This window comes from Gobio gobio (assembly GCF_949357685.1).
Source record: "Gobio gobio genome assembly, chromosome: 19".
Lineage (NCBI taxonomy): Eukaryota > Metazoa > Chordata > Actinopteri > Cypriniformes > Gobionidae > Gobio > Gobio gobio.
This window is the reverse complement of record NC_137112.1, coordinates 17174727-17278692: the sequence shown is the minus strand read 5'-3', so window position 1 is coordinate 17278692 and position 103966 is coordinate 17174727. Positions and strand designations below refer to the sequence as shown.

The 103966-nt window shown below is 38.9% G+C and overlaps 4 protein-coding genes across 5 annotated transcripts; 3 read left to right on the top strand and 1 right to left on the bottom strand.

The window, feature by feature from the left end:
• Positions 1-17517: 17517 nt before the first annotated feature.
• On the top strand, positions 17518-56945 carry LOC307142689 (thimet oligopeptidase-like). Of its 2 annotated transcripts, XM_079843731.1 has the most exons (14): positions 17518-17546; positions 17653-17819; positions 18260-18466; positions 21700-21848; positions 31663-31770; positions 31856-31958; positions 32669-32829; positions 32957-33092; positions 41370-41736; positions 54274-54475; positions 54562-54748; positions 55183-55311; positions 56407-56543; positions 56628-56945. In XM_079843731.1, the coding sequence occupies exons 2-14, from the start codon at positions 17768-17770 to the stop codon at positions 56847-56849; spliced, it is 2160 nt and encodes a 719-aa protein (XP_079699857.1). In that variant the 5' UTR covers positions 17518-17546; positions 17653-17767; the 3' UTR covers positions 56850-56945. The 2 variants fall into 2 exon arrangements, with proteins under 2 accessions (XP_079699857.1, XP_079699856.1); XM_079843730.1 differs by having other exon boundaries at positions 17535-17819.
• Positions 56946-59225: 2280 nt separating this feature from the next.
• On the top strand, positions 59226-70769 carry LOC307143117 (thimet oligopeptidase-like; the record flags this gene model as incomplete). Its single annotated transcript, XM_079844422.1, has 10 exons — positions 59226-59231; positions 59277-59415; positions 65682-66001; positions 66353-66399; positions 68272-68473; positions 68565-68751; positions 69187-69315; positions 70243-70399; positions 70465-70584; positions 70685-70769. 10 exons carry the CDS (start codon positions 59226-59228, stop codon positions 70767-70769), a joined length of 1392 nt encoding a protein of 463 aa, XP_079700548.1.
• Positions 70770-72640: 1871 nt separating this feature from the next.
• Positions 72641-83726, top strand: LOC307143584 (tetraspanin-33). The gene is made up of 8 exons (XM_079845311.1): positions 72641-72830; positions 73093-73150; positions 74368-74492; positions 74914-74988; positions 75096-75191; positions 76759-76887; positions 77861-78022; positions 80538-83726. Exons 1-8 carry the CDS (start codon positions 72759-72761, stop codon positions 80646-80648), a joined length of 828 nt encoding a protein of 275 aa, XP_079701437.1. The 5' UTR covers positions 72641-72758; the 3' UTR covers positions 80649-83726.
• Positions 83727-84181: 455 nt separating this feature from the next.
• nwd1 (NACHT and WD repeat domain containing 1) lies at positions 84182-100673 on the bottom strand (the record flags this gene model as incomplete). The annotated part of the gene is made up of 19 exons (XM_079845310.1): positions 84182-84492; positions 84644-84749; positions 86830-87383; positions 87962-88244; positions 88335-88483; positions 89450-89540; positions 89618-89878; positions 90197-90399; positions 91928-92050; positions 92171-92368; positions 93212-93376; positions 95238-95355; positions 95460-95619; positions 95927-96130; positions 97099-98368; positions 99104-99458; positions 99605-99721; positions 100014-100099; positions 100556-100673. The coding sequence occupies 19 exons, from the start codon at positions 100671-100673 to the stop codon at positions 84182-84184; spliced, it is 4872 nt and encodes a 1623-aa protein (XP_079701436.1).
• Positions 100674-103966: the final 3293 nt, after the last annotated feature.

The window sequence follows — 103966 nt, the reverse complement described above, 5'->3', positions numbered from 1 at the left end:
CGGTTTTGGCTGCGACTCTGGAAGACTTGGAGTTAAGCTTCTCTTTGAGAAAAGAACAAAGAACGGCACTGAAGTCATTCTTAAGAAAGGAAGATATGTTCGAAGTTTTGCCTACCGAATACGCCGAAAGTCTATCAACTAACGTTAGCTCGGCTTCACCTTTTTCTTCGCTCTGATTGGTTGTGGCGGTCATGGCGCTATCCAATTGCGTGCAAAGGGAATTTGAAAGACAGCCGTTTATCCCGCCCCTCGGATTGAGCCCTGTCAATGGTGAGTTTCCAGACCCAACATCTTGATGTGGGTCTGGCTTGTCAGGTTAACAGTAGCCCTGAACGGACAAACTTCTCTACAGAGGGCTAGCTACCCTCTGCTGTCTCAGACGACCACTTCTTTGTGCTGTGTTGGCCACCGTAGCTTCTCTATGTGCTTCGAAAAAGAGGGGTGAACGGAGGGCAGTTGCAATTCACTATCTCATCGCTAGATGTCGCTAAAACTTACACACTGTGAATGACTGTGTGCTCGTTTTAATTTTGTAATTTCAATTGAATATCAGCATTTGTGAGATTTAGTCATTCGAAATAGTTTAGTTAATTTATCAAATTTGTGTGTCTCTGGAAAAAAGCAATCTATGACATTGTATTATGCTGAATAGGTTTTTGTAAATGAGGGATTTGTGGACACATTAATGTTTTTGGATTTGATTTGTGGAAAATGCCAAGAACTGGCACAGAAGACAAAGTGGCATGTTAATACTTGTTTTTATTTTAAAATGTATAATACTTACAGAGTGCATTAGTGCCCACCCCCTTTTTCAAAAATGCTGGTTTCTGGAAGTATTTTTTTCCACTTATTTAAAAAAAGCCAAGAACCAAGCTAACAGCTACGATGTGAATCACAATACAAAAAAAAAACGTCTTTGAAAGACAAATTTATATATTGCAAAATATGCACATAAATACAAACATTTAAAGTAGTTATTTTGTGAGCGTAGGTAGATCAACTCGATTACGTTATTTGCAGTGCTTCATGGGAGAGGGCAGAGCTAAAGAGCTATTTTGTTACCTTTTTATACTCTCTGATTGATGGAATTTTCTGTTAATTTTACTGTTGTAATGTGAGCGGATGACTTCTGGAACAAACTGTTGCACTGTTGTAGTTCATGGGGTTATTTTAATAATTCAATAGGAAAGTTGTACATTACAGATATCTTAGCTACATATTCATTAAAACATCTAGGCTTCTTGAGTAAAATCATTCAATTTGAATTGCTGTTGCTGTTATTGCATATCTTCAATTAAAGTATGGGTATTTAAAAATGTGCATAAATAGTTCTTCAATGTTATTTATTATTTTAATTAAGACTTTCACTTAATAATACATTGGCTGATGATGCAGCATCAACATCTACATGCTAAACTTAAAACTTATCATTTAAATGGGTGAGGGGATGAGCTTTATTCGCCAAGTCTTTGCAAATACACCAAGGAATTTGTTGTGGTTTTCAGGAGCTCAGGGTATACATATATACATACATGTATGACACAAGAGAACAGAAAGAACATTTAAACAATAATAATAAAAAATAAAATATATATATATATATATATATATATAATGTATACATCTGTATCAGAACGTATGGTCGCCTAAGTTATGTAGCTTACATAATTGTGCATAATGTACAGTTTACAGGCTACAGCTGCACACTCTCGGGTGGCATAAAGGATATAAGTGCTGAGTTACGAACTTTAACTTTGAAATTGTAAATTGTTGACCCTCCTCTTGCTGCTTCATTCTCTTATACTTAATTCCTTCATCAATATTGCGCTGGGAAAAGGTAAACGAATGATTTGCTTGGCGAGTTATCCATCACGTGTTCGTATATGGCGTGTACAACAGTTTGCTTTGGGAGGCACACCAACTGTACACATTTTGAATGTCTCTCTAATTGACCCATCCATTTCAGGCCTTGGAGCAGGGATGTGCAGCTTCGGTCACAGTCCTGCAGAGTTCAGCTCCAACCCTGATCAAACACACCTGAACCAGCTGACCAGTGTCTTCAGGGTTACTAAGTCTAGTAGTAGTAAAAGGTGAGTTTTTATCAGGAGCTGTGTCTCATTTCGGAGGCTACATTTGTCGGCTGCCTCATTTCAGTAAAGTAGCCATCACATTCCACACACAAAGAAATTACAACAATTTGCTTCACAAGGATAACGGTCAATTTTATAATGGTTACCTTTCTGAAATGAGACATCCTTGATTATGTATGCGGCTGACAAATGCGACCTTTGGAACGCAACCTCCAAATTGAGACAGTAGTGACCAGTACCAGTAGTGATGTTAGACATCGAAGATGTTGCCATGTGGCTGGAAATAGGGCCGTCAGTGTCGCAGTGTGTATCATGTTCCGCTTTTATGGTTTTCAAATTTCATTATACAGGTGTAACAAAATTAAGTATAAAGTCTGTATTGTGCCAAAAAGAATTGGAGACCTGTAGACACTGCCATGAAACCTTTTTAACACTGCTTATCAGGTGATAACAGTTTAATAAGTATTTGATGGCAAAATGCAACAAGAATAGTATTCACATGAATGTGCATGCATGTACTGTTAATAAGGTAATGTAAATCTTGTGTATGTAACAGTTTTCTTATGAATCCTCTAGGCTACACTGGAAGAGGAAAATGGAGAGAGATGCTTCAAGAAACACACAGGTGTCAGGAGAACCACCTCTCACTCAACATCAACAACACCAAGCAGCTGGTGCTGGATTTCAGGGGAAAGGAGAGAGAACACACCCTGTCACCACTGACGGGACACCTGTGGGGAGTGGGTCAAAAGCTTTAAGTTCCTTGGTGTTCACATCACTAAAGATCTCACATGGTCTGCTCACACAGATGCAGAGCTGAAGAAGGCACGTCAGCACCTTTTTTATACCTCAGGTGCCTGAAGAAGTTTGGAATGAGCCCCAACATCCTCAGATCATTCTGCACCTGCACTGTGGAGAGCATCAAGAGCACTTGGTACAGAAACTGCAATGTTGGCGACCTACAAGCCCCATTGTTGGAGGTGAGCTTCCCTCCCTCCCTCCCAATATTAACCAACTGCAGAACCGCAGAACCCATATACGTCACTCACAACAGTCTGAGGACAACAGCGCAACGCCTCAGTCTCATGCCGGAAGTGGGTGGAGTAGCAGTCTCAGATCGGAAGTGGGCGGAGTTAACGAAAACGAAACAATCGACATGGCGGAAGAAGAGACCACGGTAAACAGTTGTTTTTGTGTTGTGGTTTTAATCTATCAAGTTTATTTGTGTTGTGTATTTGATCCATCGTTGTTGTATTGACACTTTGTACAGCACGTGGCTTTAATCTTTTTGTAAACGAGCTTTACGATGTCTCTCGCGTCTGTTGATGGTCTTGCTTTAAGTTACATATTCATTGTTTGTGAGTTTAATTTGTTGTTGGCGCTGTATTTTTTTTATTTAATTACCTTTTCTGATACTGACCAATGTGTTTTATGTGGATTTTTTCCTAATTTATAGAGGCATATTGCGATTTGGAGAGGCTCCGCTTTACTTCATTTTCATCAATGCAAGACATTCTGCAACAGTTTTCACTGCCCAGTGTTTCTAAACTGACCAGATGGCACTAGTTGAATGCACACCTTCAAATTCACTTCAAAAAGCAGCTGTCCATGAAGGTATGAAGGTTTTGAGTTATTTGTTTATATACAGTGGCAAGAAATAGTATTTATTTGTTATCCCTTTGGAATTAGTTGGTTTTCTGCATGATTTGGTCAAAAATGTCATCTCATCTTCAAAGTTTCAAGTATATATATTTATATATAAGCACAATGTGCTTAAGCTAACAAAATACAAACAATATTTAATGTGTTTGAATGTGTCCTATTAAAATCAAATCAAATACACAACCAAACATGTGATATGTATTGCCAAATATAGATATTGTTCATTTGGATGATGTTCTGAAAGTTTTTTAAATTCTGAATTTGCAATAAGTGGTAATTTTTGCTTTAGAACAATGAAACTTGGCTCTCGTGTACAATTTTTATGGTTACATTATTTATATATAATATATTTCTTTTTGATTTTGTTGCAGTAAATTGACAAGCAGACTCACCCCAGGACAGGACAATGGAAGCTGATCAAAAACAAGGTTAGTTTTAAAAGGCTCTCATAAAGACATAAGCTATTATACAGATAGTGTGTTGTTATATCTGTCACATCTTTTCCAGGAATAACTTAATAATGTTCTATTGTTTTAGACTGTTCCACAACAGTTGGTCGGCTCTATTGACTGTGGGATATTCATGTTAATGGTAAGAATTTTATTTTATTTTTTAAATAAGAGCTTCTCTTCATTAGGATGAAAAACATGAGAGCTTTTCACACTTGAAATAGTAAACCCCGGCTATACAGAATCCTGGGTTATCTTGCTTCACGTTTCATACTGATCATCATTTACCTGAGATGAACAATTAATCCTGGGTATTCATACACTGCCGTTCCACACTACTGTACTAAACCATGGGATAACATCCTTATTTGCGGTGTCAGTGTCACTGATTGGACGAACATCGCACACAATATGTTTATATAAATGCTCAAGCTTTGCATGTCCTCGTATTACAAGTTTGTCCTGAATGGACATTTCAGACAATAAAATAATTAAAATGGTCTCTTCTTCACTGCAATTGTTTTCTGTCAGCATTTGACGTTTTTCCTCTCCAACGCTGAATTTATTATTTATATAGTATGCACAGTGTTTCGGTGACTGTCCAAAGCACGTAAATATAAAAATGTGAAATGTTACTTTACCCGGGGTTAAAAGTGTGTTTAGAACGACGATAAGCTCAGTGTGAAAAGCTTACCTTTGATTTCTGTATACATTTTGAACTGAAAATGGTTAATTAATTTGATTTGTGACAGGGTATGATTTATGTCACAAATACAGACATGAGGGAAATTGAATTTCAAAACTTTATTATACATGCTACATCCTTCTACACACAATATTGTTAACAGGGCCGGCCCGTGGCATAGGCGGAATAGGCAAATGCTAGGGGCGCCACTCATCCATAAGGGCGCCAAAATGTATTACTGATACTATTTTATTAATATTAATTTCGAAATATTACCAAGTAAAGCGCAAAAAAACTTAACTAAGTCCCCCGCCTCTTCCCGGTCCGCCTCATCAATCTCCCCCCGCCGATCTTACTTGAAGTGCGTCAGAAATACAACGCACAATCAGTTTATCGTTAGGGGAATTTGTTGTGTCGCGTCGCCTCTCGCCGCATCCAACGCAGAAAGGATTGCTTTCATTTTTTAAGGTGCTTGGCCGCTCGCGCCAGGTGTTGACACGGTGTAAGTTGCCTGAATATTTATGACGGATGGCCGAATTGAAGTGTCTAAAAAGACAGAAGCCCTCTGATGCAGGAAAGATAAGGGATACACTGCTCTTCTTACTTAGTATTTGTGTTTTGTTTATCTAAAAATTCTTAAATCAAGGTGCATTTACTAGATAAGTAAAATGACAGAAGATATTTTTCTTGTTTACTTGAAAATAAAATCAAAATGAAGTGAGTTTTTCCTTAAAACAAGCAAAATGATCTGCCAATGGAGTGAGAAAAATAATCTTGTTCCTTATTGAAATCTTGTTTCTGTCCCAAACAGAAATAAGATTATTTTTCTCACCCCATTGGCAGATAATTTAGCTTGTTTTAAGAAAAAACTCACTTCATTTTGATTTTATTTTCAAGTAAACAAGAAAAATGTCTTCTGTCATTTTACTTATCTAGTAAATGCACCTTGATTTAAGAATTTTTTGATATTTGGACTGGAAACATGAAAAATATTCTTGTTTAAATAAGAAGAGCATTTTTTTGCAGTGTAAAGACAGAAGTAAAGTGATGTAGGTAAATTAATGAACAGTTTATTTAATTGCATAGTAGTTAAATGCTAATGTTTGCTAATTAATTCCAGTTATTTTTACCTTAAACTTTATGCAAGCAGCTGTTCTGGGTTCTCCAGAGGCCACAGCCAGTGTGATTTTGTAAAAAAATAAATAATATAAAAATATTAAACGCATGTAATATCACTTTTTTAATAGCCTAATGTTTTAACTCTGCAGTTGTGCAGTTTTAAGGGGGTGTATATCAATTTTAAAATGTATTTGCCCAAATTAGTAATTATATTTATATACAGGTTTATTTAAAATAGCAATATTTTATGTAAAATTCACATTAAATATCTAAATTTCGGTTTAATTCCTGGTGAAAACATGAATGCTCATAGTTTATGGAAGATTGCTGCCATCTACTGGAAAACAAATACTTTTGCTAGTTCTCAATAAATAGTTTGTACATGAATGTTAGATGCACTCTTGCTCTTTGTGTTTAGGCTGTAATGTGGCATAGGTGCAATTTTTGTATAGTTTGACTATCATCAGCCTTTAAAAAAAAAAAAAAATAATAATAATAATAATATCATGAACATAATGACGGGGCATCATATAAAACAACAACAATAAATATAAAAATAAAACATCAATGCATTACAAAAATAAAACAGTACGAGTGTTTCCAAAGACTGATAACATGTAGTGCTAAACCTTGACACAAGGGGCACCAAGTAAAATCTTGCCTAGGGCAGCAAATTGGTCAGGGCCGGCCCTGATTGTTAAAACACTTCCAACATTTCATCCCATTTTTTTGTACCCTTCTCTCATGAAGGAGCCACGGATTACAGAAGACCTCTGCACTGCAGCTGAAAGACTGTGGAACTACCAAATGTTTTCAAAGGTTTAGCGGAAGAGCCGTGATTTCTGAAGACCAGGAAAAAGCCCTTCAACTTTCAAAGGCTGAAATGGTTGACCAACAACTTGCCAAAGAGCCTTTAGTGTTTAAGTGTTTAGTGTTTGGACAAAAGGAGTCTCAGAATTAATTGCATGTTTATGGAGATTTCATTTATTTTAGATTGAATTTGTCATGTACCTGCTGTGCAATAACTTTCAACCTAGTTCAATATTCTCTTTGGTCTGATTGTGTTTTTTTTTAAAGCAAACCACAGCTAGTATATGATGCCTTTGGGGAAGTACATTTATTAAAATTAAATAATTTTTGTGTGTTGTTTTGGGATTTGATTAATCTGAATCTGCTTTAATTATGCATTCCAGTGTAAAATTGTGTAATGTGTATTATGTACTATGAAAAAAGGTTAATTCTGAAATGCTTAGTAAAAGTAAAAAATATTTTGTGTCATGTAAATAAATGTTCAAATGCTCAATCTTTGTTTTCATTTTTAGTGTTTTAAGCTTTATGTTCAATTGATCTAATATAATCTTTTAAGACATAATATAAATAGCAACTTTTTACTTTAAAAATCCTTAACAAAACGTTGCAATGGGGTTATCTATATATATATATATATATATAGATATATATATATATTAACTTACATTTTATATATATTTTTTTTTTTTCAAAGTGTAATGTGTGTATTTTTATGATTTAACTATCTACTATTAATGAAAAGTGAGTATATCTATCTTTCTATATCTCTCTTCAATAAGAACGTATTAATAAAATACTTGACATTATTAACATGGTTTTAAACTTGAGTTTGAAACGCTCCAAATGGAGCAATGTATACGAAGATAAATCAGCTCCGCCCACTTCCGGCATGAGACCGTGGTGTGGCGCTGTTGTCCTCAGACTATTGTGAATGACGTATATGGGTTCCCTTACGAGAGTACACTCGTATTGCGTTTTGCTAAAACGCTAGGGGGAATTCCTTTCCTCGAGATATTGAAGCAAATTTTTATACAAAAATACCTTTTATACGCAGTGCAGCTGCACAACTCTCAGCAGGAAGCAGCTGCGTGCTGATTGGCTGTGCCGCTGCAACTGCAGCAACCTATAGCGAGACCGTGGGGCGGGACGGACCAATCAGGTCCTTCCAAATTCCCGCCACAAGGGGCAACAGAATTTGCATAGCCAAGGGTATATAAGACCCACTCTCGCAAGGTTAGTCAGATTAATTCTTCTTCAGCGACTTGCAATCGTTGAGCTCTGGATCGAAGCCTGCCGTCGACACGCACCCAGCGGAACACTGCAGCCTGAGGACGTCGGATTCTCCGCCTTTAGCCTGCCTTCCAGCTGCGCCATCCGGCACTATATCCTTTCAGTACCTTACTGTGTTTTACACATTCAAAAAGAGCCGAGACGTTGTTTCAAATGTCTCGTTCCTGCGCCTCGTGCAGAGGTTTTATCGCGGACGAGGATCGGCACATCATCTGCGTGTCATGTCTCGGACGAGACCACACGCAGGCTGCACTCAACCAGGGCGGCTGCCCTGAGTGCGACGAGCTGACGCTGCAGACCCTTCGGGCTCGGCTCGCCAGCTTCGACTCGGATCCCGTCCCTTGCTCCCAGCCTCTCGAGCCACGGAAGAAAAAACGTTGCGACCAGAGGCCACCGGAGCGCTCTGACGAGTACACGCCGGGCATGTCCCCGCGTGCCTCGCCATCGCCCGTGTTGTTCGTCGAGGAACAGCACAGCTCCCCTCGCATGGCGGCTGCTGCTGTTTCATTCAGCAGACCGGAGGAGGAAGAGGATGACAGCCTTTCCCTTGCTGCATCCGGAAGCGGGTGGTCGGATGCCGCCTCGGAGCACGCCACTTCGACGCGGACGGCTAGCGGCGTTATAACCTCAGTCGACGCTGAGCTTATGCTCTTGTTCACCAAGGCCATGGACGACCTCGGCATTGACTGGTCTCAGCCCGAGGAGCCCACGAGAAGCCGACTGGATGAGTGGTTTTTCGAAAACCGCCGTCAACCGACCGCTCAAAGACCCGCTCCCTTCTTCCCAGAAGTCCACGAGGAGCTAACAAAATCGTGGAAGGCGCCATTTTCTTCTCGCGCCAAATCCTCCTTTTCTCCAGCGCTCTCGGTAGTCGATGGCGCTCAGAAAAAAGGATATCAAGCCCTTCCTCCCCTTGAGGAAGCCGTCGCTGCACACCTTTGCCCGCCCTCCGCCAGAGGATGGCAGTCAAAGATTGTGCACCCTTCCAAGGCCTGCCGCACTACGTCCAGCCTCGCCGGTCGAGCATTCGCCTCCGCCGGCCAGGCGGCGTCAGCCCTACACTCTATGGCGGTGCTTCAAGTCTTCCAGGCCAAACTCCTCCGTTCCCTGGACGAGTCTGTTCCTGACAACGAGGCTCTGAAGGATCTGCGCGGCGCCACTGACTTGGCCCTGCGTGCCACCAAGGCCAATGCTCAGGCGATCGGCAGATGTATGGCCAGCCTGACGGTGTTGGAGCGCCATTTGTGGCTTAACTTAACCGAGATGAAGGACGCGGACAAGACTGCTTTCCTGGACGCGCCTATTTCGCCTTCAGGATTATTTGGTCCCGCCGTGGCTGGGTTCACGGAGCGCTTCACTGAGGCGCAGAAGGCTTCGCAGGCAATGCGACATTTCCTGCCTAAGCGTTCCAGCTCCTCCGCTAGCCGTCACGCTAAAGCTGGACCAGCCCAGCCCACCAAGGCGCCGCCTTCAGCTCGCCAGCCTCACGCGGCTTCCAAGCCCGGTCAGCGTTCCCGCTCTACGAGCCGCAGCAGACCGCCGGAGCGTTGAGGTCCACGACCTAGCAATATGTCGAAACCTGAGCCTCCGAAGCCGTCCTAGCCAGAGGTATGAAGAGAAGGCGGATAGTGCCCGCTTCGGCCGGCGCACCGCCTCGCTCTCTTCTAAAACGTTCCCCAGCTCCCTTCAAGGCGGCTGGGAACGCCACATTCACAGCCAACGAGCCCGCAAGCAAGCGCGCTCGCCTGTACACAAACGCCGTTTTCACGGCGACCCATATGACTCACAAAAAGAGCTTTTTCTCTGTAGGCAGTGTGCCAGCATTAAAGCATGTACCCCTACACTCAAGCACTCCACCATGTTCCCCAGCCCCCTGCACTCAGGTGGCTGGAAACATTATTCTCACAGTCAACGAGCCCGCACTCAAACGCGCTCGCCTGTACACAAGCACCAATACTCTATGTCCCCCGGCCCCCTGCACTCAGGCGGCGGGAAACATTTCCCTCATAAGCGCCAACTTAGCGCAAGGTTATCGGGCCACCGAGTCCCTGTTACTCAGCGACTCGCCCCACAGATTAATTCAGCCCCTGGCTTCGAAGGCCGAGGCCTGGCGGGCCATTCCCGGCATTTCGAAATGGGTGTTGAACATAATAGAACGAGGTTACTCGCTACAGTTTGCTCGCAGACCACCGCGCTGAGAAGCGACAAAAGTCACGTGATATCAAATACCGAGATATCAAAACTGTTAATAAAGGGAGCGGTAGAAGCCGTACACCCCTCACAGAGCGAGTCGGGCTTTTACAGCCGTTACTTCCTTGAACCAAAAAAGGACGGTGGTCTAAGACCCATCCTAGATCTCAGACATCTGAACAAAGCCCTTATGAAGCGCCCGTTCAGAATGTTGAGAATGAAACAAATCCTCGCGCACATTCGCCTTGGTTTTTCACTGTGGATCTAGAGGATGCCTATTTCCACATACAAATAGCCCCCCATCACAGGCCATTCTTGAGATTCGCCTTCGAGGGGAAAGCATACCAATACAAGGTGCCACCTTTTGGTCTATCTCTAGCCCCCCGCACGTTTACAAAGTGCATGGAAGCGGCGCTAACCCCGCTGAGGCTTCGGGGAATGAGAATTCTCAACTATCTCGACGACTGGCTCATAATAGCTCAGTCAGAGATAGGGTTGGGAATCGTGAGAAATTTTCCGGTTCCGGTTCCGGTTCCGGTTCCGCCTAACGATTCCGGTTCCGATTCCGGTTCCATTAAAATTATTAAACAAATAGTGGTAAAGGAAAAAGGCACAATACGCAACTCAAACAATCCATTTTGTGTTTATTACTTGCTCTAAAATTTATTTACAGGTTGGCAATGTCAAAAAAGTCCTGTACTGTACATATATTACAGTATTAATTAAGCCATTCTTGCAACACATTTTTTTTCAAATGAACACCTCTGAAATTGTCTTATTATATTTTATCTCTCTGTCTCTGAATAAAACCAAGTTATAAATTATATTTATTAGTTATATTTATTAATTAGTTATATATTAATTTAATAGTAATTCAGTTATTCAGTGAACTTGTAAATAATAAATTGCAATTCAGCATTACAAAGGTAATTGTGCCTAAACGCTTACCTAAACCATGGTGACTCAACGGTTGACAAATATATATATATATATATATATATATATATATATATATATATATATATATATATATATATATATATATATATATATATATATATATATATATATATATATATATATATATATATAGGCCTTTCACTATAAATCTGGTATAAGCCCTGAGGCACTCTCTGTGCTGTAGCAAATGTTTTGTCAAATTGCTAGTGCAGCCTCCTTTGCATGTTATTATCTTTTCACATGTGTTACATTTTGCTTCATTATCATTCATTCTTTGGAAATTAATCCATACTTGTGACTTTCTCTTCGCCATGCTGGTGGTCAACGAGAAAATATCTGACGCAAAACCGTAAATGTGTAGCGCGAGGGCTTTCAGTGCTGAACTGCGTTGCCCTCCTGGAAGCGGCAGGCAACGTAATTAATATTCATGATGAGGTGAGCCAGGGTTGCCAGGTTTTCACAACAAAACCCGCACAATTGCACAATCGTTTCAACCCGCGGACATGAAACACAGCCCGCGGCAAAAGTGGAAAACGGGAAAGCGGGAAAACCACGGACTTGGCAACACTGGCTGTCACTCGCTATGAAAGGATACGCTTCCAGCGCTTCGCACACACATTGCACCAGAACCGTTTTCGGAACCGAGACTTAGGAATTTCGCGCGGTTCTGGTATTTTTCAAAAATCAGTTTCGGTTCTGCATAAGAACCGGTTCTCGGTTCCCAACCCTAGTCAGAGATACAGTTATTAAACCACAGATCTTGGCTTCTCAACCATTTACAATGCTTGGGACTCAGAATCAACGTGGCAAAGAGTTTATGTCTCCCACACAGAAAGTTTCGTTTCTGGGAACAGTATTGGACTCACTGCAGATGAGCGCGCGGCTGACGTCACCGCGCGCGCTCTCTGTTCAGAACCGAGCGGTTTCCCTCAGGTCCGGTGCACACATTCCTCTCAAACACTTTCAGAGGATGTTGGGTTTCATGGCCTCGGCGGCGCCAGTTCTCAGACTGGGTCTGTTGCACATGCGCCCCCTACAGCGCTGGCTGAATCGCAGCGTTCCAGCTCACGCATGGCTTTCGGGCCGATTACGAATCAAGGTAGACCACAGCTGTGTGTTAGCTCTGGCTCCTTGGAAAAATCCCGTCTGGTACAAATCCCTTCCTCTTTATGCTTTTGCCCCAATCTCAATGTTACCTCAGGTCATAGAGAGGATCAGGGAGAGCAAATGCGCTGTGCTTTTAATAGCCCCGCTTTGGAGAAATCAACCTTGGTTCTCACTGCTGAGTCAGATGTCAGATACAGCTCCGTGGCCGATCCCGCTGAGGAGAGACCTCCTCATGCAGGCGGAACGGCAGATCTGGCATCCCCGTCCCGATCTATGGGCGCTTCATGTTTGGCCCATCAACGGGTACATGAGAACCTTTCTGAAAGCGTAGTGAATACTATTACTGAAGCTAGAGCCCCCACGACTAGGCGGCTCTATTCAGGCAAATGGTCAGTCTTTTCAGACTGGTGTAAAGCGCGAAGTCTGACCCCACATGATTGTGCAGTGTCAGAGGTGCTTACATTTTTACAAGAGCTTCTGGACGCGGGTCGCTCCCCCTCCACGCTCAAAGTTTATGTAGCTGCTATAGCAGCGTATCACATTCAAGTGAACGGACTGTCACTAGGAAAGAACGATCTCATTGTTTGCTTCCTTAAAGGGGCTAGAAGGCTTCACCCACCTCGTCCCCCTTCAGTCCCTATATGGGACCTGTCCACGGTCCTGGATGCCATGAAGAGCTCTGCATTTGAGCCTCTGCATTCAGTGAGCTTAAAGCTCCTGTCACTAAAGACCGCTTTTCTGCTAGCGATCGCATCAGTTAAGCGAGTGGGTGATCTGCACGCGCTCTCTGTGAGCGCCTCGTGTCTGGAATTTGGGCCAAACGACTCCAAAGTCGTCCTCAAACCAAGACATGGATATGTACCTAAAGTGCTTTCAACTCCGTTCAGAGCACAGGTCATTTCACTTTCCGCACTTTCATCACAGTTAGATGAAATAGATGCTAATTTGCTCTGTCCTGTCAGAGCGCTGAGAATATACATAGAGCGTTCCGCTGCTTACAGGCAAACTGAACAGCTCTTTGTATGCTTTGGCGGCCGCACCCGAGGGTACGCGGTTACAAAGCAGACCCTGTCACGGTGGATAGTGGATGCTATCTCACTGGCCTATGAGTCTAAAGATCTCAGCTGCCCCTTAGGCATTAAAGCCCATTCTACTAGAGGCATGGCCTCTTCGTGGGCTTGGTCTACTGGCATTTCTCTGAATGATATCTGTGCGGTGGCAGGCTGGGCCTCCCCGTCCACTTTTATCAGATTCTATAATTTAGATGTTCCGGCTTTACAAGCTGGGCTTCTTGCTGTGTAAACAGATTTAACCCCTTAGGCTCGATAAGTCCGGCCTGGGTTGAATATTGTATAAGTCATAAGCATATTCCTTATACGGCTCGAATTATCTGGCCATTCATTATTCCTGACCCGACTATGTCTGGTCTATTCTTATTATTGCACGTATATCGTGTTCATTCTCATTAGGGCCCGACTCAGGTCTGGCTCATTCTGAATTATTGATATCATATTACGGGCCCACCTAGGTTGGCCTGGGTTTGGTGTTGTCGGCTTTAGAGCCGTTAAGCAAGCACGGCGTTTTGCATTGGTCCCCCTAGCGTTTTAGCAAAACGCAATACGAGAGTACTCTCGTAAGGGAACGTTTGGTTCCCTAAGATGAGGGAACGAGTATTGCGTTTTGCTTGCCGTGCTTGCTCACTTGCTCAGGAGTCGCTTCAGTCGATTAACCTGACTAACCTTGCGAGAGTGGGTCTTATATACCCTTGGCTATGCAAATTCTGTTGCCCCTTGTGGCGGGAATTTGGAAGGACCTGATTGGTCCGTCCCGCCCCACGGTCTCGCTATAGGCAGAGCCATAGAGAGAGAGAGTTGCGACAACGGAAGTTCAAAACGCTTGATAGTCACGTGATTCATGTAGACCTCGAATAGTTCCAGGAAGTGCTTTGACGGGCAATTCAAATTGATAGTCACAGTGACAGAACTGCGCTTTTTGGTAATTAATAGTCAATAAATGCATTGATTTTCAATAATTTTATTACACATCAACATGTGTATGTAGCATGAGTATGTAGTTACAGCGATGTTGTTTTTAAAATATATATTTTTTTAATGATGAATAATCTACACAAGCAGGCTTTAATGTACAAGTTATTTTGATTAAAATGTGCTGATCATTTAAAATCTTACTGATTAAACGTCTTACCTTTTAAAAGTGCATCACAAACGGTCTGTTCTGCTGTTCTCTATGGCATGGCTGCTACTTCCGGGAACTATTGAGAGTCTCCGCGAGCCGCCATTGCTGTAAAAAAAACCGTTCCATTGGAGTCTATGGAGTTGTCGCAACTCTCTCTCTCTATGGCTCTGGCTATAGGTTGCTGCAGTTGCAGCGCACAGCCAGTCAGCACGCAGCTGCTTCCTGCTGAGAGTTGTGCAGCTGCACTGCGTATAATAGGTATTTTTGGATAAAAATTTGCTTCAATATCTCGAGGAAAGGAATTCCCCCTAGCGTTTTAGCAAAACGCAATATTCGTTCCCTCTTCTTAGGGAACCGAGGTTACGTTTGTAACCGAAACGTTCTGCAGTTAGACCTATCTCCTCCCTCCAGGCGGTGTATAAGAAAATCCTGGAGGATCATCAGTGACTCCAGTAACCTGAGCCACAGACTGCTCTCTCTGCAGTCTACGCAGCACCTGGGCCCACACGAGCCGACTGAGGGACAGCTTCTTCTCTCAGGCCATCAGGCTGCTGAACACCCAGAACTGATGCACCTTACTCAGCCCACTCCACCTTTGCCATGCACTGCACTTTACACTCCATCACCACAATTTCAACCAAACTGGACTCTAATGTATTATGCACTGCACTTTAACACAATAATCAATTCTGCCATTACCTATCAACTCACTGTACATCTGCAACTGTATAATGTGTATAATTGGATGCCAATGATGCTGAACACTGGTAGTGGTTGAGGAGAGATTTTAGGTGTACAGTAGTACGTATGAAAGTGATATGATTTGAAAACACCCATCCAGGTTTTTGCAGTGATTGGTTGCAGTTGCTGGAGGAGTGATTTTATTTATTCTGTCTTGATAGTTGCACTCTTAAATTCACTCTCAATAAAACGTTTTAAATAAAACATTGTTTACATTTTGTGAATAGCTCAGCATTTCTGAATTACATCATTAATCTAATTGTGGGATGTGTTTGATACTTATCACACTGTACGTTGTTGTTTTTTTCTAACAACTACCAAATACGACCTACATCATCAAGAATTATTTTATTGTATTATTATTATTATTATTATTATTATTATTATTATTATTTTATCACTAAAACTGAACTTGAAATGTTTTTATGATACAGCAATATAAGCATAAACATAGCGTAATATATAATCTTAAAAACGTAGCGGGATACAATATAAAAATATTAAAAACGCAGATATTTTTAATTGCGATTAATTACAGAAAAAAATGTGTGATTAATTAGTTTTTTTTATTTCGATTGATATACAGCCTTACAACTATTCAACTTTACATGTTTAATAATTGTTCATTTTCACAGCACTAAAATTATATGTACAGTAACCATACAAAACATTCTACAGCTTTTTTTAACCTGAGGACAATTTATTTAGAAGGTGATTGCGACCTCGTAAACTGTGCAAGTCAAAAAAAAAAAATAAACAGCTTTCCAAACGACGTCCGCCTATTGAGAATGAGGAGATGTCGTCACTACACAGCGCCCCGCCCCCCTTTCGTCATTTTGGGGGTCTGCCCGCCAGGTAATGGATTCGGACAGAGACTGGAGAAGAGATATTCTGATGATTACTATGTACATAGTTTTCCAAACTCAACTGAACATGAAGTTTTAATCCACCCAAGCCGATCTGAGAAAGCAGCGGCTGGTAAACGTACGCCATTATTTCACCACAGGGTGTCAGTCATGGTCTAAACTAGAGAGCGCGATGCTGAAGTGTGAGTGAGACACTTGATCAATACGAACCTTTATTTTGTATTAAACATGTTGATCACTATTCTGTCATTTTTCATTGTCAGTCATTTTACTGCATGTTATAAACATGTTTATGCCCAAAACGCTTAATTAATATTCAAGGTAAGTTAGGCCTAGTTGACTGTAATTTTCCTCTACTGTGTGCATCACTGTTAGATTAATTCAATATTTAACATTGTTAACGTTACATCCATTTAAGGCACGTACCGAGCATTCATTCTACTTAAGAAGGCTGGAATAAAAGCACCAGCGCACACTTTATGTTGGTGATATGAAATGTGAAATGACAATAATCTGACGTGGACTTAAAACCCCAAATCTATTATTAAACGATCATTTAAATTTTTAGTCAAATTAATTTAAAAATACTCAACAGGTATAAAATATGATCAGTAAGAGAAAAACACTGCTAATGACGACGAGCACTGGACTGCTGCAGGATAGTGGGGAGATATATTTATTTATTATTCAGAATGCACAGGAAATATATTTATAGAAACATTTCAGTGCAAGGTGGTAAAGAGTTCGAAGTTCTGCCGTGGCAGCTCGTATGGGTCAACGTTTTTGATATCAGCTTCTCTAAATACCTCAGCTTGGCGCTGGTAGTAAGTTTCTCCCTGTAAGAGACCTCTTCTTCTCCATTTCTTCTAAGCTTTCTAGTAATTTCTCCGCTTAAACGCCGCTATTATAATTCCTCGAGCCGTCTTTCCTGCTCTGATCTCTGTATCGCTCTTACAATGTTAAATTACCCCTGGCAACCGATAGCGTCGGAAACAGGTGTTTGGTGTAGGGCTCAGACTCCGCCCACGACCATGACGTATCTCCTCATTCTTTTATTCTTTTATTAATCTCCTCATTCTTTTATTCCTCATTCTCCTCATTCTTTTTCTTCATTTAGGGCATTTCCACCACTGTGTAGGCCCACATACACAATAATGAACGATATACATATATGTTGTATATAAAAAGTAGGCTAGCCTATCTACTATAGTAAGATTTGATTTAATAATTTAAAATCTAAATCACAATTATGATTATTTAGGCTAGTATTCATACGATCACACATTATTAGCCTTGCTTCCGCTGGCTAAAGCGACAGGTAACGTTACCGCCTACTTCTGGTTGTAAACGGCAGCCGACGTCCGGTTTTAGTGGCAGGTAGGTAAGTTACTGTCGGCTGCTTGCTGCCAGCTGCCGATTTTTGGGTAGACACAAAAAGGTTTGAAAAGCACTGTGCTAGAACATAACTGTCTGCTGTTTAAATGAAGCTTTGGTAGAACCGACAGCGCAGTGAGCTAATATTCGGTGGGTCAGTTGGTGCCGGTCGTCTCCGCATCCGCCATCCGGTTCTGACAAGTGGAAACGCACGCCATTCATCCCACAATGAGAGGAGACTCATTCATCTTCATTATCCTTTTCCAAAGACATTTCCTCGGTATTCTTCTGACGCTGTTACTCTATTTATAATGCTGGCTCAACTTAATATGTCGTGTTCAAGTAGAGCAAGCTTAGCTGGGTAACCTTTAAGATTTAATAGCAAACTCATCACACACCCTTAACAATAAGAGTCAGAATAACTGTAACGAGCAGATATCAGTCTTTATTTGGCGCTAAAGGGGATGGCAATACATTTATAAACTTTACTTATACTAAGGTCTTTCTGAATTTACTGTAGCTTACCAGGTGGTAGAACAATCATAGTCCTAACCTTAAAATTATAGTTAAGTTACCATGATTTGTTGATGGATGTTGTTTCAGGAACAATAAATTGTATGATTCATTAACAGAACACCTTTTTAGTTCCACATTTAAGTTCAATGTGATACTCATACCGTTGTATTATTCAATCTAAGCATTGTCATCTTCATTGTTCAGGTGAAGTTGTGTTTGGCTCTGGGGATCGGGTCTGTGGTGACAACCGTTTGCGCTGGGACCTCACTCCTGACCAGATCCACCAGCTTACTGAAGAGCTTATTGTCAAGACCAAAAAGGTGTATGACACAGTTGGCGCCCTGGACTTGGTCAGTGTCAGCTATGAGAACACCCTGAAGGCCCTCGCTGATGTGGATGAAGAGTACACAGGTAGAAATCAATTGAAATGTTATTGTTTTTATCACAATTTATTTATTACTATTAAATAGTTTTGCACAAAATTTAAATGTGATGTAACGCTTATTTTACACATTTATTCATATTTCACTAATAAATAGAAATGTATTGACACAACACAACACTTGTTATTTGGTTCGGTTATTGTTTGTTTCAGATTACATTTGCCCTAATAGTTCAACCCAGAGGTGACATTTACAAAGTGATATACCACAGATTTCTCTGTCTATCTACATGTGTAAACTCCATAATTCTGAGTGTGCAGGAAAGCTGTGTGCAATGGTATACACAAGGGGGTAATCCTACACCCGGAAAGCATACCTTCCATAGGGGCGGCCATTGCTAATCAAACCATCACCTGCTGTTGGCATCCCATTGACTCCCATTCATTTTGGCGTCACTTTGACAGCGAATAACTTTACATCTGAGGCATTTAAAGACTCCATTTGGCCATTGTTTATTTCTTAAGAAACACGACAATGTATAAAAGGCTCCATTACCTTGTATCTTACACTATCGCCCCGTAGAAGCCATTTTTGTAAAAATAGGCTAACGATTGCGCCATAACCACGTGACAACCGGCGCATAGTAGCAGGGGCGTAGCCATCTTTTCAGAAGTGAGGGGGACAGAAATGTCAGGTGTAATACCAGTTTTTTTCTGACCTTTTTTGTCTAATTGACAGATTTAATTGATCTCATCTCTTGCTTTTAATTCCGTAAGATATCAAAAACACTGCTGAACAATAACCACTAATATCTATAATGTTTTCCCTATATGTTATGCCAATTTTATGATTGGTTTATGTACTACAAACACTTGTGCATTAAGTCCCCATGGATTTTATGCTTTGTAAAAAAAATATCACTGAATAAGGCAGAAAATATACAGTACCTATCAAAAGTTTGGAAACATTACAATTGTTAAATGTTTTTGAAAGAAGTCTTCTGCTCACCAAGGCTGCATTTACTTAATAAAAAATGCTGTAAAAAAGTAATACAGTGAAATATTATCCCAATGTAAACCAGCTGTGTGAATATATAGTAAAAAAAAAAATATATATTTATTCCTGTTATCAAAGCTGAATTTATTATCATTACTCCAGTCTTCAGTGTCACATGATCTTTCAGAAATCATTCTAATATGTTCATTTGATGCTCAAGAAACATTTATGATTATTATCAATGTTGAAAACAGTTGTGCTGCTTAATTTTTGTGGAAATCATGAAACTATTCAAACATTTGTGGTAAGATAAAAAAGAGAGAAATTAATATTTTTATTCATCAAACATGCTTTAAGTTGATCAAGTGGCATTTATAATATAACAAAAGATTTATCCATGCTTTATTCAATGCAAATAAATGCTGTTCATTTAACTTTCTATTCATTAAAAAATCTTGAAAAATAAAATCCACAGCTGTTTTCAACAATGATTATAATCCTAAATGTTTCCTTTTCATCAAATGATCATATTAGAATGATTTCAGAAGGATCATGTGATACTGAAGACTGGAGTAATGATGCTGAAAATTCAACTTTGATCACAGGAATAAATTACACTTTACTATATCATTACAAATTAAAACATCTGTGAATATATGTGAATATATTTCGCAATATTAATGTTTTAACTGTATTTTTTATTAAATAAATGCAGCCTTGGCAAGCAGAAGATACTAAACATTAAAAAGGCTGTCCGTTAGCACTGCATTATTCATATTCTTTATTGTCAATAGATACCTTGAGATGGCTGGAAAAACACGAACCATATAGGCTATTGTCGCAATCGTGTTTGTTGTCACGTTTCATCAGTCATAGCGATTATTCAGCACCTGCTACAGCGCTGAATGCCTTTGGAACGTGACAGGGTTTTACTTCTACGAAACAGTTTAGTTTTTTCTTTTAGAGCGCGCCCTATGGCTTCGAGTATGAATTGGAGTGCTGCACGAGAGCGTTAGCACTACATGGTGTTCAGATAGCCTCGTTTTTGGATACGAATAAAATAACAGGTCATGTATAGATTATTTTGTCTTTGAATTTAAATCTAGATTTATTTACGTTGGCTTCTACGTAAACGAACTTGCTTGTGTAACAGAGTAACAGAAGTAGGCCAGTAAGAGCGGTGCGACTAGACGCCGGTTCGAATCCCGCCCGGAGCGGGTCGACTAGGACCGGTGCAACCCGGGAAAAGTGCGGGGGACGAATGTACATTTTATTAAAAGTGCGGGGGACATGTCCCCCCCCCGTCCCCCGCGTAATCTACGCCCATGCATAGTAGATACATTACCGTATAGACAGGAGGAGAAGCTCGCAGGCAATCTTTTACTGTCTATGAGGCAAACGGGGGGACGTGGAGGCATAAAGTCCGATAAAGTCAAGGGAGAGACATGGGGAGAAGCCCATAGAGAGCCAAAAGCAACGGGACAAAATATTTCAACAACGTGATTCAGATTTCACTTTGCACAACTTCTAGAAGACTTGCCACTGTCAGACAGGTTGCTCACGTCACATCTACGTCGTCAAGCTCTGTCTGAGGCTGCGCAGTACGCTCAGCCATCAGGAAGTGAGTGCTTCTACCTGACTTCAGTTTTTCTCCGTGAAGTCTATGGGGTCGCTGTGTCCATTTCTTTTACTGTCTATGGGTATACACCATTCAGCACTTTTTGCATAATGACATGCTGACCTGCCTGTGCTTCCCAGTGCGGGTCACCATTAAAGGAACACTCCAATTTTTTTGAAAAATCATTTTCCAACTCCCCTAGAGTTAAACAGTTGAGTTTTACCGTTTTCAAATTAATTCAGCCGATCTCCGGGTCTGGCGCTAGCACTTTTAGCATAGCTTAGCATAGATAATTGAATCTGATTAGACCGTTAGCATCTTGCTAAAAAAAATGAACAAAGAGTTTCGATATTTGTCCTATTTAAAACGTGACTCTTCTGTAGTTACATAGTGTACTAAGACCGACGGAAAATGAAAAGGTGTGATTTTTCTAGGCCAATCATTCCTGCGTAATAATCAATTAACTTAGCTGCTGTACCACGGGTGCAGCAAGCGCAATGATATTACACAGAAGAATAGAACACATTTAGTATTGGTGCATCTCTCTATATCTATAGCTAGCTAGCTCTGGAAAAAAAATTGAAATCAATGTTAAGTGGCCTCTTAATATTTTCCAGAGCTATTAAACAAATTTTACTTTTTTTCAGTTCACCGGAGCATGTTGGATTTCCCTCAGCATGTGTCCTCCTGTAAGGATGTCCGCACAGCCAGCACAGAAGCCGATAAGAAGCTGTCAGAGTTTGAAGTGGAGATGAGTATGAGGGAAGATGTTTATCAGAGAATCATCGCTTTGGAGGTGAGCAGAGACCAGGCACTAGCACATCTCTCTCAGGAATTAAACGCTAGTATCTCTTAGGGACTGAACTGAGCTCTTGAGAAAGCTGAGGATACCTGTTAACTGACTACCAAATAAGTCATTAGCACACATTAGTGTTTTATTCCACTAACATATGCATAATTTTTTTAGCCCTGAATGATATAAAAAGAATAAGTTAAAGATGACGCAAGTTTAAAACACCTTCTCTAAACCCGTCATCATCCAGTCGTGTTTTACATATTAATTTATTATAATTAGGGGCCAAGCACCGAAGAAATCGTTAGCGTTCTTCTTCTTCCGCTCTTGAGTCTATGGCAGCCCATAGAACCGCTTGTTGGAAAGTTATAAAATTTGGCACACAGATAGAGGATATAGTCCCAACTGTCACTATTGCAAACTGAGTCTCTAACTCAATCCCTCTAGCGCCACCACCTGTCCAAAGTTTCACTCATATTTATGTTAAAATAACTTTTGAACCCTAAAGGCTAGAAACTAAATAATGTTTTCCTCTGATTCCTTGGCTCAAGCCAATTTGATTACATGAGAAGTTTCACGCCATTTTTAATTTAACCAGATCATCTTCAGACGTTATGGAATTCAAGTTGATTTCTCAAATCATTTTCGATAAACGCGCAAACAAATTTTTCGCAGTGGTTGTGAAAATGCACTTAAGGCTATATCTCCGCAACGCTTTATCATATTCAAACAGAACTTGGTACATGTCATCACAAGCATGACCTGAGCCAACATGCAGCGCCACTTACTGGTCTGGAGATACAAAAAATGGCTATTTTTGCTCATAACTTCTGAACTGTAGGTCCAAAAATCAAAAGGGGTCTCGTTACATTCGGGATGTCAATGATATCCAATTTTACCATACCAGCCATTTTTGCTGTCAGCCATTTTGAATTATGTGCTAAAATGCTGTATTTTATGAACACATGAACGGATTGTTACGAAACTCTGTATGGGTCATCACCACGATCTCATGAAGGAGCCTGAGAAGTTTCGAAACAGCACCACCTAGTGGAGAAACTTTGGCTGTGGTTGACTTATTTTCACGAGAGTCATCTCCTTAGACTCCTGAATTGTTGCTGAGTCCAACGATACCATACTTGCCAGCTTTCGGCATATGGTTTGTGCAGCGTTGTAATATAGCGCTTAAAAAAACATAAGCTGATATCTACGAAACCGCTAGTCCGATCGAGACAAAACCAGCATCAGAAGTTCGGAAACATAGGTCGATAGCGATATGCTAATGCCCAAATGTCAATATATTGATAGTAAGGGGGAGGAAAATCCAATCAAAGTAAGTTGTCAGTTTTACGTGTTTTCATATTAATGTCTAACTTCAAAACAAAATTAAAGCTGCGAGCAGCGATGACGGGCCCAAGCCGGTGGCACCGCCACCCCGGTGGCATCAGTTTAACTGTGCACGGCAGGCAATAGGCATTTAAAATGGGAAAACATAAAAGGACTATGTCAAAGTCATCTGAATTCACCACATTAACTGCAGCAGTTGGTGCTGCTATGACCACAAACCACAACAGCCACATCTATGAGATCAATTAAATTTATATGAATTTCATGTCAGATTATGTCAAAGGTCAAATTGGAATGAGTTCAGAATACCATTCGAATGCTGATGTTGTTTTATTCTAACACTTCTCTTCATGTGTTTTTGAGCTACCTTAGCTACCGTTTGTGCACCAATCTTATGCACCATAAAACATGCTTTCATTTCAATATGGGTGGTCCAATAAATTTCTTTTAATAAAAAATGTATAAATGGAGCCAAATCACAGAAACTGCAAAGATGATTTTAATATCAGTGTCAGGTAAGAGTAAGATGCGTGTCTACATTTTATGGAAGTTTATTATAAATAGCCACTTTTATAAAATCATGTGAAATTTATGTTTTAATACATTTATATTATATCAGTAAATAATTAATTTAAAGACATGTGCATCATACGTGATCTTGGCAAACACATCACATGACGTTTTTATTTCAAGTGATAGTTATTTGTGATAGCCTATATGAAAGGGTTAAATTATGATCAAGAGAGAAAGTCACACACACACACACACACACACACACACACACACACACACACACACACACACACACACACACACACACACACACACACACACACACACACAAACACAATGATAGAGTGAGAGTGAGGGGGAGGGTAAGGACTGAGAGAAAGGCACACACACAAACTCACAGGGTGAGAGAGAGACCCCCCCCCCCCACACACACACACACACACACACAGATAGAGAGGGGGAAGGGGAAAGACAGGCAGATGGCATTCCATAGACTTAATGGTTTGTATACTGTACAAACTGTACATTCTATCCCCCTACACTACCCCTAAGCCTACATATCGCACACACACACACACATGCACACACACACACACACACATACACACACACACACACACACACACACACACACACTACCCCTAAACCTACCATCACAGAAAACATTCTGCATTTTTACATTTTTATTAAAAAATTGTTTAATATGCTGTTAAAGCTATTTTGATTTACGGGGACACATGAAATGTCTTCATAAACCATGATTATGTTGTAATAAACACCCCTCCACCTATATATGTTATATATATATTATGTTATATATACCATGATTATATCCCAAAATAATAAATGTTATATTTACCCATGGCCTTCCCTGTTATACAGAAATGTAATAGTTATCAAACCTTCCTTAACTGCATAAATAATAAATGAAATATAGATGAATCATCATTAAAGCTACAATTTTCTCTGTTCCCGTTGTTCTTTGATGAACATTAATGACAGGCATCATCAGTGCTCCTGTCACTTTAAGAACAACCGCGGATCTCACGCGCGGTCCCGCGCATCTCATTTCCTCACAACTCTTTAAAGTTCATTTAAGACGTTATTTAACTAATTTAAGACTCTAATATGAGAATACTCAAAATCCTCTGTGTTATTGTTTGTTCAAGAGCAAAAGAGAACTCGATGTGAGCAGGAAACTGACGCGAGTCTATCTATGCATCGAGTGTGTGTGTGTGTGTGTGTGTGTGTGTGTGTGTGTCAGTGTCCCTTGATTAGCTGACATGAGACGCATCCACACAGATAGGACACTGACAGACACACACACACACACACACACACACACACACACACACACACACACACCGCAGCATAGCCATACAGTTTAAGTTCACCCACACTATATATTAATAAAAAGGTTTACAGTGCAAATACTGTTGTTGCAAATACTGTTGTTGCAAATACTGTGCATAAAATTTGAAAACATTTGCAAAAAACACCACTGTATCATTACATTTTTTTTTTTAAACCTTTAAGTAACCATTTTTTAAACATCTATAAACATTACATTTACATAGATAGACGGACCAGATATTCCTAACACTTTGGGAATACTTTAGGGTTACTAGTTGTTTTGTAAACTGTCTATAAACATTATCTGGATGGTTATTGTAAAGTTGCAACCGATGACTATAATACCTTGTTAAATAGTTTAATAAACAGTACCAGTAAAACGTGGGCAGTACCAGTAAAACATGTAAACAGTACCAGTCAAACATGTGGGTTGTCCTGATACTGTACTTCAAAATGTAATAGTGTAAAAATTGCCACAGAATAAAGTAATTGTTCAAGATCTATTGGTAACTCATAAAAAGAATGTCATATTTGCATAAACTGTCACTACCGTATATCCCGACACTAGCACATTAAGATAAGCTATGAAAAAAATCATGTTCCTCTGCCTCTTTCTGGTTAAATAATGTTTATAATAATTGTTAATATAGCATGCTATATTAACTATTCCAGGTTATTTATGCATAGCATAAATAATAGTTAGTATAGCATGCTATGCCACTTTCATCAAAACATATTACAAAGCTATAGCAATCTCATGTCATTCCGTCTGTTCGAAAAAAAAGTTGCACTAACTGTTCGTTACAAGCAGCATTTGCCGTCAGGCAGGTAACGATAGCTAACATAAACATATTTTTGCTAGCCTACCTGCTGCAAACTTACACTTTTTTTGTACAAGACAAGTAGAGCTATTTTATCCAGTGTAATTTATCACATACCACTATCTTGTTTTTTCTTATCCTCCTCTTCCTTTCTCTTTTTTCTTTTCTGGCTTCCTGAAGCATAAAATTCCGCTTCAAATCCGAAGATTTTGTATTTTGCCGCAGCAGAGATCGCGTTGTTGGCTGGCTGCTGTCAGCGACTTCTGAGAGGGGCCCCTTAAGGGGGATCCCGATAACAGTGTCATTGCACTTTACTGCATTGACTATCAATGGGGCGCTCACACAGTTTGTCGTTTCATTTTATTCTTAACCTGTCGCTGTCTTGGTGCCCCAGGCCAGCTCGAGGCCCCAAGCAATTGCTTGGTTTGCCTGCCTTGTCGCGACGGGCCTGCACACACACACACACACAGACAGGACACTGACACACACACACACACACACACACAGGACATTGGCATACAGCGTGTTCTCTTGTGTCTTGTCGCGCTTGGAAGCATTTACATGAATAGGAGCGTGATCATGTAACGCTAAGCAAAAATGGATATAAAAACGGACGCTGCGTTATTTGCGTTAAATATTTTTAATGCGTTAAGCTTCCGTTTCACGTTGACCGAGTTTGGTGGAGATTGAATAAATCGCCTACGAGGAGAACGTAAAAACTCAGAAACTGAATTATACAAATATTCACGTTCAAACAAACTTTCTGTGAAAAAAGACACTTATAAACAGACACTTGTAGAAAATAATGTGAATTTTTTTTTTTTTTTATGAATTTGAACTATGTCAGTAAATAATGAATTTAAAGACAAATGTGTCAAAAGTGATCTTTGCAAACACAGCACATGACCTTCTGTAAAGCACATGTATAGAAAACACACTCACACTCCTCTGTTTTAAAAAAAGAGTTCTGTCTGAATGAGTACATGAAATCACGGCTGTCAGATGATAAGAATTGTAACTCAAATGTCATTTAGAAAATTAGTCCTGTAGTGATATAGTGTCATAGTTCATGTCCACATTAACCACTACGTTGTAATATCAGTGTAATACCCATGTCATCATACACATTTGTGTCCTCATGAATCACATTAACAAGCACACATACAGAGAAAGGGAGTTTCAAAAATAATACAACACTGCCACCTTGTGGTGATAGAGGGGAGGGCACACAAACAGCCAAAAACATTATTAAACTTTGACATGTTGCCATGGCAACATTTTTTACACAGCGTCCGTTTTTATATCCATTTTTGCTTAGCGTTACATGATCACGCTCCTATTCATGTACATGCTTCCAAGCGCGACAAGACACAAGAGAGCGCGCTGTATGCCAGTGTCCTGTCTGTGTGTGTGTTAGTGTCCTGTCTGTGTGTGTGTGTGTGTCCTGTCTGTGTGTGTGTGTATGTCAAAAATCCGCTCGCAATTTAGCATCCTGGATATGTTCACGTAATGCTGACCGAGTTTGGCAATGATCGAAACAATGGCCTCGGAGGAGTATATTAAATTCCAGAGCATGCGTTTTCCGAACAACCCATAATAGCTCACTTCCTGTTGGGCTGACACATAACTATGAGCACGAAAGTTGTTCGGCCCGATGAGATCTAAATGTGTACCAAGTTTCATACATGTACGTGCAAGTGTGTTTGATATATGGACCAAGTTTTCAGACCCCACTTTAGGGGGCGCTGTCGAGCCCCCCTGCCACGCCCGGGTACCAGCTTCAGCCCGGCTCTGATGGCCGCGCATTCCGACGCCTGTGCGAAGTTTCAAGAGTTTTCGAGCATGTTAAGTGCCCCAAAAGTACCCGAGAAGTCGAAAAAAAAAATAAAAAAAACAAAGAATAAAGCTGCGAGCAGCGATGACGGGCCTATACTGTACAAACTGTACATTCTATCCCCCTACACTACCCCTAAGCCTACATATCGCACACACACACACACACACACCATAGCTGTCAACCCTCCCGTTTTTTCCGGGTTTCTCACGTATTTTAGCTCTTTTCCCGCTGTCTTCCCGTTTTAGTATTTTCCCAAGTATTTCCCCATTTTTTAAGTTCTGATTGTGTTAACTCAGAACACGCAACTATCTGGTTTAGTGCCAGAAGACGCGAATGAGAAGTCGCGCGCACTGTGAGAAAATTTTCCGTGCACTCATCCAAGAGCGCGCACACGTCTCTCAGCGCGCAAATATTGAGTTCTCTTTCAAGTCTTGCTCTTGAACGGACAAACTCACGCAAAAAGTATGTCAACATATTGATGAGTATTCTAGCAGACATAGTCTGTATATGGCTTAAGTAAGCTTTATACAGTCCAGAAAAGACGACGCATATCCGAGGTCTTAAAGGGGCAGTAGCCTTTACTGCTGTCTGTTTAATGTCAAACAAAAGACAAGGGCATCACTCACTGCTCTTGATTGAATAACTTTTGTAAGTTTAATAGGATTAATCTTTAATTTATACAGTCATATATGCAATGTTATTTTACATTTGATCAATTTCTGTACCTGAAAACTAATGTTAGACGTACCTGAAAAACCTGAAAAGCATAGTTTATTTTATTATTATCTTTGCTCAATAGTATTTATTTGTGCTGCTGCTTGTATTTAAATGATTTGTTCTTATTATTTTCTTTTTTTTTATTTGACAGTAGTCCTTTTTTCCCTGAACATAACAAATACTGAACCGTACCGAAACGGTGAACCTTAAACCGTGATACAAACTGAACCGTGAGCAATCTGTACCGTTACACCCCTAGCGTAACGTATGATAAAATGACTGAAAAAAGGTTGGGTGTTGGGTGTCCATTTGTGTCCTGATATTTCACAAAAACATGCCCACACACACACACACACACACACACACACACACACACACACACACACACACACACACACACACACACACACACACACACACACACACACACACACACACACACACACACACACACACACACACACACACACACAGAGAGAGAGAGAGAGAGAAACAAGTTTTTTTTTTATCCTGCTTCAAAACTAACACAATGCTGCCATCTTGTGTTCATTGAGGGAAGGGCAGCACACACGGGCACAATACATTATACAAAGAAATATTTATAAAATATATATATATTCATCTGAAAAATAGTAAAGTCATTTTAAATTAATCTAAGTTCAATTACCAAACATACAATCTTAATTTAATTTAAATCAAAATATTATTTTACAAGATATGAGACAATTACTGTTCCCCTTTTTTTGTCCTTATTTAATCCCTCGCCATGGCAACACCGTTTGAGATATCCAATATTCGTTCGCATTTAAGCATCTTGCGTATCTTTGTTTCATGTTGACCGAGTTTGGTGGAGATTGAATAAATCGCCTACGAGGAGAACGTAAAAACTCAGACCCTGAATTACATAAATATTCACCTTCAAACCAAAATATCTGACTTCCTGTTGGTCGGAGCTAATGACTGTAAATTAGAAAGTTGTCCGGCTCGAAGAGAACAATATATGTACCGAGTTTGGTGACTCAAGATAAAACTAACCCCCCCACTTTTGTCAAAAGGTGGCGCTAGAGAGCCCCTCATCCCCGCCCGTTTCTGAGGCTTTGTCCATGTGTACTGACTGACATCTCTGATGTGTGTGTTAAGTTTCAAGCAGTTTCAAGCAATTTCAAGCATGCTAAGAGCCTCAGAACAACACTGCTACCTTTTAGTGAGGGGAGGGCAGACAGAGAATAAATATTCAGAAGAAATATATTAAATAAAATAAATATATTGATCTGAAAAATAGTATGATTATTTTAAAGCTATTTGGTTACATTTTAATAAAACATTGTTTTAGTATGTTTTTAAACACACACACATACACGTTGTAATACCAGTGTAATACCCATGTCATTATACAAATTTGTGTCCTCATAAATCACAAACAAGAGAGAGAGAGAGAGAGAGAGAGAGAGAGAGAGAAACAAGTTTTTTTTTTATCCTGCTTCAAAACTAATACAATGCTGCCATCTTGTGTTCATTGAGTGGAGAGCAGCAGACACAGAGAATTTCTGTTCCCCTTTTTTGTCCTTATTTAATCCCTTGCCATGGAAACACCGTTTGAGATATCCAATATCCGTTCACATTTTAGCATCTTCAGTATCTTTGTTTCATGTTGACCGAGTTTGGTGGAGATTGAATAAAACGCCTACGAGGAGAACGTAAAAACTCAGACCCCGATTTAACCAAAAATTTACCTTCAAACCAAAATATCTGACTTCCTGTTGGTCGGAGCTAATGACTGTAAATTAGAAAGTTGTCCGGCTCGATGAGGTCAATATATATACTGAGTTTGGTGATTGTAGATGAAACGAAGCCCTTCACTTTTGTCAAAAGGTGGCGCTAGAGAGCCCCTCATCCCCGCCCGTTTCTGAGGCTTTGCCCATGTGTACTGACTGACATCTCTGATGTGTGTGTTGAGTTTCAAGCAGTTTCAAGCAATTTCAAGCATGCTAAGAGCCTCAGAACAGCCAAAAGATTATTAAACTTTGACACGTTGCCATGGCAACAGTATTTGAAATTTCAGGAATCCATTTCATACGTCTCTATCTGTCATGTTTTCACATTATACTGATGAAGTTTGAAATAAATCTGGTGAAAATAAGATGGTGATTCAAAGCATTTTTGAAAGTGACACACTTCCTGCTGCCAGTTGGTGGCGCTATAACTTTGACTCACAAAAGTCATATCCATGTGATCGGCCTCTTACAACGAACACACAGCTGAAGTTTCATCCAAATCAGTCAATGTTTGCTGACGTTATAACACACTTCCTGTTTCCCTTTTCTCGCCATAAATTCGTTGCTTCGCCACGGCCAAACCATTTGAGATATCAAAAATCCGCTCGCAATTTAGCATCCTGGATATGTTCACTTGATGCTGACCAAGTTTGGCACTGATTGAAACAATGGCCTCGGAGGAGTATATTAAATTCCAGAGCATGCGTTTTCCGAACAACCCATAATAGCTCACTTCCTGTAGGGCTGACGCATAACTTAGAGCACGAAAGTTGTTTGGCCCAATGAGGTCTATATGTGTACCGAGTTTCATACATGTACGTGCAAGTGTGTTTGATATATGGACCAAGTTTTCAGACCCCACTTTAGGGGGCGCTGTCGAGCCCCCCTGCCACGCCCGGGTACCAGCTTCAGCCCGGCTCTGATGGCCGCGCATTCCGACGCCCGTGCGAAGTTTCAAGAGTTTTCGAGCATGTTAAGTGCCCCAAAAGTACCCGAGAAGTCGAAAAAAAAAATAAAAAAAAAAATAAAAAAAAAAACAAAGAATAATCTGAGGAAGAACAATAGGGCTCTGCGCCCTTTCAGGGCTTGGGCCCTAAAAACAAAGAATAATCTGAGGAAGAACAATAGGGCTCTGCGCCCTTTCAGGGCTTGGGCCCTAATGAGAGATTTTCACCAAAATTGACACATATATGGGCTCACTCTGAGGACACATAAAAAAATGGTGGGATTGTGCCTCTTGGTGGCGCTGTAATAGAACAAAACATGAAATTCCCATAGACTACAATGCATTTTTCAGCCTTATTACCTAAAATCATCTTAAAATGTGTTTAATTGCTCATTGCTGCAGTTTATCTGACACTGCCTGCCATTTTGGCATGTCTTGTCTTTGCGCTTGTCCCCGATAATGGCTGCTTGCAGCTATATTTTTTTTATTATCTTTCCTTTTTTAACAGGAGAAGCTGTCAGATGAGAGTTTGACACCCGAAGCCAAGCGCTATATGGAGAGACTCATAAAGCTTGGGAAGAGAAATGGCCTTCATCTTCCCAAAGAGACACAGGAGGTCAGATATTAAACTTTGTTTGTTGTGTAACCGTAGCGCAAACACTTTTCTAGCCTGTAACTGAGTTTTGTCTTCCCTGTAACAGGAGATCAAAAAGATCCAGAAAAAAATTAGCACTCTGTGTATTGATTTCAACAAACATCTGGATGAAGACACGACTTGCCTGTATTTCTCTCGAGAGGAGCTTGGTGGGTGGGCAGAGTACTTTCCACTATTAATATATTTTGTGAACTTGACATGCAAATAAGGTGGCGACCAACAAAAATAACTACTTTGAAGGTATTTTAAGTGCTTATTAGGTTGACGCCATGATATATTATTAAGATTACATTTTGGGTAACAAAATTCCAATCAAAATGATGGATAAATTATTTTAATATATTTTATTTCCATAGGAATAAAAATATTTTTATAAAACAGAACATCCATATATATTTTTTATATATATATATATATATATATATATATATATATATATATATACGAAAAACTAATTTTAACTAAACTAACTGTTGCGTAAAAAAAATGCCAAGTCTACATAGAATAACAAAAATATTAATATTATAAAAACTTTTTAATTCCTAATTATCTGCAGGGACTCAAATTAATCTGTGAACCATTTATTTGCATATGTACCGATTCGCTAAAATCAGACTTTTCAATAGAACATGACGGGGAACATTAGATTTTGGATTAGATTTATTTTTTGTTTATTGCCTTGATCTGCTGTGCACAATTCATTGACATGAATAAATAAATAATCATCACGCGTAGTGTTTTATCATGCTACACTTCTCATTTACTAGCATTGCTACTTTTAGTTCCCTGATAAACAGTGCTTTTTTTCTGTTATATGCAGTTTTGATCAATAAGATGTGGGGTAAATGTTTTTTTTTAGGTGGGCTCCCTGAGGATTTCCTCAACTCTCTGGAGAAGGATGAGTCTGGAAAACTGAAGCTCACTCTGAAGTATCCTCATTATTTCCCCACCATGAAGAAATGCTTTGTCCCAGAGACACGGAAGAAGTTACAGGAGGCTTTCAACTCGCGCTGCAAAGAGGTCAGACATCCCAGAAATCACGTGTAACCAGAATATTTTTTTTCAGGTTGCATTCTATGTGGGCGATGCTTTAAAATAATGCAAATGAGTCATTTTAATAATGTTATTGTAATGATTCCCCTGACAGGAGAACTCTGCTATTCTGAAGGAGCTTGTAGAGTTGCGCTCTAAGAAGAGCAGCCTGCTGGGCTTCAGCACTCATGCTGACTTTGTGCTTGAGATGAACATGGCCAAGACCTCCAAGAAGGTTGCAACTTTCCTTGGTAATGACTGCTGTCTTTACATGGAAATGTACCCAAAAGAGTCTCGTACAGTCGTGCTCAAAAGTTTACATAAACCTTGCAGAATCTGCAAAATGTGGACTATACTATTTTGTTAGAATAACTAACAAGACAAAAAAATAGCCGAATTTATAAAAATAACCCCATTCAAAAGTTTACGAAAGTTCATTCTTAATATTGTCGTTGCCTGGATGATCCACTACTGTTTTGTTTTGTAATGTTTGTTCATGAGTCCCGTGTTTGTCCTAAGCAGTTAAACTGCCCAATGTTCTTCAGAAAAATCCTTCAGGTCCTGCAAATTTTCCAGCATCTTTTGCATATTTGAACCCTTTCCAGCAGTGGATGTATGATTTTTAAAAATATATTTTGAGATCCATCTTTTCACACTAAGGACAATTGAGGGACTCGAACACAATTATTAAAAGGGTTCAAACATTCACTGATGCTCCAGAAGGAAACACAATGCATTAAGAGCCGTGGGGTGATTTGAGGATCACGGTTAATTGTACTTAATTTGTCTTCTATTGCTTCCGAAGGGCAGTACATGAGAGAAATTGATAATCAAAGAAAATAAGAAAAATTTGGATATCTTTATCCGGTTCAAAAGTTGTCAACTTTTGTTGTCTTGTGAACATCTTTTATGCTAAATATCCTATTCAGGACAGTATTACAAAAAAAACAGTTTGTATGTTCCCACTTATTTTGTTAATTAACTTTTTGCAGATTCTGCAAGGTGCAGGGTGTATGTACGACTGTATATAAAGGAATAGACCTGTTATTGGTGCTGAAACTGTTTTTAAAATGCTGTTATAATGTGTAAAAGCAAGAATTTGAGATAATCTGTTTATTTATTTAATATAGGTAAAATATTTATGAGAAATAAATACTTTTATTTGCCAAGGACGCATTTAAATTGATGAAAGGTGACTAAGCTATTTCAAATAAAAGCTTTACTTTTGAACTGACAAAAAATCTCTACAAAAATATTAAGCAGTACAACTGTTTTCAAAATGATGATGATAATAAATGAACCAAATCAGCATATTAGATTGATTTCTGAAGGATCATGTGACTGCTAAAAAATAAATTTTACCATCACAAGAACATTTGCAAATATATTAAAAACAGACAACCAGTTATTTTATATTGTTAATTTAAATTTTAAATGTTAGTGTTATATCTTACTGATATTCTGCTGTAAGAATACACGTGAGGCGAGACTGTGCTGGAAAACAAACTGGCCGTCTTTATTGTTCCTCAATAGCGCACCGTTTTTCAAGTGCCGTTTTTACCATACCAAAATCCCGTAACACAAAAGGGAGGTATGGAAACACAGAAAGGACTAGGGGTGTCCCCGACTAATGATTTACACATTCGAATCAGAATTGTCGAATCTTTCTATAGGCTAGTCGACCGATAGTCGAATCATCTATGTGTGTGTGAATGGGTTGGGACTGGGAGGGGCACGACAGTCAGCAGGAGGGTAAAACTATTTTTATTTTCTTTTACACACTCCACACAGCAATAACTTTTAATAAAGCGACCAAAACTGCCTGCCAATTGACAGACGAACTGACAATGGCTTTCTTATTTTGGTTTAAATAAAAGGTAATGTGGTGGATAAACATTCGTAAAACGGTTTCTCGTAACATTTTACAGCCGCGATCGAAATACAGAACATCACACAAATATATAAAAGAACATTTTGATAAATAAACCTAAAAAAAATACCTGCCTAGAGAGGAAAAGAACACACTGACTGCAGACAGGATTTGCATTTCAAATTTTGCAAAATTAAATTAAATCGGCAAAATTGCTGTGCCAGCATGCTTTCAGTGCAGCGCAACATCGAGACAACGAAAAACAATAAAAAGCATTAATTTACAGAATTAAATTAGAACAGAATATACATTACTAATAATAAAAAAAAAAAGATAAAAACGAAATCAAGTCACAGGGAGCATAATAAATGTGTGCAAAATGCCAAAGTGCAGGGGAACATAAGACTTCAGATGCAAAAGCCTCCAAGTCCGTCTGACATCTTTCTTTAAAATAAGCATTTTTGACAGGTTTCTATGTATAGGTTTCTACCCAAGTACCGGTACTTCTGAATGGGCTGAGGCTGGGATTTAGTGGGTTTGAAGTGAAAGTATTTTATGAACGTATACTATATGCGGAGAGCATTCACTCAGTGCATCTTAAGCATCTGAACTCTTCATATATAAAAAAACACAAGCCACAGTTAAATTAAGTAACCCTGAGTGACCAATAAATAAAATAAAAATTAATAAATGATTAAAACAACAAAAGTTTAGCCAGAATTGTGAAATTTCTCTTTTTAACTGCCGAAACAACAATAAACGCTAAACTGGCAGTTTTTTTTTGCTAAACATGTTCACAGCAAATTAAAATTAGAAACGGCTGAAATGTTTGAAAACACTTGTACCCTACCCGATCGAAAAAAATCCAGTCTTTCACTCTGCTTGTGTGCGTTTGAGTCTTTTCGAATTGTGTGCGGGGAAAACCAACTTGTTAACGTTGGCCGGCTGCAGTGCGCTCTTAAACTTGCCCGTTTTAAGTGGAAAGCCATGTTTGTTGTTGATGAGTGGTAGGACATGAGCTGTTGGCACAACTTGCATTTTACTTTTTTTGGATCATCTTTTACGATTTCAAAGTGCATCCACACTTTAGAGTTTCTTATTCCAGACATTAAGTAATCCCTGCCGCCAAGATGAGCCTCGTCTGTCACTGATCAGGGAAAGTGAAACTTAAATCTGTCACAGGGGTGGTTGGATTTATTCACACACACACACGTTAAAAATATTTATTGAACGCTTCTTTCTTTTCACGTTTTTTTTTTACAGCATTATCATAATTAAAGGCTGTATATAACTTAATATAACCATACAAAACCAGTAGTTCTGTGTGAAATTAGACATTACGCACCCCCATATTGCCAAAATGGTATGATCCTCGTTTCATAACACCCACGAAGATTCGACTGTGAGATTGGTGGTCGAATCAGGCTCCGTATATCGATGCATCGAATCTTTGACTATTCGGGGTCACCCCTAGAAAGGACAATTAGCGTTTCGTAAATACACAACATATTCCTTCGTCCTAAATTTGAAACCATAAAGAAAATGAACATTACTTCTAAAAAAAATTGTATTTTAAATTTTTTTTATTTAACCTAACTAGGGAAAGAGGGTAGACTACCTCGATTCCCAGACAGGACCCTGGGGATTATTCTGCCCCAATGTTGTGTGTTTGTCACTAGCTACAGTGTCAGTCTATTCGGAGGTCTGCCTTCTCTCTGAGGAAACGGCCGATCCCTCTGTACGCTCACAGTCACAGTCTTTTTAACAGGAGTTTGGTTTGACAAGGACACTGGCTGAGTTGTAGGAAAAGTGTCTTTCACCTGACTTGGCAAAGTCTCAGTCACTGCATTCCCAAAGGTTGGTTCAGAAGAATGCTCAAGCAGCTGGTGGTAATCTGGAGACATTTCTGAATAAGGAACCGTCGTCACCTATTCTTCTGAGCTTTCACCAGAATTTGCAGCTAGTAACTGGTCTACATGACTTTTCCAGATGAGGTGAGCGTCGACAAGTTCAACAGTGTAAGACACTGGGCCAGTTTGTGCAATCACCACTGCTGGTAGCCATTTGACACCTTTTCCATAGTTATGAGCTAACACTTTGTCTCCAGGTCTGAAACAACGATGTTTTGCTTTTAAACGTTGTTCTATCTGAATGTTTTGTTGTACTTGAACAATTTGTTTTGTTTTCTGGGGTTTCAACAAATCCAGATGAGTGTGAAGCTGTCTTTTGAGCATTGCGGTGGCAGGCGACACTTTGGTGGTAGCATGGGTGGTGTTTCTAAGTGAGTAAAAAATGTTGATGCGTTGATTTAGTGATCCTTTCCCCTGTGTTGACTTAAGAGCTTGCTTCATCGTCTGGACAAACCTTTCAGCAAGACCGTTAGTGGACGGGTGATAAGGTGCTGACCGAATGTGTTGAATCCCATTGGCCTTCATAAAAGCCTCAAACTCCTCTGAGACCAGCTGAGGTCCATTGTCACTGACAAGTTGCTGAGGGAGGCCAAAACTACCAAAAATTGAACGAAGGGCTTCCACCGTTTTCACTGATGAAGTGTTTTTCATTATCTCAACCTCTGGCCATTTGCTGTGGGCATCCATAAGAACTAAAAACATATGGTCTTCCAATGGCCCTGCAAAATCAACATGAACTCTCACCCATGGTTCCTCAGGCCAGGGCCAGGGGTGTAACGGGGCTGGTTGAGGGGTATTTCTCAGCTTTTGACATGCACTGCACGATTTGGCCTTCTCTTCAATCTCAGAGTCCACACCTGGCCACCAAAGGTAGCTACGGCCGATTTCCTTCATCCAAACTACTCCACAGTGTCCAGAATGAAGCTTCTCAAGTACTCGTCGTCTTAAGGGTGGTGGAATAATGACCCTTGAGCCCCATAGTAGACAACCAGATTCAACTGTTAGCTCATTTCTCCTGCTCACATAAGGCCTTAAGAGCGGTGACATTTCTCCCACTTCCCCTCTGAGCACGAGATCCAAAACCTTGGACATCACTGGGTCAGTACGTGTGTGCTTTTTTACCTGAGCTGCTGTTACTGGGGAATTGTCCACCTCTTTGAAATAGAAGATTTACGCCTTTGCTGGTTGTAGAGGAGTAGTGGGCAACGGCAGTCGGGAAAGCCCATCGGCATTGGCATGATGTTCTGATCGTCTGTATTTGATATCATACTGATGTGCAGAAAGGAAAACAAGTGCATTATTGCAGCTGCAAGTGAAGGAATGCCTGAATGTGGGCAAAAGATGGAGGTGAGAGGTCTGTGATCTGTTAGGAGCGTAAATCGCCTTCAAAACAAGAACTGATTAAATTTCTTCACCCCGAACACAATGGCAAGTGCCTCATGCTCAATTTGGGCATAGTTGCCTTCAGCCTTGCTCAAAGTTTGTGATGCAAAAGCGATGGGTTTTTCCTCACCTGATTGCATGGTGTGTGACACCACCGCCCCACGCCAAATGGCAACGCGTCACATGCCAGCTGCACTGGCAGAGCAGGGTTAAAATGGGTGAGTGCTTCAGACTGCGCTAAAGCCATTTTCACTTCAGTGAACGATTCCTCACATTGTTTAGTCCATTCCCACTTTTTGAATTTGTTCAGTAGTTCGTGCAGTGGTTTTAGCCTGTTAGCTAGATTTTGCACAAACTTTGCATAATAAGCCAACAGCCCCAAAAAAGACCGAAGCTGACTAACGTTTTGCGGAGCTGGTGCTTCCACTATTGCCTTCACTTTTGAGGGTGCCTTATGAAACCCCGAACCATCAATTGGCCCAAATACTCAACGGAAAGGCAGAAAAACTCACACTTGTCCTTCCTGACCTTCAGTCCGAAACTCTGCAGTCTTTGCAAGGTGGCTTCCAAATTACTCAAATGTTCTTGCTCATTCTTTCCGGTAATCAGCAAATCATCAAGGTAGCACTGCACCCCGGTCAGCCCACTGAGAATCTGGTCCATTGCTCTTTGAAATAGTGCCAGCGCTGAGGTAATCCCAAATGGAAGTCTCTGAAATTGATACATTCACTTATGCTTCACAATGGTAAGAAGATTTTGTGTGCTCGGGTCCACGTGCATCTGTAAGTATGCCTGGCACAAATCTATTTTACTGAACCGTTGGCCCCCAGCAAGACCAAAAAAGAGATCCTCGATAAGTGGCAGCGGATACTGCTCTGGGGTCAGAACTGGATTTACGGTTACCTTAAAATCTCTGCACAATCGAAGGGACCCATCCTTCTTCATTTCCGGCACGACAGGTGTAGCCCATTCACTGGTGTGTACTGGTCGTAGTACTCCAGCCTTTATGAGTCTCTTCAGTTCGGCTTCCACCTTGGGTTTAAGTGTACAGGTCTGGCTTTCAAACATTTTGGCTGACTGCCTGGCTTCACTGTCAATTTCGCTACAATGTCCTTCATACTTCCAAGTTCATCACTGAACACATCTGCATATTTATTTAGAATTCCTTGCAGGTTTGTGTTTTCATTTATCAGATGGACCTCTTGCCAATTCAGCTTGTTCTTCTCTTGCCAAGCCCTTCCTAGCAAGGCTGGGTGATTGCCATCAATAACGTACAGTGGTAGTTTCCTTTTTTGCATATTGAGTTCAACTGTCACCCCAATAACCCCTTTAACAGGAACTATCTCACCGGTGTATGTCTTTTGTGTGATGTAATTTCCTTTAATGTCGTCTCTGAAACCAATGACACCGCAGCTCCTGTGTCTACCTGCATGTGTACTGGTTTTCCGTCCAGAAACGGAGTCACCCAGTAGCCTCGTCCTTCTCCTGAAACAGATAAAACACAGAGCGTCCTCGTCCTCTGTACCCGAATCACTCTGTGTTGTCTGAGTGTTTTCCAATTGGTTCACAAACTTTTGTTTGAATTTTTGATGACTTTTCATTTTAGGTCCAGCGTAATTACTTGGTTGTGTCTTTTTGTTTTTGTAGTGTTATGGCAAAAATTAATTTTTGAAAAATTAATTTTAAATTCATTGACATCACTAATAAGAGACAAACCATAATCCAATTGTCTTTATAAAGATTTATTTTTCTTGCAAGAAAGAGCCACGGTCAGTGCAGCCATTCGAGGCTGCCTTGAGTGTGAACTGGAGACACAAAGAAACCACAAGCTTCTTATGTCTAAACAACCCCTTCTCAGTAGTTTTCCATTTCCATACAAGGTAAAGGCAAGAAACACAATACACAAATGGTCCCTCTTTGTCTTAGAACTAATTTAAATTATGCGACACCTTTGGTTCAGGAAGGCTCTCAATCTAGATGTCCCGCTGGTACCCCCCTGGGTTTCCACAGACACCTGTGTCAAAGGTGTTTTGCATGGCTGAAACAGATGTTGATTTCTGTGTGAACTCAAACATAAATCTTATTCTGTGATTTAAATTTTTCCCCAACAGCAGGCACGCTCAATGTGACCTTTTTTGCCACAATTTCTACAGTTCATGTCCTTGCACCAACAGTCTCCTGGCTGATGTCCCCCTTTTCCGCATCGATAACATGGTTTATCTGAGTTTGACTTGTTTTTGTCGGCATAAACCTTGTGCACTTGGGTCGATGCACTTAGTTGTTGTGCCTCTTTTGCGGCCATTTCCATAGATGTGCTGATTTCTATGGCCTTTTTTATAACGTTAAATTACTTTCAGTTTTTGTATAGCCTCACTTCGAAGACCACAGACAAGCCTGTCACGTATGGTGTCACTCAGTGACTGGCCAAACTCACAATATTCAGATAGTTGTTTCAACACAGCCACAAATTGAGAGATGGATTCGCCATCTTGCTGATTTTTTTTTGTGGAATCTGAATCTTTCAGCAATAATCAGTGGTTTCTGTGAATAGTGGTCTTTAAGTAAACCCACTATTTCCTGATAGGATTTGTCACCCGGTCTGTTTGGCTGTGTTAAACTCTGCAGCAGATTAAATGTTTTCACACCCATGACACTCAGAAAAGTTGGCACTATGGCTGCGTCTTTGATCTCATTTGCCAGCACAAAGTAGTCAAAACGTTCAGTATAGGCACTCCACTGTTCCACGGATTCATCAAATGATCCAATGCTACCGATTAATCCAGCCATTTTGTTTACTCACTCCTCTTAATGTTTCTTTGTTCATCAGCCTTGCGATTCCTCTCCCCCTCTTAATCCGCGTTCGTCGATCTGCTTCTTTCCTGTCTTTCTCTCTATTTCCTTCCAGCCAAGACAACTTGTTCAGCTCCGATCGTCGCGGTTCTGTGCGGGGTCGCCGTGCATTCACGCTTCTCCCTCGTGGAAGATGGCGAGGTCGAGACGGGGAATTTGCGGCACGAACATCTGTCATACGAAAACAAAAACTCTGTGTGGTACGAAACGTCCTCGTCGCCAATTATGTTATATCTTACTGATATTCTGCTGTAAGAATACACGTGAGGTGAGAGTGAGCTTGAAATCAAACTGGCCGTCTTTATTGTTCCTCAATAGCGCGCCAACATCAAGTGACGTTTTTACCATACCAAAATCCCGTAACACAAAAGGGAGGTATGGAAATACAGAAAGGACCATTAGCATTTTGTAAATACACAACAGTTAGTTAATAAAAAAATACTGTTCATTGTTCGTTTGTTCATTGTTATCTTTGTGCTGTTGTGTTTAACCCTTTGTTCTATTTCCCAATGTAGAGGATCTGGCCAGTAAACTGAAGCCGCTGGGTGAGGAGGAGAGGGCTGTCCTTCTGAAGCTGAAGGAACAGGAGAGCCAGAAGAGAAATTTCTCCTTCACTGGAGAACTTCACGCCTGGGACACAAGTTACTACATGACCCAGGTGGAGGAGACCCAGTATGCAGTGGATCAGAACCAGCTAAAGGAGTATTTCCCAATGGAGGTGGTTACCAAAGGCCTTCTGGACATCTATCAGGAGCTATTTAATCTCAACTTTCAGCAGGTAGAGGGAGCACCTGTCTGGCACGATGATGTGACGTTGTACTGCGTTAAAGACCGCTCCTCAGGCCAGGTGTTGGGCCAGTTTTATCTGGATCTTTTCCCCAGGTAAGCACTCATACCTAGTTTCTACAGAAATTGTGCTGGTGGGGATCTGGAAATCTTTCATTCTTAAGAACACATTTCTTAACTGCTATCTTTGGGTTCCTAAAAATACTTAATGTTCAATTTTCTTTTTCTTTTTTTTTCTTAAGAATCATTAATGTGTATTACTAGAAATAAGGATGTGCACAGGTACTCCGAGTTGACACCAATTATCAATAATGTAAAGAATGATTGGTCATGATTGTGTGATGTAACTTTTTGCAGAATATTCAACCACTCTAAAAAACGAGTCAAATAGGGACCTCATTTTTTATTTTATAATTGCAAAATAATTTTCAGCAGCATTCAGCACAAATAAGAATAACGTCCATTTACTCTAGCAGGGCTCCAGACTAACTTTTTTCACTAGGAGCACACTGGCCCCCAACTGAAAATTTTAGGGGCACAATCAGAAATTTTAGGGGCGCACACCGTAAATCAACATGCTAACCAAATCTACTAATTTCCACTGTATTACTAATAGGGATCGGTATCGTTAAGGTTTTAATGGTATTACTACTCTTACCGATACTGCTTATCGATCCGGTACTTTAACAGTATTATTACGGTTCTTTTTATTATACTTTATATTTTTTTTTTATAAAAAAAAAACATAATTAAGAACACAATTAACATGGCTTTATAATCTGAAAAGTAAAATATCTATAGCAAAAGAAACCGCAAAGTTTGAACAAAAATATAAAACATCTATTTGTAAATGGACCAGTGTGCAGGCATTCGGAAGGTTTGCTAACATTAATATTACAGTAAAGAACAAACCTACAAAGAAATCTAATAAAGTAATGAAATGTAAAATAACACTGCATAGTTTTCACAGTATAAATTGATAGATTAATGCAAGCTAAAGTTATTAATTCAAGAGATGTGAATATTTTCTATTTGCCTTTTGTTCGATTCGAATTAATGGCTCAATCGTCAGCAGGTTTATTAGACGCTGTCCCTTTAAGACCGATCGAATGCAGAATTAATAATATCATATTCTCCTATTTCTCCAAACTATTTACGCCCATTTAGGATATAAACTGTTAAAATAACTACTCTCCAATCCGATCATTTTGACACAGGCTATTTGTTGTTTATTTGATGGTTTAGACGCGCACACGAAGCCTAAAATATTAAGTGCAAGTCGGTCCATTTCGCAGCACACACACATAAGCCGCCTTGAAGTTGGAAACCGCGTCTCTTGCGCGGATTATTGTGCATTTAATAGCTCTTTATTAAACACATCCCGCAGTTTAGCAACAGTAGAGACTGCAGTTTACAACAATCACTGAATCTGACGTTTAGTTTAGGTTTAAGGAGAAATGACAGCGCAAGGCTGTGAAGGGAAGGATGTCGCGCTCGACTGAACACGGCTATAGGAATAGTTTTACCTCATACCATATTTTTATAATTCTTGGAAGCCAAAATCGAAAATAAAATTAGATTAATATCACAGCACATCCCTAAAGTTTAAGCAGACTAAACTTTTGTGTAGTTCTCTTGGCCATCGTCACACATTAAGCTGACTGACGTGTTGTGTTCGCTGTAGCTCGCTCGCTTTCTCTCTCTTCTGGATTGCGAATAGCAAAAATGCATCACGGACAAATGGTTTAATATTATCTCATATAGAAAGATAGAATTTGCCAGACATAACGTCTATCAATTATAAATAGTAAGTGTATTTTCTTAATTTCTCCAGTAGCGACAGCAGGCAAATTTACTGGTCGCACATGTGCGACTGGGTGTAAAATTCAGTCGCACACTCTCAAATTTGAGTCGCAAAATGCAACCATATAGTCGCACTCTGGAGCCCTGTCTAGAGAGGGCACAAATGGATGTGACAGAACTGTGTCCTGAGACAGGCTCTTTAAAAAAATAAAAATATTAAAGATGCAGTGCTGAACGCCAGTCACGATGAGAACGGTACCGGTATTATGATTACTGTGGTAATCTGCAGGCAGAGGAACAGACTGCCTTGGAAAGTTGGAAGTTATGCACCAAAATAATTTTGTATAATTAATAATTAATTTGTTGAAATATAATTGTTTAAATTGTGGCTGTAATAACCTGTTGTCTTCATTATTTACTAGATAATGTTTGAAAAGTAAAGTAAAAGAATACAGAATATAAAATGGTACATACATTTAGCAAAATGCTTATCTTTTAGAGTTTAAAGATTTTTTTTTCCCCCTAGCTAACTGAGTTATGGACATTGAATGGCAATCCTGAGGTCAATGTAACGTGATGGTACGTAGGGGTGTGAACCTACACTGGTCTCACGGTTCGATCACGATTATCATACCATAGATTCATTTCAATTCGATATCACGATGCATCACAATGCATTGACGATGCACTGCATCCTCATGTATACAATTTTGTCAGTCAGTTATATGAACTGAACCTTTAATTTTACCTGCTCAAATAAAATGCGCTTCTTGAATGTATCAAACAAAACTCAAGTCTGGGCACAGAAGACAACCGGAGCATTTAGAACAAATACACAAAATACTAATAGCCACTTCAGGAGGTGGTCTGGGCCGCATTACAGTCAAATCTAAAGACTAAATACATCTGGTTGTTGAAATCACACATGTAAATTTTACTCATCGCAACAATGCTAAAAAAAAATTTACGTGTGAGCGTGTTATGGGCTATATGACATAGCCAGATATGACGGCGCTACTGAAACACGCATTGCCGCATACGAGCAGCTGCGTATCTCTTCATCATGCAAATGCACAAACTACAGAGAGTAAAGTTGCAGGTGCTCAACATACCGGTGTTGCAGGTGCTCAACATATTCATTAAAGGTCCCATGGCATGAAAATTTCATTTTTTTAGGTTTTTTAACATTAATATGAGTTCCCCTAGCCTGTATATGGTCCCCAAGTGGCTAGAAATTTTGTTGGGTGTAAACCGAGTTCTGGCTGTCTTTCTCTGCCTTTGAGAAAATGACAGCTCAGACGAGCTGATCTGGACATTCCCTGTTAAGACGTCATACCAGGAAAGGTTACCTCCCCTTCCTCTGCTTTGCCCGCCCAGAGCATTTGGAGAAAATGGATTCAGTTTATGTCAGCACAGGCTTTACAAACTGACTTTACAATATGGATTTGACAGCACCGCGACAAACAGTGAGTAACAGTGTTCATTAAAGGTCAACATTAATATGAGTTCCCCTAGCCTGAATATTGTCCCCAAGTGGATAGAATTGTTGATCGGTGTAAATCCGAGTTCTGGCTCTCTTTCTCTGCCTTTGAGAAAATGACAGGCCAGACTAGCCAATCCTGAAGTCTCCTGGTTTGACGTCCAAGCAGGAACGGTTACCTCCCTTTCCTCCGCCCAGAGAATCTGGCACGCCCATGCAAACGCTCGAGATATCATTGCTTGTGAACGAGTGAACGCTGGCAGTTTCTCAGTGTTTGGATGTACAAATGAAAACACAAGTCTTTTTTCAGTTCCTTCTGATCTGTGGTCAGTGATTTCTGATGTGTAGCTAATTATTTATTATTCGTGCACACTCAGCGGCTTCTCTCTCTCCAGACAGAACGGTGTTTTCGTGTTTTCTATCTTGTGAGTCAGTGTTTTTGTATGTCCTCGTCGCGTCTATCTGTTATAAAATGTGCATACAGTCGTTTCTGCTCAACATCAGCAGAGTCACATCTTTAGAGATAAACCTCACGCACACCGAAGCTCGGGCTGCACTGACCGGTCGGCCTTCAACATCACCGACCCCCAGTACTGCATCTGGCCCACAGCGGAGGCACCTTACGCGAAGCGAGATTAAGCAGACGGGGGGTAAGCGTGAGCATATCCGGGCTAGCCAGCCTAGCCCCACTATAAACTGGATTACATTCGATTAATGCTGTTGTCTTTGTTTGCGCTGTGTACTCAATGCGCGTCACTGACGCCTTTCATATGATTGGAACATATCTAAAAATAATGCTATTATCAACACTTACTCGTAACTCGTTCATCTCGACAGCTGTAATGGTACTTTGCATGTGTTACAAAGTTGGTAATAATGATGAAGACGGACTCGGTGTGACTGGGACTGGATACAAACACAATAAACTCGCGCTGACTGACAGCGCTCTCATAACTCAGTAGTTACTATAAATAACTTTGTTAGCGATCGCTGAGCTCAGTCTCTGGTACATTAGTGATGTCCGGTTCGCAAACGATCTTTCTTTTGAACCGGTTCTTTTTAGTGAACCGAATCAGTTCACCAAATCGGACTGAATCGTTCTAAACGGTTCGCGTCTCCAGTCAGCGCTGATCCATAATTTACTAAAGTTACTAACTTTCTGACATGAGTGACAGCCCCTCTGACTAAATAAACCTGAAGTATATGCTGTAACTATAACAGTTCACTGAACTGAGACTGACAGAACTGATGTGAAGTGAACTCCGGTCCATCCGTCTCTCTGGCAGCAGCTTGTACCTGCTCGTGCCTCGTAGACCTCGTTAAACCACGCCCCCTCCGCTCATTTCAAATGCAAAGATGTCAGCCAATCACAACAGTGGGCGTTTTTACTGAAGTCTCACAGCAGACACGCCTCTTGAAACAGGGCATTCAGCCACAGGGCAAACATCAGTATTGAAAAAATGCCTTTTATTTCTAAATTATGACATTTTATGATGTAAAAATCATACTAACAGTATAATTACACCTCAGGAAACATTATAAAATAATATAAAAATGCCATGCCATGGGACCTTTAATACCTGATCTGTGATCAGTGATTTCTGATGTGTAGCTAATCATTCAAGTTCACTCAGACTTTCTTTCTAGATCGTTTAATGATCGCGTCTTGATGCCCTAAGCGTAATTCATCAGTGAGTCAAGCCAGTGACTAAAACAATCGTTTCTGTTAGTATCATGAATAGACATGTGCCGGTAAACGGTAATACGATATACCGCAATAATGAACATGCACAATATTGTTATCGTGGGCACTTCAAAATACCATGAATAATTATTTATTACGAATTATTCAGATTTTTAAAATGTATTTTAAGAATACTTTACCCATCAACCGTTTAAAATGAACAATGCGTCAAAGAGGAACGCGCACTGATGTAAACAGACCGTTCATGAGCCGAGCACATGGCGAAAGGCGTGTAGACGCACTGAAGTGCACATTCACTTTCAGACAGCAGAGGGCGCTGATGGAACAGCAGAAATACAGCCGTTTCCCCAGTAATCACAATCCGGTCATCGTCATCACATAACCTAATACTTAAAGACTTAAAGTCATTTTCAAACTTAAATTTTTTTTTAAAGTTTTAAATTACATGCCCTAAATATTGTTTGAATATGTTCTGACTGTTGTTCAATCACACACTTTACAATATGGCTCCATTATTTAACATTAGTTCATTCATTAACAAACTGACAATGAAAAATACTTCTAAAGCATGTATTAATCTTAGTTAAATGTACATTTCAGCATTTAATAACACATTATTAAAATCAAAAGTTGTAACTGTATTATTTTATGGACCTGAGCTTACACTAACAGTTGCTTTTTTAAACTAACATTATCAAAGAAGAATAACTTCTGTAAAAATGTAGCTATTCGCTCTTTGTTAATGTTAATGCATTAACTGGCGAGACATTATTGTAAAGTGTTACCTATTGTTCTTTATAATTCTTTAGCACTTTAATCTGTTTCAAATATTTGTTTACTTTATACATTTTTGTGTATTGCTTTATTGTATTTAAATTAGTGCTGTCAAACGATTAAAATATTTAATCGCGATTAATCGCATTAATGCCATAGTTAACTCACAATTAATCGCACATTTTTATTTATTCTAAATGTCCCTTGATTTCTTTTTGTCCCATTATTTTTTCTTATTTTAATGCTCTTATCAACATAGAAAAGTGGATCGGCTTGCTTTGTTCAAATGTTTGTTTTATTGAAAACAACATTGGCATACTGTAGTGTTCGATTTCACACCAACATTCTCACTTGAAGCAGTCATTCACACTTGGAGCAAATAATCGCTCACACAATGTAACACTGTCCATCAATAAAAGGGTGAAAAAAAATACTTTGTTGCACAAACAGCCCCTTCAACAGCCCTTTCTAAGGGATCAAAACAGGGTGATACAAAATAAAATTACAAAGTGCACATGCAAGGTAAACTAGGACTCCGCCTATAGTGCAGTTAAACCAGGGGTCGCCAACTAGCGGACTCCGGTCCAAATCCGGACCGCGAAGCCTTTTGACGTAGGCTAATGAAACAGTTAACGTTGCAATGCTCACTGTTGCGTTCAGACCCAGACGCGCGGTCAAGCATGCAGGTGCGAATCACACCGGACGCGAATGACGCGACATGCACGCCGCTTAATTCGCGCCGCAGAATGTCTATTTGCGTCTTTACATTGACTTAAATCACTCGTGCAAAACGCTTCATTCACGTCCGGTGTGAATGCACCATCAGAGCAGAAAGCAGCGCTCAAGACAAGCACTTTTAGTTGAAGACCCCTGAGTTAAACCATGGCATAATACGTTTCTCATTTCGGCGTCTCACGCTTGCCATCCACGTCTACTCTTTTAATGGCCCAAACAAGTGTGGGCAGCCGCAGCGTGCCTGATGTTTTGTTTCCGGTCTAGCTACATCCGGAGTGGTGTTGTAGTTTTTCTAACGTTACTAGTTGCTGCAACAGCATGTGAAAAAACTACAAAGTTTGTTAGACCAAAAAGAACGTTAATCTCGCGATAAAAAAATTGACGCCGTTAAAATAGGTTTGCGTTAACGTCGTTAATAACGCGTTTAACTGACAGCACTAATTTAAATGTTTGGTTCTTTTGTTATAAGAAAGTTTTTTTAAACCTGTTATAGTATGACAACACTTTTTTTTGCAACTTTTTTTTAAATATCGCGATAATACCGTATACCGTGATAAAAGCTTCAGCAATTAATCGCAACATGAACATTTGATACCGGCACATGCCTAAAAACAAATCAGTTTTTTAAGTGATTAAACTACTGAGAGCAATCAGAGAACACTCTTTATAATGGTCGTTTGACAGAGGGCTCTGTCACAATCACAGCAGCACAATATTTTACACGCATATTTGATCCATTATCCACCTGGTTTGTTGTTTCCTACCCTTGGGTGCACACGAGGGTCAGGTTAACGCTTCAGTAGCATACATAACACACACATATTCACACCATTATCGCATCTCCAAATCCCCTTTATAAACACACACAGACAACAGATAAATGAATCCATAGATGTTTATTGGACTTATTTGCATATTATGTTTTGTCTTCGGCCGCGGTCTGTTTGTGTTGTGGTTAGTCCTGGGGCCTGTACCATGATGGTAGTTTAACAAACTCAGGGTTACAGGATTAGTTTCGAGTTGATAAAACCAAACCAATCTATTTAGGCTTTGTTGGTCCCATGATGCTGATCATCTGCTTTCTCTGTCAACTCAGGCTTTGATCCTGAGTTTAGGATTTTAGCTGTGACATCAGCAGTGAACAGCCAATCACGCGCTGTTGATCAGTGAAACTGACATCTACTTCTCGCGAGAGAAGCAGCGAAATTGATTTCTCTCTTCTGCAGAATATTACATGATTGAAAATATTAAGAATTTAAACAAGTTTACACAGGAAGAAGAAAAGAGCTGTCTATGAAAGTGGACAACTTTAAGAAAAATCTTACTTAGTGCAATTAAAAGTTCTGAAGCTAGTTTAGTTGATATATAGAGAGAATTGAACATTTAAACTCACATGTAGTCATTTGTATAGCTTTATTTATTTATTTTAAAGCTTATTTGTATGACCTTTTATATAGGCTATTTTTATCAATTTTAACTATGTGCCTATTAATGATTGATTAACTAAAATGATACATGTGTAATTGATTAAGGGTATAATAATTACTTAAAGCTACACTGTGATATTTTCCCCCATCTAGTGGTGAAAAGGTATATGACCATCCAGTGAATTTTAGTTTCTGTTCCTCTCAATTCCGATTTCGTTTGAACTCCTAAGGTGGCCGATTTAGTCCAAGATTAACATGGCCTTCCAGTTCGACCTCGTCCACATTCGACACGGTGTCTGTGGGATATTCTGTGCGCAGTGGGATGGTTGGAACTCAACTGGCCTAATTATTCGGCTAGAAAGAACTGCAGCTAATCCAGAGTGAACTTTGATGATAGTAATGTTTATTCAGTCATCCAATTGCAAGGCATGAACAGGTTTGCGTGGATATGTACATAAATGTGGTTTCTGTGAGAGAACAAATAAGGATGGTAAATATACATACACAGTTAAGAACTGTATAACTATACTTATAAGTTACATTTGTATAATGTAACCGTAAACCACAGCTTATTGTACCATATATAGGCGCTAAATGCAGCTGCATTAAAAGGAGCGGAGCTGCCGCTGCTGCTGCTAACAAGCGGTGTCGGATTACAAAAGTGTGTGCGCAGCTTTAACACTGCAGTGCGCTCTGTATAACAATTGTTAATATCCATCAACATACATTACAAGCAAATATTTTCTAAAAACGAATAAACATTGTTGATAACAAAATAACTGAATGATTATTCAAATAGGTGAGCATTACGCTATTGTATGTTGACACAAAAATACTTCTGAGGTGACATCAACTGAATTACGCGATGACACACTCTGAAACACATCTACAATGACAATAACTATTATTACTTACGGAGTTATTAACGCACAGAAATACCACACAAGGAAAAACAGACTTTTGAGGAATAAACAAGCAAGGAAAACTCTGTATAACTCTGTTACTGGACGCTGCTGAGATGAAAACTCTGTTACTGGACGCTGCTGAGATGAAAACTCTGTTACTGTACGCTGCTGCGATGAAAACTCTCTGCGCATGCACCAGACAAGTCTGAACAAGTTGACGCGCACATGCGCGAGGCAGAGAATTGTGTACAGTGCCATCGAGTATTAAAACCGGTTAAAACGCGAAAGGCGAAGCTTGAATTTACGGGTATGTCCCTCTTTGGCTAATGTACTTTCAAGATGGAGGGGCAACATGGCGACCACCGTTAGATCTCATTACCTTATGTATTTTCAATGGCATATTATAAACTTACGAGAATACTTTATTACTTGAAAGAAGTAAATATACATTAATGAGCACATATATTTTTGAAAGAACTAAGTGTTTTGAGCTAAGAATAGACTAAAAAAGTTACACAGTGTAGCTTTAAATGATATCTAAGTCATTCAAAATTATTATAATAAATAAGCATTGTTAAAAGCCAGACACTTTAGTCTTTAAAAAAACATTTGCTATGTAGTGACCTTTAATTAGGAGTATAAACAGGGGAAGTGACTTCATTGCATCAGAGGTGTGTCACTTTGCTCACAGCTGATTGGTCTAATTTCTAATTAATTTATCCAGAACTAGGGTCGGGAATCGTGAGAAATTTTCCGGTTCCGGTTCCGGTTCCGCCTAATGATTCCGGTTCCGATTCCGGTTCCATTAAAATTATTAAACAAATAGTGGTAAAGGAAAAGGCACAATACGCAACTCAAACAATTCTTTTTGTGTTTATTACTTGCTCTCAAATTAATTTACAGTTTGGCAATATCAAAAAAAGTCCTGTATTGAACATATTACAGTAAGCCATTCTGGCAAAAAAAAAAAAAAAGTAATTTATGGACATTAAAATTAAATGTTCAAATGAACACCTCTGAAATTGTCTTATTACATTTTCTGTCTCTGAATAAAACCAAGTTATAAATTATATTTATTAGTTCTATTTATTAATTAGTTGTAGCCCGCCCACACTGACAATTGATTGGTTGACTTAACGAAACAGGCCAATCAGGATGCTCTGTCTTACATGCGCTTCATTAGGTGCACACTAGCACACACACGCAAGGTCTCTCGCTCTCTCTCCCTTTCTGCCGTGCGAGCGTACACAGTCTGTGTCTCGCATACGCGCTCTTGCTGGCTCGCTCTACATTGCGGGAGAATTTAACTAATTTGCGGGCATTAGGGAGCCGCTATCAATATGCGGGAGACTCCCGGAACTTCGGGAGACTTGGGATGTCTACATACTTGTGACTTTCTCTTCACCATGCGAAAATATCTGACGCAAAACCGCGAATGTGTAGTGCGAGGGCTTTCAGTGCTGAACTGCGTTAATTTTTTGCACTCCTGAAAGCGGCAGGCAACGTAATTAATATTCATGATGAGGTGAGCTGTCGCTCGCTATTAAAAATCAGAAATCAAAAATCAGAAAATTCAAAAATCAGTATCGGTTCTGCATAAGAACCGGTTCTCGGTTCCCAACCCTATCCAGAACATAACCTGCCCTGGAGCAGGTTACCCGTGGAGCGTAAGTTACTATGGAGATGAACACTGCTAAAAGCCAAACCACTTTAATGGTGCCTAAAACCCAGGATTGGCACAAACTAAGCTTAAACATATCTGGCTAGCCAGCTAAACCGGCTTCATGGTATAGGCCCCTGGTTACCAGAGGCAAATGGCAATCAATCACACGTCGCGAGTGTATCTGCACACTTGCCCAAACTGCCTTTATAATGAATGACACTGTTATGCTGCACAAAGCTCTTACTGTATTCCTGTCGATGTCGTGTTTGCTGTTGTGGTGAAAGCATTTTGTGAGAGAACGCGCTGCAATGATGAGATCACTGCATTCACGCGATCAACAGACTGTCTGTATACTCAATGCTCATCACTGCAGCCTTTCATGTGATGGGAATAGATCATAAAATAATGCTATAATCCACACTTTGACGATTCATTCATCTCGACGGCTGTAATGGTACATTACATGTGTTACAAAGTTTGTAGAATAAGGTGGAAGACAGAGTTGACGTGACTGGGACTGTTTATTCAGAACTCTCAGCTACAAATAAGCTTTTGCTAACAACACAGCGCTCTCAACAACTCCAACTCTCAGTGGTTCACGCACAGTCAGCCTCTCTCTCTCTCTCATGCATGCAGTCAGTGCGTGCAGTGCCTCGCTAAACCACGCCCCCTCCGCAACATCATCTAACACTCATTTCAAATGCAAAGATGTCAGCCAATCACAACAGTGGCCGTTTTCACTGAAGTCTCACAGCAGACACGCCCCTTGAAACAGGACATTCAGCCAGAGGGGTAATAACAGTATAGAAAAAATGCCTTTTATTTCTAAATTATGAAAAAAAAAATATGTAAAAAGCATACTAACTATACAAGTACACCTCAGGAAACATTATAAAATAATAGAAAAATGCCATGCCATGGGACCTTTAAAAGTAAAGAAACGTAATGATCTGACCAGTGCTGTTGCCGCGCGCTCTCCTATTGCGGTCTTTGATTACTAATTTCAAAATCAAAGACCGCAATAGTAGAGCGTGCGGCTCAATGATGATCAATAAAATGCAGCTCACATCTGTTGTTTTCGGCGACGTGAACTCCAATAAATCTGCATATAGTGCGGGAATTAAAGATTGGATTTATATTCATTTTGCGGAGATACATTTGTGACCAAATGTAAATGAAACATTTGCATCTCCCGTCGCTCTGCCATTGAATGCTACCGCGACAACGCACGTACGTGACAAATGACAGCAGAAAAGAATCAGTACATTAGAATCGGTTATGGTCTATTACTGAACCGATACCGAATTGTCCTTGTCTGCATCGCGATGCATCGAAGAAAAACAATTTATTTCGACACCACTAGTACGCAGCAAATGACGTTAGAAAAGAATCAGTACATTATAATCAGTTATGGTCTATTACTGAACCAATACCGAATCATCCTTGTCTGCATCGTAGAAGCAATTAATTTCGACACCCCTAATGGTACGTGACAATTTTTACAAGCTGTTGAATCCCTTATTGAGTGATGACATGATACATTTCAGTAAGTTGTACTGTTTCTTTCAACATACCTTCTGATGTTTATGTTTATTTGGTTCTGTAACTAGTAGTAAAGAGGAAGAGGGTTGTGTGGAACTAACTGAACAGCAGTTTCTTTCAGTTGTTTCCCCTCCATCTGGCCTAAAACACTGTTCATTTTCCTCCAGCTTGAAATGTTGACTACAAACATGGAGGCTTTTCAGATTTTTCTGTCACAGTGTCCTCTCCATATTTGCGATTCCTTGCACCCTATAGCCACTGCCTACAACGCGTTGGATCCTTCACTGGAAACTGAAAATAACTCACTCCTGCTAAACATTTAGGCTACTCTTTTAATTTTTTGCACCCAGGAACAATAAAAGTTGATATCTTTATGACTTTCTACTGCATAGGCATGTTTACTTGAAAGCCCATTTTGGTATCTGTGAAGTATCCCTTTAAAGGGTTAGCTCACCCAAAAATGAAATTTATCCCATAATTGACTCACCCTCAAGCATTACAAGCAATTTATGAGACCTTGAATCCATTTATTTCTTGAACGCAGAGCTTCAGTGGCAGTTTCAACAAGCTTAATCGCTAATTCTCCATTATCTTTGTAGGGATGGTAAGTACGGCCATGCTGCATGCTTTGACCTGCAGCCCGGCTGTTTGCTCCCGGATGGGACCAGGCAAATGGCAGTGGCTGCCATGGTGACTAATTTCAACAAGGCCACCGCTGATGCGCCATCCCTGCTGCAGCACGACGAAGTGGAAACGTACTTCCATGAGTTTGGACACGTGATGCACCAGCTTTGTGCTCAGGTCTGAATTAAGCCTTTCAGTGTCACTTAGTGTAAACTATTTTGCAGTGTGTGAAGATTAATATGGATGCACTTTTGTTTGTTCAGACTGACTTTGCAATGTTCAGCGGGACTCAAGTTGAGACAGATTTTGTGGAAGCTCCATCTCAGATGTTGGAGAACTGGGTCTGGGAGAAGGAGCCACTGCAGCGCATGTCCAAGCACTACAAAACTGGAAAACCCATTCCAGAGGAGCTTCTGGACAAACTCATCAAGTCCAGACTTGCTAACACAGGTGACCATGGACAAAACGACAGTGGTTATTTTCACAAACAAAAACTTGAGCTGATCACCTGCTAGCTACAAGTCAACCTGAAATAAAAGCTTACACTGTAATTTTTCACACACTTTCCTAGTCTTATATTGAATATTTCTGTGATCATAAATCCAAAGGGAAATTGTCTTTTGGTAAGCTGTTTATTACAATGTTTAAACACTGAACCTTTTTGGCTGACATATTATTCAACCCCTTCCTTACAACCACCAACTTTATTTTGGTTTGTAACACATACTTTTCAAAATTTAAGCAAGCCCCGTCTTGCTTTTTTTTTTTGTTTTTTTGTTTTTTGTGAAGCTAGGAAATATGTGAGATTGTGGAAAAATGTCCTCCAGTATCACAGATTTCAAGATCTATTAAGTCTGGATTATTAAAATGTTTCCTTTTTTCAGGGTTGTTTAACTTGAGGCAGATTGTTCTTGCTAAGGTGGACCAGGCTTTGCACATGAAGAATGGAATCGACGCTGCTGAGGAGTATGCCAAACTCAGCCTAGACATCCTGGGTATTTCTGCTTCACCAGGTAAAATAAGATTTGGGTCTCGGTTAGTGCTGGGCAGTAAACCGGTTTCAATTTCGCAACCGATGTAATTTTTTTAAAATACCGCCATACTGGTGCATAGCTGAATTGAAGAGCACTATGTAGAGTGTATAGAGAGCAGTCCTCTATTAACTGCACATCCTTCTTACTCTAATTGTAATTACTTTATAACACAACAATAAATAACTCACAAAACTAACTCTTTAATACTGCAAATACCAATGCAAATATGATTTTCATAGTGATGAAAACACTGATGGACTCGGAATTCAGTCACAAATAGAGCTTACTCCATAAAGTGGAAGGTCACAGAATTGGGCAATTTTTGGGCAAAAGTATGACTGTACAATTAATCAGACATTGATACGGACTAGTGTCTGAATATTAAATCTCATAAAGACAGCTATTGAAATCTGAAGTCTGTATGTTCTGCCGTGTCTGTGTGAATGAGTGCCGCGGTTTAGTCTACTAGTACACATAGTGAATGACACCCAATGATTTCAGTGTCTGCTGTCTCACTATATGAGGACACATAAATCTTTAGAGTTGCAGTCAGTTAATGAACATTTCACGTTTCAAATTTCGTTTAATTTGATCAAACTATCGGCATTTGTCGCATCGTATACAAACAGGAAATCAAAGGTCTTCACGACAACCCATCAAAATAAAATGTCAGTAAAACATGAAATGATAGATTACTATTGTGCATTAGAGTGTACTTTGATAAATAAGTAAATTAATTAATAAATAATAATACCATTTGTTAAAATGCACAAACTTCATTCTTCATTTCAACCCTGGCAAAATAAAACTTCTGTCTACCTTGAAATTACAGAAAGTGAACAGTAAAGCTAATAATAATACTTTTTGAAAAGTCATGTACACCTAGGATGGCTTTTATAAACTTGCATGTATATTTATGCCATGCACAATACATTTACTATGATTTTCACAATGTTGCTTAATTTTATTTCACCTATAGCAAAATTGGCACAAATATATACTGAACATTTGTAAACGTCATCTCTACTTTTAGCACTTTATAAATGTAATTATTTTTGTTGTTGTTTTTAACAGGGACAAACATGCCTGCCACCTTCGGTCACCTGGCAGGAGGATATGATGCTCAGTACTACGGTTACCTGTGGAGTGAAGTCTTTTCCATGGACATGTTCTACACCCGTTTCAAGCAAGAAGGCATCATGAACCCTAAGGTTAGCTTAACTTATAGTGCTTGTGAGTCCTCTGCATAAATGTGCCTTTTGTATGTCTACTCATGATTCTGTGTTGTTAAACAGGTGGGTCTGGACTACAGGAAGTGGGTTCTGAAGCCTGGAGGCTCTGAGGATGCTGCTGACATGCTGAAGAAGTTCTTGGGAAGAGAACCCAAGCAGGATGCATTCCTCCTGAGCAAAGGACTCACAGTTAAGGCTAAGGCCAAGCCGTTAAAGTCTCAGACTGATACTTCCTTAAAAAACAAAACGCTTATCACACTTTCTCCCAACCCTGCACTTGTGTAAAGAGCTTTAACACTATGGATGTTTGAAGCATTGTTTTAAATGGGAAAAATGTATTGAAATGTCCCCCCCACCCCAAAAAATAAAAATCTCAATGACAATCTTGTTGCGTTTAAACTGGTTTCTACGAAGCTTAATGAATTCCCTGTAGAAAATGCCAGGGAACTGCTTCACTGCACTCATAACACATAATTTGATGCGTTTAGAGTATTGCCCTCGGATACGGCAAAAGTTTATCTATCAACTAGCTCCGCTTCACCTTCTTCGTTGCTCTGGTTGGTTGTAGCGCTATCCTATTGCGTGCAGAGGGAATTTGCAAGACAACCGTTTATCCCACCACTCGGATTGAGCCCTGCCAATGGTGTGTTCCCAGACCTAACATCTTGATGTGGGTCTGGCTTGTCAGGCTACTCATAACACATAATTTGGCTGATGTCATGTATGGAATACCAGTAACATGATTCACAACAGGTCATTAGCAAAGCATTAACTTAATATTGGGTGAATTTCACCCCAAAAACTAAAGGAATAAGAACAAGAAATTCTATTTTGCATAAAGAAGATTAAGACATTAAGCACATTTACGGTAGTGTGTATGTATGTGTGTATATATATATATGTATATATATATATATATACAGTGAGGAAAATAAGTATTTAAACACCCTGCTATTTTGCAAGTTCTCCCACTTAGAAATCATGGAGGGGTCTGAAATTGTCATCGTAGGTGCATGTCCACTGTGAGAGACATAATCAAAAAAAAAATCTGATATGATTAATAATATAATATGATAATAATATGATTTTTTTTAACTATTTATTTGTATGATACAGCTGCAAATAAGTATCTGAACACCTGAGAAAATCAATGTTAATATTTGGTACAGTAGCCTTTTAGTAGCCAATTACAGAGGTCAAACGTTTCCTGTAGTTTTTCCACCAGGTTTGCACACACTGCAAGAGGGATTTTGGCCCACTCCTCCACACAGATCTTCTCTAGATCAGTCAGGTTTCTGTCCTGTCGCTGAGAAACACAGAGTTTGAGCTCCCTCCAAAGATTCTCTATTGGGTTTAGGTCTGGGGACTGGCTAGGGGACTTACAGAGCCACTCCTTGGTTATCCTGGCTGTGTGCTTCGGGTCATTGTCATGTTGTAAGACCCAGCCTCGACCCATCTTCAATGCTCTAACTGAGGGAAGGAGGTTGTTCCCCAAAATCTCGCAATACATGACCCCGGTCATCCTCTCCTTAATACAGTGCAGTCGCCCTGTCCCATTTGCAGAAAAACACCCCCAAAGCATGATGCTACCACCCCCATGCTTCACAGTAGGGATGGTGTTCTTGGGCTGGTACTCATCATTCTTCTTCCTCCAAAGACTTTTAGTGGAATTATGACCAAAAAGTTATATTTTGGTCTCATCTGACCACATGACTTTCTCCCATGACTCCTCTGGATCATCCAAATGGTCATTGGCAAACTTAAGACGGGCCTGGACATGTGCTGGTTTAAGCAGGGGAACCTTCTGTGCCATGCATGATTTCAAACCATGACGTCTTAGTGTATTACCAACAGTAACCTTGGAAACAGTGGTCCCAGCTCTTTTCAGGTCATTGACCAGCTCCTCCCGTGTAGTTCTGGGCTGATTTCTCACCTTTCTTAGGATCATTGAGACCCCACGAGGTGAGATCTTGCATGGAGCCCCAGTCCGAGGGAGATTGACAGTCATGTTTAGCTTCTTCCATTTTCTAATGATTGCTCCAACAGTGGACCTTTTTTCACCAAGCTGCTTGGCAATTTCCCCGTAGCCCTTTCCAGCCTTGTGGAGGTGTACAATTTTGTCTCTAGTGTCTTTGAACAGCTCTTTGGTCTTGGCCATGTTAGTAGTTGGATTCTTACTGATTGTATGGGGTGGACAGGTGTCTTTATGCAGCTAACGACCTCAAACAGGTGCATCTAATTTAGGATAATAAATGGAGTGGAGGAGGACATTTTAAAGGCAGACTAACAGGTCTTTGAGGGTCAGAATTCTAGCTGATAGACAGGTGTTCAAATACTTATTTGCAGCTGTATCATACAAATAAATAGTTAAAAAAATCATACATTGTGATTTCTGTCATCATGCACCTACGATGACAATTTCAGACCCCTCCATGATTTCTAAGAGGGAGAACTTGCAAAATAGCAGGGTGTTCAAATACTTATTTTCCTCACTGTATAATGTATAAATATATGTATGTAACATTACGATTAAAAAAAAAAGATCTGAAAGAAGTCTATTCTGCTCACAAAGGCTGTATTTATTTGATCAAAAATGCAGTAAAAACAGTATTATTGTGAAAATATAATTTAAAACAACTGTTTTCTGTTTTAATATCCTTTATGATGGTAAAGATACATTTTCAGCATTATTACTCATGTTCAGTTTGAGAGCATTGGAACTCTGCTATTCTGAAGGAGCTTGTAGAGTTGCGCTCTAAGAAGAGCAGCCTGCTGGGCTTCAGCACTCATGCTGACTTTGTGCTTGAGATGAACATGGCCAAGGCCCCCGAGAAGGTCGCAACTTTCCTTGGTAATGACTGCTGTCTTTACATGGTACCAAAAAGAGAGTCTTGTACAGTCGTGCTCAAAAGTTTACATACACCTTGCTGAATCTGCTAAATGTTAATTATTCTAACAAAATAAGAGGGGATCATACAAAATGCATGTTTTATTTTTATGTAGTACTGTCCTGAATAGGATATTTTACATAAAATATGTTTATATATAGTCCACAAGACATAGCCGAAAACATAGCTGAATTTATAAAAATGACCCCATTCAAAAGTTTACATACCCTTGTGTAGCGTCTGTAGGAATTGTGGGCGCAGACACAGTTTAATGAATCTTCCAAATGATTCGATCAGAAATGACCCCTTTACAAAGCCCAATTCAAGTCCAGACCCCAGGAAGTCGACCATCTATCACCAGAGAGATGGAGGCTCCATTCTGCCCGGAGCTACTACTTTTAAATAATAATTACTTGATTGCCTATGGACTTTTGACCAAAACTTAGACAAAGAGGACAAAAGACTCGTTGTGATCACAAGACAAAGAAACAAACCAGACCTCTGTCTTTTCAATGACCGCTAAATGAACTCCACTTGACACAGCTAAAACTCCAAGCAAACTCACAGAAACTGTTACATATGAAGTGCATCAAATCATTGATTATTGGACTTGCATTCAAATAGCCTTCGACATAGCTTGTTAGTGTGTTTACAACTGATACACGTGACTATTATGCATGTCACTCCCAATTCATGCAATTATGTAACTATTGAATGTGTGGATGAAACGGCACCGTGTTTGATATCTTTTTGTTTGTATGGGTATAATCCAACAGATGAGCTGAATGAAATCTTTATAGAATGGATAATGTCCTTATAGTAAGAAATTAGGTCTAAATTTACTCTCTGCTTAAGAGCAGGAAACTAAATTACCATAGATAACCCACCCCATGGGAGGGGTGGAAACACAGTCACCCCTGAACCCTAACTGGCCAGAACCCATCCAGGGGATGGGCAAATATTTGAGTTTTAATCTCTGTTTGCAGCCAGTTCACAGTCGTTCAGAGTTGACCAGATGGGTTGAGTCCTAGCAGTTGACCAGAGTTGAGTTCTGAACGGAGAGCTCCCAGGAGACGATCTGACGATCGTGGCAGACCAGGATTAGAGAAAATGGGTTAAACAACGATTTTATTCAGGCCATCTGCTCTTCTCTCACTTTCCTTTCTTTTACTTAAAGTTTATTTTCTTTCCGTTAAGTCTCGGGTTCTGTTAAATTTTGCCGCAAAGTTTCTCGTCGAGTCTCCAACAGCGCGCTTCAACTTCAAACAACGCCCACAAGACTTCCATCCAGCCGCCAACGCGCCAACTGATTGGCTTCCCAAGACGTCGATCAAAAGACATGACCAGACCTTCAGTGAATCAGAGAGCCAGGAAAAGGGAATCCCCCTTGTCAGACGGCACACGAGACACAAACGCAAGTAATACCTCTAGATTCCGAGCTGAACTGGTGCATTAGATCAAATTTAATAACCCTGCCTAAGAAACGATAGGAGGTTAAATTACTGATCAATGGTTTCTTCAGGTCATGTGTCATAAATGCATATATTGCTTGGGATTTCATAATTTCTCTCTCTTAAAACTTATTCTTTTCCTCACTTTCTTCCTTTCTGCAACGTGTGTGAATGTGCGAGTGCGTGTGTTTATGTTAGATATTAGTTTGATGTGTTAGAGTAATCAATAAAGTTCCATTTGTATTCAAAGATAACTGTTCTTGTGTTAGCAGAACAGCAAAAAACCCAGATAGCAAAAAAACCCAGAACAGCAACGTGCTTACGAATTGAATGTCTTGAACTGCCGATCTAAGTTACCTGGCTGTTAAATAGTGTTTCACTATTGTTCGGATATTAATATCCGCTGCAGAGTTGATATTTACGGCCCGTTCAAATGAACGCTGGAAGAGTCATTTGCTCGGCTGTAAAATAGACTCTCAAAATTCCCTATGAATTCATTCATTCATTCATTTGAGCTAAATATACGTTTCCCTTTAACAGAGTCCCTTTTAAGTTCTTACATATCGGTGGACGAATAAGTTAAGGTGTAAACATTAATTCTGAATTATTTATAATTTATAATGTAATTCGAGTCTCTTTCATTTTAATTCAATTCCCCGTTGAGTTATTATTTTATCTGACTCATAGTCGCTACCAGGGCCGGCTCTAGCTCTTTGGTTGCCCTAGGCGAGATTGAGTTTTGTGCCCCCCCCCCCCCCCCCCCTTATTGTTAAGCCCACCGGCAACTATAGTTGCCAGTGTATAGTTGTCATTTTCCTTCTGTAAGTATTTTTCTAGATATTATCCATGTTTTATATCTTAATGACACACAAGCAGACAACCAAATAAAGGATTTCAAGAAGAAAAAAAAAATTAACTTCCTTCCTGTCACATGAGACTGCCAACTTCCTACCCCTACTTCCAGGGAGCACAACGAAGGCAAACCCTCCCAAAGAAAGGTCATTTTCATGTTACTAATAAGTATTTTTTGTTGACATATATATATCAACATAATCATGGAGGTCTCTAGAATCATCCAAACAAAACACATCTTACAACAGATCTATAGTTTTTAGTATACTTAGTCAAACATAATAAATTTGATTATGAATAAAGATTGATCTGTTGAAAGCAGTTATTTTGAGTTAGATGCTAAATGTTCTCCTCTTATTCATATTTGACATTGAAGGGGTGCATACAACATATTTGCCCACCGGCAACTATAGTTGCCACAGATTCAAATACAATTTTCAAGAAAAAATACAAAAACCTGGGGAAAATAAATGCAGAACATGCCATTCAGAAAAAATTGGGCACAAATGGGTTAAGTATTTATAAAAACTATACAAACAAAAATGCTCCTATAGTTACTCCAAGACTTAAAAAGCTAATTATGACTTAAATGATACACTCTAATAAATTGCACATACAAAAATGCTACAAAGAAAGTTGGAGGATATTTAACAAATTATGACTCAAACTATGGATGAACAAACAAAAATGCTTTTATAGTCACTCCAACACTTAATCAAGAAAATTAAGACTTGAAGGATCAACTGCAATACATTGGTCATACACAAATGCTAGAAAGACTGTTCAAGGATATTTACCAAATATTAACTCCAAAAACTGTGCAAAAACTCTCTTAAGCACCTGTAAAGACACTTAAGCAAATGATGACCCATAAACTGGATTAACTATACCCTCTACAAACAAAAGTGCTATTATGGATACACTGTACTTACCACTACAAAATTAAAATATATAAGTTCTTGTAGCTCTATCCCTATCTTAAATAATAAAAGATGAACAGTTGTTTCTGGCATTTCTATTCACCTTGAAAAATGACGCAGCATTAAAATTTGGCTCGTCTGGATTTCCTTATTGTCAGTGAAATGCGTAGAAATATGTAGATAACTAGCTAGCTAGTGATAGCTTAGTGACAACAATAAAACGTCCAATGCCGTCCAATATTAGTTGATAATATCGATAATACGAAGTTAATTTATTTCGTTTGACACCTTTATGGCTGAGATGAGAAGACTTACCTCTATACTGGGCTTTCTTGTGATCGTGTGCCTTTCTCTTTTTCCGTCCCTGTGCACTCGAGGGTTTAGACCGCTTCATTTTTGAAGAACGCGCCAGTGCTGAGCACATGCCTGACATAACGCCTGTGTTAGACAATATTCACTTTCAATTCAATCTAATAATCAGGTTAAGTAATTAAACGTGCGGCTGAGGGGGCGCCCAAGGATGATCATGTTTAATAAACAGTATGTTTTATTTCGCTTGTTTTATGCTTAATGGGAAGTAAGTTTAAGGGCGCCACTAGAGGGCGCCTGGCTGCGCCCCCAACACATTTGTCGCCCTAGGCAACCGCCTAGCTCGCCTATAGCAAACGCCGGCCCTGGTCGCTACACTTGATTCTTAATATTGTGTGTTGTTACCTGGATAGGCCTAATCCATGGCTGTTTTTTTTTTCTTTTTTGATGGTTGTTCATGAGTCCCATGTTTGTCCCGATCAGTTAAACTACCATATTTCCTTCAGAAGAATCATTCAAGTCCTGCAAATTCTTCAGTTTTCCAGTATCATTTCCATATTTGAACTCAGCAGTGAGTGTGTGATTTTTTTGAAAAAGATATTTTGAATGTAATTGTTCATATTGAGATCCAGCTTTTCACAGTGAGGATAATTGAGGGACTCAAACACAATTAAAAAGGATCAAACATTCACTGATGCTCCAGAAGGAAACACAATGCATTAAGATCAAGGTAAATTGTACTTAATTTGTCTTCTGGAAAACATGTTAGTGTCTTCTGTTGCTTCCGAAGGGCAGTACTAAATGAAAAAAAAATATTCTAACAAAAAAAAAAAAAAATTGGACGACGTTATCATGTTCAAAAGTTTTCACACTTAATGCATCATTTTCCTTCTGGAGCATCATTGAATGTGTGAACCTTTTTTTAATAGTTGTGTTTGAGTCCATCAATTGTGAAGGCAAGGTGTGAAAAGATGGATCTCAAAATCATGTAGTCTCTTCTGGAAAGGGTTAAAATATGCAAAAGATGCTGGAAGTAGCAGACTAAAGAAGTAGCAGAACCTGAAGGATTTTTCTGAAGAACATTGAGCAGTTTAACTGCTCAGGACATACAGGTCTCATGAACAGCCATCATTTGTTGGTCATTTTGTCATAATTTCAGCTTCTTCTTTTTTTTCTTTGTCTTGTGGACTGTTAACTACTTCTTGTATATGCAAAATATCTTATTCAGGACAGTAATAAATAAAATAAAAAATAACACATTTTGTTTGATCCCTCTTATTTTGTTAAAATGAACATTTTGCAGATTCTGCTAGGTGTTCGTGAGACTGTATATAAAGGAATAGAGCTGTGATTGGAGCTGAAACTGTTTTAAAATGCAGTTCTATTGTGTAAAAGCAAGTATTTGAGAATTCTGTTATTTATTATAGTAAAAAAAAATTTGAATGAGAAATAAATACTTAAGAACGCATTTAATTGATCAAAGGTGGAAGTGAAATTATGTTGGCTACAATATTTCTATTTCTATTATATTTCTTTAAAATAAAAGCTGTTCTTTTGAACTGACAAAAAAATCTCAGTTTCTACAAAAATATAAAGCATTGCAACTGTTTTCAAAATAATAATAAATTAATGATTTTTGAAGGAGCGCTGTCTGTCAATGTCCTGTCTGTGTGGGTACGGCTCAATCAGATCCCTAGTTCACTAGTCAGGGCACTGATCAGGGAGTCGGTCACATTCATGTACGTTACAAGATATACTGATTCGCTACCTAGGAAGATGGGGAGCACACACACGCACACTCGACGCACAGAAAGATTTGTGCCAGTCTCGTGCACACATCGAGTTCTCTTTCGCTCTTGAACAAACAATAACAACAACACAGAGAATGTTGCCAAAATGCCATGTATTAATGTATTAGGAGTCTCATAGTCTCATAATAGGAGTCTTAAAGTATTTAAATAACGTCTTAAATGAACGTGAGAAAATGAGACGCGCGACAGGGCATTAGATCCGCGTCATGTTCGGCAGCGGCAGATCTTAAAGACACCGCAGTCAATAATGATGTCTGGCATTAATGTTCATCAAAGAACAAAGGGAACAGAGAAAAGTGTAGCTTTAACTATGATTAATCTATATTTAATTTATTATTTATGCATTTAAGAAAGGTGTTTGATAACTATTACATTTCTGTATGTCTAACAGGGAAGGCCACGGGTAAATATAAGATTTATTATAATGGGTTTATGTAAAGATTGTTTTAAGTTCACTTAAATTAAAAGTTGTTTTTTTTAAAGCCTAATAAATGTTGAAATTGGAAGCTTTCAGTTATACTATAATGTCATTGATGTTTCATAGAGCCATAAAAAGATGCTGTCTTTAAATTGTTGCTACATTAATTTGGAGAGTAACTGAAATTAATACAATATCAAAATATTAAAAACTTAAAAAATATTAAAAACTTGCAATTAATCGCGATTAATTACAGAAAAATATGATTAATTAGTTGTTTTTTTATCGATATATATACAATAAGGATCCATTTATTTAATGTTGGTTAATGTAACAATGAGCAATTCATTTATTACAGTATTTATTCATTTAACATAAGTTAATAAAAAAATATTACTGTTCATTAAGTTGGTTCATTGTTATCTTTGTGCAATTGTGTTTAACTCTTTGTTCTATTTCCCCATGTAGAGGATCTGGCCCGTAAACTGAAGCCACTGGGTGAGGAGGAGAGGGCTGTCCTTCTGAAGCTGAAGGAACAGGAGAGCCAGAAGAGAAATTTCCCCTTCACTGGAGAACTCCACGCCTGGGACACACGTTACTACATGACCCAGGTGGAGGAGACCCAGTATGCAGTGGATCAGAACCAGCTAAATGAGTATTTCCCAATGGAGGTGGTTACCAAAGGCCTTCTGGACATCTATCAGGAGCTATTTAATCTCAACTTTCAGCAGGTAGAGGGAGCACCTGTCTGGCACGATGATGTAACGCTGTACTGCGTTAAAGACCGCGTTAACACTTTATCTTGATAGTCCACTTTAGACATTCTACTAACTATAAGTAACTTTGCAACTACATGTCAACTAACTGTCATTAGAGTATTTGTAAACTGTCTGATTAATATTTACTAAAACTTTATTTTGTTGGTCCCCCAACAGACATTCTACTGACTATAAGTAACTTGGCAACTACAATTCAACTTATTCTACTAGCCCGAACCCTAACACCTAACCATAACCTACCAGACTACTGACAGTCAACTAATACTCTAATGACATTTAGTTGACATGTAGTTGCAAAGTTACTTATAGTTAGTAGAATGTTTAAAGTGGACTATTGAAATAAAGTGTAACCAAGACGGCTCCTCAGGCCAGGTGGTGGGCCAGTTTTATCTGGATCTTTTCCCCAGGTAAGCACTCGCACCTAGTTTCTACAGAAATTGCACTGGTGGGGGATCTGAAAATCTTTCATTCTTAAGAATATATTTCTTCTTAACTGCTATCGTTTTTTATTTAAGAAAAACATTTAAGAATATGTATTGCTAAAAATATTTCTTAAATTTTCTTTTTTCCCCCTTAAGAATCGTTAATAAGTTGTATTACTAGAAATAAGGATGTGCACAAGTACTCTGAATTGACACCATTTATCAATAATGTAAAGAATGATTGGTCATGATTGTGCGATTTGCAGAATTCAAAATTCAGCAACCACTCTACAAAAACAGTCAAATAGGGACTTTCTTTTTTTATTTTATAATTACAACATCATTTTCAGAAGTGTTCAGCCCAAATAAGAATGACCATCCATTTAGTCTAGAGAGAGTGCAAATGGATGCAACAGACATCTGTGTATTGAAACAAACAAAAAAAAAACTATTAAAAATGCAGTGCTGAACGCCTGTCAAGCCAGTCATGATGAGAATGGTGTGTTATGATATTTCCTCTGCCTGCAGATTACCACAATAGACTGCCTTGGAAGTTAGTAATGCACCGACATATTTTTTTTTACTGAAGCACAACCAAAATGTTTAAAATATAATGGTTTAATTGATGGCTGTAATAACCTGTTGTTTTCATTTAATACGGAATATTCACTAGTGCTTATTTAGCTAAATGTTTATCTTTAGAGTTTAAATAATTTTTCCTTGCTTACTAATGAGTTATGGACATTGAATGGCTTTTCCTTAGGTCATTGTAACGTTATGGTTCGTGACATTGTTTACAAGCTGTTGTATCATGTCTCATGTAAACTCTCAATCAGGGATTCATTTCAGTAAGTTGTACTGTTTCTTTCAACATACCTTCTGATGTTCATGTTTATTTGGTTCTGTAACTAGTAGTAAAGAGGAAGAGGGTTATGTGGAACTAACTGTTTCTTTCAGTTGTTTCCCCTCCATCTGACCTAAAACAGTGTTCGTTTTCCTCCAGATTTTCAGATTTTTCTGTCGCAGTGTCCTCTCCATATTTACGATTCCTTGAACCCTATAGCCACTGCATGCCTACAACGTGTTGGATCCTTCACTAAAACTGAAAATAGCTCACTCCCACTAAACATTTTTCTCTTTAAATTCTTTGCACCCGGGAACAATAAAAGTCGATATCTTTATGACTTTCTGCTGCATAGGCAGCCATGTTTTATTGAAAGCCTATTTTACTATCTGTGAAGTACCCCTTTAAAGGGTTAGTTCACCCAAAAATGAAAATTACTCGCCCTCAAGCCATCCTAGGTGTATATGGCTTTACTCTTTCAGCCAAACACAATAGGAGTTATATTAAAAAAACTCTTCTGGCTCTTTCAAGCTTTATAATGGAAGTGAATAGTAATAGTAGATATTTTGAAGCCCAAAAAAGCACATCCATTCATCATAAAGGTAATCCATAGTGATGTGTTTTTGTAAGAAAAATATCCATATTTATAACTTTATTTATATGGATGGATGTGCTTTTTTGGGCTTCAAAATCTCACTTACGTACTTCCATTATAAAGCTTGGCAGCGTGAATTTGGCTGAATTGTGTCTAATTGTGTTGAAAGAAGAAAGTCCTATACACCTAGGACGGTTTGAAGGTGAGTCAATTATGGGAAATTTTCATTTATGGGTGAACTAACCCTTTAAGTATTTTCTTAAGCAGGTTTTTCGTGTATCCGGAACCTGAATTATGAGGGTGGACAGGCAGCTTCAGTGTAGGAGTTCTGAGACCTTGAACCCATTTATATCCTGAACGCAGAGCTTCAGTGGCAGTTTAAACAATCTTAATCGCTAATTCTCCATTATCTTTGTAGGGAGGGTAAGTACGGCCATGCTGCATGCTTTGACCTGCAGCCCGGCTGTTTGCTCCCGGATGGGACCAGGCAAATGGCTGTGTCTGCCATGGTGACTAATTTCAACAAGGCCACCGCTGATGCACCATCCCTGCTGCAGCACGACGAAGTGGAAACGTACTTCCATGAGTTTGGACACGTGATGCACCAGCTTTGTGCTCAGGTCTGAATTAAGCCTTTCAGTGTCACTTAGGTTGCAACTATTTTGCAGACAGTGTGTGAAGATTAATATGGATGTACTTTTGTTTGTTCAGACTGACTTTGCAATGTTCAGCGGGACTCACGTTGAGACAGATTTTGTGGAAGCTCTATCTCAGATGTTGGAGAACTGGGTCTGGGAGAAGGAGCCACTGCAGCGCATGTCCAAACACTACAAAACTGGAAAACCCATTCCAGAGGAGCTTCTGGACAAACTCATCAAGTCCAGACTTGCTAACACAGGTGACCATGGACAAAACAGACAGTGGTCATTTTCACAAACAAAAACTTGAGCTGATCACCTGCTAGCTACAAGTCAACCTTAAATAAAAGCTTACACTGTAATTTGTCCCACACTTTCCTAGTCTTATTTGGAATATTTCTGTGACCATAAATCCAAAGGAAAATTGCCGTTTGGTAAGCTGATTATTACAAAGGTTTTAACACTGAAACAACTTTCCTTTTTGGCTGACATAATTTTTATTCAACCCCTTCCTTACAACCACCATCTTTGTTTTGGTTTGTAACACTTTTCACAATTTAAGCAAGCCCCGTCTTGCCCTTTTTTTCATGTGAAACTAGGAAATATGTGAGATTGTGGGAAAAATGTCCTCCAGTATCACAGATTTCAAGATCTAATAAAAAGTCTGGATTAATAAAATGTTTCCTGTTTTTCAGGGTTGTTTAACTTGAGGCAGATTGTTCTTGCTAAGGTGGACCAGGCTTTGCACACAAAGAATGGAATCAACGCTGCTGAGGAGTATTTCAAACTCTGCCTAGACATCCTGGGTATTCCTGCTTCACCAGGTAAAATCAGATTTGGGTTTGCTAGTGCTGGGCGGTAAACCGGTTTCAATATTGCAACCGATATGTATTTTTCAAATACCACCATACTGGTGCGTAGCTGAAACAGCTGCTGTATCTATTCAATGGCATTGAAGAGAACTATGTAGCTTGTATAGAGAGCAGTCCTCTATTAACTGCACATCCTTCTTACTCTAATTGTAATTACTTTATAACACAACAATAAATAACTCACAAAACTAACTCTTTAATACTGCAAATACTACAGTATTCAGGCAATGGGTACTTTAGTGAAAAGAGACATCCTTGATGATGAATGCGGCTGACAAATACGACCTTTGGAACGCAACCTCCAAATTGAGACAGTAGTGACCAGTACAAGTAGTGACGTTATACATCGAGGATGTTGCCATGTCGCTGGAAATAGAGCCGTCAGTGTCCCAGTGTGTAGTAAGTCAGGGTCCTTACCATTGCCCAAAGTCATGTACATACTGATTCACGAGCTAGGGAGCTGATTGAGATGCACCATTGGTGTGCCTCCAGGAACAGGGCTGACACTGGGCTAGACAGTGTGTATTTGTTCTCTTTTCTTTTACTTATTTGATAAAAATAGTTAAAATGGCAAATTTATTGCCATGGCATATGTCTGAATATTTTTTTCTGTAATCATGTTCTGCTCTATGCAGGTGTAAAATTTTATCATACAGGTGTAACAAAAAGTATAAAGTCTGTATCTTGCCAAAAAGAATTGGAGACCTGTAGACACTGCCATGAAACCTTTTTAACACTGCTTATCAGGTGATAACAGTTTAATAAGTATTTGATGGCAAAATGCATCAAGAATAGTATTCACATGAATGTGCATGCATGTACTTTTAATAAGGTAATGTAAATCTTGTGTATGTAACTGTTTTCTTATGAATCCTCTAGGCTACACTGGAAGAGGAAAATGGAGAGAGATGCTTCAAGAAACACACAGGTGTCAGGAGAACCACCTCTCACTCAACATCAACAACACCAAGCAGCTGGTGGTGGATTTCAGGGGAAAGGACAGAGAACACACCCTGTCACCATCGACAGGACACCTGTAGGGAGTGGGGAATCTCTAAGTTGCTTGGTGTTCATATCACCTAAAGATCTTTTATACCAAAGGTGCCTGAAGAAGTTTGGATTGAGCCCCAACATCCTCAGATCATTCTGCACCTGCCCTGTGGAGAGCATCAAGAGCACTTGGTACAGAAACTACACTGCTGGCGACCTACAAGCCCCATTGTAGGAGGTGAGCTTCCCTCCCTCCAGGCGGTGTATAAGGAAAGCTCGAAGGATCATCAGTGACTCCAGCCACCCAAGCCACAGACTGCTCTCTCTGCAGTCTACGCAGCACCTGGACCCACACGAGCCGACTGAGGGACAGCTTCTTCTCTCAGGCCATCAGGCTGCTGAACACCCAGAACTGATGCACCTTACAAGGCTGCACACTATCTTATGCCATGCACTGCACTTTACACTCCATCACCACAATTTCAACCAAACTGGACTCTAATGTATTATGCACCGCACTTTAAAGCTGCAGTCTTGTTACTTTTTGCGCTCTCGCAATTAATAAACAGAACTCCAAGCACCTTGCGGAAGAACATTGCAGCCAGAGCTACTTCTCTCTGTTCATGTCTATGGCGAGTCACGCAGGGACTGTGCTCCTCCAGATCGGTTCCTATCAGACCGGCCTGAAATAAATAATGTAAACACTTGTTATAAGTATACCATAATGATTCAGGTTAAGACAAAAACACGGTTTGGAAAATGGATTCATGTTGTACATTCTCATTATATAATTTTAGTAAATATTGAATACAAAAAAAGTTACGGACAGCAGGTTTAACACAGTAATCAATTCTGCCATCACCTACTTATCAACCCACTTTACTGTACATCTGCAACTGTATAATGTGAATAATTGGATGCCAAGGATGCTGAACACTGTTGGTGGTCGAGGAGAGACCCCTGACATGGCTGTAAAGCGCTCTGGGTGTACAGTAGTACATATGAAAGCGCTTTATAAATGCCTCATGCATTCATATAATTGTATTGTGTGTATAATATGTACATTATTTATAATGTGTATCTGCAAAGTATGTCCAATTGTATTCTGCACTGCTCTCAGACGACACACGTGCTGTTGCTGATGTGACAATGAAAGTGATTTGATTTGAAAACACCCATCCAGGTTTTTACAGTGATTGGTGGCAGTTGCTGGAGGAATGATGTTTTTTTATTCTGTCTTGATAGTTCCACTCTTAAATTCACTCTCAAAAAAACATTTTAATAAAACGTTGTTTAAGTTTTGTGAATAGCTCAGCATTTCTGAATCCCATAACCTATTTGTGGGATGTGTTTGATACTTACCACACATTTTTTTCTAACAACTACAAAATACAACCTACATCAACAAGAATATTATTGTATAATATATTTTTTATATTTATTGAAATGTTTGTATTTGTACACACACACACACACACACACACACACACACAAATACGCAATAATGAACAATATACATTTTGTATATAAAAAGTAGCCTAGCCTACTATAGTAAAATTCAATTTAATAATTTAAAATCTAAATCATAATTATGATTATGATTCAAAAAATTATTCCTGATATCAAAAATTGCCATTGCTACTAGTTGAAATCTAATTCATGATATCAAGAATTAGCATTTTAAATAGTGAAAATTGAATTCTTGATATCACAAATTCATATCCTGAGAATGAATAAAACAAAACGGCTTGTCATAGCGGTACACACGTCCAGCTCCTCCTCTCTGGGTGTCCAATGGGATGGGAATAGTCCAGCTCCACCTCTCTGGACGTAATGGGATGGAGGGATAGAGTTGAGGTTAGGGTGTGATTGGATATTCTAGTGGTTCAAGGCCCAAATTACATTCGCTCTTCCTCGCTGGAGGTCTATTGAGGAGGAGCTAGACTAAGCTCCACCTAGTTGTTCTGCAGTGAGCATAACATACGGAAAGTATACCACTTATCTTTTCAAATTTAACTAAAATAAATTTAGACTATGATATCTGTGAAAGAAAACTCTATATGCTATCAAATGCTAATGTTTACTTTAGTTTGGTTGGGGGAAGGTGCTTACAACTGATTGTGTGGCTGCAAATGATAAAAGTCTGGCTAGCCTACATTTGAGTACTGAGTAGTTGTAACCGCCAGAGGTCCCTGGCTGCTCACCTGGCATTGTGTCAATTATTTCTGCAACGCAGAAATCTGATACTGGAAAAGCATAGACAGACAGATAGGTATGTGAATACCTTGAGCAGACAAGCACTTGCACGTTGTTATGGCGAAACCGGGATATAACCTGAAGCTCTAATGTCACGTTACCTCAGAAGAATAAAAGCTGCCTTTGCTTTTCAATGACACAGAGATAACATGAACACCAAAAGAAAGAAATCATTCAGAGCCGTGAAGTACACATTATTTGTGTTTTGCTACATTTTTTGGGTAAGAGCATGCCTTATAACCAATATATTTGCTGATTTATAGAGCAAACATGCCAATTATATAGTGTTGTGCGGAAAATATTATTATTATTATTATTATTTGCTTGCATCTACATGAAATATGCATATTCAATTAAATTTGATTTAACGTTGTGCTTACTGTATATTGTTGAGAGAATTTGTCCAAATTCTGGGGTTGGCATTGTTTCATATGGAATTGTGTTTTTGTATTGCAGAAGTTAATGATTGCTTTTGTGTTAAAGGTTTTCAGTGCTCTCCTAATTGCTGTTGGAATATATGCAAAAGTTGCCAAAGAGTCAGGTATTTAAACAGCATTCATCATACATATGCATCTCTTGTTATAAAAGAAGCTTGCAAACAATTATAAATTGTTACAAATATTACATTATATGATGCTTACCAGATCAGTATTTAATGTAAATAAATAAAATCCATATTTTCAACTGTTGCATTAATATTATAGTTTTCATGACCACAGTGGGATATTACAGTTGTTCTCAGTCGCTTTGGTACATTTCTAATTAGAATTGAAATTCTCAAAACTACCTGTTCAATCTTCACACCATTGTTTCATTTGTTCACATCAGAAAAACTGATTCTCATTTTTTGAACAAGTTGCAAATGCTTTGGTACATCCGTGCAAGTGATTATGTACAATTCCCTGCTGTTTCCTACATTATCAGTTGCTTATATCATGTTGATCAAAATTTATTATAATGGGTCTCTGTTAAATAGTCTCACCCCCCACAAAAAGTCTTTACATGCAAAATGGTGGAACAAGTTGTCATAATATGTCAAGCATATTTCTATACATTTTTATTAGATTTGTTTTTCTAAAGATATTTGTTGTGATGTGTGGATGAGAATGTGTGGCCCAACAGACAGGAACGTCAGGAGGTGTAGGTGTCTCTTGCAATCAATCTCCCACATACACTAAGGTGTAACCTACAATTTACAATAATTGTCATCAGAACTTTAGCCATAGTTTACTTCCAGAGTACACTGTTATATTGACAACATGAATGAGCAATTTGACTGTCTTATCCGTACACAATGACACGAGGACTAGTAATCCTGATGGCACTGACACAGATATTTACTTTTGAGAGATGAGGGATTCTGAGCAAGAAACTGGCTTTTACAGGTAATCCATGTTTTACTATTTGTACGAATTGTTTTTAGAAATGCACTTACGGTTTTGCAAATGTCGAGGATGATTCGAGAAATGTACCAAAGCGACTAAGAACTGTAATTGAGACTAAATGGAATATTTATATATTTTTTATGTAATTGGTAATGTATCGCACAACCACCTTAAATTAAGGCAAGGGAAGGTTAGGTTAGAACTTTTTTAACTCATCTAATGAAGGCAAAAAAAGGTGACTAAAATCTTGAAAAAGTTAGATATAGCCTGTTATAGAGTCTATGTGAATTGTGTACTGTAAAATAAAATAAAAAACTACTGTGTACATTTACATTTTGTGTTACTTTATATTCCCTTTACTAATGCTTGACAGATGTAGTGGACACGCTGATGGCAGACCCAGCGCTGTTGTTGATCATTGTGGGTTCTCTCATGTTCACCATCACTTTCTTTGGCTGTTTCGGAGCTCTACGCAACATCTCCTTGCTGCTCAACATGGTCAGATTCAGATATAGTTCTCACATGAGGAAGTTGTCACAAAAGCTATATCTCAGTAGCAATGGAAAGATGACCTTATGTACTTTGAATATTTCTAAATCTACAGTGATATTATAGATAGATAGATAGATAGATAGATAGATAGATAGATAGATAGATAGATAGATAGATAGATAGATAGATAGATAGATAGATAGATAGATAGATAGATAGATAGATAGATAGATAGATAGATAGATAGATAGATAGATAGATAGATAGATAGATAGATAGATAGATAGATAGATAGATAGATAGATAGATAGATAGATAGATAGATAGATAGATAGATAGATAGGCCATTGTGACAACTTACTCTTGTGTATATTTTTGCCAGGTTATTTTGTTTATTTTTTTTTACAAATAAATCATATTTGTCCAGTTTGTAGGAATTTTGCTGGTCATTCTGCTGTTGCAAGTAACAGCAGCTGTGTTGAGCCTTTTGTTCTCTGAAAAGGTAAATAATTCACACAGGTACAAGCAAAAACTTTATATTTGGACCAAATCCCATCTTGGAGAAATTAGATGATGTTTAAAATTATTACTTTCAAAACTTGTTGGTAGGTTCAAGAGAGGACAGAGCAGCTGATGATGAAAGCGATTGTACGCTATCGTGATGACCAGGATTTGGAAAATGTTATTGATTTTGTACAGAAAAAGGTAAAAGAACTTGATTTCATATACACTACTGTTAAAAATTTGGGGTCCATAAGAGTTTTTGAAAGAAGTCATTGTAATATATTTAAAATGTACTTTGTTCCTGCGTTGGAAAAGTTTTTAGCAGCCATTACTGCAGCCTTTAGTGTCATATGATCCTTCAGAAAACTCAATAATTTTTTTTTTTATTATCAATGTATTATCAAATTATTATTTATGTAGTTAACCCATTTGTGCCCAAATCTTTCTGAATGATTTCATGCATATAGTCATGTTAATAGTGTCCTATGTGAACGTGTTCTGCATTTATTTTCCCCAAGTTTTATTTTTTTTTCTTTAAAATCGTATTTGAATGTGCCGCAACTATAGTTGCCGGTGGGCAAATATGTTGTATGCACCCCTTCAGTGTCAAATTTGACTAGGATGAGAAAATTTGGCTTCTAACTCAAAATAACTGCTTTCAACAGATCAATCTTTACACAAACAATCACAAACAAATGTATTATGTATAAAAGTCGAAGAACATTCGATGCAAACTCAAAAAAGCTGCATCTACTTTATAATCTGTTGAATATGAAAATACAACAAATACATTTGTCTTAAAATGGTGGAACATATTGCAGAACAAAGTAACTAACAGGGCATTGTGTATCAAAAAGTTAAATGAAAATAAATTAATATAATGATGAAAAAATTACATCTATATAACCAAAATAAATAAATAGTCCCATAGTATTCAATGGCTGACTGTAGAAGGTGATTTCATATAATAATGTAAATGTAAACTTATTACTTGTCTGAATTTCCACATTATAATGGAATCATAAGCTACTAGTCATAAAAAGAATTAGGGTCCTTGACCGATTAGAATGAAACGCATCCATTCCAAACTGGATGAAGGGTCCTCAATATTTTGGCTCTTACAAGACATAATATCATAATATATTATAGTTTCCCCTATCGAATTAAGGTCTACTGTACAGTAGATATGTCAGTTAAAGGGTTAAGTTATGTTTTAAGTGGGATATTATGAAAGCAAAAAGCACCAAACAAGACCAAAAATCTTGATTTATTAACCTGTTAACACAGTATACCCCATTGCCCCATTATGTATTTACAAGTCATTTGCCCACCGGCAACTATAGTTGCCGCTTGGACTTTTGACTAAGTGTACAAAAAACTATAGATCTGTTGTAAGAATTGTTTTGTTTGGATGATTCTAGAGACCTTCACTATTATGTAGATGTATATATGTCAACAAAAAATACTTATTAGTAACATGAAAATAACCTTTGTTTGAGAGGGTTTGTCTTCGTTATGCTTCCTGGAAGTAGGGGTAGGAAGTTGGCAGCCTCATGTGACAGGAAGGAAATTAAAAACCTTTTTTTTCCTCTTGAAATCTTTTATTTGGTTGTTTTCTTGCGTGTCATTGAGATATAAAACATGGATACTATCTAGAAAGATACTTACAAAAGGAAAATTACAACTATACACTGCGGCAACTATAGTTGCCGGTGGGCAGGCTGGTGCATGAAATTGGTCTCACTGTTGATCTCTCTCTGTTCTGTAGTTCAAGTGCTGTGGGGTGGATTCCTTCTTAGACTGGTCTAAAAACATGTACTTTAACTCATCAGACCAAAATCCCAGTCTGGAGGCCTACGGTGTGCCCTTCTCCTGCTGTATAAGGCTAAAGAATGAGGTCAGGTTGTGTCAAATCTTGAAACGCTTAATGTAGAGGTCTTTTTTGTTTTTAGTAAATGCATTTTTTTTTATACTTTTTAAGGAATTTGAAACGCACTTGAATATATCCCTTTGATCTAGACTATTAGAATTTGAAAGTGCAAATATGCATACAACATGTTGATTGGTCTTCTTTAGTACATATATTTGCATACTGAATTATTGGTGACACTTTACCATAAGGTTCCATTAGTTGATATTGGTTAATGCATTAACTAACAGTACCAACAGTAACAATTAGTTATACATTTGTTATATAATTTATTTAGCTTTTTAATAAAAATACAACTGTTAGTTCATGTCATTTCAGGTATATTAAAGGGTACATAAAACACACAGTTGCTGCCAGTCACATGTTGAGTATCTATAGAGTACTATTGCATCCTTCATATCTCCGAAAAATCTTTAGTTTTATCATATTTATAAAAGACAGATACGCTGTACCGATTCTTTTCCGAAAACAGCCGAACTCATGAAGGCGTGCAGTGGGCGGAGCTAAAGAGTCACAAGCACCCCCCCCCCCCACCCACACACACACACACACACACACACACACAGTGTAAAAAGTCAGAATGCATGAAATAATAATAACATATACACTTTTACGCTTTTGATGTATTAGTAAATATTGAAATTAACTTTAACTAAGATTAATAAATGCTGTAGAAGTATTTTTCATGTTAACTAATGTAGTTAACAAATGGAACTTTATTGTAAAGTGTACCGAATTATTAGTAGCACAGTCAATCAAAAAACATATTTTGTATTTAATATACATTTATGTGGAGCAAAAGCAATTCGATTTCAAGCAGGGCTACCCAGCGTAGTGTCAATGATATATAATAAGTTTTTAATTTTTTTTATAAATTAGACAAATTATGAAAAGCTGTCTGCTTTCTAAACTATAAAACTGTCTGTTCATTTATGTGTAGACTGTGTTCAACTCTATGTGTGGCTATGAGACCCAGAAGATGAAGAAAAGTGTGGCCAGTCGGCTCATCTACACCATTGGTTGTCTAGATGAGATCGTCTGGTGGGGAAAACAGAACCTTCTGCTGGTCGGAGTAATGACCCTCGTCCTACTGTTCCTTGAGGTGAGGTGCACAACACACATTTATTTTTCCTACTGAAAGTCCTTTTAACTTTATTTAAATGCATGCTTTTAGTAACTTGTATGAACATGTATGAAATCAGGTCTTGATACATCTTGTTTAGAACAGGCAAGGGAATTTGGGCCTCCCCAAAAATGTACTGTAAATAAACACTTAATTGTATTATCTAAAAGCAGTTACAATGTTGTTCCTTTTCATCTAATTAGCTTTCAGTATCACTTTAGTGCATCATGCTTGCTTGTGGTCAATGTTAAGTTCGAGAAAGACAGACTTTATATATACACCGATCAGGCATAACATTATTAGGTCTCTCTCTAGCGTTGGTCTCCCTCTTGCTGCAAAAGCAGCCCTGACCCGTCGAGGCATTGACTTCACTAGACCCCTGAAGGTGTGCTGTGGTATCTGGCACCAAGATGTTAGCAGCAGATCCTTTAAGTCCTGTAAGTTGCGAGGTGGGGCCTCCATGGATCGGACTTTGTTCAGCACATCCCACAGATGCTCGATTGGATTGAGATCTGGGCAATTTGGAGGCCAAGTCAACACCTCAAACACATTCCTGAACCATTTTTGCTTTGTGGCAGGGCGCATTATCCTGCTGAAAGAAGCCACAGCCACCAGCGAATACCGTTTCCATGAAAGGGTGTACATGGTCTGCAACAATGCTTAGGTAGGTGGTACGTGTCAAAGTAAAATCCACATGGATGGCAGGACCCAAGGTCTCCCAGAAGAACATTGCCCAAAGCACTACACTGCCACCGCCGGCTTGCCTTCTTCCCATAGTGCATCCTGGTGCCATGTATTCCCCATGCAGGTAAGCCACGCACATGCACCCGGCCATCCATGTGATGTAAAAGAAAACGTGATTCATCAGACCAGGCGATCTTCTTCCATTGCTCCGTGGTCTAGTTCTGATGCCTATGTTGGAGCTTTCGGCGGTGGACAGGGGTCAGCATGGGCACCTTGACTGGTCTGCAGCTATACAGCCCCATATGCAACAAACTGCGATGCACTGTGTATTCTGACACCTTCAGAACCAGCATTAACTTCTTGAGCAATTTGAGCTACTGTAGCTCGTCTGTTTGATCGACCACATGGGCCAGCCTCCGCTCCCCACATGCATCAATGAGCCTTGGCCGCCCATGACCGTCGCCGGTTCACCACTGTTACTTCCTTGGACCACTTTTGATAGATACTGACCACTGCAGACTGTGGGAACACCTCACAAGAGCTGCAGTTTTGGAGATGCCCTGCACCAAGTTGTCTAGCCATCACAATTTGGCCCTTGTCAAACTCGCTCAAATCCTTACGCTTGCCCATTTTTCCTGCATCTAACACATCGACTTTCAAGACAAAATGTTCACTTGCTGCCTAATATATCACACCCACTAACAGGTGTCGTGATGAGATAATCAGTGCTATTCACTTCACCTGGTCATAATGTTATGCCTGATCGGTGTATACTGTACACATACAGCTAGAGATATGAAACATAGCTAAATTTGTAAATATTATGATTTATAGTTTATATTGGTCATAATCTTTACATGGCACTGTGTAATTTAGTTTGTTCCCTTTTTTCCTATGTTGAGTTATAGCACATCAGTAATTTTCAAAATATATTAGGCAGAGATTGTCTGTATTTGAGAAAATAAATTACAACAAAACACAGATGGTAAATCTACTACTGTTTAATTTATTTTTAAATTGTAACACTAGCAAATGTGATCAATGTTAAGTATTATATAGTATATACATATATATATATATATATATATATATAATTTCATTACTAACGTATAACTACATTCATTTGCTATATTTAATTCCCTTATACACAAATAAATTACACAGAAACAAATGCTTATTTTTTTAAATATAGATTGTATAAATATCATTATTATTTTCCTCCCTTCTAGTTATGTTATTGAACTAAAATCTACAAAGAGTACAGTGGGACCCAAACATCTATTCTCTCAGTACAAAAAGTCAGATTTGCATGCTTTCATTGATGCTTCTTAGAAGATTCTTAAAATCGGGATGACATGGATCATCAGGTTTTACCTCAAATTGTGAAGTACATACAACTTGGAGGGTATGCCAAAAGAAATACCAAAATTCATGTAAACCTTTCCCGGTTGTTATTTTGTAGTGGGGAAAAAAAATATCCAATTAAAAAAATGCAAAATAGAAACTTTTTCATCTGTCTTTTGGATCCCACTGTATGTATAGTTTAAACATTACATTTGGAATGAATCTCATTTAAAAAAAATAAATACAAAAAAAGCAATCTCTTCATACAAGACAATTACAATTAACTACATGAAAAGCCACCCAAAGTCACATCACACTAAAACCCACATTGAACTATATAATACATACATTATCTCTGACATATAGCTTATAACCTGTGGGCAGGATACACTAAATGCATGTGCAGAAAGACAAAATGAACAAACGGTTTGCGCTGAGGATGATAAATGATTTGTCTTCTCTTCAGATATGTATGATGTCCCTGGCTTCTGTACAGCTCTGTCAAATCAGAACTGTTCAACAGAAGAGGACGAAATCTAACAGGACCCAAAACCTTTGTTGCAACAGAAAGTCTTGACTGGTTTTATACGCCTACTTTCCCCACACGTGCTTGCATTGGAATTTAATGACGCACTGCCTTTGAAATACCAAGTTATAACATGTTACAAGTTAGATGCAAATAATGTGATTATTCTCTTCATGATACTGTGAGTTCTAAGCCATAAGCTGTGATTAAATTCAGTACTAACATAAAAAACTATTTTTGTCTTTGTTGATATCATCTGTAATGTTAAGAAAATATATTATACAACTTGCTGACCTTAACACACTTTTCATTTTTACACAACACTTGTAAAATTGATTAAAGGGGTGGTTGATTGACCCTTTGTAAAATAAGTATCTGATGTCTCCAGAGTGTGTATGTGAAGTTTTAGCTCAAAATACCCCACAGAACATTTTTTATAACATTTTAAAATAGTCACTTTTTGAGGGTGAGCAAAAACGTGCATTTTTTTGTGTCCCTTTAAATGCAAATGAGCTGCTGCTCATGGGGCGGAGCTTCAAGAACTGCAGTTAGTAGCTCTGATTACCTCATGCAAGACCATAGACAGTAAAAGAAATGGACACAGCGACCCCATAGGCTTCGACGGGGAAAATTGAAGTCAGGTAGAAGCACTCACTTCCTGATGGCTGAGCGTACTGCGCAGCCTCAGACTGAGCTTGACGACGTAGATGTGACGTGAGCAACCTGTCTGACAGTGGGAAGTCTTCTAGAAATTGTGCAAAGTGAAATCTGAATCACCGAATCTTGTAGAGACAGAGAGAGTGAGCAGGAGCAACTTTTGATGAAGGAAGCAGGATTTGCGACATCTCTATCGGCGTTTATGCCTCCACATCCCCCCGATTGCCTCATAGACAGTAAAAGATTGCCTACGAGCTTCCTTGGGTCTATACGGTACAGCACGACAGAGTCGCGTGGTTATCACGCAATCGTTAGCCTACTTTTTACAAAAACGGCTTCTACGGGGCGATAATGTAAGATACAAGAAAATGGAGCATTTTATACATTGTCGTGTTTGTTTAGAAATAAACAATGGACAAATGGAGTCTTTAAACGCCTCAGATGTAAAGATATTCTCTGTCAAAGTGAGGCCAAAATGAATGGGAGTCAATGGGATGCTAACAGCAGGTGATGGCTTGGTTAGCAATGGCTGCCCCTATGAAAGGTACGCTTTCCGGGGGCTGGATTACCCCCTTGTGCAAGACAGGTAATGAAACTGTTCAGCCTTTTATGTTCAAACCGGAGTCGGACAATGATGGAGAGACTCAAGAAGAAGTCTCTTGCTCTTGTGATATTGTTTAATTATATTCTCTGTTATATAAGAAAATAATATCAGAATTTTGTGGGCATTTATATTAATTTCTGGCATTTTTGAGACAATGCTGCATTGAATTTGAACCCGGCAGCACAATAACAAAAGAAAAAAATCACATTGCGAAGAAGTTACTGATTGCATTTTAAGCAGTACGTTTTTTACATCAAATCTCATTAATGATGTTAAATCAGACAATGCACCGGCAATTTAGTGATATCCTTGCATTTGTGGTCTTGAGATAAAATCCAGAGTCCTCTAAAGCCTAGTTCAGACTGCACGATTTTCAAACTCGTCGGATCATTGCTCTTTTCACACTGCATGACTATCTGGGCCAGCATTTAGTCACTGCTGTGTTCTCACTGCACGATGGATCGGCGACAGGGGGTTTCACACTGCATGACTGTACAAGAGGAAGAATCGCTGACAGCTCGTCTGTCCCGTCCACTGTTGCCAACAAATTTTCAGGGGAAGTTGCTAAAGGCAGATCGAGTTGTTGCTAAAAGTTGCTAAATGATGTTGTGACGTCATTGCGCTATGACGTCATTACGTAATCGCAAGGTAAAACTTCGCCATTATGTAACGCGTAGATATTATTTGAAATGCTAATTTAGATTTGTTTGTAAAAATATATTAAAGCAATGTGTTAGTTAATATGTACGGATCGAGCCCACACATGACGTGCAAGATTAAAAAAAGTTAATTGTGCGCAAAATTTACAAATTTGTTCCCTCGATTTGCTAAACCATCCACACGATTTACTTATTTGTTCCCTCGATTTATAAATCGTGTGCACGATTTAGCCTACTAGTTTTTTTCCTGCATGTCATATGCAGGGCTCCGTAAATATGCTACCTAATTGATCTTCCGGTTTTTACAGCGATTTCCACATTTCCACAGTGATCTTAAGGAATTATGAATGAACCGCTTGGCCTATTGAGCTAGCTTGTACGTGTGTTGTTTGGATTAGAGTCACTTTCCAGAAGTTGCTAAAAGTTGCCAAATAAATTTAAAAAATTGCTAAATTTGTTGCTAGGTGCTTTTAGAAAAGAAAGTTGCTAAGGGAGTCTGAAAAGTTGCTAAATCTAGCAACAAAATTGCTAAGTTGGCAACACTGGTCCCGTCCGCGAATTACGTTTCACAACAAAACACGCGAGAAATGAGAAGGAAACAACGCAAGCATCAGACTGGAGTTCTCGCGCGAGATTGGAATTGTTATTAAAAATATAGACTGCAGTGCAGAAACTTGCGGTCCAAATTGTCTGTGAACTGATTTGCAGCAAAAGGGAGAAAAAGAAAAAAGAATATGGAGGAAGAAATGGTTGGTGAGACACAGGGAGCAATTGTGTTCTGCAAAGGGAGTTTGAGGTAAATGAATAATTTTTTGCAATGTGCTACTGTTGCGTCTGGTCAAGCAAATGTTTGTGCTTTGTTTCTGTTTGATATAATTGTAAATATATTTATTAAAATACTGATATTATGGTCTATAACTCCAGCCCCGAAACTCCCGCTTCCCTGTATCTTGCGCTCTCATTGGCTGTCAGTCATCGCAGGATGCAGATGTATTTTTCAGTCAGAACTCATTCACACAGCAGGAGTTTGAATCGCAGACAGGTCCAGATATTTAGCATGCCAAATATCTCGCGGGCGTCTGCGACTCATCTGCGATTCTCTCTGATCGCGTCTTTGATAATTCACACTGCATGATTGTCACTCACGAACATGAGCACCGATTTGCCTATGATTTCGGGCATTTGTCTGCGATTTCGCAAAACCTGTCTGCGAGTTAAAATCGGGGCTAAAATCGGGCAGTCTGAACTAGGCATAAGTCTGAGACCAGGACAAGACTGAGGAGAAATGCAGTCGAGACCGAGACAAGACCTACAAAAAATGGTCTCAAGACCGGACTCGAGACCAAAACCGGTGTTGAGTACTACACAACACTAGTTAGTGATGTCACTAACCCGGGAGGAAGCTTGTGTAGTCCCTACCAGCCATTTGTTGTAGTCCTTAAAAAGCAATTTCTGTAAAATAAATTTCCCTTTGCTTTGGACTTTGAGCAAAACAAAAAAATCTGCAAAGTTACGATGCTCAAACAGCAACATTACACACTAACTAAAGTTTAAAAAGTTAAATCATAATCAACCACCCCTTTAAACTATTATAAAAATGACTAAATAGTAAATTATTTTATTATTCTTAAATAATCTGGATCGTAAGAGAAAGTAGAACGCACTTAGAGGAGAATGCATGTGTTAGATGGTTTGCTTTTAATCAAACCGATGCCGATGAAATTGAACTGAGCAGGGTTATAATCTTGCAGCATGTTGATATCGGTGTGTGGAGCATTCAGGCTTTTCTCCCGAGAGGTAACTCGGTAATGTGCTCGGAAGTTACGGAGGGGGTTGTATCCAGGTTTGAGGCTGTCTGGACAGCGGAAGCCTTCCTTGATGAAAGATCCGTGCTGGGACACAGCTACAAATCCGTCCTTGTGTGGCATCATCTTTATGACTGGAGAGTAGACGTACTGGATGTATAGCAAACAACCTGTAATGAAATTATCAAAATCAAGCAAGCAACTGAAACAGACATGAATGACATTATTAGCAAGACATACATTTTAACTGAAAGGAATCTTCCACAAATGTTTTAGTCATAAACATTTAGCTGTCATATACAACCCTGAACAAGTCCTCACCACTAGAGACATCCCAGACTTTGATGGTTTTGTCCAGGGATCCAGTGAAGACATATTTATCATCTATTGAGAAGACAGCACAAAGGACACCTTCAAAATAAAAACCCTAGAGGATGGAAAAAGACAACACGTGCCCTTTTAATGTCACACAGCAGTTGTTTACTGGCAGCATTAAGTCACACTGAAAAAAATAACACTATTATATATTTTGCTGCACCTTACAATAACCATGTAATAACTATAGGAGCTACTGTACACTGTAAAATAAAGTGCAACTAAAGCTAAAACATACATTTTGGTTTATAGTTAAAACAATAATATAACAAAAAACAAAAGAAATCCAAAAGGGAACATGCAGGAGATCACACGGAATACGATAGTACAAAACCACATAAACCAAAACGACACAGAACCAAGAAATGAGGAAACGAAGGGTTTAAATACATAGAGAGAGAGTAATCAACAGAAATAAGAACAGGTGATGAAGTAATAAGTAAATATGGAAGCTAATAATGGAACACAGGCAAAACAGGAACAGGGAGAACACTCTGAAACTAAACAGACTTAAACATACCCCTGACATATACAATATCTGAAAACATATCTTATCGTATTCAGTATTGCTTCTCAGGTAAATGTATATTGTTTTAAGGACTTTTAGATATTCTACCTGGAAAATAAGACAAATGGAAAACTGGATTTTTTTCATATATATATATATATATATATATATATATATATATATATATATATATATATATATATATATATATATATATATATATATATATATATATATATATATATATATATATATATATATATATATATATATATATATATATATATATATATATATTATATTATTTTTTATTTTTTTTAAGAAACACTAAAATATCTTTCATGGAGAAGGCAACTGGATAAGGCACTTTGACAAGTTTAGTTAAAGACTTTTTGCGTCAAGTTAAGTCAAGTTAATCACTGTGCTGATTGCCTACTGAAACATACAGGGAGTGCAGAATTATTAGGCACGTTGATTTTCTGATCATATTTTTTTTCCAGGCACATTTGACCAATTCCAAACCACAGTAATCCTAATAACTACTATTGATTTAGTATTTAATAATGTATAAGTGATATATAATTGTTCATGAAGGCTGGAAATGAAAATCACCTTATATTCAGGTGTGCAGAATTATTAGGCATGTTTTCTTTTACAGATAAATTGAGCCAAAAAAGAGATTTAACTCAGACTGAAAAGTCAAAAAGTATTAAATGCCCATGAGAAGGATGCAATACTAATGCAATACTAGACATTGCAGTTAAGGCGTGACCATTGGACAGTGAAATGCTCGTTGGGTCAGCAGGGTCAGACAAAAACATGTGGCGGAGAAAAGACACCTGTTAACTGCAAAAGAATTAAGAATTAAGGTGAAGAATTAAGGGTGAAACCATCAGGAACCCTTTAGTCTCCAGCGCCACCATTTTCCAAAGCTGCAACCTACCTGGAGTCTCCAGAAGTGCAAGGTGTCAGGATCTCAGAGACTTCAGTTAGGTAAAGAATCCTAAAAAATGACCCCCACTAGATAAGAATCATAAGCTGAAGTGTTGTAAAATGCATGAAGAAGGTTTTTTTATAGGCTTTATAGGTTTTATAGGTTGAGAGTGACTCTTGAAGGACCAGCACCACATCCTCTAGTACCACTGTTTGAAGAATTCATCTTCCAGAATCTGGCAGTACGTTTTGGGAGTTCATTTTAGTCCATCCTGAAGTCTGTTTTGCAGAGATGGACTAAAAATGAACTCCCAAAACTAGAAGCTCCCAAAAATAGAGCTAAAATACAACCAATCACAGGTAAATTGGTTCAAAAATAGTTAAATATACTATTTTATGTATTATTTTCGAGTAGTCTGTATTTTTACGCTTATTCAAGTATCACATTGTTAGCTTGCAACATGCTAACAAAAAATTCTGTTAAAACTGTGAGCAGAGCCAAAAAAAAGACCAAAACATGCAAGTATTTTATGTATTTAAGTATTTCTTATGCTTATTCAAGTATCACAGTGTTAGCTTAACAGCATGTTAACAATAAACTCAATTTAAATTAATTGTTAACAGAATAAAAATAGACCAGAACTTGGCTAAATTAAAAAAGCTCAAACTATAGCAACCTGTGAACCCTCACCTTGTACTCCATGGTGTGATTCAGCAGGACAGGACTCAGATTCCACAACTTCTGAACACAATCTTGAGAGCCAATCAAAGCCTGCGAGTCCCAGTTGCTCATGGTGACGCAGGTTATGGCTGCACCGTGGTGATCCAGCTCGGCTGCCGTGGCGTTTTTAAAGTCATAGATTACAACTTCACCACCAAAGGTCCCATAGAGCAGCCTGCAGTCTGATAGCAGAGCCATGGCGGAGATTGGGGAATGCAGTAAGCACAAGGAGTACCTCTCAAATGGGCCGTCCACACAGGGGAAACTGTCCCTCGCTGTTATCTCAAACAGACAGACCGCATCCTCATATGCCACGGCTATTTTGTCCTCCCGTGGGCTGATAGCCATGCTGCGTACCGTCGGTAGGCTTTCTGGAGGTGGCAGGCACAGGGTTTCTAGGGTAAAGTCCAATGGGTAAATAAGGACGGTACCAGTCCGCAGTCCACAGAAGAGTAGATGTTTCTGTTGGGCTAATTCCATACAGCACACTTCTGAGGACACGTCCATACTGTCTGTCCGTAGACCTGTTAAAGATGTGATTTTTGTGAACTTTGGCTAAAGAATTTTATTTTGGAATTTAATACTTTTAAAGGAATAGTTCACCCAAAAATTTAAATTGTCATTAATTACTCACCCTCATGTTGTTCCAAACCCGTAAGACTTTTAGTCATCTTCGGAACACAAATTAAGATCTTTTCAATAAAATCTGAAAGCTTTCTCTGAGAGCATGTCAAGTAAACACACTTGAGCTTCCGTTTGATGAATGTTTATATGAGCCTTTTCAATCTGTTCATCATATAAAGCATTGTGCCTTTTCAGAAAATTTGGACTAAACCGCTAAATTCATATGGATTAGTTTCACAATCTCATTATGAACTTTTTGAAGCGTCAAAGTGGTAGTTGCATAGCTGTCAATGGAGGGACAGAAAGCTCTCAGATTTCATCAAAAAGATTTTCATTTGTGTTTTGAAGATGAACAAAAAACGGGTTTGGAACGACATGAGGGTGAGTAAGTGATGACAGAATTTTCATTTTTTAGTGAACTGTCCCTTTAGGAGCTTGCACATAATTACAGCAATGAAAACCAATATCCTCTTATTACATGTTTTACCTTCCAAACAGCTCCAGGTGAAAACTTCGGTTTTATTTCCCTCTTTGACAAAGAATACAGTTTCACCATCTTTCGACAGGACCACTAGGGGGCAGTATGCTGGGATGAAACTCTTGCTCCTGTGCTTGGTGTTGTAGTCCAGCTGCCATACTTTGAGCTGGTTGGCAATAATGGAGGCAGAGATAATGGTGCGCTGATGTACAGCCAAAGTGGACACAGCTGAATCCATCACACCGATCCAGTCTAGCAGGGCTCCTGTGGTTACACTCCACACCTTGAAGAGTACAAGAAGATCAACTTCCATTCAAGACAATGGCAGTGAGATGAAACCTTACCGGTTTGGGAATAGAGGGATTAAACTGACCCGTATAATCCGATCCTGGGCGCTTGTGATGATTTCACTACCTTCAGTGCTTGAGACAGCACATAGGACAGATGCATCATGGTTAAGATCCAGAACCTTCTGCATTGAAGTCAGTGTCACAAGGAACACACACAATGTTCGGTCACATCCTTCAACAAGAAAAAAGGTACATCAGCAAAGTGGATTTCACACAAGCGAATAGGTTTATCGGCACAAATGTATGGTCTCTGAAAAGATAAAATCTTACTTAATAGAAAATCATTATACTTCGCCAATGCTAGCATGTTGAACTTATATTTATTATAATAACTCATGTAGATTACCAAAAATGGGGTAGGGGTAGAGATCAGCACCACTATGTGTGCAACCCAAGGAGGGCTCTGATTCTACAACAACCATCAAACTCAGCTATTCAACACCGCTACCACATTTCCTTTTATTTAAGAAAAACTAAAATATCAAAACTTTGTGCCAAACTAAAGTGACAGCTTCAGTTATATCCGCTACCCATTCAGTCATTCATTATATATCATTTAATTTAAATTACTCAAATATATGCAAATATAAAATAAAACACCTAATATAATGTTATAATGGACAAGCTTTAACCTATACTTGAAAGGATAGAAGAGAAAAATAAAACTATAAACTAACAACACAGTGATATCAATTATTATAGGGAATTCAAAATCCTGTCATTATTGCTTTTGGTTCATTACATTTACTGATTTTTCACATCTGTTTTCTAGAGAATACATAGCAAGGTGTATGAAAAAAAAAAAACACAATGTGGCCCATGTGGTCCGATCAAACAGATGAGCTACCGTAGCTCAAGTTGCTCAAGAAGTTAATTCTGGTTCTGAAGGTGTCAGAATACGCAGTGCATCATTGGTGCCTTTCTAAGTTGTTCAAAGCTTTTCTAAAGATACTGATTTTTACTCTGTGTTACTCTGAGGTGAACATGGTTTGTGCAAGATTTGCAACACATTATTAGCTGTTTGATAATGCAGGCAAGTAAAAGGCTGTTCGGAAGCAGTGTTATATTAGTGAAGCACACTTCAAGAGTAATTCATAAATGAGAAAAGATAACCAGACAATGACACGTGTAAAGGCACCTGCAAACAGCAGTTTTTCATCCTCAGATGTTCTGAGGAACAAAGCTGGAGTGGGAAGATCAACCACAGACTCAATTCCATGGCTCCATACCTGCACACACACAAACACCTTCGAATAAAGCTGAAATTCCACATTTTGCTCAGTCTTTACTGAAACAAGGTACATACTGAGTGTAGACGGCCTTCCCCAAAAGCAATGAGTATCTTGGCGCATTTGGTGAGTGTCAGAGAACAGGTGATATTATGGTGTCCAGCAGAGCAGGGTAGGGGGGTCTGAGAATTCTGCACGCCCGTGGATATGTCATAAAAACAGAGTGCTCCCTCACTGCATATGCATGCTACGGCATCTCCCACAACACCAAGAACAGAACAAACCCCTGCTGTCACCTCATACAGGAGCTCGGCAGTGTCCAAGTGCCAAGCTCTAACCTATACATGAAAGGATGGGAACGAGAAACTGTAAACAACAACATTCAACATAGTTATATCAATTATTAAAGGAAAGAAAAAAATGATTTTATTACACCCCCCACCCTAACCTTCTCAAATCTGTTTTCTAGAGAAGAATGCAAGGTGTAACAAAATCTGGAGATTCTTTAAAATGTCTTCTTTCCAAAAATTATTACTACTATTACACATAAATAATGACAGGATGGGTACATTATGAGGGTTAGTGAATAATGACAATTTTCATTTTAGTATAAACTGTTCCTTTAAGAAAAAATTATATATATTTTTTTTTCATACTAGGCTGCTTGGGTTTGTTATGATAATCTTGCTTTCTTCAATCAAATGGACATGTGCAGGGGTGTGTGTTTGGACGGACACTGCATCAGTGATGCAGAAAAGCTGTTGTCCACTTATCAGACACCATTTTCTTAGTGTGCCATCGAGTGCAGTAGACAGACAGTTATTGGTTTTATCCATCATCTTCAGAGACAGCACCCCCGCTACACAGAGAAAAAGAAAGAGAATATTTTCATACTTGAACAGTGTTTATCTTTATTAATGATGTTTCTACCAGGGACAGACGGTTCACAATAAACGCAACAAACCCCATATCTGCATGTGCAGCAAATTTAAAGTGCATTTGGGAACACAATGTGCATTAAGGCCTGTTCACATCTGGACGATTTTTGCGTATGTTTATCGCCGACATTTAAAGCCTCATGACTAAACAAAAGGAGTGTGCACATCGACGTGCAAAACGGCAGGCATAAAGCGTAATTTTTTTTAAAAACGCCATGTTTTTTTTGGGGGGAGGGTTACGCGGTGCATTTAAAACTGGCCGACCAATGTGATCGCCATTTTTGTTCACGTGCCTGGAGCTGCTGAAGTTACAGTAAAACAGCAGCGGACTTCTTCCCGGCAGTCAAAGCGGCATTACGTTGTGAAAGTGCAGATAGACCGTAAAATTTAAGATACACTATATTGCCAAAAGTATTGATACACCCTTGCAAATAATTGAATTCAGGTGTTCTAATCTCTTCCATGGCCACAGGTACTATATAAAATCAAGCACCTAGGCACGCAGACGCTTCTACAAACATTTGTAAAAGAAAGTGTTGGATGAAGAGGTGTAAAGCACGCCGCCACTGGGCTCTAGAGCAGTGGAAACGTGTTCCCTGGAGTGACCAATCACGCTTCTCTTTGGCGGTTACCATGAGAACGGTACTTGCCTGACTGCATTGCGCCAAGTGTAAAGTTTGGTTGAGGGGGATTATGGTGTGGGGTTGTTTTTCAGGGGTTGGGCTTGGCCTCTTAGTTCCAGTGAAAGGAACTCTTAATGCTGCAGCATACCAAGACATTTTGGACAATTTAATGCTCCCAACATTGTGGGAACAATTTGGGGATGGCCCCTTCCTGTTCCAACATGACTGTTCACCAGTGCACAAAGCAAGGTCCATAAAGACATGGATGAGCGACTTTGGTGTGGAGGAACTTGACTGGCCCGCACTGAGTCTTGCCCTCAACCCGATAGAACACCTTTGGGATGAATTAGAGCGGAGACTGTGAGCCAGGCCTTCTCGTCCAACATCAGTGCCTGACCTCACAAATGTGCTTCAAGAAGAATGGTCAAAAAGTCCCATAAACACACTCCTAAACATTGTGGAAAGCCTTCCCAGAAGAGTTGAAGCTGTTATAGCTGCAAAGGGTGGGCCAACTCCATATTAAACCCTACGGATTAAGAATGGGATGTTATCAAAGTTAGTTCATGTGCATGTAAAGGCGGGCGTCCCAAAACTTTTGGCAATATAGTGTATTTTCATTTATTATTTTACAGTATAATTGTAATTTACAACTGTAATATATATTTTTCTTTTTCTATATATTTTTGTAATTAGATTAAATAATAATTATTAAAAACGTATAAAAACATTTATTATTCCTAAAACCCCAGTGCGAATGTTTTTGCTTGGAATCAAGTACGTCCCGTGTTTTGCTACGCCCTTGTTTTCTACATTGCTAAAAACCTACCCGTGTGTCCAGAAAGGGTATGAAGAGTCTGTAGATGGCTTAGACTCCAGACTATGATCAGCCCATCCTCTGAACCTGCTACCAGCAGCTCCCTCTTTGAGCATAGCACGACAGCCTTTACCCCTTAAAAAGTTAAGAAAACACATGTGATGCTATGAAATCACATTAAACTTTCCAGACAAGATTTTGCTAATCGGCTTAGTTTTACTTTAACAAAAGCAAGATTGAGCTCCTTTATGTCACCTTTAGTGAACCCCGTGAGGGTGCTCTTTAGTGGGCCCCCAGGGGACTGAAAGAAGCTGCATTTGGGCACAAGCACTGGGTCAGTACAGGATCCAAACCAGTCCATGCACTGAGAACACAGCTGACCAATCATAGAAGGGTAGAGATCAACAAGGCCCTGCAGCCTGGTGAAGATCTCCGTGACCAAAAGTGAGGGATCTTGTAAAAGATTGAGATAAAGGAATTGATCAAGTTAAATAAAATAAAATAAAATTATGTTTTAGATGTTTCTTGAACTGCCCATAATATTTAAATGGAATGTGGAAGAATGATGAATTGGTGTGATTGGTGATTAATAAAGGAAGTCTCACTCTAATATTTATGGAGGATTTAAAGGGATAGTTTCAAAAATGAAAATTCTGTCATAATTTACTCACCCTCAAGTTGTTCCAAACCTGTATGAATTTCTTTCTTCTGCTGAACACAAAAGAAGATATTTTGAAGAATGTTGGTAACCAAACAGCTGATGGGCCCTATTGACTTCCATAATATGGTAAAGACTACTATGGAAGTCAATCTACTGTTTGGTCCCGCATATCTTCTTTTGTCTTCAAAATATCTTCAAAATATATCTTGTCTTTTTTAAGAGTGCTCTAAAAACTGACAAATGAATAGCCATATTTAAATGTGTGTATTTAATTAATATATTTAAATGAAGTTAACAATAAACAAATAATTCAATTAGAATTTTATAAAGTAAAAAAAAGCCCATTGGGTAATTGATCATGCAGAAGCAACTTATAAACTTTTGACTTATTAAATTTTAAGATGAAGGGTAAGTGCAGTTTTCTTTCCTCTAGATGACCTCTAAGCTAACATAAACTAAAAGCTACAAAACTCCAATTTCAATGTCATGAAAACATAAAACCCAATACTATAAATAACAGAGACAGAAATTAAAATTGTTTTTTTGTTTGTTTGTTTTTTTAAACACGCTTAATATTTCAATATATTAAATAAATATCATTCGTAGAACACCGCCTACAGAAGTCCCATACTCACCCACATGGCCATCGCTAAAATCGAATGAGGGCTTAAGCAGCAGAAACATCTCTTTCAGCATTTTTATCTCTGGACAATCTGTGAGATCAGTGCAAACCAACAGGTCCTGAATAACACAGCTCACGCCACACTGCTGAGTTTTACAACACAACCAATCCAGACTGCCTGTGAGAATAAATGCACAGGTATGTTTTCATATATTTTAAGTGTGCAAACACATAAAAACAAAGAACAGTTGTCAGTTACTCATTTAATGGGGATTAGATTAACAAAGGTTTACAATACTGTCAACATAACATACGGTAACCAATTACCCATTCAGTATAGGGAACATGGAGAGAATAGATTCTGGCTTTTCTTTTTTTCTGTTCTTTTTTTTAAAGAAAAGAATGCTAAAATTAGACATACAAGCAATACTGTGATGAGATGAAAAGAGAGTTTTGCATTATGTGCATGTCTGTATCATATTACAAGTAAATTGCATACTTTATTACAAGTAAAATAAATAACTGTTGACTTCATTTATGACGACTTTTGTTAATAAAATAATTAATAAAATAATAGCAAAACTCAAAATTGTTTTATTCTGTGTTCTTTTAGTGGAACAGTAATTGTCTGGCTCATACATATTTATTTATTTAAAATATGTGACCCTGGACCACAAAACCAGTCATAAATCGCACAGATATATTTGTGGCAATAGCCAACAATACATTGTATGGGTCAAAATTATCGATTTTTCTTTTATGCCAAAAATCATTAGGATATTAAGTAAAGATCATGTTCCATGAAGATATTTTGTAAATTTCCTACCGTAAATATATCAAAATGTATTATTAGTAGTAATATGCATGGCTAAGGACTTCATTTGGACAACTTTAAAGGCAATTTTCTCAACAAAACAAAATGTTGCACCCTCAGATTCCAGATTTTCAAACAGTTGTATCAAGGCTAAAAATTATACAAATAAACCATAAATCATTGGAAAGCTTATTTATTCAGCTTTCAGATGATGTCAATTTGATCTCAATTTGTATGACATTTATGGTCCTGGGTCACATATGCAAAGTAAAGTCTACATGTTGGTCAATGAATTGCATGTATACACATTTTATTTTAGATTTGCTTATTTAAAGATATTTTAATTATGAAAACTCTCTGAATAGTTACAAGGATATGACAATGTTAATGTACTTGGACTCAGTGGACTAGTTCTTCTGCACTGTTGATGCTAAAAGATACACAGACATGTTGCTATGAGTATGTAAGATATCTGCTGCATTAACAGGCATACATAAATCCTGTAAGAGATCTAGACAGGTGGAGTAAAATGTGCTTGCTAGCATATTGCACATAAAGGACCTCCACCACCTTGAAAGTATATATTGCTATCCAAGGTAACACTTTATTTAGATTTTCTATAACTATAAGTAATTTTGCAACTCCATGTCAAATAGCTGTCATGAGAGTAGACTGTCTGTTTAAGCACTTTTAACACTTTTTATGGTCCCTTAACAGACATTCTATACTACTATATGTAATTTTGAAACTACATTTCAACTTATTCTACTTGCCTGGACCCTTACACCTAACCTTAACCTAACAGTCTACTAACATTCTAATTCAGTCTACTAATATTCTAATGAGAGTTAGTTGACATGTAGTTGCAGTTACTATACACTCTAAAAAAAAAAAAGGTTCTATATGGCACCAAAAATGGTTCTTGGCTCGTAATCATAGGGGAACCTTTTTTAGTGCTATATAGCACCAATTTTGGTGCTTCAGTGGTTCTTCAGCAGTTCTTCAGAGGTTCTTCACCGGTTCTTTGACTAAGGTGCTATATAGCACCTCTGAAGAACCGCTGAAGAACCACGGAAGCACCAAAATTGGTGCTATATAGCACAAAAAAAGGTTCCCCTATGATTACGAGCCAAGAACCATTTTTGGTGCCATATAGAATTTTTTTTTTTTAGAGTGTAGTTAGTAGACTGTATAATCTAAAGTGGTAAACCTATCCAAACCTCACCGAGCACTGATTGGCGTAGCTCTTCCCATTTGCCTGCATGAGCGAGGTGATAGGGCAGTTCATGAAGCTTCCGTAAATTGGCAACTTCTCCAGTGAACCACAAGGGCTGGGGTGGTACCTTGAAAATATAGCATGTTTTACCATCAAAAAATGTGTACAAATAGGTTACTTACATCTAAAACATATTTGACATAATGCTGATTTTGTGACCTTGATAAATACCTTTCTGTCAGCATTAAGTAGTGTGGTTAGCGAGGGTAGAAGAATAGGCCTGAGCTGCCCTTGACTCCACTGTCCTGAGAAATACTCGGCAAGGATGGAGTGCATGTCAGCTTTCACATTGCGTGACAAATATCTCTTTCTTACCAGCTCTGTGAACTGCCTAAGAAAAGTAAGGGCTAATATGAGAACAGTGATAGAATGGGCAATAGGGAGCACTAGGATTCTTCCTAGAGGGCTGTCGACTTGCAGACAAGAGATTGTCGAGGGGTAAAGTTGACTGATTAGCATTGGCCAGTTAGCCACTGCTGGTAGATCCCATTCAAAGTATTTGAAACGTACATTTTCCTTTGTTCTCTATTCCTTTTATATCACCAGGCAAGAAAATATTACATTTCACTGAGACTGATTGTAGTTTAGAAAATTCGAAAATGTTGGTGGCAAACAAAAAGGTCTAAGTAAACCTTTACCTGTGAGCGAAACCCAGTAGAATAACACCCCCCTCCCATCTCTCCACCAGATGAGCTGTCAGGTCATGTCGGAGACGTGACCAATGAAGACGCGGGAATCGTAGGAGTGTGTGGCTTGGAGGAAGCCAGTACTTATAGATCTCGGCCAGAACATCATTATCTAATGACAAGGCATCCTGTAACTCTGCCTCTGATAGTCCATGTCTGTTGAATATGTAAAAGGCAAATAATTACATTTAAAAACTTAGAATTCCATTACTGTGTGAAATGTCAAAAATAAGAGTTAGACTGCCAATTTTGAAAGCGAGTATTTGACTCATCTAAAGCGGCAAATATACCACAAGTGCATTCACACGGACTTCTAAATGTGGCACAGAGGCTGCTTAAATCAAGGTTATTAAAAGCTGCGTTTCCACCGCAGGAACTTTTCCCATGAACTAGGGACTTTGGGGTGGTACTCGGTGTGTTTCGGCCGCAGGAACCGGGGTCTAAATTAAGTTCCGGGTAAAAATGTCCCCCTCAAAACATCCCTTCTTGCGAGGTAGGCCCTGTCCCAAATGGAACACTTCATGTACATTTACAATGGCCGCCACGTTCATATCCCCGTGAAAAGCATCAGACCATATGGTGTACCATGTTTCATTTAAGGTTTCAGAAAGCAGTCTCTAATGACTGCTTCTACCCGATATTCATTACGTCATTAGTGTGTGGAGCCGGAGGAAGGCCACAAGTGCTTAGCATGCCATTTGGGACAGGGCCGCAGTACTTTTTCAAAGTTCAGGAACTTTCAGGGGTGGGACTTGGGCGCTGAACATGCTAATTGGTTGAGTTCACGCAGCATTTTATTTCAACCTAAAAGTCTGATGCGGTGCGTGCAGTAAGAGCTGTTTGCAATTCAAATCAACAATGGCGTTTAAAAAATAGGACCAATGGGCCGATGATGAGGTTCAGGCTTTATTAAGTTTACATGCGGAGGACCAAATCCAGTGGGAACTGGAAAGTCGCATGCAGTGCTACATCACCGGACTAATCTTCACGGTACTAAACCACGATGGAAACGCAGACAGCAACAGGTCTGGGGGAAAAAAGTTCCTGATAAAAGGAAAAAGTTCCTGCCGCGTTCCTTTAGCTTATTGGGTCTTTCTACACCAACAAAAAAAAAAAAGACTTACCTTGATATCAATATGAAGCTCAAAGCATGACTAACTAGCTTTTTCCCATGATTCTCCTCAAGTGATTGCAAAAACTGGGTCATCACTTCCTGTGCAGAGATGCCCAGGTGAACACTAGACATGGAGGTCCAGGAGGACCACTGTTTAGCAATGTCTAGTATGAGTTTCAGATGCAAAGGGCTTCCACTTTGCTGGAAGCTGTGTAAGATGGTGTCCAACTGTTCTGAGGTCAGCTTGCGTCCAGCTGCGCTCATGTAGGCATCAATGATGTCTTTCCCTTGATCGTCTTTGAAAAGTTCCACACTAAAGATGTTTTGCTCTGCTGAAACCAAAGATTTACATTTCTCAACACAGTCATCAGAAATAGAGAGCACAATGTGTACATTAGGTGGGATCGTTTTAGGTATCCAGTCTAGTTTATGGGGTTTTTTTGCCTCTAACAGCTGGTCCACTGAGTCTAGAATGAGTAGGAGTGTGTCTCCTTGTTTTGACACGTCTTCCAACATGAAATGGAAAAACCGGACTAGCTCTTCATGCGTGTTGGCAATATGTGGGTGGGGGAACTGCAACCCTGAAGCTCCACACACTTGAAGACATACACCTCTGAGAACAGAGTCAACATCCGAGCTGAGTGGAGATGTTCCCAGCAACCTCAGCACCACAACTCCCTGATGATCCACACCTCGCATTTCCTGTGCCAGTTTGCAAAGCAAAGCTGTTTTACCAACTCCTGAAGGTCCATGAACCAGAAGAGGTTCATGACAAGCCTTATTGGACTCCCACATGGTGATGCAGATCTTTCCCAGAATGCTGTCCCTCCCTTTAAACACAGAACACTTCTCCTCGCTCAGCACGGCGTGATGAAAGAGCTCCTGTTTCAACCAGGACCATCCTGGATGTACTGTGTTACAACCTCCTGAAGTTTTCAGAGCGTTCCTGCTGATTAGTTCCTTTATTTGAGATGTTACCTTCTCACACAGTTTTCCCAGATATTCCTTGTGTTCTTTGCGGCTAGGGTCCATTGCTCCTTTGCTGAGCTCCATGCAGAGAGGTTGGAGGTGACCTGTGTTGCAGATGCGTTGCTTCAGGTCGGCCAAGAGCTCCCGGGCTTCTGTGTCAAGCAAGCCATCGGCTGTGACGTCCAGAACAAACTTTGCAAAGTTTTTCTTGCAGTCTCTTTTACTAAGACGAGGCAGTTCACGGATAAACAGCACAGCTGATGCATTCCTTTGAGTCTTGAGAAAGCCGTGCTCCATTTCATACTCTAAGACTATGAAACATGCATAAATAACATCATTAAAATAAAATGAAAAACTAGGACAGGACTTGTTAAACTTAGAGGACTATTTCCATAAATATGGTATTGGTTCACATTTCTTAATAATTAGAAGTTAAAATATGTTGTTGTTTTTTTTAGAATTGTTAGATAAACTATAATCTAACATCTTTTACTATTCACTTTATTTACCAAAAACAATGTTACAACCCTGTTACCATATGATTTTTACCAAACACAACAAAATTATCCAAAATTATCACACCTAAGAAGTAACATCCTGTTTGGTTGACCAGTTTGGTTTCAATGTTGTAAAAATTGCAAACCCACATATAAAAGAAATGTAAAATGAAACTCCTAAAATACTAACTCACCCTCATGACACTCTAAACCTGTATGTATTTCTTTCTTCAACAGAATAAAAAAAAAAAAAAAAAAAATGTTTATACTATGAATGACAGTGGGGCCCAGTGAAGTTTTGGAACCCATGTTTGTGATGTCTACTACGGATAAGAAAATGAATTGTGTGTGTGTGTGTGTGTGTGTGTGTGTGTGTGTGTGTGTGTGTGTGTGTGTGTGTGTGTGTGTGTGTGTGTGTGTGTGTGTGTGTGTGTGTGTGTGTGTGTGTGTGTGTGTTGCGCTGAAGTCAGTCCGTCATACAGGTCTGGAATGACAAAAAATGGTCGAATTCTGCACCATATATTCGTGAAAAGTTTCATATCATCTCACCAGATTTGAAAAACTTGTGCTTGTGGTCAACACTGATATCCCCATCTCTCTCAGCCTGTTGGGCAGCTGTGCGGAGAGCCTGCAGCAGTCGTGACTCTGTCAGATTCCAGGAAATGACATCATTGTCATGCAACTTTCCACTCTCAGATCCTTTGTCATTGTAATGAGGATAGTGAGCTGTGATTGGCTGGAGGATATATGTGGGTGGGACTGAGTTACTGTCTTTGGAGAACCATTGGTTAAGGAGCGTTAAACTCTCTGAATCTTTGGAAAGTTTTGATACCAGCGACTCAAACTCCGTCTCTGGTATAAGGTGTGGGATGGGGCGATGGCCATACTGATTACCAAGCAGAGCCTGACAAAAACAAACAGTGCAATGCAGAGATACAGCATTACACTTACACTTGAGTATTTTAAATGAGAACCAAAACAAGCCTGATAATGTAAAGGTGTCAAATGGCAAAGACTGAAAAAAATTATAATGTTGATTGTGTCACTTACAACAAAAGTCGGCCCATCTGATATTCTCTGACATGTTTTAATTTCTTTAATGCACAGTTCCGTTGTCAAATGATCAGCTGTGAGGATGTCACGCACCCCGCATCTGAGATCCACAAACTGCGAGAAAAACCAAACCAAATTTAAAATAACATATACATATATATATATATATATATATATATATATATATATATATATATATATATATATACTATACATATATATATATATATATATATATATATATATATATATATATATATATATATATATATATATATATATATATATATATATATATTACACATATGCTCTTTGACCAGTCGATATGTTTATTAAAAAAAAGTAAAATAATAATAAATAAAGCATTCCTACGAGAATTAAACTAGACTACATTTTCAACACAAACCTCAAAGACGAGACCCAAAGTTTGGCAGTGGGCCTGCAACTCCGAATAGGCCTTCTCCCAGAATGCATTTCTCTCATTTTTCATGTCTGTCAAATTAAATGTAGTTTATTAATGGCAGGCCCTGAAGGAGTTTATTTTGTGATATTTAATATTGTACGTTATCTCGCTTATTACAGTTATTATACTATTAGTATGCTTTTTACCAAACCAGTAGCATTATGTATGCATGGATTGTCTGGTACAATGGTAATTTGTATTATGTATAACCATCATGATTGTTCAGGATTATTTTTATAAATAATATATATATATATATACATACATACACACACTGTGCCCTCCACTAATATTGACACCTTTGGAAAATATGAGCAATGTGGAAATAAATCTGCATTGTTTATCCTTTTGATCTTTCATTAAAAATAACCTTTTATTTCATTGCTCACATTATGAAATAAATGTTTTTCTCCAATGCATGTTGGCCACAATTATTAGCAAAAAAACAGAGTTATGAACACTAAAACAATCAATGTAAGTCTTACCTGAGTGTGTGGAGCTGATGAACACCCGGACCATCCTGGAAACAGGTTGTAGAGAATCAGCGCTCTGTCCCCGTAGAGCCTCCAATCCAAGAGTTTCACCAATCTCCACCACAGCCATCCTGACCTACACACCTCAATAAATCCAGAGTATGATCCCCTGCGCTCCTGTCCTCATAACCCACCCAAATCTTAAGTGACCCTCCTAAAAAATCTACAGCATTCAATAATGAGCTCTAGAACTACAGAGCACCAATGCTTAGTTTGAAAAAGTAGATCTGAATGCCAAATATTAACAGAGCCCACATTTTATTCCACTATAAGGCAAAGAAAACAGCTCTGTTGCGAAGCACTAGCACATTTGTTTGTTCTCCTCTGTATCCGTCATTTTATCCACTGAGATCTGGAAGGCCGAGAGAGACACGGTGTTTACGACCCGACGCCTGCAGCAGAGATCAGACCCTGGAGACCATGAGCAGCTGCCACACGTTTAATTAACCTAAAGTGTATTTAACACTTAAAGTGTAGTTCATTTCTGATTATGAGTCAAAGATCATTGGAATCATTTGGCCTATTTACAAATAACTATAATATGATTTTAAATTACAAGTATTGATGTGAACCTGATAAACTGAGCATGCTCCCACAGAAGCAGGTGATTTTATTGCGCTGTTAACTAAACCTCTGAATCTGTTAATTGTTACTCGGTGTTGTTTGTTTCTAGCCTCTCTAATGCACCCAGAACCCTTCCCGAGAGAGAATAACTTAAGTCTACGCTCACCAAGGAATCAGGAGTCAGGTTGACGCTTTGAATTATGATCAAAACTTACTTTGCCCCAGGCAAAATTTTGCAATTTATGTAATATGTTAACATGAAAAACAAAAAGACCTTTTCATTTCTTTCACAGATTTTCTTGGTTTCAATATTACATTAAATGTAGAAAAAGATCTGATAGGATTTTAGTTGAGTTTTTTTTTTTACATCTCAAAAAGCTGCTTTTTTTGTAAGTATTTTTATTTAAATAGTCACAAATGACAGGCAGTATAACGCTACCATTATATGTAAATGTTACGATTAAACGATGTTAAAAAAAAGTCAATATTTTCCGATCTGTCAGGTGTTCTAATAATTTTGGCCACCATTTATTATATTGGCATGGGATAACATTAGTGTTGAAGTTCTCAGAGGAAATACTGACACTATGCCAGAGAGATGTGCTGCTATAATTGCTGCAAAAGGTGGACATACCAAATATTATTATATGTTAAAAGTGGATAAAAACAGTATGACTCACTTCATCTGATATTTGATGGTCAGAGCAGCCATCTGCATGTTTCATGAACATTATGAAATTAAGTCATGTTTGGGAGGCAAAAACGGTCAATATTTTCAGATCTGTTAAATGTTCTAATAATTTTGTGTGTGTGTGTGTGTGTGTGTGTGTGTGTGTGTGTGTGTGTGTGTGTGTGTGTGTGTGTGTGTGTGTGTGTGTGTGTGTGTGTGTGTGTGTGTGTGTGTGTGTGTGTGTGTGTGTGTGTGTGAGAAAGAGTGTGTACAGGTGCTGGTCATATAATTAGAATATCATCAAAAAGTTGATTTATTTCACTAATTCCATTCAAAAAGTGAAACTTGAATATTATATTCATTCATTACACACAGACTGATATAGTTCAAATGTTTATTTATTTTAATTTTGATGATTATAACGACGATGATGACAACTAAGGAAAATCCCAAATTCAGGATCTCAGAAAATTTGAACATTACTTAAAGCTACACTGTGTAACTTTTTTAGTTTATTCTTAGCTAAAAACACTTAGTTCTTTCAAAAATATATGTGCTCATTAATGTATATTCACTTCTTTCAAGTAATAAAGTATTCTTGTAAGTTTATAATATGCCATTGAAAATACATACGGGTAAGGGATTTGAATGCAGGTCGCCATGTTGCCCCTCCATCTTGAAAGTACATTAGCCAAAGAGGGACATACCCGTAAATTCAAGCTTCGCCTTTCGCGTTTTAACACTCAATGGCACCGTGTCGAATGTGGACGAGGTCGAACTGGAAGCCATGTTAATCTTGGACTAAATCAGCCACCGTAGGAGTTAAAACGAAATCGGAATTGAGAGGAACAGAAACTAAAATTCACTGGATGGTCATATACTGTTTCACCACTAGATGGGAGAAAATATCACACAGTGTAGCTTTAAGACCAATACAAAGAAAGGATTTTTAGAAATCATGGCCAACTGAAAAGTATGAACATGAAAAGTATGAGCATGTACAGCACTCAATACTTAGTTGGGGCTCCTTTTGCCTGGATTACTGCAGCAATGCGGCGTGGCATGGAGTCGACCAGTCTGTGGCACTGCTCAGGTGTTATGAGAGCCCAGGTTGCTCTGATAGTGGCCTTCAGCTCTTCTGCATTGTTGGGTCTGGCATATCGCATCTTCCTCTTCACAAGTTAAGGTCAGGCGAGTTTGCTGGCCAATTAAGAACAGGGATACCATGGTCCTTAAACCAGGTACTGGTTGCTTTGGCACTGTGTGCAGGAGCCAAGTCCTGTTGGAAAATGAAATCTGAAAATGAAAGCATGAAGTGCTCTAAAACTTCCTGGTATACGGCTGCGTTGACCTTGGACCTCAGAAAACACAGTGGACCAACACCAGATGACATGGCACCCCAAACCATCACTGACTGTGGAAACTTTACACTGGACCTCAAGCATTTTGCATTGTGTGCCTCTCCTTTCTTCCTCCAGACTCTGGGACCCTGATTTCCAAAGGAACTGTCCAGTCCTTTTGGTCTTTAGCCCAGGCGAGACACTTCTGACGCTGTCTGTTGTTCAAGAGTGGCTTGACACAAGGAATGCGACAGCTGAAACCCATGTCTTGCATACGTCTGTGCATAGTGGTTCTTGAAGCACTGACTCCAGCTGCAGTCCACTCTTTGTGAATCTCACCCACATTTTTGACTGGGTTTTGTTTCACAATCCTCTCCAGGTTGCGGTTAACCTTATTGCTTGCACACTTTTTTTTACCACATCTTTTCCTTCCCTTCACCTCCCTATTAATGTGCTTGGACACAGAGCTCTGTGAACAGCCAGCCTCTTTTGCAATGGCCTTTTGTGTCTTGCCCTCCTTGTGCAAGGTGTCAATAGTCGTCTTTTGGACAACTGTCAAGTCAGCAGTCTTCCCCATGATTGTGTAGCCTACAGAACTAGACTGAGGGACTATTTAAAGGCCTTTGCAGGTGTTTTGAGATAATTAGCTGATTAGAGTGTGGCACCAGGTGTCTTCAAAATTGAACCTTTTATATCTGTCTTTAAAAAAAGTATCTTTAAGCTCACTAAGGCTGTATTTATTAGATCAAAATATTTCACTAAAATAGCTGTTTTCTGTTTTAATATAAT

Bases quoted from the DNA above. Each gene is read 5' to 3' on its own strand.
- LOC307142689 (XM_079843731.1), top strand. From the start codon at position 17,768: ATGAGAGGAGACTCATTCATCTTCATTATCCTTTTCCAAAGACATTTC. The intron at 54,476-54,561 runs GTCTGAATTAAG...TTGTTTGTTCAG, and splicing joins TGCACCAGCTTTGTGCTCAG to ACTGACTTTGCAATGTTCAG. The intron at 56,544-56,627 runs GTTAGCTTAACT...GTTGTTAAACAG, and splicing joins AAGGCATCATGAACCCTAAG to GTGGGTCTGGACTACAGGAA.
- LOC307143584 (XM_079845311.1), top strand. From the start codon at position 72,759: ATGAACACCAAAAGAAAGAAATCATTCAGAGCCGTGAAGTACACATTA. The intron at 73,151-74,367 runs GTATTTAAACAG...AATGCTTGACAG, and splicing joins AAAAGTTGCCAAAGAGTCAG to ATGTAGTGGACACGCTGATG. The intron at 75,192-76,758 runs GTAAAAGAACTT...TCTGTTCTGTAG, and splicing joins TTGATTTTGTACAGAAAAAG to TTCAAGTGCTGTGGGGTGGA.